Below are 144,179 nucleotides of genomic sequence, written 5' to 3' on the forward strand. Positions count from 1 at the left end.
GCTTCTTCAGCACTCTGTCCCAGTATATATAAGGGGCAATAGAAACAGAATCCACTACAGTATGGAGCCTCACATCCCATGGCTCAGTGACAGTCTTCCTTCTTCCTGTTACATTCAGATTCTGCCTATACTTGTGTTATGTCCAGTATTTCTTAGTGGTAGGAAGAAGAATTGGGGAGGAAGGTTTTGCTGAAATTCAAAATGCATTTTTCCTTTATTTTACTAAATCATAAATGTACAATAGCATCCTAACTCTGTGGTGGTGGTGGTTGTTTAGTCGCTAAGTCATGTCCGACTCTTTTGTGACCCCATGGGCTGTGCACTGCCAGGCTCCTCTGTCCATGGGATTTTTCAGGCAAGAATGTTGAAGTGGGTTGCCATTTCCTTCCCAACCCAGGGATTGAACGTGCGTCTCCTGCATTGGCAGGTGGATTCTCTTTTTTTTTAATGTAAATTTATTTATTTTTAACTGGAGGATAATTGCCTTATAATATTGTGTTGGTTTCAGCTATATATCAACATGAACCAGTCAAAGGTATGTGCTATGCTGTGCTAAGTTGCTCAGTCATGTCTGACTCTTTGTGACCCTGTAGACTGCAGCCTGCTAGGCTCCTCTGTCCATGGGGACTCTTGAGGCAAGAATATGGAAGTGGGTTGCCACGCCCTCCTCCAGGGGATCTTCCCAACCCAGGGATCAAACCCAGGTCTCCCGAATTGCAGGTGGATTCTTTACTGTCTTAGCCACCAGGGAAGCCAATCATAGAGCTCTGTGGCAACCTAGAGGGATGGGATGGAATGGGAGGTAGGAGGGAGGTGTAAGAGGGAGGGGGACATACATATGTATACCTACGACTACATATGACTTCCCTGGTGGCTCAGATGGTAAAGAATCTGCCTGCAGTACAGGAGACCTGGGTTCCATCACTGGACTGGGAGTATCCCCTGGAGGAGGACATGGCAACCCACTCCAGTATTCTCGCCTGGAGAATCCCATGGACAGAGGAGCCTGGCAGGCTACAGCCCATGGGGCCACAAAGAGTCAGACACGACTGAGTGACTAAGCACAGTACATCTATGACTACATATGTATGTCCCCCTCCCTCTTAAACCTCTCTCCTACCTCCCACTCTATCCCACCACTCTAGGTTGTCACAAAGCACTGGATTTGAGCTCCCTGAATCATACAGCAAATTCCCACTGCCTATCTATTTTACGTATGGTAATATATATGTTTTAATGCTACTCTGTCAATTTATTCCACCCCCAACTGTGTTTACCTGTCTGTTCTCTATGTCTGTGTCTCCATTGCTGCCCTGTAGATGGGCTCATCAGTACCATCTTTCTAGACTCCATATATATGTGTTAATATATGATATTGGCTTTTTTTATAATAGACTCCAGGTTCATCCACTTATTAGAACTGAGTCAAATGCATTCCTTTTAAGGCTGAGTAATATTCCATTGTATATATAAACCACATCTTCATTATCTATATATCTGTCAATGGATATCATGTTACTTCCATGTCCTAGCTATCGTAAATATGCTGCATTGAACTTTGGGGTACATGCGTCTTTTTTCAACTTCTTGGTTTCCTCAGAGTATATGGTTAGTAGTAGGATTACTGAGTAATATGGTGGTTTTATTCCTAGTTTTCTAAGGAACCTCTATACTGTTCTCCACAGTGGCTGCATCGTCTTAAATTCCCACCAACAGTGCAAGAGAGTTGCCTTTTCTCTACACCCTCTCCAGCATTTATTGTTTGTAGATTTTGATGATGTCAATTTTCACTCCAATCCCAAAGAAAGGCAATGCCAAAGAATGCTCAAACTACTGCACAATTGCACTCATCTCACACGCTAGTAAAGTAATGCTTAAAATTCTCCAAGCCAGGCTTTAGCAATACGTGAACCGTGACCTTCCAGATGTTCAAGCTGGTTTTAGAAAAGGCAGAGGAACCAGAGATCAAATTGCCAACATCCTCTGGATCATCGAAAAAGCAAGAGAGTTCCAGAAAAACATCTATTTCTGCTTTATTGACTATGCCAAAGCCTTTGACTGTGTGGATCACAATAAACTGTGGAAAACTATGAATATGCCATGAAGATGGGCATACCAGACCACCTGACCTGCCTCTTGAGAAACCTGTATGCAGTCAGGAAGCAACAGAACTGGACGTGGAACAACAGACTGATTCCAAATAGGAAAAGGAGTATGTCAAGGCTGTATATTGTCACCCTGCTTATTTAACTTAAATGCAGAGTACATCGTGAGAAATTCTGGGCTGGAGGAAGCACAAGCTGGAATCAAGATGGCCGGGAGAAATATCAATAACCTCAGATATGCATATGACACCATCCTTATGACAGCTTCCCTGCTGGCTCAGACGGTAAAGCGTCTGCCTGCAATATGGGAGACCTGGCTTCGATCCCTGGGTCAGGAAGATCCTCTGGAGAAGGAAATGGCACCCCACTCCAGTACCCTTGCCTGGAAAATCCCATGGACAGAGAGACTGGTATGCTATAGTCCATGGAGTCGCAAAGAGTCAGACATGACTGAGCGACTTCACTTATGGCAGAAAGTGAAGAGGAACTAAAGAGCCTCTTGATGAAAGTGAAAGAGGAGAGTGAAAAAGTTGGCTTAAAGCTCAACATTCAGAAAACTAAGATCGTGGCATCCAGTTTCATCACTTCATGGCAGATAGATGGGGAAACAGTGGAAACAGTGTCAGACTTTATTTTTTGGGGTTCCAAAATCACTGTACATGGTGATTGCAGCCATGAAATTAAAAGACACTTACTCCTTGGAAGAAAAGTTATGACCAACCTAGACAGCATATTAAAAAGCAGAGATATTACTTTGCTAACAAAGGTCCGTATAGTCAAGGCTATAGTTTTTCCAGTGGTCATGTATGGATGTGAGAGTTGGACTATAAAGAAGGCTGAGCACCGAAGAATTGATGCTTTTGAACTGTGGTGTTGGAGAAGACTCTTGAGAGTCCCTTGGACTGCAAGGAGATCCAACCAGTCCATCCTAAGGGAGATTAGTCCTGGGTGTTCACTGGAAGGACTGATGTTGAAGCTGAAACTACAGTACCTTGGCCACCTGATGCGAAGAACTGACTCATTGGAAAAGACCCTGATGCTGGGAAAGATTGAGGGCAGGAGGAGAAGGTGACAACAGAGGATGAGATGGTTGGATGGCATCATCGACTTGATAGACATGGGTTTGGGTGGACTCCGGGAGTTGGTGATGGACAGGGAGGCCTGGCATGCTGCAGTTCATGGGGTCACAAAAAGTCGGACACGACTGAACGACTGAACTGAACTGATTCTGACCAGTGTGAGGTGATATCTCATTGTAGTTTTGATTTGCATTTTTCTAATAATGAAGGATGCTGAGCATCTTTTCATGTGTTTATTGTCCATCTGTATGTCTTCTTTGGAGAAATGTCTGTTTAGGTATTTTCCCCACTTTTTGATTGGGTTGTTTGTTTTTCTTGTATTGAGTTGTGTGGTGGTTTAGTCGCTAAGTAGTGTCTGACTCTGGCGACCCCATGGACTGTAGCCCACCAGGCTCCTCTGTCCGTAGGATTTTCTAGGCAAGAATATTGGAGTGGGCCATTTCCTTCTTCAGTTGAGTTGTATGAGCTGCTTGTATATTTTTGAAATTAATCCTTTGTCAGTTTTGTTTGCTATTATGTTTTCCAATTCTGAGGCTTGTGTTTTTACTTTGTTTACAGTTTCCTTTCCTGTGCAAAACCTTTTAAGTTTAATTAGGTACCAGTTGTTTATTTTTGTTGCTATTTCCGTTATTTTAGGAGGTGGGTCATAGAGGATCTTGCTGTGATTTATGTCATAGAGTGTTCTGCCTGTTTTCCTCTAAGAGTTTTATAGTTTCTGGTCTTACCTTTGGGTCTTTAATCCATTTTGAGTTTATCTTTTTGTATGGTGTTAGGAAGTATTCTGGAGAAGGCAATGGCACCCCACTCCAGTACTCTTGCCTGGAAAATCCCATGGACGGAGGAGCCTGGTGGGGTCGCAAAGAGTCGGACACGACTGAGCAACTTCACTTTCACGTGTTGGAGAAGGAAATGGCAACCCACTCCAATGTTTTTGCCTGGAGAATCCCAGGGACAGGGGAGCCTGGTGGGCTGCTGTCCATGGGGTCGCACAGAGTTGGACACAACTAAAGCGACTAAGCAGCAGCAGCAGGAAGTATTCTAATTTCATCCTTTAACACATAGCTGTCCAGTTTTCCCAGCAGCACTTATTGAAGAGACTGTCTTTGCCCCATCGTATATTCTTGCCTCCTTTGTCAAAAAATAAGGTATCCATAGGTACATGGGTTTATCTCTGGACTTTCTATCTTGTTCCATTGGTCTATATTTCTGTTTTTATGCCAGTACCATATTGTCTTGATGACTATAGCTTTGTAGTATTGTCTGAAGTCAGAAAGGTTGATTTCTCTAGCTTGATTCTTCTTTCTCAGGATTGCTTTGTTCTGCCCACTTTTTGATTGGGTTATTTATTTTTCTGGTATTGAGCTGAATGATATGTTGTGCAGTCAAAAAGTAAAAAAGAAAATAATAAACACAATACCTTTTTTCTTTCCAAACTGCCTAACAGTAATTATCTCAAATGACATCAACTTTTCCATACTCCTTGCCATAATCTCTAAGCTGATGTTCTTAGTATCTTCTTTAATTCCACCAACAAACAGTCTCTTCACAGTGCCAGATTTTCCAGATTTCTCTTTGGCTATGGCCCATTATGGCTAACTCACTTGTTCATCAGTTGAATGAGATTTTGCAGCCACAGCAGGATCAACCTCAGTTATGGATGAAAAAGTTCCAAACCAGATACTCTTGATCCTTTGGTGACAGGATCCCTCATATTACACAGTCTGTAAGTTTCCCCTGTGGCTTATAGTAGCTCCTTAAATTTCCTTCTGTGATTTCAAAGCTTGGTGGTGGTTTAGTCACTAAGTTGTGTGCGACTCTTGCGATCCCATGGACTGTAGCCTGCCAGCTTCTGTCCATGGGATTCTCCAGGTGAGGATACTGGAGTGGGTTGCCATTTCCTTCTCTAGAGGATCTTCCCGACCCAGGAATTAAACCCTGGCCTCCTTCATTGCAGGCAGATTCTTTACCAACTGATTTATGAGGGAAGCCCCTTTAAAGCTTAAGCCACCAATAATGTTTACAGAAATGTCCTTTTCTCTCTAAACAGGAGACTCAGTCACTTCAGCTGGATTTCAATTCAGACAGATGAGAGCTATCCACCAAGGAGTATGAACATACTTCTCCTGGCACTGTTGCCTTGAGGCATTCATGTTTTGATGGTCGCTGCTTTAGTGTAATGCATGTAAAGACCTTCCATACCACAAAATGGTTTTCAAAATAATTTACATTTCACATTAGATCTCTGATATCTCTATTAGTTTTTTCATTTTACAAAGATTGTTTATTTTCCAACGTGCTGGTACATGGCAGTGTGTTCTCAGTGGATTTATTAATCAAGGTACTATCCAATTAAAAACTTTTTCCAAGAAGTCATCTTGGCAAGGTAATTTAACTTCTACATTTATACTTAACCTTGCATTGTGACTTGTGAGAAGACCCTGCTAGTGAGAGAAAAAAAAAAGATCATTAGTTGCTATTATTAAATCACAGGAAAATAATTCAAATATGTCTTACTTTATCAACCAGCAGGTCAAAAACACATTACTGTGGGTAGATACTAAAGTTCTATTTAACAAATTTGTAACATTAATTCCCAGGTGTTAAAGCTTTATATTTCTTTTGTGAGCTAGCTTAATTTCCCCCAAATAACTATTTTTCTCAAGCATACCAAACTGATTTGAAATCACCTTTTTCAATTTTCCTCCCTCTCTCCCTTCCTGGTTACCTTATTAACTTTCGCTTTAGTACCATTTAGCTGACTTGCATTACTGTCACATTACAGTTTTATATTAAAATGCTAATAACAGAGGAAATTGGGTTTTATTATTTACCACCATTTTTGTTCTTTTTAAAAAATTTATTTTGTTATTGAAGGATAATTGCTTTACAGAATTTTGTTGTTTTCTGTCAAACCTCAACATGAATCAGCAGTAAGTATACGTATATCCGCTCCCTTTTGAACCTCCCTCCCATCTCCCTGCCCATCCCACCCCTTTAGATCAATACAGAGCCCCTGTTTGAGTTTCCTGAGCCATACAGTAAATTCCCATTGGCCTTCTATTTTACATATGGTAATGTAAGTTTCCATGTTACTTTTTCCATACATCTCACCCTCTCCTCCCCTCTCCCCATGTCCATAAGTCTATTTTCTATGTCTGTTTCTCCATTGGTGCCCTGTAAATAAATTCTTCAGTATCATTTTTCTAGGTTCTGTATATATGCATTAGGATACTAATATTCTAGATAATAATAAATATTTATAATATAAATAATATTCTGTTATTATAAATACTATGTAATATTATTATTATTATAAATACATATTTATCTTTTTCTTTATGACTCACTTCACTTTGTTTAATAGGTTTTGTGTTCATCCACCTCATCAGAACTGACTCAAATGTGTTCCTTTTTATGCTGAGTAATATTCCATTGTGTATATGTACCACAACTTCTTTATCCATTCATCTGTTGATGCACATCTAGTTGCTTCCATGTTCTAGCTATTATAGTGCTACAAGGAACAATGGGATACATGTGTCTTTTTCAGTTTTGGTTTCCTCAGGGTATATGCCTAGGAGTGGGATTCCTGGGTCATATGGTGGTTTTATTCCTAGTTTTTTAAGGAATCTCCATAACATCTTCCAAAGTGGTTGTATCAATTTACATTCCTACCAACAGTGCAAGAGCGTTCCCTTTTCTCAACACCCTCTCCAGCATTTATTGTTTGTAGACTTTTTGATGATGGCCATTCAGACTGGTATTTACCATCAGTTTTGAATAAATATCATCAATATAGTCATCCAAATAAATGTTAGAATTACTTTGTGGTGTTGAAATATGCAAATTTTTAATTGAACTATTTTAAAGTTACTGCTCATTTCATGGAAAAACTTGAATTTAGCCTTCTTTGAGATTTTATTTATATAAGAATATGTATATTTCTGCTTATAGGATTCATGTAAAAATGAAAGTGACTTTAAGATTTCTGAAACATATTTTACATACTTCTCTCCTAAATTTAACATAAAGATTTTCTCAATCAAGCATTTTGGCCTAATTTTGCCCCTGTCATTGAGGCAAAAATCCTTGTGAGTACTTTGATACCTCGCCATGTGAATATGATTTCCACTCTGTTTGGCAGGTACAGGCACTATTCTTGGCCTTATGTGTGCTCAGACACTTTCCACTAATCTTTTTCAGTTTCTTTCCTGGGAGTTGCACCCCTGCATGTTGGTAGGCACTCAACTGATACTTGAGGAAGAAGTTCCTCCACTCTGATTTCCATTTTCTGTCCTGTGACCTGAAATTTCTTAAGGCTCACCTGGCTCCTTACCCGTTTCTCAGGGTCCATTGCTCTTCATTGTCTTATGTCCAATGTCTTCAAAGTCATTTCACATATTTCATTCTTTTTAAAGTTGTTTTAGGCAAGAAGTTAAATCTGGTTCCCATTACTTCATTTTGAGTATTGAGTAAATAACAAGTTATTTGAAAACTTTTTTGTCAAATTTCTAGAAAAAGAGTATGTCTGTTTATAAATACTTGAAAATGTTTTTAAGCTTCCTACTCTGTTACATCTAATCAGGAGATTTTTTGTATTAGTAAAATAATTTTAATTTTAGTTAAAGCTTTTAATGTCTTCAAGCTTAGTTTTTCTTCGTTTTCTTCTAATCATTATTATTATTAATAAACCAGAATTTTCCTGTTTAAAAAAGGAAAAATGCCAAGACTTTTGGCATATTTTAGAAGTACATTCATTACACGCTGTTCTTAAAATATAAAAACATTCGGTCGAATCTGTAGTATGAAGGATAGGTACACATCCAGGTGACTAAAAACTAACGGAACCCTTCATTTAAAAAAACAAAGTTAAAGGAAGATTTTAGTGCTTACTTGAACAACCCTTCTGATATACCTGAAAGTCACTTTGACTTTAATTGTGCCAAATCGCTTCAGTCAGGTGAACTCTGTGCCACCCTATGGACTGCAGCCCGCCAGGCTCCTGTCCATGGAATTCTCCAGGCAAGAATACTGGAGTGGGTTGCCCCGTGCCCTTCTCCAGGGAATCTTCCCAACCTAGGGATGAAACGCACGCCTCTTACATCTAACCTGTCCTGACAGAGGGTTCTTTACCACTAGCGCCACCTGGGAAACCCCATGAAGATGGAGGTGCCAGGGATTGAAACAGGGATCTCATAAATGCGAAACACACACTCCACCACAAATCCACCAACCACCACCCCACATCTTGTCTACTCTGTAGACTTGTGTGCTGTGCTAAGTCGCTCAGTCGTGTCCGACTCTTTCCGACCCCATGGACTGTGGCGCGCCAGGCTCCTCTGTCTACGTCGATTTTCCAGACCAGAATACTGGAGTGGGATGCCATGCCCTTTTGCAGGGGAACTTTCCAACCCAGGAATCGAACTTCCGAACCCAGGTCTCCCGCATTGCAGGCGGATTCTTTACCACCTGAGCCACCAGGGAAGCTCTTGTCTAGTTTTTCACAATTCCTCCCAGGGCCCAAGTGACTGTAATTCTGAAACTTGAGCGAGAGAGTACTACAGTTGAAGAGCCAGGTCCAGTTGGGAGGCATGCCCTTGCCCTTGGGCATTGTGGGTAGTGTAGTCTCGCGCCCCTAGCTCTCTGAGCGAAGTTTTGAGCCCTGGAGCTTTTAAGGTGGTGCCATCTTGCGCCCCGGGGCACTTTGGGAATTGTAGTCCCCGCCCCGAGGTGTTGTGGGTAGCGTAGTTCCGAGCCGCCCTGTCGTATTTTTGGATGTGGTGACAGTCTTTCAGCGCTTTTGGTGAGCTATCCCGCCTCTGGCTGCTGAGTCCGAGGGATAGAGGCTCCGGAAAGCCGGGAGAGGGTGGGCGCCCTGGTTTGGTACGCCCTGTCCGCGGGTTCTTCGAGGTTTGATCCGCCCCCCCCCCCCGCCACAGGGTCAGGCGCGGTCCACCTCTGAGGAGCTGTTGGCAGAGGTCTTGGGTCGCTCAGTGTGCAGCGGTGCTGGGTACTCAGTGCCCTTCCTGAGGGGTCGAAACTGGTGCGGGTGGCTTGGTGGACACAAGTAACCTTTGGCCGGAGCAGACGTCCCCATTGCTGAGCGCGTGCCTTGGACATTCTTCCTGGGTGTTAACTGGGGGAGCGCGGCTGGATGATTCCTACCTGGCAATGGAGGCGCTGCTTGGCCCCAAGGACCTAGGTTTTGCTGGGAGGACTCGCGTGGGGCAGACACTCAGACTTACCTTGACTGACGATGGTGATGGAGGGAACTTGGTTCAGCGGCCTCGGGCCCCACGAGCTCTTGGGGGAGTTGGAAGGGCCTGGTGGGAGTCAGACACCCCGCATTTGCGTGGGGCACCCTTGTGCTCACATCTGCGACTCCTCCCCAAGTTGTCTGACTCCTCCTCTGGTGCTCTTCCAGCAGCTTGGAGTGGAGCCCACAGGGCGGGAAACTTTGTTCAAGCCATAGGGGACTGGTGGGCCGACTCCCTGAATTACTGGGAATGAGAGAGTGAGAAGAGGGTGGTAAGACGTCCAGACTTAAGTTTTATTTTAAATTTTGCTTTATGAAAACGTTGTAAACACGCAAGGAAGTAGCTGTGAGGTCTCCTGCATTCCTCACAGATTCACCACTTCTCAACGCGAGCCCTGTTCTTTCTCCCACAAATCTGCAACCTCACGTGTATATATCTTTGGGCATTTCTTCTCCCTGGGGGCATATGTCAGGCCTTTTGTGGGAGCCCTGGCCTCCATAGGGAGAGTTCACATACAGGTCTGCCTGTATGTGGGTGTCCTTGGGCAAAGTGCTGAATCTCCTGGAGCTGTTGGGAGTGTGGAAAGAGGTATAACAGGGGTCTCATATGTGTTAATGTAATGTTCATTTATGTTTTTAATAACCTTTATAGGCACATAGAAGATTAACGTCATGCTGGATTATCAGCATAACATTCAGTTCAGTTCAGTCACTCAGCTGTATCTGACTCTTTGCAACACTCAGTCCGGTCTGACTCTTTGCGACCCCATGAATCCCAGCACGCCAGGCCTCCCTGTCCACCACCAACTTCCAAAGTTCACTCAAATTCACGTCCATTGAGTCAGTGATGCCATCCAGCCAATTCATCCTCTATCGTCCCCTTTTCCTCCTGCCCCCAATCCCTCCCAGCATCAGGGTCTTTTCCAATGAGTCAACTCTTCGCATGAGGTGGCCAAAGTGTTGGAGTTTAAGCTTCATCATCAGTCCTTCCAATGAACACCCAGGACTGATCTCCTTTAGGATTGGCTGGTTCAATCTCCTTGCAGTTCAAGGGACTCTCAAGAGTCTTCTCCAACACCACAGTTCAAAAGCATCAATTCTTCGGTGCTCAACTTTCTTCACAGTAGAACTCTCAACTCCATACATGACCACTGGAAAAACCGTAGCCTTGACTAGATGGACCTTTGTTAGCAAAGTAATATCTCTGTTTTTTAATATGCTACCTAGGTTGGTCATAACTTTCCTTCCAGGGAGTAAGAGTCTTTTAATTTCATGGCTGCAGTCACCATCTGCAGTGATTTTGGAGCCCAAAAAAATAAAGTCTGACACTGTTTCCACTGTTTCCCCATCTATTTCCCATGAAGTGATGGGACCAGATGCCATGATCTTCGTTTTCTGAATGTTGAGCTTTAGGCCAACTTTTTCACTCTTCTCTTTCACTTTCATCAAGACCATACACAAAGATAAACTTGAAATGGATCAAAGATCTAAAGGTAAGACCAAAAACTATAAAACTCTTAAGGGAAAACATAGGCAGAACACTCTCTGACATAAATCACTGCAAGATCCTCCATGACCCACCTTCTAGAGTAATGGAAGTTAAAAGAAAAAATAAACAAGTGGGGCCTAATTAAACTTAAAAGCTTTTTACAGCAAAGGAAACAATAAATAAGATGAGAAGACAACCGTCAGAATGGGAGAAAATAACTGCAAATGAAGTAATTGACAGAGGATTAATCTCCAAAATCTATAAGCAGCTCAAACAACTCAGTAACAGAAAAGCAAACAGCCCAATCAGATAGTGGGCAGAAGACCTAAACAGACATTTCTTCAAAGAGGACAAACAGGTGGCTAATAAACACAAGGAAAGATGCTCAACATCCCTCATTATTAGAGAAATGTAAATCAAAACTACGATGAGGTATCATCTCACACTGGTCATCAAAAAAATCTGCAGTCAATAAATGCTGGAGAGGATGTGGAGAAAAAGGAGCTCTCTTGTACTGTTGGTAGGAATATAAATTGATATAGCCACTATGGAGAACAATATGGAATTCCTTAAAAACTAGGAATGAAATTACCATATGACCCAACAATCCCACTATTGGACACACAGTGTGAGAAAACCATAGTTGAAGAAGACACATGTACCCCAATGTTCATTACAGCACTATTTACAGTAGCTTGGACATGGAAGCAAAGTATATGTCCGTTGACAGATGAATGGATAATGAAGTTGTGGTACATATATACAATGGAATATTACTCAACCATATAAAGAAACACATTTGAGTCAGTTCTAATAAGGTGGTTGAACCTTGAGCCTATTATACAGAGTGAAGTAAGTCAGAAAGAGAAAAACAAATTCATATACTAACGTGTATATATGAAATCTAGAAAGATGGCACTGATGTACCTGTTTGCAGGGCAGCAGTAGAGACACAGACATGGAGAACAGACTTGTGGACAGAGTCGGGGAAGGAGAGGGTGGGGCAAATTGAGAGAGTAGCACTGAGACATGCACATTACCATATATAAAATAGATACCCAGTGAGAGTTTGCTGTGTGACTCATCAAGCTCAAACATAATCTGTGACAACCTAAAAGGATGGGATGGGGTGGGATGTGGGAGGAGGTTCAAGAGAGAGGGGACATATATATACCTATGGCTGATTCATGTTGATGTATGGACGAAATCACAATATTGTAAAGCAATTATCCTCCAGGTTAAATTAAAGAAAACTGGAAAATGCAGTTGTAAGAATTCTTTGATGACAAAATGCAGATCAATGGCTGCTGGGGAGGGGAGTGAAAGATTACAAAGGAGCACATTAGTCATTTTTGGAAATGACTAATAAATTTACTCTCCTCAGTGTTGTGATGTTTTCACAGGTGTATAAGTATTTCAGACTTACTAAGCTGTATACTTTAAATACGTGTATAATTGTGTGTCAAATATATGCCAATAAGACATAGTTTTTTAAATTAAAAAAAGAAGGGGTGCCTCTGATGCCGTCTTCAACCTGCTTTCCTTACTTCCTTCTTGCCTCTGCTAAACTAGGAGGCTGGATAGATGGGTACTCCTCCCACACATCCCTTTCTTCTCTTCTCTTTCTCCAGCTCAGCCTATGCAACGAGTCTTCTCTAGGAAGAGCACTCACCAGACTAAGAACATGGCCCCAGGGCTCCTGACTACCAGGGATGAGGTGAGTCCTAAAATTTCTTCCTAGCTCTTATAGGATGGACCCATTTCTTTTATCGTGTACTGGAGCTGCCTTGATGGTGTTAGGCTGTACCTAGCCCTGATCCTCTCGTTGAGAAGTGGTGACACGACTGAGCGACTGAAGTTAACTGAACTAATACTTAATATAAAATTTTCACCATTTTAAAATGTCCAGTTCAGTGGCATTGTTTATTCACACCATTGTGCAGTCATCACTATTCATGTCCAGAACTTTTTCATCTTCCCAGGATGAAACTATCCATTATGTAATAACTACACTTTCCTAGCCCACTCCCCCTCCTAGCTTCTGGTAACCTCTGTTTTACTTTGTCTCCATGAATTTGCCTATTTCAGGTACCTGCTGTAAGTGGAATCAAACAATATTTGTCATTTGTGACTGGCTTATTTCACTTAGCATAATGTTTTCAAGGCTAATCTCTTGATTTAGCATGTATCAGAATTTCTTTCCTTCTTAAGGCTGAATTATGTACAGTTCAGTCAGTTCAGTCAGTTCAGTTGCTCAGTTGTGTCTGACTGTTTGCGACCCCATGAATTGCAGCATGCCAGGCCTCTGTGTCCATCATCATCTCCTGGAGTTCACTCAAACTCATGTCCATCAAGCCGGTGATGCCATCCAGCCATCTCATCCTCTGTCGTCCCCTTCTCCTCCTGCCCCCAATCCCTCCCAGCATCAGAGTCTTTTCCAATGAGTCAACCCTTTGTATGAAGTGGCCAAAGTACTGGAGTTTCAGCTTCAGCATCATTCCTTCCAAAGAACACCCAGGGCTGATCTCCTTCAGAAAGGACTGGTTGGATCTCCTTGCAGTCCAAGGGACTCTCAAGAGTCTTCTCCAACACCACAGTTCAAAAGCATCAATTCTTCCGCACTCAGCTTTCTTCACAGTCCAACTCTCACATCCATACATGACCACAGGAAAAACCATAGTCTTGACTGATGGACCTTTGTTGGCAAAGTAATGTCTCTGCTTTTGAATATGCTATCTAGGTTGGTCATAACTTTACTTCCAAGGAATAAGCGTCTTTTGATTTCATGGCTGCAGTTACCATCTGCAGTGATTTTGGAGCCTCCCAAAATAAAGTCTGACACTGTTTCCACTGATTCCCCATCTATTTCCCATGAAGTGATTGGACCAGATGCCGTGATCTTGGTTTTCTGAATGTTGAGCTTTAAGCCAACTTTTTCACTCTCCTCTTTCACTTTCATCAACAGACTTTTTAGTTCCTCTTCACTTTCTGCCATAAGGGTGGTGTCATCTGCATATCTGAGGTGATTGATATTTCTCCTGGCAATCTTGATTCCAGCTTGTGCTTCTTCCAGTCCAGCGTTTTTCATGATGTACTCTGCATATAAGTTAATTAAGCAGGGTGACAATATACAGCCTTGACATACTCCTTTTCCTATTTGGAACCAGTCTGTTGTTCCATGTTCAGTTCTAACTGTTGCTTCCTGACCTGTATATAGGTTTCTCAAGAGCAAGGTCAGGTGGTCTGGTATTCCCATCTCTTTAAGAATTTTCTACAGTTTCTTGTGATCCACACAGTCAAAGGCTTTGGCATAGTCAATAAAGCAGAAACAGATGTTTTTCTGGAACTCTCTTGCTTTTTCCATGATCCAGCGGATGTTGGCAATTTGATCTCTGGTTCCTCTGCCTTCTCTAAAACCAGCTTGAACATCTGGAATTTCACGGTTCACGTATTGCTGAAGCCTGGCTTGGAGAATTTTGAGCATTACTTTACTAACGTGTGAGATGAGTGCAATTGTGTGGTAGTTTGAGCGTTCTTTGGCATTGGCTTTCTTTGGGATTGGAATGAAAACTGACCTTTTCCAGTCCTGTGGCCACTGCTGAGTTTTCCAAATTTGCTGGCGTATTGAGTCAGCACTTTCACAGCATCATCTTTCAGGATTTGAAATAGCTCAACTGGAATTCCATCACCTCCGCTAGCTTTGTTTGTAGTGATGCTTTCTAAGGCCTGGCTCTAGGTGAGTGATCATACCATCATGATTATCTGGGTCGTGAAGATCTTTTTTGTAAAGTTCTTCTGTGTATTCTTGCCACCTCTTCTTAATATCTTCTGCTTCTGTTAGGTCCATACCATTTCTGTCCTTTATCGAGCCCATCTTTGCATGAAATATTCCCTTCGTATGTCTAATTTTCTTGAAGAGATCTGTAGTCTTTCCCATTCTGTTGTTTCCCTCTATTTCTTTGCAGTGATCTTTGAGGAAGGCTTTCTTATCTCTCCTTGCTATTCTTTGGAACTCTGCATTCAGATGCTTATATCTTTCATTTTCTCCTTTGCTTTTCGCTTCTCTTCTCTTCACAGCTATTTGTAAGCCCTCCCCAGACAGTCATTTTGGTTTTTTGCATTTCTTTTCCATGGGGTAGTCTTGATCCCTGTCTCATGTACAATGTCACGAACCTCCGTCCATAGAGTATCAGGCACTCTGTCTATCAGATCTAGTCCCTTAAATCTATTTCTCACTTCTACTGTATAATCATAAGAGATTTTATTTAGGTCATACCTGAATGACCTAGTGGTTTTCCCTACTTTCTTCAATTTAAGTCTGAATTTGGCAATAAGGAGTTCATGATCTGAGCCACAGTCAGCTCACTGTCTTGTTTTTGCTGACTGTACAGTTATGTGTATATATGTACTACATTTTCTTATCTGTTTGTCTGTTGGTGGACATTAGGGTTGTTTCCACCTTTGGGCTATTGTGAATAATGCTGTTATGGACATTGGTGTATGAGTATATTGAATTCTTGCTTTTAATTCTTTGAAGGTATACACCCACGATTCAAATTGCTTGATCATATGATAAATTGAACTTTGTTTTTAAAATTGATATATTTTACTTTTGAGGAACTGCTAAACTCTTTCCCAAAGAAACGACATCATTTTACTTTTCCCACAACAGTAAATAGAGGTTCTAGTTTCTCCGTGTGTGTGCTCAGTCATGTCCAACTCTTTGTGACCCCATGGACTGTAGCCTCCCAGGCTCTTCTGTCCATGTAATTTTCAAGGCAGAAATACTGGAGTGGGTTGCCATTTCCTACTCCAGTTTCTACTCCAATTTCTCCACATCCTCCCAAAATGTTCTTTCCTGTTTCTTTGGTAATAGCTATGCTAATGAGTGTGATGTGGTATCTTTGTGGAGCAGTATTTTAATGCTTTGAGACATTATGTTTCCTTCTCATTCAAGTACAAGGCAAGGATGTCTGTTCTTACCACTCTTATTCATTATTGTGCTAGAAGTTCTACAGTATGGCAAAAACAGGAAATAAAATACATATAGATTATAAGGAATTGTTTACATAGGAAATCTTAAGGAATCTAGGAGAAAAAAAAAAACTAGAGCTAGTGAGTTCCACCAGGTTGCCAGATTCAGGATAAGCATACAGTTTATTACTGTATCATGGCAATTGTTCTGTATCATGAATAATTGGTCACTAAACTAAAAATACAGTACCATTAAAATCACTAAAAAAAGAAAAAGGAATTTTTAGGTATCAGTTATTTAACAAAGCATATATAGATTTTTATACTGAAAACCACAATAGCTGTTGAAAGAAATCAAAGAACATCTTGGTAAATGGAGAGACATCTCATCTCATGTTCATAGATTTGAAGAATCAACATGATAAAGATGTTGGTTCTTCCTAAATTGATATGCAGGTTTAATACAAATCTTGTACAAATTTTAGAAACATTTTTTAGTAGATACAGGTGAGATTATTCTAAAATTTTTTGTGGAAAGGAATATGCCTTAGAATAGCTAAAATAATCTTTTAAATTGAAGACTAAAGGAGGAAGAATCCATCTATCTGATTTCAAGACCTATGGTATAGCTGCATTAATCAAAACAGTGTTTTCCATAGCATCATAGATTTAGAGATTGATAGAACAGAATAGAGAACCCCTGAATAGACACCCCCAGCAATGTGGGAAGAGGTTTAGTAGTCTTGAATACATAGCAAAGGATTCCGGTTGAAAGCAGGGTCTATGGGTCTCACCTGATGCCCCATGCCAGCCTTATTGCTGCGTCAGCCCTGGTTGGTAACTTAGGTTAAGTTGACTAGTGGGCCTGTGTGGTTTCTGGGTGAGCAAGGATGTGTTTGTGTTATAGGCATTAATGGCCTTCAGGGATGTGGCTGTGGCCTTCACCCAGAAGGAGTGGAAGCTACTGAGTCCTGCTCAGAGGACCCTGTATCGGGATGTAATGCTGGAGAACTACAGCCATATGGTGTCGCTGGGTAAGGATGACCTGTCCCATGTCTCAGACTCTGCCTGTAGGCCTCTTAAGATTTAATGGAGTAGCCACCATGCTTTTGGCTCAGAAAGAAACAATATTTTCTCTATATCTCAGAGAATGTCTGGATTCTGTAGAGCTGGAAATGGTGAAGTTGTGCATGTGTGTGTATTTGTGTGATATGACACTGCATTTCTAGGCCCCTTCCAAGGCCAGGCCCTCCTCTAAAGTGATCTTGCTTCAGATAGCAGAGTATTTGTATTCATTCAAGCACAGGGGAGAATCATACTGCCTTTAGATCCAGGAGTCCTCCCACCCCTTAGTCATCTTTTCTCAGCATTCAAAGAATGCTTTGTCCCCATCTATGTCCCCTGCCTGGCTTTCCTACCCGCTTCTGAGTCATTGCATTCCCTGGCTGACTCTGAATTCTGTGATAGCCTCTTAAGCCACTAACCAAAGGTCACCTTGATTTTTTTCCCCTGTGAGTAGGAATTGCCTTTCCTAAACCAAAACTCATCATACAACTGGAACAAGGAGACGAGCCCTGGAGAGAGGAGAGTGAATGTCTTCTGGACCTTTGTGCAGGTAAGTGGAAAACAGCAGGCAGACAAGGATCAGGTCAGTGAGGTGCTCAGCAGGTAAGGAAAGAGGAGCATCTGTAAGCTTCTGAGGAGGAAGCTCTTCCTCAGGCCTGCCTTCCATGCCATCCTCCTCAGCCCAGAGAGGGCTTCCCTGGCCACCCCCTTCAACAGAGCAACCTCCACTGACTTGGTGTCCCTTGTCCAACACTTCTAAGATCTTCCCATTCTTGAACTTTTGTTGGTTGACCTGATCTTGAACATAACACTTGTCCTCTGAGACTAAGTCATCTTTCCCTGCTAGATTCTGTCCAGTTTTTGTTTTTAAACTGGTAATGTTTTCATGCAGCAGTTCTACCCCGTAATTTCCCATAATTTTGTTTCTTTTATGATGTGTTATTTAAATTATAAGAGTGTGAAGAATTATACAATTAGTGCCAGTTTGCCTTCCATGCAGCCTAAGCGGTGGTGGTGATTTAGTCACTAAGTCATGTCTGACTCTTGCGACCCTGTGGACTGTAGCCCATCAGGCTCCTCTGTCCATGGAATTTTCCAGTCAAGAATACTGTAGTGGTGTTCTGCTGAAAGTTTTCACTTTTGTCTCAGGTTCAAAGGATTTGTCAACAAAATAAGCCATGCATTATATACAAATAAATAATAAAAATATTTATTAGAGAATTACCTGGCTTACTTTCAATATACTAACATTGAAAGAAGAGTGAAAGAGAGCAGAAGATACATCACCAATTTGGATTTTCACCAACATTCAGACTTAAACAGTGCTGGGAAGTCCCATGTCACAGCACATCTGGAGTCCCAGTTGGGAAAAGGTCCCAGGCAGAGTATCTGCTCCGTGGGTGAGACTTCAAAGATTGCAGTTTGGGCTTCCCGTTTATAATCCCAGGATGCAAACAGGATGCTCATCATCAATCTGTGAGCAAATTCCAATTCTGGTTTCATGTTATGCTGTTTGTTTTGTCATGTAAAAGTTGGAATGTTGTTAAGGTCAGGGCTTGGTTGGCCAGGCCCCCTCCAGGAGCTTAATAAATTCCAAGATCTGCTCCCTATCGATATCTATTGTGTTTCTCTTCTGACACTCAGAGCAGGTGTAGCTGACACCCACAGCAGCAGTCAGGGCAGTGTCCAGGTAGATCAGAAGCAAGGGCAGAGGCCCGCTCTGCTCTTATGCCTCTGAAGCCTGGACAAGACTACTTCTATTTTATTTCTTTAACAAGTGGGTTGCCATTTCCTTCTCTAGAGAATCTTTCTGACCCAGGGATTCCTGACCCATGGGTCTCCTGCACTGCAGGCAGATTCTTTACTGACTGAGCTACCAGGAAAGCTTGTAGACTAAGAAATATACCATTATATAAGACCAGGTGATAGCTGATACCTTTCCTGGTTGTGTCTCGCTCCTTTCCCCTGCCTCTGAGAATCCGACTTCTGCATTAGCATGCCTGTGACTGCCCTTAGCTTTTTTATCCCTTCAGTGGATCTTTTAACCATATCGAGAGTTCTTTTGCATGTTGGTAAACTTTTCTGCACATAGTACTATATTGTATACCTCCTTCACCAGCTATATGTGAGATTCATATTAAAATATGCAAGTTTAGTTTATACTTTTAACATTGGTTATATATTGATTTCATTATATGAATATTTTAATGCAGTTGAATTATCATTTCTCTTCTTTTGACATTTGAGTTACTTCTAATTTTTGTTTATAAAATAATGTTGCTGTATATTCTTATTTCTTCCTTGGAAATGCATGCAAGGGTTTCTCTCAAGATGCATACCTAGGAACACAGAGACTGGTTCATGGGTGTGGGTAGCCTCAACCTGATTAGGTTATACCACGCGTTCTGAAGCTGTTCAATGCCATATTACACTCCCAGCAGCAGTGATGAGTTCTTGTTCCACATCCTCACATTTTTCACCCATCTGTTCAGTTTGTGGTGAAATATCATAGGGATTTTGCTTTCCAGAAAGCGTGAGCACCTTTTCCTGTATTGACTTGGTCATTGGTGTTTCCTTTTCTGTGACTTGTCTGTTCAGGGTATGTTCCTACTTTTGATTTGGGCTATTTCTGTTATTGAACTGTAGAAATTCAATATACATTCTGGAAACATTTAGATCTTTAATCCAGGTGGAATTAATTTTATGTGAATGTTGGGAGGTAAGTATAAATTTCTGCCTTTTTTTTTTCATTCTTTTATTTTCAACATTCTTGGCATTTTATTTTTTGTTATTTATTAATTTTTGCTTCTAAATACAACCATATATCTATACTTGTACTTTATAGCAAACTTAATGTTTTTTTCTTTTAAGAAAAGAACTTTTATTAAACTATAATTATAATAGAAAAATATTATTATGGTATAAGGTATGATATCTTATACTAGGAGGTATAAGGTATCATACCTTATGCTAGGAGGTATAAGGTATCATACCGTATGCTAGGAGGTATAAGGTATCATACCTTATGCTAGGAGGTATAAAGTATCATACCGTATGCTAGGAGGTATAAAGTAAAATTTGTTAAGTTTTGATATCTGCACAGTCATAAAACCATCACAATAATCCAAATTCTGAGCATACCTATCACTGCAGAGTCTCCTTGTGCCTCACTATAATTTCTATCTCCTGCCCCTCCTTGTCCTCCCCTCCCTCCCTTACCCAGACAGCCACTGACTGCTTTCTGTCATAGATTTGTTTGCACTTTTAGAATTCATGTAAATTAATCATGTTAATTCTTTCACCCCATATAACTATTTTGAATTTTATCTACAATGTTGGGTGTGTCAACAGTTCATTTCTTTTGATTGCTGAGTAGTAATTTAGATATCACAATTATTTAGCCATTCATGGGCTAAAGAAATTTCAGTAGTCTCCAGTTTTGATGATTACAAATAAAGACTATATGAACATTCATGAAAAGCATTTGTGTAAGCATAGCTTTCATTTCTTTTGGATAAGCACCTGGGAGTAGAATGGCTGGGATGGATGATACAGGATATGTTTAATTTTTAATGAAACTCAGCAAGTAGCTGCTCTATTTCACATTCCCACCAGCAGTGTGTGAGAGTTCCGAATGCTTCACATATTTGTCAACACTTGGTATTATGATTTTAATTTTAGACACTTTTATAACTGTGTAGTAACATCTTATATGGTTTTACCTGACATTTTCTTAATGACTTGTGATGTTGATAGTCTTTTCAAGTGCTTCTTTACTGCCTGTATATCTTCTTTGGTGATATCTTCTTTGTCGTCTCAAATCTTTGGCCAGTTTGAAAAGTTGGTTTCTTATGTTTGTATTGAATTTTGCAAGTTCTTCATATAGTCTGTATAGAAGTCCATTATTTGATTTTTAAGTATTTTCTTTGTGGCTTGCTTTTTATCTTCTTAGTAGTGTTTTTCAATGAGAATTTCTTAATTTTGGAGAAGTCCAACTTTCAATTTTTCCTCTCATGAATTTCACTTTTGGTCACTTATTTAGGAAATCTTTCCAAAATGAAGGCCAAAAAGAGTTTCATATATTTTTCCTTTTAAAAGTTTTATAATTTTTACTTTTCATTTAGATCTAAGTCTTATTTTGAGTAAACTTTTTTACTTGCTACCAGGTCTGGATTTAAGTACAATTTTTCTTTGTTTTTTTTTTTTCTTTTGTATACAAATATCCAATTTTTTCTAGCACTATTTATTGAAAAGACAACCCTTCCTTTGAATTTCCTGCGCACCTTTGTGTAAGTTAATTGTGTATGGGTCTATATCTAATATATACTCTCTTTTTTTCCACTCTTCTCTTTATCCATCTTGATGTCGGTACCACATAGTCTTGATTACTACAGCCTTGTAAGAAGTCTGGAACTTAGTATAAATCCTCAAACATTTTTTCTTTTTTAAAGTTGTTTTACTTGTGCTAGAGTCTTCGCATTTCCACATGGATTTTAGAATCAGCTTGACAATTTTCAACAAAATGCCTGTTGGAATATTGATTAGGATTGAGTGGAATCTACATCAGTTTGAGGAGAATTTACATGTAAGTCATATACTCTGTCATCCAGTACATGAACTCAGTCCCTCTATTTTTATGGGACTTAATATTTGTCAGCATTGTTTTATAGTTTTTCATACAAAGGTCTTATGCATCTTATCAGATTTACCCCTCTCTGTTTCATATTTTTCATGCTATTTAAAATACTTTAAAATTTCAATTGTTTGTTGATAGCATATAGAAATAAAATTAATTTATCTATTCCGATCTTGTGTCTGGTAAACTTGCAAAACTTGTCATCCTAGTAGTTTTGTAGATTCTATATGATTTTCTACATAAATGACTAATTATTTTTAAGTAAGTATACTTCACTTCTTTCCATTCTTCGTGTCTTCAATTTCTTTTTCTTGCCTCATTGCATAGGTGAGAACATCAGTGCAATGATGAATTTAAATGGTGGTGAAAGGAGACATCCTTTCCTTGCTCCTGATCTTATGGGGAATGCTTTCCTCCTAAGTGTAAGTTTTATAGCTACTCTTCATCAGCTTGACAAGCTTCCTTTCTATCCTTATTGATGAGTTTTTACTGGGAATGGATGTTGGATTTTGTCATTTTTTTGTGGCATCTTTACAGATGACCATTTGTGTTTTTCTTTTATAGGCTTTTGTTATAATTTAGTAAATTATACATTTTTGTTGTTAAATCAGCCTTTTATTTCTGTTAATGCAGTGCACTGACATTCAGATTTCATCAGTTTTACCTTCATTTTGTGTGTATGTGTATATTTATTTAGTTCTTTGAAATTTTATATATGTACATTCATGTAACTACCACTGTATTCCAAGATACAGGACAGTCCCATCACAAGAATCCCCCTTCTGCTACCCTTTCATAGTCACAGCCTACACCCTCACTCTTCCCCTCTCTTCATCTGGCAACCACTAATCTATTCTCTGTCTATAGTTTTGTCATTTCAAGAATGTTATATAAAAGAAGTTACATCATATGTTAACTTTGGAGATTGCTTTTTTTTCTTTTGATATCCATACAAATTGTTGTATGTACTAGTATTTTATTTCTTTTATTGCTGAGCAGTAGTCCATGGTATGAATGTATCAATACTACAGTTTGTTAAACCGTTCAAGAACATTTGAGTTCCTTATATTTTTGGCTATTAAGAATACAGTTGCTGTGGACATTTGTGTGTAGGTTTTTGTGTGAATGTATGGTTTTTATTTCTGGCATAAATGCCCAAAAGTGAAAGTTGCTGGCCTATATGGTAAATATAGGTTTAGTTTTATAATAAAATGCCATACTCAATTTCCAGAATGGCTATACCATTTTATATTCCCATCAACAGTGTTTGAGTGATCCAGTTTTTCTGCATTTGTGTCAGGATTTGGTGTTAACATTATTATTATTATTTTTAATTTTAGCCATCCTATCAGATATCTAGCAGTATCTCCTTAGTTGGTGGGAGTAAGAAGTTTAGTTCAAGCAGTTCTTCTCTGAGAAGAGCTGAGTAGCTCAGTGTATCTGAGTAAGTTTGCAAGGCTTTACTCTTCTTGCAAAGAGACTTGCATTCTCCCCATGGGTAGATTAAGAGCTTATGAGGACCTTTTCATAGGTGGATATTGCTGTCATTTTATGAGGTCTTCCTGGCATGTCCTTAGCATCTACTATTCTCCTCAGACAATCATTTTCCCTGAGAGGTTGGCAGGTGTGAGTGTGTCTTAAGATCTAATCTAATCTGATTACCAAGTGGTTCTGGCAAAGACAGTCCAACAAGTGGTGAGAGGAAAGACATAGTTTCTTCCTAGGTTAACTCATACTGGTGGTCGGCAGGCAGGGACCTACAGACTCAGGTCCAGGGTGTCCACTTGAGCATCTTTGAACACTGCAGTTTTAAAAGGGCCAACTTCTGGTAGTTCATTTTAGCTTGGTGGGCACCATTAAAGTTGATTGGCCCCAGGAATAATGGATAGCATGGATATCATTAACTAGAGTTGTTTGTTTCTTTTAAGGTAGAATTTATTTACTGGAAGTGCAACATTTTAAGTATACTAGTCTGTGAATTCAAACAATGCATACATCTCTATAACACAAACTTTATCAAAATGCAGATTACTGTTATCCAGGTAGTTCCCTTGTGGCCCATCCCAGTAAACTCCTGCTTCCACCCCTCAGAGGTACCACTGTTTTTCTGATTTTATTTCACCATAGATTAGTTTTGCCTGCTGTACAATTTTGCATAAAGGGAATCATATAATATTTTCTTTTTTGTGTAAGTTTTCTTTCACTCAGTATATTTTTTAAGCATCATCCATGCTGTGGCATACATCATATGAATATATATATATGACTGTTTATCCATTCTCCTTGAGAAACACCTTGATGGCTTCCAGTTTTAAGTTGTTTTGAAAAAGCTGCTGTTAATATTCTTACGGTAATTTTTTGCTTGTTTTCAACAAACCTTTGTTTTCCATTTGCTTTGAATACATACCTAGGATGTATTAGTTTCCTAGGGTTGATTTAATTAGTTACCACAAACTGAGAAGCTTAAAAAAAGAAATTTATTCTTTCACAATTCAAAATCAGTCTGTTGATGGGGTTGGTTCTTTCTGGAGGTTCTGAAAGGGAGTCTGTTCTCTCTCTTCGCTTCTCGTGGTTGTTGGCAATCCTTAGTGTTCCTTGTCTTATAGCAGCATCACTCTAATCCCTGCCTCTGTGGTTATACAGCCTTCTTCCTCCTAAGTGTCTGTGTATCCAGATCTCCCACTCCTTGTAAGGATACCAGTCATTGGATCAAAGCAGTCTAATTGGAGTATAACCTCATCTTAACTTGATAACATCTGCGAAGACTCTTTGAAAATAAGGCCACATTCATATGTTCCAGGTTGATATTCATTTTGGTGAGATACTATTTAGTGCATACACTGAGTCATAGGGTAACTGTACATGTAGTTTTATAAGAAATGACTAGACCTTTTCCAAAGTGGTTGTACAATTTCTCATTTCCATGATCAACAAACATGTGAGAGTTCTTGTCACTTCACATCCTCCCCAACAGTTTTCATTTTATCTTTGGTGGTGGATGTGTAGAGTTATCTCATAGGGGGTTTCCATTTTGCTCATGGTTAATGAGGTTGAGTCCTTCTGTGTGCCTTTTGATCTTTTATATATATCATATACTTTGTGAAGTATACATTCAAATATTTCTTCCAGTTTTTCTGCATTGATTTTTATAATTAAATTTATTTATTTTTAATTGAAGGATAATTGCTGTACAATATTGTCTTGGTTTCTGCCAAACATCAACATGAATCAGCCATAGATATACCTATGTCCCCTCTGTTGAACCTCCCTCTCACCGCCCTCCCCATCTCACCCCTCTAGGTTGTTAAAGTGCTCCATTTGAGTTCCCTGAATCACACAACAAATTCCCATTGACTATCTATTTTACATATGATGATGTATTTGTTTCCATGTTACTCTCTGCATACATTCCACCTCTTCTTACCGCCCCCACCACCTGCATTATTTTTCATTATTGAGTTTTATGAATTCTTTATTAATCCTCGATACCAGTCCATTGTCATTTGTACATTTTGCAAATATCCTCTCAGTCTGAAGCTTTTGTGTTCATTTTCTTAATAACTTTTGATATTTTAATATTGAGGAAGTCTTTTTCCTTTCTTAAATTTTTTTGTCATCTATATTTTCTTTTAAATACTGTTTAGTTTTAGCTGCTTTTATACTTAGATCTACAGTTCATCTTGAATTGACTTTTGTATATGGTGTGAGGCAGGAATCAAGGTTGTTTTTTTTTTTCCCCATGTGGATACACAGTGGCTGTAGCCCCATTTGTTGAAAAGTCTTGTGTTTCTCTCATTGGATTGCTTTGTTGAATATCTAATCACTGGCTAAGATTGGGTTTATTTTATATACTCGCTTCTATTCCTTTGATTAGTATGTCTATCCTTAAACCAAACCATACTGTCTGTGCTACTGTAGGATCACTGAAAACCTTGAAGTCAGGTAGTGTAAGTCTTATCCTTTTTTTTTCAGGGTTGCTTTGGATAGTCCTCTGTATTTCCACTTAAATTTTAGGATCAGTTTCTCATTTGCAAAAAGAAAGAAAAAAAGAAAACCTGGGTAGTGTTTATTTTGAGATTTTACTCTATCTATAGATAACTTGAGGTAGAAATTGCAACTTACCAATATCAACTCTTACAAGCCACTACCTAAATCTTTTCAAATTCATCTCAGCAAAATAAACATTTGTGAGATGCAGCTAAAGCAGAGTTTAGAAGGAAATTTATAGCCTTAAGTGCTTATTTTAGAAAAGGTCTATGATCATTGACTTAAGAAGCTAGAAAAAGAACAAAGTAAATGCAAAGTGAGTGCAAGGAATGGAATAAAGAAAATAAGAGCAAAAATCTGTGAAATATAACACTTTATTAGAATAATTTGCCAAGAAAATGTTGAATGTCTGAAAAGAAAATTATATATTGCTACTAAATTACATATTGCTGCATAGACTAATCAAGAGAAAAACAAGACATGAATAATTGAAGAGTGAAGGGGAAGTTACTACCTATTCTTGATACTTTAAAAGGATACTAAGGGGATATTGTGAACAAGTTTATACTAACAGGTTTAATACCTTATATGAAATGAATGAATTTTTGAAAAATACTACAGATACAGGATGGGACAAAATCTGAATATAGTACATTTTTAAAGTAATTAAGTTGGTGGTGGATCCCCGAACCTATGCAAGTGATAAAAACATTCCATATTTTAAAAGAATTACACACCATGCCCAAATGGAATTTATTCTACTTATGCAAAGCTCAGCATTAGAAACTCTGTACTATAGATTAGTCAATTTATATATCCTCTGATAGAAGCTTTTTCTCCAGCTCTCCTCCTTTCTTTTTAAGTCCTCAGCAAACTCATGTTTACCATCCATATTTCTACCAGCAGTCTCTTCTTGCTTTTCCTAGTATGCACCTCAACTCTTTCAGCCTCTAATTGTCACCTCGTTCCAAAGCCACTTCCACAAAGTTTGCTGCTGCTACTGCTGCTAACTCACTTCAGTCTCGTCCGACTCTCTGTGACCCCATAGATGGCAGCCCACCAGGCTCCCCCATCCCTGGGATTCTTCAGGCAAGAACACTGGAGTGGGTTGCCATGTCCTTCTCCTCCACAAAGTTTAGGTATTGGCTATAGCAACATCCCACTTTTGGTATCAAAATCAGTCTTAGGGTTATTGAGTAACAGAACCATTTGGATGTATGTGTATACACACACACACACACAAGATGTATTATAAAGAATTGGCTCATGTGACTATGGAGGCTGAGAAGTTCCAAGATCTGCAGTTAGCAAAATGAAGACATTTGAGAGCCCATGGTTCTCTTAGGCTCTCAGTCTCAACACCCAGTAAGAACTGCTGTATCAGATCAAGTGTGATAGCAGGAAAAACAAAAACAACTCCATCTGTCTCCTCTCCACCACCCACCCTCCCATGTCCCAGCCAGAAGGCAGTTAGCCTGGAAGAATTCCCTCTTATTTGGGATTTGTTGTTCAGTCACTAAGTCATGTCTGACTCTTTGAGACCGCATGGAATGCAGCACACCAAGCTTCCATGTCCTTCACTATCTCCCAGAGTTTCGTCAAACTCATGTCCATTGAGTCAGTGATGCCATCCAACCATCTCATTCTCTGTCACCACGTTCTCCTGCCTTCAGTCATTTTTAGCATCAGAGTCTTTTCCAGTGAATCGGCTCTTTGCGTCAGGTGGCCAAAGTATTGGAGCTTCAGCTTCAGCATCAGTCCTTCTACTGAATATTCAGGATTGATTTCCTTTAGGATTGACTGGTTTGATCTCCTTGCTGTCCAAGGGACTCTTAAGAGTCTTCTCCAACACCACAGTTCAAAAGCATCAGTTCTTCAGTGCTCAGCCTCCTTTATGGTCCAGCTCTCACATCCGTGCATGACTACTAAAAAAACCATAGCTTTAATGTCAGCAAAGTGATGTCTCTGGTTTTTAATATGCCGTCTAGGTTTGTCATTGCTTTTTTCCAAGGAGCAAGCATCATTTAATTTTGTCACCGTCTGCAGTGATTTTGGAGCCCCCAAAATAAAATATGTTACTATTTCCACATTTGCCCCATCTATTTGCCATGAAGTAATGGGACAGGAAGCCGTGATCTTAGTTTTTTGAATGTTGAGTTTTAAGCCAGCTTTTTCACTCTCCTCTTTCACCCTGATCAAGAGGCTCTTTAGTCCCTCTTCACTTTCTGCCATTAGAGTGGTATCTGCATATCTGAGGTTGTTGATATTTCTTCCGGCAATCTTGATTACATCTTGTTGAGTCATCCAGTCCAGCATTTTGCATGATGTCCTCTGCATGTAAGTTAAAGCAGGGTGACAATATACAGCCTTGACGTACTGCTTTCTCAATTTTGAACCAGTTTGTTGTTCCATGTCTGGTTCTGACTGTTGCTTCTTGACCTACATACAGGTTTCTCTGGAGACAGGTAAGGTAGTCTGGTATTCCCATCTTTTTAAGAATTTCACAGTTCTTTGTGATCCACACAGTCAGAGGCTTTAATGTAGTCAATGAAGCAGAGTAGATATTTTTTTGGATTTCCCTTGCTCTTTCTATGATCCAACAGATGTTGGCAATTTGATCTCTGATTCCTCTGCCTTTTCTAAGTCCAGCTTGTACATCTGAAAGTTCTTGGTTCATGTACTGCTGAAGCCTAACTTAAAGGATTTTGAGCCATTACCTTGGGAGAGGGTCAGTCTTTTGTTCTACTCAGGTCTTTCAGCTGCTTTACTCAGTCTCCCTATTTAAGTGTTAAAGTCTTCCAAACACACCCTCACAGAAACACCTAGCTGCTGCTGCTGCTGCTGCTAAATTCCTTCAGTCATGTCCAACTCTGTGCGACCCCATAGATGCCCAGAATAGTGTTTAAATGTTTGGGCAACCTGTGGCTAGAGCACTTAAAACATAAAATTAACTGTCACATATTTTAATATTTCTTTTATATTGTCTTAAAATCTGGAGATGGCATATTATGAAAGTTGTCTAGTTTCCAGGGATTAATTCAGATTCTTATCAAAAGTGTTGCCTTTTTTCACATGTGAACCAAGTCTTAAAATTCTTTTAATTGTTTAAAAGCAGTGAATGGATTGATGCAGGATACAGGATTCTTGGGGCTGGTACACGGGGATGATCCAGACAGATGATATGGGGTGGGAGGTGGGAGGGGGGTTCATGATTGGGAACTCATGTACACCCGTGGCGGATTCATGTCAATGTATGGCAAAACCAATACAGTATTGTAAAGTAAAATAAAGTAAAAATAAAAATAAAAAAAAATAAAAGCAGTGAATGCACAGCATTCTTTCTTCTATTGTAATCCAGTACCTATGGCATCCGTTTAACTCACTGCTATAATTTTATTCCTTACAATTACAGCTGCAGAAGGAAAAATTTCTTTAAGAAGCCATTCAGTTCAGTTCAGTTCAGTCGCTTAGTCGTGCCCGACTCTTTGTGACCCCATGAATCGCATCATGCCAGGCCTCCCTGTCCATCACCATCTCTGGAGTTCACTCAGACTCGTGGGTTTTTTTTCGGTTTCCTTTGGGATGTTTGCTAAACATACCAACGTGGACAGTTGTTGAAATACTTATTGGTCTGAAAAATCAATTGGCATGAGAGTAGCTGTATCTTATAAAAGAGTTTATAAACTGATCTTTTTTTTTTTTGTATCTTGGACACGTTTAAGATTAACTGAAAAGAATTACCTTGGTAAAATTTTATTTCTTCTTTTATTGAGGAATTTGGATGCTTAAAGCCACAGTGAACACTGTAACTCTTAATTGTTTTTAGTTAAAATTTGTCACACTACTAGATAGACATAAAAATGATGATGAGTGAACAGCCTTAGTAGAGACTCAGGCTCCTATAAGGACAGTGTTAACTGTATTTAAATCAGTCACTGTATTTAATACAAAAGACACTGAACAGCATACCTGTAATGGAGTAGTTTACTACTGGCCTTAGACTTTTTGCCTAGCTGGAAGTAAAACAGGTCAAGGAGAAGGCAGTGGCTGCTTTTCTCTTCCCATCACAAAAAGATCATAGATAAGGAGACAATAATGCAATACTGAAAGCTCAGCTTTCAGAGCTTTAGAATTACAACAAAAGTATTTCTTGGAAACTGCTAGCCAGAAATGTACATGCCTGCCATGAGTTTTGAAAATGTGGACAGCCTAGCTTAACAAAATAAGCTCACTCACGGTTCAGCAGACTGAGCTAGAGACCAACCATGGTGGGATCCCTGATGGCCAGAACTGTATACAAAGACTGAAAGGATATTCACTTTCCTTGGAAGTCCAGTAGGGTCAGCACTTATGAGTGATTCAGTTCAGTTCAGTTCATTTCAGTCGCTCAGTCGTGTCTGACTCTTGTGACCCCATGAATCACAGCAGGCCAGGCCTCCCTGTCCATCATCAACTGCCGGAGATCACCCAAACTCACGTGCATCGAGTCAGTGATGCCATCCAGCCATCTCATCCTCTGTCGTCCCTTTCTTCTCCTGCCCCCAATCCCTCCCAGCATCAGAGTCTTTTCCAACTCTGATGAGTCAACTCTTCACATGAAGTGGCCAAAGTATTGGACTTTCAGCCTCAGCATCATTCCTTCCAGTGAACACCCAGGACTGATCTCCTTTAGGATGGACTGGTTGGATCTCCTCGTAGTCCAAGGGACTCTCAAGAGTTTTCTCTAGCACCACAGTTCAAAAGCACCAATTCTTTGGTGCTCAGCTTTCTTCACAGTCCAACTCTCACATCCACACATGACCACTGGAAAAACCATAGCCTTGACTAGACAGGCCTTAGTTGGCAAAGTAATGTCTCTGCTTTTGAATATGCTATCTAGGTTGGTCATAACTTTCCTTCCAAGGAGTAAGTGACTTTTGATTTCATGGCTGCAACCACCATCTGCAGTGATTTTGGAGCCCCCCAAAATAAAGTCTGACACTGTTTCCACTGTTTCCCCATCTATTTCCCATGAAGTGATGGGACCAGATGCCATGATCTTCGTTTTCTGAATGTTGAGCTTTAAGCCAACTTTTTCACTCTCCTCTTTGAGGCTTTTTAGTTCCGCTTCACTTTCTGCCTAAGGGTGGTGTCATCTGCATATCTGAGGTGATTGATACTTCTCCTGGCAATCTTGATTCCAGCTTGTGTTTCTTCCAGTCCAGCGTTTCTCATGATGTACTCTGCATATAAGTTAACTAAGCAAGGTGACAATATACAGCCTTGACGTACTCCTTTTCCTATTTGGAACCAGTCTGTTGTTCCATGTCCATTTCTAACTGTTGCTTCCTGACCTGCATACAGATTTCTCAAGAGGCAGGTCAGGTGGTCTGGTATTCCCATCTCTTTCAGAATTTTCCACAGTTTGTTGTGATCCACACAGTCAAAGTCTTTGGCATAGTCAATAAAGCAGAAATAGATGTTTTTCTGGAACTCTCTTGCTTTTTTGATGATCCAGCAGATGTTGGCAATTTGATCTCTGGTTCCTCTGCCTTCTCTAAAACCAGCTTGAACATCTGGAAGTTCTCGGTTCACGTATTGCTGAAGCCTGGCTTGGAGAATTTTGAGTGTTACTTTGCTAGTGTGTGAGATGAGTGCAATTATGCCGTAGTTTGAACATTCTTTGGCATTGCCTTTCTTTGGGATTGGAATGAAAACTGACCTTTTCCAGTCCTGTGGCCACTGCTAAGTTTTCCTAATTTGCTGGCGTATTGAGTCAGCACTTTCACAGCATCATCTTTCAGGATTTGAAATAGCTCCACTGGGATTCCATCACCTCCACTAGCTTTGTTTATAGTGATGCTTCCTAAGGCCCACTTGACTTCACATTCCAGAATGTCTGGCTCTAAGTGAGTGATCACACCATCATGATTATCTGGGTCATGAAGATCTTTTTTGTACAGTTCTCTTGTGTATTCTTGCCACTTCTTAATATCTTCTGCTTCTGTTAGGTCCATACCATTTCTGTCATTTATCGAGCCCATCTTTGCATGAAATGTTCCCTTGGTATCTCTAAATTTCTTGAAGAGATCTCATTAGTCAGGTCTGCTTCACAGGATCCTCTAGATTTAGCATCACACACACACACAATAAAGTTTACTCAATAGTTTTCTTAGGAGGAAGTGTAGGGCCTTTTAAGTGTTAGGAAGGGTTTTCATGGTAGCTATTATTGTTAGTATTAAAAGCTGCCATCTTAGACAAGACAGAATGAGTAACTTTCTGTAAAAGGGTCAGATAGTAAATACTTTAGGCTTTGTAGTCTTTTTTTGTTGTTGCAACTACTCACCTTTGCTTTTGTATGTGAAAGCTGCTATAGACACAACATAAAGATTGAATGTGGCTGTGTCCAATAGACTTCTTCACAAAACACGTGGTTGGTTGTAGTTTGCTGACCAGTGTTATTGATTGTTTGTAAAATACATCTCAGTTTTGATTGGTAAAAGAAACATGCATGTCTGGAAAGGCCTGGTGTACTGCGTTTATTTAAGTATTTTATTTAAGTATCATGGTATTTTTCATCAGCTTCAGGTGGATAGAAGCATTTGTGATAGAACAAGGCATCCAAATTTGATATCTACAAAAATTATTTTAGGTGGAAACTTTCCATTTACAAGAATTTATATTTAAAAAAAAAAAGGCAAAACACTGAGAAGAGCAGGTCTTAGTTTGATTGGGGTCACTGGGAGCCAAAATCATGTAAGAGGTTGTAGGCCTAGACTATGTCTCCATGTTTCACTTGCGAATCCATGCACCATCTTAGAGGACCCACCACATAATCCCCTAGGAAATACTTGTTTAGGACAGGGGAAACACTTCCCACATGGATCTCTGACCTGTCCTCTGTACTGCCTCCACTAGTTAGTTCAGTTCAGTCACTCAGTCGTGACGACTCTTTGCGACCCCATGGACTGCAGCACGCCAGGCCTCCCTGTCCATCACCAACTCCCGGAGTTTACTCAAACTCATGTCCATTGAGTTGGTGATGCCATCCAACCATCTTATCCTCTGTCGTCCCCCTTCCCTTCCCTCCTTCAATCTTTCCCAGCATCAGGGTCTTTTCAAATGAGTTGGCTCTTCACATTAGGTGGCTGAAGTATTGGAGTTTCAGCTTCAACATCAGTCCTTCCGATGAATATTCAGGACTGATTTCCTTGCTGTCCAAGAGACTCTTAAGAGTCTTCTCCAACACCACAGTTCAAAAGCATCAATTATTTTGCACTCAGCTTTCTTCATAGTACAACTATAGAGTGACTCCCTTTTTTGACCCCATCTTTTCTTATAGGAAAAGTCCCTAAAGAAATTTGTTATAAGTTATGTATTTTAACTCTCAGTAAAAGCATATGTTTGTAGATACTGTTTACACTGGTGTTAATGTCTGTGGCTTATAGGATAATTGTATTGGGGGCACATGTATAACTCTGATGGCAGTGACTTATAGGGCTAGAGCTGCCTGTGATGCCTTCTTAAAACTCCTTAAGCTGGGCTGATGCTTAGAGCTGGCTTATCATGTGGGTTTTATATGTTATAAAAGGTATGCATTAATACGTCACCATGGGTTGGAAGGAAGGTTTTCGAAGGAAGTCTTTGTGTGGGAGCATCTGAGGAACGAGAACTAGACAAGTGTTAACCATCCACAAGATACCTTTGGTGATTTTGACTGACACTTTCTCTCCAGCAGAACGAAGAACAGAATTCCAACCCTGTCTCTCCTGCCCAGAGACTTTTTCCAGTCCACAGATCCTCCATCAATATGTGTTTTGTGGTCACTCCCTTCAGATCTTCCCAGGTTCATCTTCAGAAAGCCACTTCCTACTAGACGCTCCAAGCTGCTTGAATGACAAAGCAGAAGATGGAGAGAGAGAAGGCTCTGGCACTGTGTTTGGGAGGCTGCGGCTGAGTGGGACTTCAAGTGCATTTTTCAGCTCATCTCAAGGTCAGCCAGTAGACCAGGGAGGCAATAGCAGTGGAAGAATAGACCAGGGGATGATCTCTGATGAGGCAGATGCAGTATTGACAGAGACAAACATCTCAGAATCTGGAGCAGTCATATGTGAAAACTATAGACTAGGATTTAGCAGAAAATCAAGCCTCTTTAGCCTCCAGAAGCATCATGTGTGCCCTGAATGTGGCAGAAACTTCTGCCAGAAATCGGACCTCATCAAACACCAGAGGACTCACTCAGGAGAGAAGCCGTTTAGTTGCAGAGAGTGCGGGCGAGGCTTTGGCCGCAGGTCCTCCCTCACTGTACACCAGAGGAAGCACTCAGGGGAAAAGCCCTATGTGTGCCAGGAGTGTGGGCGACACTTCAGGTACACATCCTCCTTAACTAACCACAAGAGGATACACTCCGGGGAGAGACCCTTTGTATGTCAGCAGTGTGGGAGAGGCTTTCGCCAGAAGATCGCTCTCATCCTGCACCAGAGGACACACTTGGAAGAGAAGCCCTTTGTGTGTCCAGAGTGTGGAAGAGGCTTTTGCCAGAAGGCATCACTCCTTCAACACCGTAGCTCGCATTCAGGCGAGAGGCCCTTCTTGTGCCTGGAGTGTGGGCGTGGCTTCAGGCAGCAGTCACTGCTCCTCAGTCACCAGGTCACACACTCAGGCGAGAAGCCTTATGTCTGTGCTGAGTGTGGGCACAGCTTTCGCCAGAAAGTCACCCTCATCAGACACCAGAGGACACACACAGGGGAGAAACCTTACCTGTGCTCCGAGTGTGGGCGTGGCTTTAGCCAGAAAGTCTCCCTTATGGGCCACCAGAGAACGCACACAGGTGAGAAGCCTTATGTGTGCTCTGAGTGTGGGCGTGGCTTTGGTCAGAAGGTTACCCTCATCAGACACCAGAGGACACACACAGGGGAGAAGCCTTTTATATGTCCTGAGTGTGGACGTACCTTTGGCTTCAAGTCACTTCTCACCAGACACAAGAGGATACATTCAGGGGAGGAGGCTGATGTGTACAGAGTATGTGAGCAAAGACTTGGTCTGAAGATCCAACTCACCTCTGACCAGAGGACACACTCAGGAGAAAAGCCATGTGTGTGTGATGAGTGTGGACGCAGCTTTGGCTTCAAGTCAGCCCTCATCAGACACCAGCGGACACATTCAGGAGAGAAGCCATATGTGTGCAGGGAGTGTGGGCGTGGCTTTAGCCAGAAGTCTCACCTCCACAGGCATAGGAAAACCAAGTTCGGCCACCATCTCCTGCCACAGGATCTGTTCTCTTGACATTTCCTTTCCTTCCCCATGAGTGTCTAGGTGGCAGAAATCACTAGGAAATGTTCCACTTCCCTTAAAATGCAGTTGAGAAAAAAAAGTTGCATATTTTCAGTGATCATAAGATAAGATGATTTATGGTTTACTTCCTACACTGGCAATGTGTTTTAATTTGCCAGGGCTGCCATTACAAAATACCACAGACTTGGTAGCTCAACGAACAGAAGTTTATTTTCTCATAGTTCTGGAGACTAGAAGTCCAAGATCAATGTGTAGGCAGTTTGATTTTTATTGAAGTCTTTCCCCTTGGCTTGCAGATGATTGCATTCTTGCTGAATCCTGAAATGGACATTTTTTTCCCCTGTGTGTGCACTTTTCTGGTAACTCTCTCTTCTTTCTGAGGACACCAGCCATACTGGGTTAGGACTTCACCCTATGACCTTGTAAAGGCCCTGTCATCAAATAAAGTCATGACTTTATATGTTATGTTATGACTTCAATATGTTAATTTTGGGGAACAATTCAGTCTTAACAGCTCAGTCCTCTGGACCCCCTATATTCACATTCTTCAAGTACAAAATACATTCACCCCAAATTAACAGCAGCAAAAGTCTTAGCCCATTTCAGCTTCATCTCTACATTCAAAATCTCACCTAAGTTTCATCTAAGTCGAGTGTGGATGAGACTAGAAGTGCATTTCATCCTTTCCAGCTGTGAACCTGTGAATCAGACAAGTTATTTGCTTCCAAAATACAATGATGGGACAGGCAGAGAATTCACATTCCCATTCTAAAAGTGGAAAGGATTGATTGGTCCCAAGCAAGTTTAAAACATTACAAGGCGAATTCTATTAGGTTTTAAGCCATGAGAATGGTCTCTGGTTGTATCTTCTGCCCTCTGGTCTGGCTGGTGTGGTAGAAGTGTATGTGGCCCACTGAAACCATGGAAGAACCATACTGGCTCCCCAGACTTTTACTGTCTGGGCCTGTTTTGGAAATGGCAGACCTGCTGGTCTCTGTTTCACCTTTGGGGTCATTCTTCCCTCTTCTTGATGGATAGTGTAGTCAGATAGTTAGCTCTATCCTCCCGTCTTGTAGAATCCCAGAAGTCTAACAGCCTGCCTTCATTTTGTCCCATCTGTGTCACCTTTAGTTCTACATCTGAGACGGTTGATTGCTTCCAAACTTAACTCTTTATTAAACCATGTCTAACTACACCACAGTATTCTTTCCAGAACATGCTTCTCATTTTCTGCAGCATAGATATCCATAGGCTGAGAATTTTCCAAACCTCCAGTTCTAGTTCGCAGAATTTTGTTTAACAGTTCCTTCAATTTATCTTTCTACTCTCACATTTTACTGTAAGGAGGGAAAAACCAGGTTGCATCCGTAACACTTTGCTTAGAAATCTCCTTAGCTAAAAATTTGTTGCTTATGTCACAATTTCTACTTTCTGCAAACACTGAAACACAGGCCAGGTTCTTTGCCACTTTATAACAAGGATTGTCTTTCCTCCAATTTCCAGTAATATGTTCTTTATTTCTGAGACTGCACCAGAATCACTTTTAATGTCCATATTCCTATCAACAGTCTCTTTTAGACAATTAAGGCTTTTTATAACAAGTGCCTCAAACCTCTTCCAGCCTCTGCCCATCACCCAGTTCCAAAGTTATTCCATATTTTCAGATATTACCCTCAGTGCCAAAATTTTGTTTGCTAAGACTGCCATTACAATACCAGAGGTTGGAATGACTAAGTGACAGAAATTTATTTTCTCAGTTATGGAGGCTGCAAGTCCATTAAGGTGTTGACAGGGTTGTTTTCTATTTAAGTGTCTCTCCTTGGCTTGCAGATGGCTGCCTTCTTGCTGTGTCATCATGCAGGCTTTCTTCTGTACATGTGCTGGAGAGAGAAAGTGAGCTCTGGTATCTCTTACTCTTATAAGACACCAGCCCTATTGGATAAATACCTCATCCTATGCCACTGTTTAATCTTAATTACATCCTTATAAGCCCTATGTCCAAATACTGGAGAGTTAGGGGTTCCCAGCCTGAGATGCTTGCACTGGCACTTCCCATCCTGAGACGCTTGTATGCACCCTGACCATGGCCAGTGAGGGCTGGGTATCAAGGCTTAGGCTTCAGAGGTCAGACTCCAGGGAGAAGGCTGGGGTTGACTACCTTGAAGACAGTCTGAGGGGGGCTAGTACAGCACATTTGAGGAAGTCTAGGAAAAGGCTTGGCCTGCCAGAGAGGCAAGAGATCACTGTTTTTCAGTTTAGTTCAGTCACTCCGTTGTGTCTGACTCTTTGTGACCCCATGGATTGCAGCACACCAGGCTTCTCTGTCCACCACCAACACCTGGAGCTTGCTCAAACTCATATCCATTGTGTCGGTGATGCCATCCAACCATCTCATCTTCTGTCATCCTCTTCTCCTCCTGCTTTCAATCTTTCCCAGCATCAGGGTCTATTCTAATGAGTCGGCCATTCACATCAGGCAGCCAAAGTATTGGAGAAACATGCAGCAGATGAAGGAGCATGGTAAAAGCCCACCAGACCAAACAGATGAAGAGGAACTAGGCAGTCTACCTGAAAAAGAATTCAGAGTAATGATAGTAAAGATGATCCAAAGTCTTGGTTTAAAATGGAGACACTATGATGGGTTGAAGAGATACAAGACATGTTTAGCAAGGACCTAGAAACAACAGACAATCAGCAATGAACAACAAAATGACTGAAATAAAAAAATACATTAGAGGGAACTAATAGCAGAATGTGGCAGAAGAATGGTGAAGTGACCTGAAAGATAGAATGATGGAAATAACTGAAACAGAATAGAATAAAGAAAAAAGAATGAAAAAAAAAATGAGGATCGTCTCAGAGACCTCTGGGACAACATTAAGTACACCAATATTCAAATTATAGGGGTCCCAGAAAGAGAGAAAAAGGGTATGAGAAAATATTTGAGGAGATTATAGTTGAAAATTTATCTAACATAAGAAAGGAAACAGCCAGCTTAAGTCCAGGAAACCCAGAGAGTCCTATAAAGGGTATACCCAAGGAGACACATGCCAAGACACATATTAATCAAACTAACAAAAATTAAATGCAAAAATGTTAAAAACTAGCATACAAGGGAATGCCCATAAGGTTAATAGCTGATATTTCAGCAGAAACTATTCAAGTCAAAAGGGGTGTACTTAGAGTGATGAAATGAAAATGCCTACAACCAAGATTACCCAGCAAGGATTTTGTTTGGATTTGATGGAGAAGTCAAAAGCTTTACAGGCAATCAAAAATTAAGAGAATTCAGCACCACAAAACCAGCTTTACAACAAATGCTAGAGGAGCTTCTCTAGGTGGGACACATAATAGAAAAGACCTACAAAAACAAACACAATAAAGTAAATGCTAATAGGATCATACATATCAAGAATTCCGTAAACATAAATGGATTAAATGTTCCAACCAAAAGACACAGACTGGCTGAATGAATACAAAAACAAGACTCCTATATATGCTGTCTATAAGAGACCCATTTCAGAGCTAGGGACCCATGCAGACTGAAAGTGAGGGACTGGAAAAAGATATTCCATACAAACAGAAGTCAAAAAAGAGAGTAGCGATACTCAGATAAAACTGACTTTAAAGATCATTACAAAAGATATTGAAGGACACTACATAATGATCAAGGGATCAATACAAGAAGAAGATATAACAATTATATATGCACAGGATCGCCTCAAATGCTAGCAGGGGAATGCTAAAAGGGGAAATTGGCAGTAACACAACCATAATGGGGGACTTTAACACCCTACTCACACTAATGGACAGATCATCTAGACAGAAAATTAATAAGGAAACACAAGCCTTAAATGACACATTGGTCCGGAGAACCTAATTGGTGTTTTCAGTATATTCCATTCAAAAACTGTAGAATACATTTTTTTCTCAAGTACACATTGAACATTCTCCAAGATAGATTACATCTTGGGTCACAAACCAAGCCTTGGTAAATTTAAGAAAATTGAAATTGTATCAAGATTTTTTCCTGACCACAACAATAAAAGATTAGATATCAATGATAGGAGGGGAAAGACTGTAAAAAACACAAAAATATGGAGGCTAGACAATACACTACTAAATAATCCAGTGGTCACAAGAAATCAAAGAGGAAATTTAAAAAATACTGAGAAACAAAAGACAATGAAAACATTACAACTTAAAATGTAAGGGATGCAGTAAAAGCAGTGCTAAGAGGGAAGATTAAGCAATAAAAGTCTACTTCAGGAAATGAGAAAAATGTCAAATAGACAACCTAACTTTATACCTAAGTTCAGTTCAGTTCAGTCGCTCAGTCGTGTCCGACTCTTTGCGACCCCATGAATCGCAGCACACCAGGCCTCCCTGTCCATCACCATCTCCCGGAGTTCACTCAGACTCACGTCCATTGAGTTCGTGATGCCATCCAGCCATCTCATCCTCGGTCGTCCCCTTCTCCTCTTGCCCCCAATCCCTCCCAGCATCAGAGTCTTTTCCAATGAGTCAACTCTTCGCATGAGGTGGCCAAAGTACTGGAGCTTCAGCTTTAGCATCATTCCTTCCAAAGAAATCCCAGGGTTGATCTTCAGAATGGGCTGGTTGGATTTCCATGCAATCCAAGGGACTCTCAAGTCTTCTCCAACACCACAGTTCAAAAGCATCAATTCTTTGGTGTTCAGCCTTCTTCACAGTCCAACTCTCACATCCATACATGACCACAGGAAAAACAATAGCCTTGACTAGACAGACCTTAGTTGGCAAAGTAACGTCTCTGCTTTTGAATATGCTATCTAGGTTAATCATAACTTTTCTTCCAAGGAGTAAGCGTCTTTTCATTTCATGCAGTCACCATCTGCAGTGATTTTGGAGCCCCCCAAAATAAAGTCTGACACTGTTTCCACTGTTTCCCCATCTATTTCCCATTAAGTGATGGGACTGGATGCCATGATCTTCGTTTTCTGAATGTTGAGCTTTAAGCCAACTTCTTCGCTCTCCTCTTTCACTTTCATCAAGAGGCTCTTTAGCTCCTCTTCACTTTCTGCCATAAGGGTGGTGTCATCTGCATATCTGAGGTGATTGATATTTCTCCCGGCAATCTTGATTCCAGCTTGTGTTTCTTCCAGTCCAGCATTTCTCATGATGTACTCTGCATATAAGTTAACTAAGCAAGGTGACAATATACAGCCTTGACATACTCCTTTTCCTATTTGGAACCAGTCTGTTGTTCCATGTTCAGTTCTAACTGTTGCTTCCTGACCTGCATACACATTTCTCAAGAGGCAGGTTAGGTGGTCTGGTATTCCCATCTCTTGAAGAATTTTCCACAGTTTCTTGTGATCCACACAGTCAAAGGCTTTGGCATAGTCAATAAAGCAGAAACAGATGTTTTTCTGGAACTCTCTTGCTTTTTCCATGATCCAGCAGATGTTGGCAATTTGATCTCTGGTTCCTCTGCCTTCTCTAAAACCAGCTTGAACATCTGGAAGTTCACGGTTCACGTATTGCTGATGCCTGGCTTGGAGAATTTTGAGCATTACTTTACTAGCATGTGAGATGAGTGCAATTGTGAGGTAGTTTGAGCATTCTTTTACATTGCCTTTTTTTGGAATTGGAATGAAAACTGACCTTTTCCAGTCCTGTGGCCACTGCTGAGTTTTCCTAATTTGCTGGCATATTGAGTGCAGCACTTTCACAGCATCATCTTTCAGGATTTGAAATAGCTCCACTGGAATTCCATCACCTCCACTAGCTTTGTTCATAGTGATGCTTTCTAAGGCCCACTTGACTTCACATTCCAAGATGTCTGTCCCTAGATTAGTGATCACATCATCATCATTATCTGGGTCGTGAAGATCTTTTTTGTACAGTTCTTCCGTGTATTCTTGCCACCTCTTCTTAATATCTTCTGCTTCTGTTAGGTCCATACCATTTCTTTCCTTTATCAAGCCCATCTTTGCATGAAATGTTCCCTTGGTATCTCTAATTTTCTTGAAGAGATCTCTAGTCTTTCCTGTTCTGTTGTTTTTCTCTATTTCTTTGCATTGATCGCTGAAGAAGGCTTTCTTATCTCTTTTTGCTATTCTTTGTAGCTCTGCATTCAGATGCTTATATCTTTCCTTTTCTCCTTTGCTTTTTGCTTCTCTTCTTTTCACAGCTATTTGTAAGGCCTCCCCAGACAGCCGTTTTGCTTTTTTGCATTTCTTTTCCACGGTGATGGTCTTGATCCCTGTCTCCTGTACAGTGTCACAAACCTCATTCCATAGTTCATCAGGCACTCTATCTATCAGATCTAGGCCCTTAAATCTATTTCTCACTTCCACTGTATAGTCATAAGGGATTTGATTTAGGTCATACCTGAATGGTCTAGCGGTTTTCCCTACTTTCTTCAATTTGAGTCTGAATTTGGTAATAAGGAGTTCATGATCTGAGCCACAGTCAGCTCCTGGTCTTGTTTTTGTTGACTGTATAGAGCTTCTCCATCTCTGGCTGCAAAGAATATAATCAATCTGATTTCAGTGTTGACCATCTGGTGATGTCCACATGTAGAGTCTTCTCTTGTGTTGTTAGAAGAGGGTGTTTGCTATGACCAGTGCATTTTCTTGGCAAACTCTATTAGTCTTTGCCCTGCTTCATTCTGCATTCCAAGGCCAAATTTGCCTGTTACTCCAGGTGTTTCTTGACTTCCTACTTTTGCATTCCAGTCCCCTGTAATGAAAAGGACATCTTTTTTGGGTGTTAGTTCTAAAAGGTCTTGTAGGTCTTCATAGAACCGTTCAACTTCAGTTTCTTCAGCATTACTGGTTGGGGCATAGACTTGGATAACTGTGATATTGAATGGTTTGCCTTGGAGACGAACAGAGATCATTCTTTCGTTTTTGAGATTGCATCCAAGTACTGAATTTCGGACTCTTGTTTTCCATGATGGCTACTCCATTTCTTCTGAGGGATTCCTGCCCACAGTAGTAGATATAATGGTCATCTGAGTTCAATTCACCCATTCCAGTCCATTTTAGTTTGCTGATTCCTAGAATGTTGACGTTCACCCTTGCCATCTCTTGTTTGACCACTTCCAATTTGCCTTGATTCATGGACCTGACATTCCAGGTTCCTATGCAATATTGCTCTTTACAGCATCAGACCTTGCTTCTATCACCAGTTACATCCACAATTGGGTATTGTTTTTGCTTTGGCTCCATCCCTTCATTCTTTCTGGAGTTATTTCTCCACTGATCTCCAGTAGCATATTGGGCACCTAATGACCTGGGGAGTTGTTCTTTTGGTATCCTATCATTTTGCCTTTTCATACCGTTCATGGGGTTCTCAAGGCAAGAATACTGAAGTGGCTTGCCGTTCTCTTCTCCAGTGGACCACATTCTGTCAGACCTCTCCACCATGACCCGCCCATCTTGGGTTGCCCCACAGGCATGGCTTGGTTTCATTGAGTTAGACAAGGCTGTGGTCCTAGTGTGATTAGATTGACTAGTTTTCTGGGAGTATGGATTCAGTGTGTCTGCCCTCTGATGCCCTCTTGCAACACCTACCATCTTACTTGCGTTTCTCTTACCTTGGGTGTGGGATATCTCTTCATGGCTGTTCCAGCAAAGCACAGCCGCTGCTCCTTACCTTGGACGAAGGGTATCTCCTTACCACCGCCATTCCTGACCTTCAACAAAACCCTAAAGCAACTAGAAAGAGAAGAGCAAAGAACCCCCAAAGTTAGTATCAGGAAAGAAATCATAAATATCAGAGCAGAAATAAATGAAGAAATGAAGGAAATATGAACAAAGATCAATAAATCTAAAGACAGTTCTTTGAGATAATAAACAATATTGACAAACCATTAGCCAGACTCATTGAGGCAAAAAGGGAGAAGACAATAAAATTAGAAATGAAGTTACAACAGAAAAGACAGAAATACAAAGGATAGTAAGAGACTGAAAAGTGAAATTGGAGTTTCTCAGTCATGGCCAACTCTTTGTGACTCCATGGACTGCAGCCTCCCAGGCTCCTCCATCCATGGGATTTTCCAGGCACGAGTACTGGAGTGGGTTGCCATTGCCTTCTCCAGGGGATCTTCCCGACTTAGGGATTGGACCCAGGTCTCCTGCATTGCAGGCAGACGCTTTACCCTCTAAGCCACCAGGGAAGGCTTTAATAAGAGACTACTACAGGCAACTATATGCCAATAAAATAGACAACCTGGAGGAAATGGACAAATTCCCAGAAAATACAACCTTCTAAGACTGAACCAGGAAGAAATGGAAAACATGAACAGACCAATCACAAGCACTGAAATGGAAACTCTGATCAAACATCTTCCAGCAAACAAAAGTCCAGAGCCAGATGGCTTCACAGGCCAATTCTATCAAACATTTAGAGAAGAGATAACATCTATCCTGCTCAAACTGTTCCAAACAATTGCAGAGGTACAAACACTCCAAAACTCAGTCTGTGAGGCCAATATCGCTCTGATTCCAAAACCAGATAAAGATATCACAAAAAAAAATTACAGATCAGTTTCATCCATGATGAACATAGACGCAAAAATCCTCAACAAAATACTAGTGAACAGAAGCCAACAACACATTAAAAGGATCATTTACCATGATCAAATGGGGTTTATCCCAGGGATGTAAGGATACTTCAATATATGCAAATCAATCAATGTGATACCCCATATTAACAAACCGGAAAAAAAAAAAAAAAACATGGTCATCTCTATAGATGCAGAGAAAGCACAAGACTATTATTCAGTCTAATTTTGGAAGTCCTAACCACGGCAATCAGAAATGAAAAAGAAGTAAAAGGCATCCAGATTAGAAAAGAAGTAAGCCTCTCACTGTTTGCAGATGTACTTATACTATATGTAGAAAACCCTAAAGATGCCACCAGAAAATTACTAAAGCTAATTAATGAATTTAGTTAAGTCGCAGGATACAAATTTAATACACAGAAATCCCTTGCAATCCTATACACTAACAATGAAAAATCAGAAAAAGAAATTAAGGAAACAAGTTCATTTACCATTGCATCAAAAAGAATAAAATACCTCAGAATAAACCTACCTAAGGAAGCAAAAGACCTGTCTTCAGAAAACTATAAGATATTGATGAAAGAAATCAAAGATGACAAAAAGGTGGAGAGATATACCGTGTTCTTGGGTTAGAAGAATCAGTGTTGTCAAAATGACTACACTATCCAAAGCACTCTACAATACAAGTGCAATCCCTATCAAATTACCCATGGCATTTTTAAAGCAGAATTAGAACAAAAATTCTAATTAGAAAAAAATTAGAAAAAAATTCAAAATATGTAGGGAAACACAAAAGAACCCAAATAGCCAAGGTAATCTTGAGAAAGAAAAATTGTGCTGGAAGAATCAGGCTTCCTGCCCTCAGATTATACTACCAAGCTGCAGTAATCAAAATTATTTTGTACTGGCATAAAAACAGAAATAAATCAATGCAACAAGATAGAAAGCTCAGAGGTAAACCCACACACCTATGGTCACCTAATCTATGACAAAGGAGGCAAGCATATAAATGGGAAAAAACAAAAAGCAGTCTCTTAAATTAGAACATCCCCTAATACCATACAAAAAAGTAAGCTCAAAATGGATGAAAGATCTAAATTTAAGGCTGGATACTATGAAACTCTTAGAGGAAAACAGAGGCAGAACACTCTTTGATGTAAATCATAGCAAGATCTTTTTTTGACCCACCTCCTAGAGTAATGAAAATAAAAGCAAATGGGACTTAATTAAACTTAAAAGCCTTTATACAGCAAAGGAGACTGTAAACAAAATGAAAAGACAACTCTCAGAATGGGAGAAAATATTTGCAAATGAAGCAACCGACAAGGGATTAATCTCCAAAAGAGAACAAATAACTCATGCAGCTCAATATAAAAAATACAACCCAATCAAAAAATGGGCAAAAGATCTAAAGAGCTATTTCTCCAAAGGTATACAGATGGTCTAAAAACACACAAAAAGATGCTCAACATCACAAATTATTAGAGAAATTCTAACTAAAACTACAATGACATACCACCTCACACCACCCAGAATAACCATTATTAAAATGTCTACAAATAGCAACTTCTGGAGGTGGTGTGGAGAAAAGGGAACCTTCCTATAGTGTAGGTGGGAATGTGAGTTAGTGCAGCCACTGTGGAAAACTGTATGCCTTAACAAAGTAGAAAATACTTAATCCAAGGCCAGCAGATGGGAAAAATAATAAATAATACAGCATACATAAACAAAACAGAAAAACAATAATAAAAGTCGATGAAACCAAGAGTTGGTTCTGAGAAAATATCAACAGGTACCTCAAGATTGTGACACAAGAGACTCCCGAATTTCCCTCCTTCCATGGATGCACTGAATTTACAGCTACACACGGATCAGTTCCCTCTGAGAGAAGGTTAGAAATTGCTTGAGTGACTCCTACACATTGGGAACTGAGAAAATACCCACATGAAAATGTATAGTGAAGGGTGAGACACTTCCTATAAACCCCACCCCAGAATAATGCCTTATAATCTTTCTGAAACCATCAATTCCCAGCCCCTTCTTGATCAGTAAAGTGTTTGGGCACATTTCTAATGCCCCAGATTTTAAGCCTGTCACCTGAGGGATGGACCCTCAAATCATCTAGCTCTGAGAACCAAAGGGCTTCCATTCACAAGTCCCATGGTGTTATAGCAAAGAAGCAATTGTTATTAGGTGCTTGAGCACTCCCTGTGGCTATTTCCTCAAGCTTAGGGCAGAGGGAGTAGATTGCATTTGAGCTGAATCCTCCCTGGAGCCACAAAGAGCCAGTGGGTACTTACCCTGCCCTCTCCCTCCATCTTGCTCCAACAATGAAACCAAATCCTGCATGTCCCTGGAAGGAACTTTCTACACGTTTACAATCCTGACTTTTAAAACTGCCACTTGAGGGATAGACTCCAAAATAACCTACCTCTGAAAGCCAATGGAGTTTACATTCATGAATCCTACAGTACTATAGCAAAGAAACAGTTTTTGAAAGGATGCTTGAAGACTCCCTGTAGTTTATATACCCAGGCCCAGCATGGAGGGAGAAAACAAAAATGTGCATCTCCCAGTTAGTCCCTGGAAAGAATTTGTGTATTTTTCTAGCTGCTGCCGTGGTTCTGGCTTCTAGTCAGTCTGCATGTAGGAGCTGACTGGGATCCTCTTGTAAGCCTGGTAAAGCTGGTGGGCTCTCTCCCCCAGCTCCAACAGTAAGACCAAGTGTTCATTTTCACTCCTGAAAGCTGGTCCAGACATCTCACACCCCGATTTTCAACTACCACCCAAGGGACTAGCCCCCAAATCATGTACCTTTGGGAGCTGACAGGGCTCATCATTCATGAGTCCCTGGGACAACTAAAAACAAAGGCTATTTTATTTGGACACAAAAGCACTTGCAGCAACCGTTTCCCCTGATTCAGCAAAAACTAAAGTGAAAGTGAAAGTGAAGTTACTCAGCCGTGTCCGACTCTTTGCAACCCTATGGATTGTAGCCTACCAGGCTCCTCAGTCCATGGAATTTTCCAGGCAAGAGTACTGGAGTGGGTTGCCATTTCCTTCTTAAAAACAAAGGCTATTTTATTTGGACACAAAAGCACTTGCAGCAACCATTTCCCCTGATTCAGCAAAAAGTAAGTAAGCAAAAATGCCCAGCTCCTGGATTCTTCTTGATAGAGGATAGACTGCATATCTAATGCCCTGATTTTCCCAGTTCCTGCCTGATAATTGGGCTTCCAATTAACCTGCATCGGGGAGTTAAAGGGTCTAGAAGCCTAAATAGGCATAAGAAGGTTTCCCATATCTTTGGGGACACTGATAAGTATTGGCACACCCTTAACTATAGGAAGCCACCAAGGAAAAAGACAGGATTTGATCATAAAACTTTTAGAGACAATCAGGAGCTCAGGCCAGGCTGATTATGGAGGTTCATCTATATAAGGCCAATGTGTCAATACTGGGAAAAGTGGCTGTTTTATACAGAAACCAACACAGAAAATCAAGAAAAGTAAAGAAATGAGGATGTTTCAAACAAAATAACAAATCTCTAGGAACTTACCTTAATGAAGTAGACGTAAGTGTTTTACCCAATAGAGAGTTCAAAATAATGGTAATAAAGATGCTTATTGAGGTCAGGAGAATAATGCATGAACAAGGTACAAATTTCAACAAAAAGACAGAAAATGTTTTTAAAAACTACCAAACATAAATCATAGACATGAAAAACACAATAAATGAAGAACTCAACAGAGATGTTCATAAGTAGACCAGATCAAGTGGAAGAAAGAATCAGACAAGGGAGTGGAAATCATCCAGTCAAAAGAGTGAAAAGAAAGAATGGAAGAAAGCAAAGATAAGTTAAGGGTCACCGCTTAGTGAACCAATGTAGGTATTCTAGGTCTTCAAGAAAGAAAAAGAGAAAGGGCAGAAGGCATATTCAAAGAAATAGTGCCCGAAAACTTCCTTAATATGGAAAAAGAAAGATATCCAGATTAACAAAGTCCATAAAACGTATAACAAGATTAATTCAAAGAGATCTACCCAGAGACACACTATAATGAAATTATCAAAAGTTAAAGATAGAATCTTAAAACCAACAAGAGGAAAGTGACTTTATACAGGGAATCCTCTTTAAGCCTATTAGCAGATTTTTCAGTAGGAATGTTACAGGCCATTGGGAATGGGATGATTAAAAAAAAAAAAAAAAAACTGCTAAGAATACTCTACCCAGTAAACTTGTGCTTCAGAGTTGGAGAGACAGAGAATTTTCATAAACAGACAAAAGCTGAAGGAGCTTATATGAAAGTTGTTAAAGGGAATTATTTATTCTGAAATGAAAGCAAAAGCATGAAGGACTTATATGAAAGTTGTTAAAGGGAATTATTTATTCTGAAATGAAAGCATGTAAGTTAGGAATATGAAAGCATATGAAAGTATAAAGCTTATGGGCAAATAAATAGTTAAATTCAGAATGATATTGTGATGGTGATGGTTAAATTTCTTAAAACTTTAAAGGTTAAAATATAAGAAGAACTCTAACTGCAATACTTTGTTAATAAATATACAATATAAAAAGATGTAAATTGTGACATCAAAAGCATAAAATGAATAGAGTGTAAAAATGTAGATCTTTTTTATGTATTAATTTTCAAAATTAAGCTTATCATCTTAGCCTGTCATGAATATAAGATGTTGTATGTAAGCCTCATGATAACAAAGAATCAAAACCTTTAGTAGATACCCAAAAGATAGGGACAGAATCAAGGCATACCACAACAAAATCATCAATTCACAAAGGAAGACAGCAATAGAAGAGTAAAAGAATTACAAAAACCCAGAAGCAATTAAAATAATGGCCTAAGCCCTTACCTATCAGTAATTCCTCTGTATGTAAATGGATTAAATTCTTCCATTAAAAAATGTAGAGTTGTTTTATGAATTAAAAAACAAGACCCAACTATATACTGACAACAAGAGACTCACTTCAACTTTAATAACAGTAAAGGAATGGAAAAAGATACACTATTGTAATGAGAAATAAAAGAAAGCAGCGATAGCTACAATTACATAGATTTGATAGCTATAATTATAGAGACTTGAAGTCAAACACTGTAACAAGAGACAAAGTCATTACATAATGATAAAGAATAAATTTACAAAGAGGACATATTAATAGAATTTTTATTCATCCAACATCAGTCAGTTCAGTTCAGTTCAGTTGCTCAGTCATGTCCGACTCTGCGACCCCATGAATCGCAGCACGCAGGCCTCCCTGTCCATCATCAGAGTACCTTAAATATAGAAAGCAAATATTATTTCCTGACTTAAAGCAGGAAATAGGCAGCGATATAATACCATGGAACTTCAATACCCAACTTTCAACAGTGGACAGAACATCCCCAAAGAAAACCAATAAGGAAATATTGGACTTAAACTACACATCAGATCAGATGAACCTAACAGACATATGCAGAACATTTCATCCAATACCCCTGGAATACACATTCTTCTCAAGCATACATAGAATACTCACCATGGTAGATAATGTGTTAGGTCACAAAACAAGTCTTAACAAATTTAATATAATTGAAATTACTCGTTCTTTTCCAACCACAATGATATGACAATCCGTAACAGTAGGAAAGCCAGACATATCACAGGTGTTTTTGTTGTTTAGTTGCTAAGTCATGTCCAACTCTTGTGACCACATGAACTGTAGCCTGGCAGGCTCCTCTGTTCATGAGATTTCTCAGGCAATAATAACTGGAGTTCATTGCCATTTCCTTCTCCAGGGGATATTCCTGACTCAGGAATCAAATCCATGTCTCCTACATTGTAGGTGCATTCTTTACTGCTGAACCACTAGGGAAGCCCATCACAAATACATGGAGATTAAGAAAACATGTTCCTGAATGACAAAAGGGTTAAAAGAGAAATCAAAAGGAAATTGGAAAGATATTTTGAGACAAATAAAAAACAACATACTAAAACTTATGAGAAGTTCTAGAAAGCAAGTTTATAATGATAATAGTATACATTAAGAAAAAAGAAAGCTCTCAAATAAGCAACCTAACAACAACAACTAAGAACATCAAGGAACTAAACAATGAATTAAGCTGAATGTTATCAGAAAGAAGGAAATAAAAATTAGGGCAGCTATAAATAAAAAAAAAGGACTAAAAATACAAAAGGAAAGACTACTGAAACTAAGAGCTGTTTTTTTTTTAATTACAGTATGTATATTGGCTTTTCAGACATAAATCTATTGCATATTAACAGACTACAATATTGTATAAACATATCTTTAATATGCACTGGGGAACCCAAAAATTCATGTGGAGTGTTTTGTTGCGATACTCACTTTATTTTTGTTGTCTGGAACCACACCTGCAATATCTCCAAGGTATGCCTGTACACAATGGAATATTATTCAACCTTTAAAACAGCAGTGCCCAATCTTTTTGGCACCAATTTTGTGGAAGACAATTTTTTCACAGGCTGAGTCAGGGATGGTTTCAGGATGATTTAAACACATAACATTTATTGTGCACTTTATTTCTATTGTTACATATAATGAAATAATTATACAATTTACCATAACGTAGAATCAGTGGGAGCCCTGAGCTTGTTCCCCTGCAGCTAGATGATCCTATCTGGCGGTGATGGGAGACAGAGACACCTGAAAGTGTGTTGCTTATGTCCAGTCTACTCCACGATCTTGTTTTGGTCAGAAAGCCCTGCGTCACAAAGATAGGATGTTGGAAATGGAAGCAGACTTTTCAGTGCTTTTGTGGCAATCTCAGTATATTCTGCCTTGACTTTAATTCAAAATGTATAGAGATTTGAAGTTGTCTCAAACAGCTTCTCCCCACTCTGGGTTGGCAGTTTATTTGAAAAAAGCACCCCAGTTATCTCATTGTCTTCCTTGTCCATTATTTTTCTTAACAAGTTACAAAAAACTGGGGAGAGGGTATGAATTAACTTTGCACACTGACATACTTGCAGAGGACTCCTGAATAATGATGATTCAAAAGCTCCTAGGTTAAGATGCATAGAGTCGGACAGGATTGAAGCGACTTAGCAGCAGCAGCAAGCTTCCATTTGTAGAAGGTGATGGCACCCCACTCCAGTACTCTTGCCTGGAAAATCCCATGGATGGAGGAGCCTGGTGGGCTGCAGTGCATGGGGTCACGAAGAGTCAGACATGACTGAGCGACTTCACTTTCACTTTTCACTTTCATGCATTGGAGAAGGAAATGGCAACCCACTCCAGTGTTCTTGCCTGGAGAATCCCAGGGACAGGGGAGCCTGGTGGGCTGCCATCTATGGGGTCGCACAGAGTCGGACATGACTGAAGCGACTTAGCAGCAGCAGCAGCAGCAGTAGCAGCAGGTTTACTCCTGAATCAGGCAAAGAGCAAAGAACAACATAAGAAGGAATTTTGTTAACAGCAATCTTATAATACAATATTGATTATGACAGTCCAGTGGTTACAATTACATGCATGATAAATCACTAAAATTACCCAGTTGCTTATACAATGGAGGTATCAGTGCAAGGAGTCATCTGAAGAGTGAAAACCAGAATTGGTAAGGCTTCTCTGGCAGTGTGATTCTGACACCAGTGGCTCCTGGCTCAGTCACCCTCACTTTGAGTCCTGGTCTTCTGTTTCATCTAAGAGGGCAGAGCAAATCCCCAGCTTTTTCAGTTCTTCCACCAGCTCCCCGGTTCTAGTACATCTGCAGAAGAATGTCACCACCTCCCCCATGAACTTGCAGTTGAGGTACACTTGTGGGATGGTGGGCTGGTTGGAATAGTCTTTAATGCCTTGTGGGAGCTGGGGGTTATCTAGCACATTGTAGGTTGTGGGATCTGTACCATGGCATTGCTGAAGCAGCACTGGGGCTGCTCTGGCATCCCCTTGAGGAAGACCACCACCTTGTCCTTCCCCAATGTGTCCAGGTGCTCCGATGAGCTGCTGCCACCTAAGCTCAGCACCTGCACACCTGGGGCCCTACAGGCCATCATCCACACTGTGCCCCCAGAGAAGCAGAGACCTGCTTGGCTCAGGGATCCTCTCACCCCTACATGCTGGCCAGAGCCCTTAACTGCTCCAGACATACTTTTAAGGCCACTGTCGTTTGTGATCTCAAGCAACTAATCCTCTCCTAGAATGGCCAAAGTCAGTTCACCTGGTTTATTCACAAGTGGGCTGCAGATCCATTCCTTCCCAGTTTGGGGATCATCTCTGGTTTGGAAATAATGCTCAAACCCTTTTGAAAGCTGAGATAGGTGATCACGCACCATTTGGGAGAAAGAAGCCCTGGCTCAATCTCTTTCAAAATCTCTGCTAATGTTTGAAACGTTAAAAAAAACAACCAAAAACAAAACCCAAACTTTTCACCCCCATAACTGCTGTTTAACTTTGAATGCAGCCACTTTATCTGCTGACTTGAACAAGTTGTCATGCTCCCCTGAAGGGACAGATTGAGTTCATTGAGCAGGTTGAATATGTCACACAAGTGAGCAAGTTTTGTCATCCATTCTGTGTCAGTGAAATATGCTGCCAGTGGTGACCATTTTTCTAAAAGAATTATTTGGAGAAGCTCTCATAACTCAAAAACTCTAGCCAGTGATATACCTTTAGAAAACCATCTCACATTTGTGTTTAAGAGAAGACGTGCTCTGTGTCCGTCTCCTCACAGAGGTATGTGATGTGAGTTAAGAGCATGTATTTTAATATGGTTAATAATTTTAATCACATCCTGAAAAACATTGTTAAGTTCAGGTGACGTTTTTCAGCTAGACAGTATTTATGCATGACACAATGCGTAGGCTCACATTAAGAAGTGACCTTTTTGGCCGGAGTAGTGAAACCAGAAAGCCATCACCGCAGTAGTCACGGCAGCTACTCTGTCTGTGCCTGCATGCATAAGTGCTTAGTCGCTCAGTTGTGTCCAGCTCTTTGCAATCCCATGGGCCCTAGCCTGCCAGGCTTCTCTATCCATGGGAATCCCAGGCAAGAATACTGGAGTGGGTTGCCGTTTTCTACTCCGTCTGTCTGCAAATACAGACACAAAATGACCAATTCAGTTTTCCTATTACATAATCAATCAAAGACTTGAATAGTTCTGCAGCTGTGGTGTTCATTTGCAACTAAAGGGAGCATAACATATCCTCATGCACATTCTCCTGAGTGACTGCACAAAAACAAGTGTTCTTGCCTAGCTGTCAACATCGGTAGACTTGTTAACCTGGGTTGTATACCACAGTGACTCATTAACTCTAACAACTGTACCACAATATCCTCTGCTATTTCATCAATTCATCTAGTTATGGTGCTAAATGAAGAGGAATATATGCCACGTTTTGAACTGCAGCCTCTCCTCAAAGTTCATGACAAATGTCCCTAGCAGCAGGCATGATCAGCTCTTCACCAATAGTAAAGGACCTCATAGTTTTAGCCACTAAGAATGATGCTCTCAGTGAAGCACCACGTGATGAAGTGGTGGCCTTCAATAATTGCTTCTGTTCTTCATGCTCACATTTTTTTTTCTTTTGAAAAACTCCAAAGCCTTGTCTTTTAATGCAGAGTACTCGGTCTCCATGTGGCAAAGCAATTTTGACGGTTTCATAGCTTCTTTGGATAGCCGGCCACTACATATTATACAAAGCAGGCTTGAAGAATTTGGACTGCCTGTTGCAATGAACCTGTAATTTAAGTAGGACTCTTGGTATTTTCTTTTAAATGTAGCTTTCTTTTTGTTGGCAGTCCTATTCTCTTTTTGCCACCTCATCATTGGATCTTCCCCCTTCAAAGAATCTCCCCAGCAAATTTGTTTTCTTCTCATTTTGGCTAGGGTTAGCTTCAGGGCTTAAAAACCTATGACTGAGACAAGTGCACAGTGTGGGAAAGAGGCACAGACAGAAGTGGTAAATAAAATAATAGGTGGGATCCACATGAACTAAAATAAGTGTCGGATTCTGACTGAAACCTACCGCCAGATGCAGCTGTATAACTGAAGTACATCAACTCATTTGCCACAGATTAATTGTCCCTTGCTGCTCACTAATAGGGTTTTGGCATGAGTCTGCAAGCAATTGATTTATTATGGCCTCTGCGCAGTCAAACCTCTCTGCTAATGATAGTCTGTGTTTGTAGTTGCTCCCCAGCACTAGCATCACCGACTCTGATCATCAGGTATTAGCTTCTCATAAGGAGCATGCAATGTAGATCCTACGCATGTGCAGTTCACAGTAGGGGTCTCACTCCTATGGGAATCTAATGCCGCCACTGGTTGGACAGGAGGCAGAGCTCAGGCAGTAATGTGAACAATGAGCAGCAACTATAAAAACTAATAAAGTTTCTCACTCACCTGCCGCTCACCTCCCACTATGCGACTTGGTTCTTAACAGGCCACAGACTGTCTGGTTTGTGGCCTGGGGGTGTGAACCCCTGCTTTAAAAAGAAGAAAATCCTGCTATTTGTGACAGCATGGATGAAACTGACAGATTATATTAAGTGAAATAAGCCAGATAAAGACAAATACAAATACTGCATGATATCACTTTAATATGGAATACAAAACAGTCATTGAAGTGGGGTGCAGGATGGTAGGTGACAGGAGATAGGGGGTGGCAATATGGGCAGGTATTGATCAAGGAGTACAGTTTCAGGAAAAAAGAATAGGTTCTGAAAATCTATTGTACAATGATATAGTAAACAACTCTGTACTGTATACTTATAATTTTCTAAGACAGTAGATCTTTAGTGTTCACACCAAAAATAAAGAAAACGGTGACTATATGAGATTAATTGGCTTGATAATGTGGTCCACTGGAGAAGGGAATGGCAAACCACTTCAGTATTCTTGCCTTGAGAACCCCATGAACAGTATGAAAAGGCAAAATGATAGGATACTGAAAGAGGAACTCCCCAGGTAAGTAGGTGCCCAATATGCTACTGGAGGTCAGTGGAGAGATAAATCCAGAAAGAATGAAGGGATGGAGCCAAAGCAAAAACAATACCCAGCTGTGGGCATCACTTACTCGATGGACGCGAGTCTGAGTGAACTCCGGGAGTTGGTGATGGACAGGGAGGCCTGGCATGCTGCGATTCATGGGGTCGCAAAGAGTTGGACACGACTGAGTGACTGAACTGAACTGATGGCAATTATTTTAAAAATGTATGTGTACATCAAAACATCAAGTTGTGTGTCTTAGATATATATTTTTATTTGTCTATTATACCTCACTAAAGATAGGAAGAAAAAAGAAATGAGGTACTGATTTATCCTGTAATATGTATGAACACTGAAAATTATGCTGGGAAAGAAGTCAGACATAAATGGTCACATACTATGTAATTACATTTATCGATATATGAAACATCCAAATAGATGTATCTGCACAGACAGAAAACAGATGGTGATTACCCAGATGTTAGGTGAAAGAAGGAACAGAGTGTAACTGCTCCATGAGCAGGCTTCCTCTAAGGCGATAAAATGGGTTTGAACTAGAAAAAAGTAAGGATTATACAACACTGTGAATGCGCTTGAAGCCATTTAACAAGTTAAAATGATTGATTTATCTCAGTCAAATAATAAACCCTCTCCTCAATTTACTTTTAGTTAGTTTACTGTGTCAGTGCAAGTTTTAATATGAATTATATCTTTAAACAAAAAAACAGCCTCATTTCACTCCAGATAGAAGATGGCAGAGTAGGAGGATGTGGAGTTTGTCTCCTCACAACTATAGCATGAATGCATCGGAGCAATTCTCACAGAGCACCTATTAGGTGCTAGAGTGGGGGAACCTCAAACACCTAAGGGAATGGGAGGAATCCCTGCACAACCAGGTAGGATGTGGGGGGAGGGTGTGGGTAAAGAGGGGGAAGAAAAGTGGAGGCAAGACGGGATTGGTGCCCCTGAGTGGTGCTGGGGAGGAAGAGAGGCTCCCACACCCAGAGGGGCCTTCTCACAGCAAGGGGGTCAGCAGGGAGGGAGAGGGACTCTGGCGGAGTTGTGGGGATCAGAGCAGAACATGGAAAGTGGTTCCCCTCGACTGCTAACCCTAACCCTAACCCTCGACTGCTCAGGCCCCAGTGAGACTGCTAGGGTCCTGGGCCTGAGCCCCATCCCGTCAGGGCCTCTTCTGGCCCTGAGTGAGAAAACCCACTCAGAGACCAAGGACCTGGCCAGCACTCCTATCCCAGGGGTGTTATCACCACCATGCGTGGTCTTGGAGGGGTCACACTGAATGCCTACCACTTGCTCAATATCGTATTTGATTTTACAGAGAAATAATAGTCACATTAACATCCCTATTGCAGAAGGTATTCTTGTGACTTTGATAGTGAGCTTGCATTTAAAGAGTGTTTTTAAAGTAAATCTTCCCAAATGTGATTATGAATATGTGAATGTTTTTGGTCTTTTACATTCAATAATATGAAACTACTATGACTTAAATAGTATGATTAAGGTAGGAAAATATATTTCCTTTCTCCCTAAAAATGTGTCAGAATAATTTGGGTTATAAAAGCCCAGAATCATAAAGGCTGATGGTAAAAAACATGTGATTGGGATATCTCTAATAAGGTACTTTCTGAAATATTTTTCTTTCTTCTTTATGCAGATTTTTTAAAAAAATCTTACCACCATGAGAAAAAATTTTATTCATGAAAATCTCAAGCTGTACAAAACGCAGGCACTCCACTCAGGTGCAACAAACATGAATATGATACTAAGAAACTCTAGTCTTTTCCATAAATCGAGTAAGATACCTGTTTGACAGAGCACAGTAATCCTTAAAGCCACAATCCCCAACTTTCAATATGGTCCTGTGTATTTCTAAATAAGCTAGGCTAGAATGAGCTATAGTTTTGTGTTTAAGAATACAGAGATACGTAGTTGACAATTACATGAAATACGCAAAAGCTTAAATGAAACATTTCACATAGGTAAAATACTGATGTCTTACCTACTGAAGTATTTTAAGCTACAGAGAGGCTTGCTAACTATAATAGGGCTCATTGAAATCAGATTATTCAGAAATGATCAGGGCCCTGCTGCTGCTGCTGCTGCAGTCACTTCAGTCGTGTCCGACTCTGTGTGACCCCATATACGGCAGCCCACCAGGCTCCCCTGGCCCTGGGATTCTCCAGGCAAGAACACTGGAGTGGGTTACCATTTCCTTCTCCAATGCATGAAAGTGAAAAGTGAAAGGGAAGTCGCTCAGTCGTGTCTGACTCTTTGCAACCCCATCGACTGCAGCCCACCAGGCTCCTCCATCCATGGGATTTTGCAGGCAAGAGTACTGGAGTGGGGTGCCATCGCCTTCTCCGGATCAGGGCCCTGCCTGCCCTCAAATGCATGTGTAGGAGAGATGCTCTCAGTTCAAGCCAGGCTCTCTGTGCCCTGAAATATGGCTAAAGTTGCACAGTGCTATGAAGACAACTTATGAGGAGAGGAGTGTGTGCAAGAAAGCCATGGAGCGTGGCTCTTAGGGACGATCACATTACAGGGGCCAAATAGTTTGGATTTGGCCTGGTCCCCAGTCCTGAGCAAGTTTGGAAACATCACAGAGTCTCTCAAATAATATGTTGTTAAGAAGTCTTTAAATTCTTATTTTATGTTTATTTTTAATTGGAGGATAATTGCTTTACAATATTATGTTGGCTTCTGTTATACAGAGTGAAGTAAGTCAAAAAGAGCAAAACAAATCTCACATGTTAGCACATATATATGGAATATATAACATAGAAAAATTATACCAGTGAACCAAGGGGCTGGAATAGAGATGAGATACAGAGAACAGACTTTGGACACAGTGGGGTAAGGAGAGGGTGGGGCATATTGGGAGAGTAGCACTGACATATTTACACTACCATTTGTAAAATAGCCAGTGGGAGGTTGCTCTGTAGGCACAGGGAGCGCAACCTGGTGCTCTGTGAAGTCTTTAAATTCTATACCAGCTCTGTAATTCTTTATTTACATTGTTTAATCAGTTTGCCACAATTTATTGTGTGACCTTTTGCAATCCTCATTAGGTTTCAGCAGCTTTGAACTTTTCACTTACCTTGACATCAGAGCTCTACAAAGTTGTCTAATTAATGAAAAAGTCCATATAGAATGATAGCAAGTATCTTAAGAGACTGCCTTTCTATCTTAATGTTATTCATCAATTATTAAACTTATCTACCTGTGGTTAACCTTATCAACGGTTAGCAAATATTATTTAGCAGAAAGTAACTGTAAAGAAGGCTGAGCGCTGAAGAATTGATGCTTTTGAACTGTAGTGTTGGAGAAGACTCTTGAGAGTCCCTTGGACTGCAAGGAGATCCAACCAGTCCATTCTGAAGGAGATCAACCCTAGGATTTCTTTGGAAGGAATGATGCTAAAGATGAAGCTCCAGTACTTTGGCCACCTCATGCAAAGAGTTGACTCATTGGAAAAGACTCTGATGCTGGGAGGGATTGGGGGCAGGAGGAGAAGGGGACGGCCGAGGATAAGATGGCTGGATGGCATCACTGACTCAGTGGACGTGAGTCTGAGTGAGCTCTGGGAGACGGTGATGGACAAGGAGGCCTGGCATGCTGCGATTCATGGGGTCGCAAATAGTCGGACATGACTGAGCGACTGAACTGAACTGAACTGAATGTTTCTAATGGAGAAGGAAATGCCAGTACTCTTGCCTGGAGAATTCCATGGATGGAGGAGCCTGGTACCCTACATACAGTCCGTGGGGTTGCAAAGAGTCGGACGTGACTGGGCGACTTCACTTTCTTTCTTTCTATAGTTCCTTTTGGAGAAGGAAATGGCAACGCACTCCAGTGTTCTTGCCTGGAGAATCCCATGGGCAGAGGGGCCTGGTGGGCTACGGTCTATGGGGTTGCAAAGAGTCAGACACAACTGAGCAACTAACATAGACACACACACACACAATGTTTCTAATATACTGCTTCAAAAATTACATTAAATTTCTGCCTTATACCTTAAATGTATACCTTAAGGTATAATTTATACCTTAAATTAAATTAAGGTATAGTCTCCTGGTATAATTATTTAAAAATATTTATTTATTCATTTATTTGGCTTCATTGGGTCTTAGTTGTGGCACACAAGATCCCTGTTACATGATGCAGGATCTTTCATTATAGTACACGGACTCTATAGCTGTGGTACGAGGGCTCAGTAGTTGTGGAGCACAGGTTTAATTGCTCCTCGCATGTGGGATCTTAGATACCCAACCAGGGGTTGACCCCAAGTCCCTGCATTGCAAGATAAATTCTTAACCACTAGACAAGATGCTTTTGAACTGTGGTGTTGGAGAAGACTCTTGAGAGTCCCTTGGACTGCAAGGAGATCCAACCAGTCCATTCTGAAGGAGATCAGCCCTGGGATTTCTTTGGAAGGAAAGATGCTAAAGCTGAAGCTCCAGTACTTTGGCCACCTCATGCGAAGAGTTGACTCATTGGAAAAGACCCTGATGGTGGGAGGGATTGGGGGCAGGAGGAGAAGGGAACGACAGAGGATGAGATGGCTGGATGGCATCACTGACTCGATGGACGTGAGTCTGAGTGAACTCCGGGAGATGGTGATGGACAGGGAGGCCTGGCATGCTGCGATTCATGGGGTCACAAATAGTCGGACACAACTGAGTGACTGAACTGAACTGAGACCACCATGGAAGTCCCCTGATATAATTTTTTTTTCTGTTATTATTGAGCTGGAGCAGGGCCTCATGTCCTCCACCTGCATTTTTTTTTTCTGTTAAAAAAAAAAACAACACAAAAACTTGAGCTAAATAATAAGTTTAATCAGAGAAGTGAGAAAATGCAGAAACAAAGAAAAGTAATCCAAAAATAAAAGGACAAAATAACTATAGTTTAGTCAGTAAGCAGAGTCAAGGACCTTTAGTTTCTTCTCAAGGGCCATAGATAATATTCTGAGCCATATCCTGTGAGCTGTCTTATAAATACTGAAACCAGCTACACGATGACCAGACTGTGGCCGCTACAGAAGCTTCCACTTTTCAGGGAATTGGCCTGAAGGAAATAGGAACAAATTGATGCTGTAACTGAAGATTAACTGCTCTTAAAACAATCATGATGACTCTGGTCAGACAACCACATGACAAATTTGAAGATGACTGTCAGAGCTGACTGTGCTGTTTCTGCTTGTAGCCCCCTGCCTCTGTCTATGAAAGCTGTTGTCTATATGTTGTCTGTGGGTGGGGGTGCCAGCCTTCAGACAGGAGTCCACCTTCTCCGATCCCTCTCCCCCCACCCCTGCCCTGGTTGCTGGCATCCAAAATAAAGCACACTTTCCTTTACACTCATGTTGCATCTTTATTGGCTTTTGAAAGGCAAGCAGCTGAACCCCACTTTCAGTTACATTATGTTACCAATGATAAAATGACTGCCTCAAAGTTGAAGTTGTCTTGAATGGTTGAGCACTCTCAAAAAACAACAACAACAACAACAAAAAACACACTTCTATATAGATTTTTTTTTTCTTATTCAAGCACAGTATGTTTTAATGATTTGTTTCGGAATAATTGTAGATAGACAGGAAGTTGCAAAATTAGAAAGGCCCCAAGTAATCTCTATCTAGTTTTCCTAGGTTACATTTTATGTAACAGTAAGACACTATCAAAGCTAGGAAACTGATATTGGGACAATATATGTGTGTGTTTTATAACATGTGTGTTTAATAACATGTGTAGCCACCACTGTGGCTTCCCTGGTGGCTCAGTGGTAAAGAATCCATCTGCCAGTGTAGTAGACATGGGTTTGATCCCTGAGTCAAAAAGATTCCCTGTCGTAGGAAATGGCATCCTGACTTCAGTATTCTTGCCTGGGAAATCTCATGGACAGAGGAACCTTGTGGGCTACAATCCATGGTGTTGCCAAGAGTCGGGCATGACTGAGCACATGATAAAGTCAACAAATAGACAAACTCAATGAGGAACTACAAATTGTAAAAAAATGAAACAAATATAAATTCTGGAATTCAAAACTACAATAATTGAAATGGAAAATTGACTAGGGGTTCAACAGTGCATTTGAGATGGTAGAATAAAGAATCCATAAATTTGAAGATGGATTAATAGAAATCAATGTAAAAAACAAAGAGAAAAGATTGAGGAAAAATGAGCTATGGGACCCATTAAGCACACTAGCAAATACAGAAACAATCTCAAAAAGCAGGGAGAGAAAGAGGAAGAAGAAGAAAATACTTGTAGACATGACTGAAGTCTTACCAAATCTGATGGAAAACATTAATCTACAGACTCAATGTTTACCTCTAGGAAAATGGAAGCAAAAAGATACATCTAAGACACATCCTGGTCAAAGTGTGGAAAAATCAAGGTAAACTCTTGGAGCAAGAGAAAAACTGTTCTCCATATACAAGAGAACCACAGTAAAATTAAACACTGACAATCAGAAAGAGTAGAGGGAAGGCTGTGTGATGACATATTCAAAGAGCTGAAAGAAAAATATTGTCAACCTAGGATTGCATGTCTAGAAAACCTACCATTCAAAAAAAGGGAGAAAAATAAAAATATTCCCAGATTAAAAAAAAAGAGCTGCAGAATTTGAAGCTAGCAGTCCTACGTATAAATACTACTGAAGACAGCTTTTTGAACTGAAAAAAAAGAAGGTTGATTCTTAGATTTGAAAATGCTGGATTAGGCTTCCCTGATAGCTCTGGTAAAGAATTGCCTACCAGTGCATGAGATACAGATTTGATCCCTGCCCCAGGAAGATCCCACATACCATGGATCAACTAAGCCCATGTGCCACAGCCTATCAGCCCTGTTCTCTAGAGCCCAGGAACCACAACTAGTGAGCCCACACACTGAAACTGAAACCTGAGTGCCCGAGAGCCTGTGCTCCACCACGAGAGAAGCCACCACAATGAGACGCCTGTGCAGCACAACTAGAGAGTAGCCCCTACATGCTGCAACTAGAGAAAAGCCCATGCAGGAGCAAAGACTCAGCACAGACAAACATGAATAAACAAGTGAAGAAAGTTATTAGAAACAAGAAAATGATAGCTTGATTTGTTAAAGGATATGTGTATGTCAGTAGAGGATGTTCCAAAAGTTTTTGTGGGCTTTATTAATTTTAGAAATAAGGATGTTGGAAACATATGAAAAATTTATTTGAAAGCTTAACTATTTGAATTTGTTTTATACTTCATAGCTTTGTAAATTTCAAGTATTTTTTGTTTGTTTAATTTTTAAGTTCCTGTGGCTGAATATAGTGAAGATTTTAAAAAAATTTAATGTTTTCAAAATTCACATGGCTGAAAAAGTATGATTAGATCCATACCAGAACTGGATACCAGAAGTAGAAGATATTAAGAAGAGGTGGCAAGAATACACAGAAGAACTATACAAAAAAGATCTTCATGACCCAGATAACCACAATGGTGTGATCACTCACCTAGAGGCAGACATCCTGGAATGCGAAGTCAAGTGGGCCTTAGGAAGCATGGCTATGAACAAAGTTAGTGGAGATGATGGAATTCCAGTTGAGCTATTTCAAATCCTAAAAGATGATGCTGTGAAAGTGCTTCACTCAATATGCCAGAATATTTGGAAAACTCAGCAGTGGCCACAGGACTGGAAAAGGTCAGTTTTCATTCCAAACCCAAGGAAAGGCAATGCCAAAGAATGCTCAAACTACCACACAATTGTACTCATCTCACACACTAGCAAAGCAATGCTCAAAATTCTCCAAGCCAGGCTTCAACAGCACATGAACTGTGAACTTCCAGATGTTCAAGCTGGATTTAGGAAAGGCAAAGGAACCAGAGATCAAATTGCCAACATCTGTTGGATCATAGAAAAAACAAGAGAATTCCAGAAGAACATTGACTTCATTGACTACGGTAAAGCCTTTGACTATGTGTATCACAACAAACTGGAAAATTCTTTAAGAGATAGGAATACCAGACCACCTGACCTGCCTCTTGAGAAACCAATATGCAGGTCAAGAAACAGTAGTTAGAACCGGACATGGAACAACAGACTGGTTCCAAATTGGGAAAGGAGTACGTCAAGGCTGTATATTGTCACCCTGCTTATTTAACTTATATGCAGAGTACGTCAGAGCTGGATGAAGCACAAGCTGGAATCAAGGCTGCAGGGAGAAATATCAATAACCTCAGATATGCAGATGACACCATCCTTATGGTGACTGCAGCCATGAAATTAAAATACTTTTGCTTCTTGGAAGAAAAATTATGACCAAACTAGACAGCATATTAAAAAGTACTGACAAAGGTCTGTCTAGTCAAATCTATGATTTTTCCAGTAGTCATGTATGGATGTGAGAGTTGGACTATAAATATAAAGAAAGCTGAGTGCCGAAGAATTGATGCTTTTGAACTGTGTTGTTGGAGAAGACTCTTGAGAGTCCTTGGACTGCAAGGAGATCCAATCAATCAATCCTAAAGGAAATCAGTCCTCAGCATCATCAGGACTGATACTGAAGCTGAAACTCCAATACTTTGGCTACCTGTTGCAAAGAACTGACTCATTTGAAAAGACCCTGATGCTTGGAAAGATTGAAGGCAGGAGGAGAAGGAGACAACAGAGGATGAGATGGTTGGATGGCATAACCAACTTGATGGACATGAGTTTGAGCAAGCTCCGGAAGTTGATGATGGACAGGGAAGCCTGGCATGCTGCAGTCCACGGGGTCGCAAAAAGTTGGACATGACTGAGCGACTGAACTGACCTGAGCTGAAAGAAGTATGATAGAAATTTAAGTTCTATGTCTGGGTTGATGCAAAGCACTAATATTACCATGTGGAAAATTTGGAGTTACAAACAAGGGCATCCTGAGAGTAAAAATATCTGGAAACCCTGTCTGAGTTCCAAATGGGATAAACTGACACTTGACTAAAATCTCTGCCTAACAGGATGAGAAGGTAGGATGGGAAGGCTCAGAAAAGGTAGATGAATAAAGCTGAAAGGCTCAATGTTTGGGGAGGGACCAGGATCCAGCCTCCTCCTCTATCACTCCCTCCTCACCTTCAGGAGCCCTTTGTGACCAGACCACAGCTCTATGATGTGGGCCTAGGACTTAAGTCCTCAAGTGGATTACCCTGTGTTTAGTTGCCTGAGGGCAGCAGTGTGATACAGATGATGGAGAATTCTCTCTTTTCTCTGAAAAGCACTTTTGATATTTGGCTGAACTCCTGTTCCACTTATTGGGTGACTGATACCATCCTTGCCTTTCTATTTGGACTGGGGCTCTTTTTCCTGTTCCTTCCCTATCTGGAGAATAACCCATCCTTTCCACCTCCCAGGAAACATGGAAACATAAAGGTAAGGAACCCTTGGCACAGCTTCACAAGCACATGGTTCTCTTTTCTATTATTATTTCCACTGTTCTGAATCAATTAGAGAGACCCCTGAGAAGGGAAAGAATATGACATCTATTCTTTAGGAAGTTTACAACATCATTCCTCTAGGGACAAACCAGGCTGGGAAGGGGATACAGTGAACACCAGGATTTCTAGCCAAAAGGTCTCAGACCAATTGTGCAGGTGTGGTAGAGGGATCCAGGGCAAGTCCCAAACACAGTGACCAGGGGCTGAGGATAGGATACTGAGTTTACTCTAAGCCAGAAGACAGACTCCTGAGCACCAGTTCATCAGCCGTGAACAGGTATCTTGGACGAGGGCTGATCTGGGGGCAGTGCCGAGGCCCTGAGAGCCTCAGAGAGGGGGCTGGAGTAGGGCCTTGGACTTGGGAAGCCGAGACCTACCTGATGGAGCTCAAATTCACCAGTGGGTCTGAGAATGTGTGTTTCTTGAGTAGAGGAACAGTGACAAAGGAACCATGGTGAATCTCACATTGAAAATCCTTTATGTTCTTCAAAAAAATTATTCTTATTCCTTTTAAAAATGAGTAAAAGGAAAGGAAAAACAAAAAAAAACACACAAAGAAAAAACACAAACTCTGCTAGTTAAATGTATAAAGTCACATTATGTATGGACACTGAGTGTCTGATGCTTGTCTAGAAAGGGGAGAGTGAGAATGGAGCTTTTTCTGTCTCTCAGCCTCAAACTGAGCCAAGGAGAAGAAGGAGGAGTCGGAAGAAAAATGCAGCTGTGAAAGGTAGGTTATGCCATTCAGCCCTGTGTGTCCTGGGTGTTAGCCCCCACCCTCTCTGGCCCTGAGGGCCCAGCTCAATGGGTTCTGAGGAGACCAGCAGCCGGGCCCAACCCTCAGGAAACAGAACCCCCACGGAGGCTCCTGAGGAGCAGAGCAGAACACAGATACTTCCCAGATTCCATGTGCAGAATGAAGCTGTGAGAGTCCTGAAAATGGGTGTGGCCCAGCAGGGGTATGTGGGCTGTGTTGGACCAATAGCACCTGGATTGGGAGGTGGGACCTCCATGTCCAAGTGTGGACATGTTAACTTTGCTCAGATTCATCTGTGAGGTGACCCCTGCCCATTCTCCTCCACGGAGGGGTTGTAAGGGCAGCAGAAGGCAATGGATATGGAAGCACTTTGTAAATGATAAACTTTTTCCTGAGGTTCACTGTCAGGGACCCTTAGACAGCCTTGGACCCTGCTGCCTGGACTCCAATCTCCCAGTGTTGTCCCTTTAAAGAGGCAGTGCACTCAGCCTCCTTTAAGACCCCTAGGCTGCTGCCTTCACCACCATAACCCACTCTGCTAATTTTCAGCTTGCAGAGATTGCCGGAAAGAATTGGAAGAGGTCCGGGACCTGACTTCACTTCTGCAAACGTAAAGACTCTTCCCCTTCTCTCCTGGGTTCTTATTCCTCCCAGATCCTATGGTGTGATCCCAGGGCCACAGGCAGCCTGGGGCTGAGCTGGGAGGGGGAGTCGTAGGGTGTAGGTTTGGCAATAACCCTGGTGTGAGGGACAGCAGGGGCATTATGAAGTCAGCAGGGGGCCAGGGAAGGCTGTGGGCTGCAAGTGCCCACCCTTGCCTGGCCTGCCAAGTCCTCCTGGCCCCAGGGGCTCCTGGCTGCAGCTTGTGCTTCCTGTCTCCTGCAGACACCTGGGGAGGTTCCCTGAAAAGGGCAACTTTCATCAACTCTCCTCTCAAGATGCCCCTGGGAAGGTATGCAAAGCAGCACCTGCTGGAGCCCACCAGCCATACAGGGAAGAGACTGCTCCCACCGTGTCCCCGGCTCCTCTGACTGAGCAGCCTCTACCTCAAGCCTCCACCCTTTCTTCAGATTCAGTTCCCTCCTCATTTTCTGTTCACTCAGATTCCTCCTTGAGTGCCTCTCAAATACCAGAGTCTTCCCTTCCCCTGGACAGCCTTTCACCCCAGCCACTGGCTGTTTCTCCTACACCACCATGCTTTCCTGATGCAGTGGCCTGCCCTGCACCTCCGACAGCCTCCTCTGTCCCACAGCCACCAGCCACCATGCTGAATCTCAGTCAGGGTGAATCTATGGCACTCCCATTGGGCACCATCTCACACAGGTCATCTCTACCCTCCCCTTGGAGACCAGCCATCTCAGGCCTACTCCATTCAAGCTGCCCCCTTTCAGCACTGTCTTGGTGGCAGGGGGCTGAAAAAACCTGGAGCTCTTCCACTCTGACACACTTTGAGTCCCAGAAAGAACACCTTTCCAGTCACCCAGAAGAGGCCTCATTTTGGGGAGACCTCACAAACAGACAGGTAGAGGCTGGTAGCCTCTCTTTTGTGAACCCGGATGTCCAGAAGCTGCTGGAGATACTAATCACCAAGAGAGTAGAATTAAAGATTTGGAAGAAGAAAGGAAAGGAGGTGGAGGCAGGCTTTTGGATCATAAAAGGCAAACCAGAACGACTGCTTGGTCCCGAGAAGGCCCCATATCCTGGCACTTTGGGGGACCATCTACAGAGGACATGCAGCCACCTCTTCTGGGGTCTCCCTTTTCTGCACAGTGAGTCTCTAGTGGCTACTGTCACAGTACCTGGGTCCCCTTTAGAGTTACACCCTATCTTATTCAATGAATGCTCTAAGACCAAACCACTCCAAATTCCAGCTAAAGTAACATCACGACCGTCATTGGCCCAGCCCTTGACCTCCACTGTGGCCCAGGCACAACCCAGACCCTTGATTCCAACCATGGCCCAGTTTCCACCACCACCTCAGGGTCACATGGAGACCCAGGCCCAACACTTACCCTCGTCTACAACCATACCCCAATGTCAACCATCATATCGGGCTTACATGAAGACCCGGGTCCAACCCCTACCGTTGACTCCAACTATGCCCCGTTGTCAAGCACAAACTCGGACTCACATTCAGACCCAGGTCCAACCCCAACCCTTGTCTACAACCATACCCCAATGTCAACCATCACCTCGGGCTTACATGAAGACCCAGGTCCAACCCCTACCCTTGACTCCAACTATGCCCCGTTGTCAAGCACAAACTCAGGCTCACATTCAGACCCAGGCCCAACCCCAACCCTTGTCTACAACCATACCCCAATGTCAACCATCACCTCGGGCTCACATGGAGACCCAGGTTCAACCCCTACCAGTGACTCCAATCATGCCCCAATGTCAACCATCACCTAGGTTTCAGTTAGAGGCCACTGCTCATATGTCACCATCTCTTCCAATCCAACCATCTTCTTCTAAACCACAGATTAGGTACGGTGAAGTATCTTATGCAACAGCCCAAAGTAAGGGACAAACTTCTGTCCCAAATGCAATTCAAAACCTGGAACATCACTTTTTGATAAAGCAATTAGAAAGTAGGAAAATTATACCCTCTTTGGTTAAAAGATATCAGCATGCCTTTAGTCAAGTCACCCACAACCACTCCCAGGAGAGCAGGCCTTCCCAGGCCCACATCTCTGTCACCACCCCTTTTGGGGATTTGATCAGGCCTGAGGTTTGGGAGAAACTGGATCACCACCTTTCTAAAAGGTTCATGCAGCAACAGAGTGACCTGCCCTGCAGAATCCAAGCTTCTCAGAAAGTTATGCAGACTCAGGGCAAATTCCCAAAGCTTTGTCAGGTACAGGCTAAGAAGGGGCCCTCAATACCCTCTGCAGTTCTCGGCAAAAGCAGCCAGGACACACAGAAGATGAGGTCCAGATCCTCAGCAAGGATCCCACCAGAGAAGGACCTTTGCCAGGATATAGAACAAAGTGTGGGGAAGATCGTAAAAGACCTGTACATGATCTCAGCCAACACCACAGTGAAGGTTCCAAGGGTGAAGCCTGAGTCACAAAGAGAGTTGAGCCCAGACAGGAAGCATCCAGAAGATTTGGGAGTCCTTATGGGCATCAACACTAAGATTCAAGAGAGTCCAAACCCTGTGGGTGTCCATTGTTTGAGACTTGCTGCCAATCATATCGTAGACCTTTCTGGAGAGTCAAATGTTTATCAAGAAACAGAAAATCTAGATTCCTCTCAGGATGGGGAAGCCTCCATGAACACCTTCCATGAGCCTCTTGTCCTCAGTCCTTATGTCCGACAGGAGTTGGAAGCATATATACTAAAATTTCAGGTGAAGCATATGTGGGGCTTACTCCTCAAGGTCCTCAAGGTTATACTTCGCTTGAAGCTGAGAAAGGCCCACTGCATACCCCTTCCAGGATCCGCCTTGAAAGCTACTCGTGAATCTGGGGACCACTCAAAAGCCCAGTCTCCAGAGATGTTTGGAAAGCTTCCTCAGCCTCAAGCTGGAAAGAGAATGATAACAGCTGAGGCAGCTTCCCCCATGGAGACTGCCTTCCCCACTCCCTCATGGGCCAGCGAGGAAACCCGAGGACCCCTACCTGGTGGCATCCTTAAGCCCTCAGAGGTCCCTCTGACTAGACAGGGAGACAAGCCACCTTCTCAGACCCCTATGTACAACTTTGTGGGCAGAATCTGGCACAATGAGTGTATCATGGGGGCTGAGAAGGGCAACCTGGAGCCTTGGAGCTGTCCAAGTCCAGCAACGGTCAGGAATGTGCCACAGGAGGAAGCTGGGGGATGGGCTTTCCCAGACTCCTACTCTAGCGTGACAGTAGTGGAACTTGATGAAAGGTCCCAATCTCCCATGGAACAAGAGGCCATAGAGGGGGACTCTGGTTGGAAAAGTACTTTTGAACCTTGTTTGCTGATCAAATCACAAAGTAATAATATGGATTTGAGATCACAGTCTCCAAAATTCAATAAATGCTTCTCATTGAATACAAAGTCTGTTGCCTCAAGTCTAGAAGATCTACACTTTGATGCACAGTTTCGTAAGCTTGAGTGCCAAGGTTTCACAGATAGGCAGAAACAGGCTCAAGGTCAGGCCACTGGCCTGCTCCTTCAAGACTGTGAAACTGGGGCCACTGGCACGCTTCTCAAAAACTGTCGCTCAGATAAGTTCATTGCTGCAAACAACTTGGCTTCTGAGGAATCCCTGTCCTGTTCCCAGACTTTGTCCAGTGGAGGCACGACCAATTCCCAGATGCTCTATGATGTTTCATCAACCGGAGGGAGCAGCCAGGGGCAGCAGGAAGTCCTAAGACGGCAGCCCCAACGTACATGCCAGAGCAAGAAGTTTGTCCCCACTGATGGGAGAGGGAATTATAGAAGGTCCAAACTAGGACAGCGTAAAAAAAGACTGGCAGAATGGAGGGCCTACCAGGCCCGCAGGATGAACCACTCTGGCCAGAAAAAGGAATCAGCAGAATCACTAAGCAAGTCCTACCAGTCTACCTTGAAGAAAGGACGGGTTCCTTTAGAAAGCCACTTCAGAATATGGATTAAGCAGCTTCTGCAGTGGATTTTCCCCAATAAAAGCAAAAGACCAGAAGAGCACCTGCAACAAGGCAAGCCTGTAGCAGCCACTACAGGCTACAGTAGCCACTACAGCAGCCACCAGACCCAGGAACCCCTCCAAAGTAGACTGATAATGGAGGGCAGGACTGCTGAGGCTCAGGTTCTCATGACAGCTGTTGGAAAGATCCTAAAGGAGAAGATGGTGTTTCACTATAGACCTCATGCCTCAGAGTTACATTGGTGCCAAGGAGAACTCTGGGCCCCATTCGGTCCACATTACTGCTACCATAGGTTCTCCTCCTACAAAGAGAAAAGGAGAGTGGTGGGAGGTACATCCTGCCATCACCAAGTTACCCCCTTGGGCCACAGCTGTTCTAAAAACAGTGAGTGGACCAGTGCCAGGGGCATCAAATTGGCCGTCCTACCTAGGGAGCCAGGTCCCCCTCTAGGCAGAGGTTGCCAGCATAGATCAAGAGTGACAAGTGTCTCCAGCCATAGCCTCCACTGTCCAAGGCACTGTCTTTTTCAGAAATAAAGCTCTTCTGGTCAATCAGAACACGCTTGTCACAGCTTTCCTGGTAGGAAATCTCTTCTCCAAGAAAAGAAAATGCATACCATTCAGATAAAAATTTTTTCTCTCATGTTAGCACATCATCTGTGTGCTAATGGCTTCTTCCTACCACAAATTTTATTGCTTCCTGAAATAATTATTGTTTCTCATGAGAAGGGGTAGCCTGTCTGTGCCATTGGGGGAAGGAAAGAGATCAGGGTCCATTCTTCCCAGGTGCCAGATTTAATCCTTCCAGATGGGACAGGGCCATGGAGGGAGGGTGACCCCAGTGTGGATGCTGACCCTCACTCCAGTTCCCTCACTGCACCTGCAGTTTCCATAATACCAGCATTATGGAAACAAGCAACAGCATTCAGCACATGCCAAGGTGAACTAAACCTAAAGACCTCCTCCTTCTCAGGATCCAGCTCAGTCCTCTCTCCATCTCTCTCTCTACCTTGAACTTATGCAGCTGTAGGGGAGGGCTTGACAGAGGCCAAAATTCCCCTCAGGCTCCAGAAAGTGTCAGAGATAAGTTCACATGTCAGAATAAGAGAGGAGTTTGGGGGCAGTGCTGGCCCTGAGTCCAGGGTGTGAGAACCTCTTCCCCATGTCATGGGGGGCGGGGGGGGATAGATGACGTTGCCCTGAAATCCCCTTCTTTCCTGGAAGGAACTGGGATTGAGATTGGCCGGGAGGGTCGCCCTCCCTCTGCCCTTCTTTTACTCTGGAGCAGTGGTAAGGACAAAGATCATATGTTCCCAGCTCTCAGGGTGTGTGGTGGGGAGTGTGCACGCTCCAGAGGGTTCATCCACCCCTGCCCCGGAGGAGAGGACAACCCTGCTCACAGGACCCACCTCCCCTGGGGGGAGGGAAGGAGTGTCACTGTGTGTGCAGTCACCTCGCAGTCTGGGGGTGGGACACTGTGCCCCTAGGGTGGGACAGAGAGGTGGTAGGCTGGTGGCAGAGATGCCCATAGTGTGCCGTGTACCGCTGATCCTGCTCACAGCGCCAATTGTTTTGCTGTTCACACTGTTCACTGAACTCAGGGTAGGCAAAGCTTGAGCTAAGAGGTTGGAAGAAGACTCGAGAAGCCATAGGGACTGCAGACACGTTTATTCTCTCCTGGCTGGCATGGCGGTCATAACACAGCCTCTCCCCTGGCAGCTGTAGTGGCAGCCATGATATAACCGTAACATTGCCATAACATAACTTCATATAACAGAACCATGATACCCAACGGAGTGCCAATACAGCAGCAGCCAGGGCTCGTGCTGAAGCTCATGCGGGTGTACCACGCGCAGCCCTCATGTAACATAACCATGGTGTCACTCCAGTCTAGCGCCTGTACAGGAGCAGCCAGCGCGTTCATGGTAAAGCTCATACCAGAGCACTGCACAAAGCAGCCCGTGACTAAGCAAGTACCTCATGATGGGTATGCGCAGTGCTGCAAGTGATCTCAGCCATTATATAACCATGCAAACTCCTTGTTTATAGAACATGGGGTAAGAGGGCATGAGAGCATGCGGTGAGAGAACCTGATTGGTGCCATCTTGTTTATTTCCCCACATGCAGTGGTCAAAGAGCCCTGGCATTCCACCACTGCCTACAGGCCCGGAGGAAAGAAGTTAGGAGCCTGGGGGCTCCTGGTGATCCCATCCCAGAGTCTCCCCCTACTCTTGCTCCCAGAGCCCAGACAGAGGGAGAACATGTGGAGCTCCTCCACAGAGGGCCAGGCTCCCAGAGGCAGTGGAGCCTCCGAGAAGGGAAGCTTCACTTCCCCACAAGTATAAATCAGCTTTCAGCTTGGGACAGACTTGTGGTCTGTGACCTCTACCTACGTGTGTGACCCAAGGAGGCTTCCAGGGGAGAGGTGGGACTCAGCAGGCCCCGGGACCATGCAAGGGTCATAGGAAGTCTTACCTGCTATCAGCCTTGCTCACCCCAGAGCCCGGAGGGGGAAGAGGCCAGCAGACAGGATATGTCACCCATTGGGTGGAAAGTGACCTGTAGGTAGAAGGGTGCCATCAGCTTACTTCCTTGGGCCTGTCCACACTGGAAAGTGGGGAGACAGGAGCAGTTCCCTGAGCAATTCATGACTGTGTCACAGTCTTTCCTGCAATGGAGAGACCTGCTCCAGGGGAGGCCCCTGATCCTTGAGACAGCAGGACTGGCCCTGCCCTTATGCCTGTCAGGACTCCAACATGTGAGACCTGGACCTAAGGTGTGGGGATCATTGGGAACAGGCCTGCTTGTGCTCTGGTTTCTCCCAAAAGCCAGGTCCTGCCTCTGGATCCCATCCTTTAGGGAGAGCAGAGCAGTGGGGACTAAGCCAGTGCCTGAGGGAGGGGCTGGGACCCAGGCCACAGAATGCTCCCCCCAACTCTGGAGCTCAGGAGACAGTCTGGAGTTCCCCAGCATGGACCTTGTCTGGCTGCTGCTGGGTGTATTTTGTGGGCACCAAGACATGAGGGCTGGGGGTTGGGGGAGCTGGACCACCAAGGCACTTGTCCAGAGAAGTGACACAGAAGGAACACAGAAGAGCGAAAAACAAGCAGGAGCAAGTCCCTTCACCCTTCTGCTGTCTTAGGGGAAGAAAGGCGACCCATGGAGGTCTCCCCACTAAGAGTCCCCACACTGACCCCACCCGGGGACCTCCCACACACCCACTCTGAGAAATCTCACCCAGAGACTTCCCAGCTCATCTCACAGAGACCTCTCTGAGCCCTCCCACACACACCTCACAGGTGTTCTTTAGGCCCTGAGTATCCACCCCTGACAGGTCCTTCATGGTAGGTCTGACGTCACTCAACAAACTGACAGCAGAGGAGAAGGATCATCAGCTGTTCCGACACCCTTCCCTGAACTCTGAGACATCCAGGCATTGTTAGCATTTCCCCAAGTGGGCCTCTCTGCCTGGAGAAACCATGCTCATGATTTTTGACCTTTTGTTACCACTGCCTCTGTAGAAGAATTACAACGGACCTGCAAGTCTTTCCACAGAGCTCCATTAGCTAGAGCTCTACCCCAAGACTTGTTGTTGTTGTTGTCTAGCCACTAAGTCATGTCCAACTCTTTGCAAACCCATGTACTATAACCTGCCAGGCTCCTCTCTCCATGGGATTCTCCAGGCAAGAATACTGGAGTGGGTTGCCATTTCCTTCTCCAGGGGATCTTCCTGACCCAGGGACTGAAACCAAGTGTCCTGCATTGGCAGTCACTGAGCCGCCACAGAAGCCTGCCACACTGCTCAGTGAGTCACAGACTTTAAAAATGAACAGAGCGCCGTCAGACTCCAATGAGAGAAAGTATCTTAGCCACTTCCAGGCAGATGGGGTCAATATATATGTATGTATATATTATTTCTTGGGATATCTGAACTGAATTTGGCAGATTTCCTTACTTGGAAACAAGGTAAAGACTTGTAGCAAATGGGCTCTAGGAAGAAAATAAACCAACAAAGCATGCGGAGTCTCACTCACCTCCAAGGGGGCTGTGCAACTAACGCAGTGTAACAGCTAGTGTCAGGCTTGAGTTTTGTTTTATTTTTAAATGAAACAGGCTAAAGATTATGTGAAGATTTTTCAAAAGAATCGTGTATCTGGCTATATTTTTTTTCTTTCTGGTAAGAATATACTTTTGTTTTTTCTTAAAATGTGGTAATGCCCTCAAATAGAATTAGGCATATTTCCAAGATTCAGCAAGGTCCTAATGTCCAGGTAACGTAGATTAAACTGATGAACTATTTAGAAAGATTCATTTTTAAAAATAATTCTTTTAAAGTGTACAGTTTCCAAAAGTGAAGCAGGCTCCAGTTTACGTTCACTGTAGGGCTGAAAAAGGATGTTTTCCTTTAAATTGTGTGGAGCCTTACAAAAGGTATCATTTAATCTATGCTTGATATATGTGTATGTGTTCAGTCATGTCTGACTCTTTGCAGCCCCATGTTCTGTAGACCGTCAGGCCCCTCTGTCCATGGAATTTTCCAGGCAAGAATACTGGAGTGGGTTTCCATTTCCTTCTCCAGGGAATCTTCCCCCACACAGGGACTGAATGTGCATCTCCTGCATGGGTGAGTGATTCTTTACCAGTGCGCCATCTGGGAATCATATGTTTGATATATACACATGACCTGATAAAATTGCTAGAAGGGACTTCTGCACTTCTGAATTGAAGAAAATGTACATAAATAATCAAAGTGTGCATTATAGTAAACAAAGTGTACATAGATAATCAAAATTCTTTGTATATTCAGCCTTTTCCAAAGAGAGCACGTTAGTGATAATATATACATATTTCTTGTTGCTCATAAGCAACTAGATTTCTTTGCCTTGTTAAAATCGACTTTAATGAAAGGTCAGTTTTCATTCCAATTCCAAAGAAAGGCAATGCAAAAGAATGCTCAAACTACCGCACAGTTGCACTCATCTCACATGCTAGTAAAGTAATGCTCAACATTCTCCAAGCCAGGCTTCAGCAATATGTGAACCGTGAACTCCCTGATGTTCAAGCTGGTTTTAGAAAAGGCAGAGGAACCAGAGATAAAATTGCCAGCATCTGCTGGATCATGGAAAAAGCAAGAGAGTTCCAGAAAAACATCTATTTCTGCTTTATTGACTATGCCAAAGCCTTCGACTGTGTGGATCACAAGAAACTGTGGAAAATTCTTCAAGAGATGGGAATACCAGACCACCTAACCTGCCTCTTGAGAAATCTGTATGCAGGTCAGGAAGCAACAGTTAGAACTGAACATGGAACAACAGACTGGTTCCAAATAGGAAAAGGAATACGTCAAGGCTGTATATTGTCACCCTGCTTATTTAACTTCTATGCAGAGTACATCATGAGAAACGCTGGACTGGAGGAAACACAAGCTGGAATCAAGATTGTCGGGAGAAATATCAATAACCTCAGATATGCAGATGACACCACCCTTATGGCAGAAAGTGAAGAGGAGCTAAAAAGCCTCTTGATGAAAGTGAAAGAGGAGAGTGAAAAAGTTGGGTTAAAGCTCAACATTCAGAAAATGAAAATCATGGCATCCGGTCCCATCACTTCCTTTCGTATTCTGCTGGGTGGTATTTTTTTTTTTTTTGTAGTGAAAATTATACAGTTAAGTTTCACGATCATAATAAAATGGGACCAATTGGAAAAAAATTCCATACGGGAAATGCTTACAAAGTATATTATTTCCTTTTCAAGTTGACTGTCTTAACATTATTAGACTGATTAGTATTCAGTCCTTTGAATTTAAGTTGAATAAACTGAAAACTGGAAACAGATAAATGTTCATATTAAATAGTTCACTGCAATGACATGTGAATGTGAGTTTCCCCCTTTGGTAATTCACAGTTCAATAAACTGTGCAAAACTGCAATGAACAGTCATGCAGTAAAGAAACATCCCCACCAATAATTGCATGTACATCTGCCATATGTTGCTTCAGATGATTTGTGTGTCTGACTTCCATGGCATAAACTGGCTCATTTACCCTGGATGAAACCTTCAAGGGGATTTTATCAATTAAAAATAACTGTCAGTATTGCCAGACTTTATGGTCACCCATATTTTATTTTTAACAAGATTCACCTACAGCAAATATTATAAATGTTTTACCATTTATATATACCAAACTGAAACTGGTGCCAAAAAGTAAGATAATGGAGACGATAATAAGTCTTTTGTTTTTGACATTTTTTGCATGAAAACATGATTTCTAATCTACAGATAAAAGGCTGTCTCCACGATATTCATAAACTCTTAAAAGTTTGGTTTTAATATTGATTGATATTTAAAACAATTCTCATGCTGATTATAATGAACCAGGAATTCTAGGGAAAAAAAAAGCATGGAGGGTGGCAATTATGTGATGACTTCTTAATACTCCAAGGGGTAAATTTTTTCCCCCAAATTGGCAGAAAAGAAAAAAAAAAAGAAAAGTAATCAGTCTATCATATTAACCTTGAAGAGCTTCCCTTGATTGACTGCAATGCTATTTTCAGTTTCATACTTTTATTTTATAACGAACTCCCACAGGAAGTAGTTTCCAAATACATACATTTCTGCTATACTCACACCATGGATACATCAAGGTCTGGATGATCCAGAAGCAAAAGGACTGCCTCTTTGAGGTCAGTCAGATTCATAATCTGGTGGCCTTACTCCCCGAATCCTTCTGGGTTTCCAAAATATTAGTTATGTTGTGACTTTTTAGTAAGTCCTTTCTAAACATCTGACATTCAAGTTTTTCAGGTCTCTTAACTCATGCTCTCCCACCTTCCAAAAGCTGTTGACTTATCTGTCTACTCTTTCTCTTTTTAGTTGGCTTAGCAAGTTTAATTAACAGGCAAAATTTACACATTCCTGATACTGCAATGTAAATGGGAAGTCTCTAGGAAAAAAGGAAGGAAGGGAGGAAGGAGAGAAGGCAGGAAGGGAAAGAGGGAGGCACTGAGGAAGCAGGGGAGGAAGGAGGGAAGGGAGGGGAGGGAGGGAGGGGGGAGGGTGGGTGAGAGACCAAAACCGGCTCTTGCCATTTTCCAAGGATCTGCTAAGTTTACAACTCAATCAAGTACCTTAGTTGGAAAGAGGATTCTACAATGATTTTCCTTTCTTCTTATCATGAGTGTGCAAATCTAAAGAGAACAGAATCTGTGATCTGAATCAAAAAGATTATACAGAGTGAAGTAAGCCAGAAAGAAAAACACCAATACAGTATACTAACACATATATATGGAATTTAGGAAGATGGCAATGACGACCCTGTATGCAAGACAGGGAAAGAGACACAGATGTGTATAATGGGCTTTTGGACTCAGAGGGAGAGGGAGAGGGTGGGATGATTTGGGAGAATGACATTCTAACATGTATACTATCATGTAAGAATTGAATCGCCAGTCTATGTCTGATGCAGGATACAGCATGCTTGGAGCTGGTGCATGGGGATGACCCAGAGAGATGTTATGGGGAGGGAGGTGGGAGGGGGGTTCATGTTTGGGAATGCATGTAAGAATTAAAGATTTTAAAATTTAAAAAAATAAAAAAAAAAGAAAATAAAGTTACCCATATCACTAAAATTACAAGAATTAGCTTATTTCTTAAGTAAGGCCAAAAATTATACTTGTTAGACAAAAACATAGTAAACTTAATTTCTCACAGTGCTGAAAAAATATTTTTAGTAATTTAAATCTATATTTTCAGTTTCTACAAAATATAGGCATAGTTCATATACTTTAGGTCAATTTGGTTATTTTAAAATCTGAGCCATAGCATATAGACTGCATAAAAGGAGAATATTAATCATGAACATGAAGCATGAATTCGAAAGATATTTTCGGTAAATAGATATATGAACAGAATCTTCAAAAGATTCTAACTTGTGCTAGAAATGTAGTAGAAGGGATGTATGGCTATAAATATGTAGAAATATATTAATTTTAGAGGGTTCAGCAAGATTTTGTGAATACTAATAGTCTAAAAATAGGCTCAGGTAATTTAGATTACGTTTGTTAAATTAGACTTCACAAGCATATAAGATTTAGCAGTCTATATGATATAAAATTTATATTTCCTAGGAAATGGTGGAAAACACATTTTGAAATGGAAAAAATTGGGTGCTTACAGATGTTACTGAGGAATAAAGTTTGATTGTAAATGAAGGTGCTGTACAGTTGAGCAGAGCGTATAAGTATATAGACTTGAAGAATGGCAAACACCATGGAGAAAAAAATTACAAAAAGAAATTGTAGTCCTCTGTGGTTCTTTTCTCCTCCTGCCCTCAATCTTTCCCAGCATCAGGGTCTTTTCCGATGAGTCAGCTCTTTGCATCAGGTGGCCAAAGTATTGGCGCTTCAGCTTCAGCATCAATCTCTCAAGAGTCTTCTCCAGCACTATAATTCGAAAGCATCAACTTTTTAATCAGCCTTCTTTATTATCCAACTCTCACACCAGTACATTGACTTCTTTTTTATTCCTGCATTCCCTCCATCTGCCCTTTGGAACTCAGAGAAGGTCAAGAAGGCTAAAACATTTTCCCTCAAATAAGAAATAAGAGCACAGAAATGCTTTTGTATCTGGGAGGGCCCATAGGGTTGTGCTTGGACCAATCCATCTGTCTGGTATTGTCATTTATTCAAGGGAGGTATCCCTTCCTATCAATGGGGTGATCAGAGGCAACTGAATCCCTTCCCAGGGGATTCAATATTGACTATTATTAGATTCAGTATTATATAGTGGCTGCCAATATTGGCAGCCACAAGGAGCCTGATACCTAAGTCATGTGCTCTGCTGAGAGCACTCCAGGGTCTTCTCTCCCTAGCCCTGTCAGCAGCCACTTCCTGCTTCTGAGAGCCCCTCCCCCCCTCCCCTCCCCATCCCCCCCCCCACCCCCCGCCCCAGCATTTATCCCTGCTGTGGCCTGGCACACTCTACAGATCCCCACTGCACACTTTCCTTATTCCGTATATGTTTCGGCTCAAATGTCAGTGTTCAGCCACTTTTGCCAAGCAGTCTACTTAGACTTCTAAGCCTCACTGCATATCCACCCCTTCCTGTCTTCTTTTCCTTGTAGAACTCACCATCAACATCTGTGTGTTTTACTTATTTGTTTGCTTTTCTGTCTCCCCATGGGAAGGAATTTTGTGCTTAGTGAAGTTTTGTGTGGTCAGCCAAGTATGTGATCATGTTTTAACTTCTCTTTGCCACCTGGCCTGGGTGGCTCCCTTTGCTCACTTTATAGCTCGGTTGCATGTTTAAAAGGTGGTTATCTGGGTGCTAGTCAGGGTGGGAATGTGTTTGCATAGTCCCACTATGGCTGGGCCCAGAAATCCCGAAACGTGGGCGTCATTCCTATTGCCAGTGAGAACTTGCTGGGGACTTCGCGACACCATCTTCAAGAGCTAGTCTCAGGGAGATCTTAGGTTGCCTAGGCAATAATTGTCAACATGGCTTTTTGAAATTCTAAGCTGTACGAAGAGTGCTAACAGCCTGTTTGCTAAGGTACATGGGGTTATGACCATTGAGGGTCTAGTAACATCATCTTTGACATAGACAATATTTTCACTCCTGAAGAGCTACAGTTAGACATATGTATACCTATGGCTGATTCATGTTGATGTTTGACAGGAAACAATAAAATTCTGTAAACTAACTATCCTTCAGTTAAAAAAATACATTTTTAAAAATTAAATTAATAAAAGGATCTACAGTTAGGTATTATGCTCTTGACTGGTACTCAAATGTGTTATTCCCTGGACTCTAAGGAATAGCACTGGTGGCAGCTTTAGCTCTCTTTTAAGTTGGAAAGGACAACACTGCCCCATGAATATGACCCAGGAAAGCCTGAGCAGTGAAAGTGAAAAGTGCCTGGCTCTTTGCCACCCCATGAGAATTCCAGTCCATGGAATTCTCCAGGCCAGAATACTGGAGTAGGGAGCCTTTCCCATCTCCAGGGGATCTTCCCAATCCAGAGATTGAACCCAGGTCTCCAGGATTGCAAACAAATTCTTTACCAGCTGAACCACAAGGGAAACCCAAGAATACTGGAGTGGGTAAACCATCCCTTCTCCAGTGGATCTTCCTGACCCAGGAATTGAGCCAGGGTCTCCTGCATTGCAGGCGGATTCTTCACCAACTGAGCTATGAGGGAAGCCCAAAAGAAAGCCTGAGCAGGCATGAATGAGATACTCATTATGCCGTCCTTTTAGCAAAACTAAATTTGGAATGGACGAAAGTGTAGGTATGTGTTGTAATTGTTATGCTTCATGGCAAGCAAATCACTGAGTAATATCAGTTTGCAAGATTAATCAGAAGTTTATATTTCTTCTCCTTTTTGTTTGTTATATGTTAGTGTTCACTTTGTCTCTGATACTTTGGTTAATGATCATTGAACCATTAGACCCCAAACCGTGTTATCCATCTGTATCTTAGACACAATTTGCTAGGAACTCACCAGATATTTGTTGAATAAGTGAATGAATCCCACTTCAGCTTCTTGCCAGCCCTGGTCTAGTGGTCTGTGCCTTTCCTCACTGAGTCCTGCATAGACCCAGTGTCCTAGTCTGGGGCCAATAGGCTAAGTTTGGAGCAGCCTCTCCCTTGTGCTTTGAAGTCACTGTCACTCCTCATTTATTAAGAGAACAGGCCAGGCTCAGATGCAAGACTGAAGGTGGAGGGTAGTGTGGAGGGTCCTGTGGGACTGGGGCAGGGAACATCTCCAGTCTCCTCTGCCCAGCCAGGGCCTTGAGACCCACAGTGAGGAACTCCAGTGTCCAGGGTGTCCTGAAATCATCACTTCCCATCTCTGTCAGTACAGGAAATGCTCCTGATGGATTTGGAACCGTTTTCTGAAATGAACATGCATAGCTTTATAAACAAAACACAATGGGTAAAACACACCACACACACAGTGTCCCATGAGTCTTCAGAAAGCCGAGTTGGCAGGAAGGTTAAGAGGTATTTGATTGTTTTTTTTTTCTATGAGACTTAGTTAATGTTTTTTAAAAACCTGTCAGAATTTCAGTTCAGTTCACTTCAGTTCAGTCGCTCAGTCATGTCTGACTCTTTGCGACCCCATGAATCGCAGCACGCCAGGCCTCCCTGTCCATCACCAACTCCCGGAGTTCACTCAGACTCATGCCTTCGAGTCAGTGATGCCATCCAGCCATCTCATCCTCTGTCGTCCCCTTCTCCTCCTGCCCCCAGTCCCTCCTTGAGGAAATGGAATGCTTTAGATTGTTCAGGAATGTAAAGATTCACACACTGTAAAATATTAAAATGTATTTGATGTGTGATCAACATATAAATATCTCAGCCCTTGTGTCTTTGGTTATGGGTTGTATATATCTGATTGTTTCAATGGTTGTTAGTGAGTTTTTTAAAAATCGTATTAACTTATTTTAATTGGAGGATAGTTACTTTACAATACTGTGATGGTTTTTGCCATGCATCAGTATGAATCGGCCTCAGGCATACATGTGTCTCTCCTACCCTGGACCCGCTTCTCACCTCCCTCCCCGCCCCATCCCTCAAGGTTGCCACAGAGCACCGATTTCGGTGCTCTGCATCATACATCAAACTCGCACTGGTCATCTATTTTACATATCCTAAGGTGTATGTTTCAATGCTATTCTTTCAAATCACCCCACCCTCTCCTCCCACTGAGTCCAAAAGTCTGTTCTTTACCTCTGTATCTTCTTTGCCGCCCTGCACGTAAGATCATGGGTACCATCTTTCTAGATTCCATACATATGCGTTAATATATGGTATTTGTCTTTCCCTTTCTGACTTACTTCACTCTGTAAAATAGGCTCTAGGTTCATCCATCTCATTGGAACTGACTCAGTTGTTTTGAAAGTTGTTTTGAAAGATGTTATCTTTAATAGGAATTTAATTTGGGATTACTGTGTAATGAAGTATTTAGCCACACGGTGGCGGTGTTACACAATGCAGACCTGGTCTAGGGTCTAATGAGACTAAAAACCGAAAATCAAATTGGGATTCCGTGGAAGTGAACATTCTGGAATATGTTCATGTTAAAGCTCTACAGCAGTAAATATGACCAAAACACTCAAGACAAAAAATAAGATAAAAATAAAATTTCCAAATAGGAGTTATTCATTCTTCTTTGTTAATGTTTAATATTTTTAGTTTCAAATTCCAAGTTAAGTATATATACAGTATATAAAAATTATATTAAAAGATTTCAGTGCTATCCAAAATCAAAGAACACACATATATGTATACACACATAAATATATAAATCTTACTGTTGTAGTTATAGCAGGAAACAATGACCTCTTTTGCCATAAGAGGCATTTGATTTTTCCACATGTTTTTATTTATCTTTTTCTCAGCTATCGAAAAAGTAGCAATGAAGTTTGTTTACTTATTTATTTTGTCTATACAGTTGCTAATTGCAAAACTGATAACTTGGACCTTCAGGAAAGGTAAAATTACATGTCAAAATGTCTTTTGAAAGTTCTGTCATGTTAATTATATTTCTGTTGTAATACAAAACTTAAAAATCCTTGCTCTGAGTATATTGTGTTAGTATTTATTTGCTTGTTTATTTAAATTAAAAATAACCCCCCAAAATCATACACATTTTTTGCGGTGTTTATTTTTAAGAAAAGAGCTATCTATGATATACCTGTGGGAATTCAGAGCAGTTACTAAACAAGCCAGTGAAAATCAGGTTCTTAGGTGCCATTTCCCTGAATAGGGAATGAACGGTGGGCACTGTCCTTCTCTGGCTGGGAAGACAATTGATAACATTGCTCTGATACCATCTGGGGCCAGCATGGATATATATGTGGGAAGGAATGAGTTTACTTTGCTCCTCAAACAAGTTATTCTCACTCTGCCAGTGGGTTACTGTAGGAAGAAAGGTTCTCTGCAAGTACCCAGGAAGCACAGGACCCGAGAATGAGCTTTTCTTCACCAAACCTCTCTGCGATGATGTGCAGATTCAGAAAAGCTTTGGAAACGGGTTCCCCAGGGCTTCCCTGGTGCCTCAGAGGTTAAAGCGGCTGCCTCCAATGCGGGAGACCCGGGTCCGATCCCTGGGTCAGGAAGATCCCCTGGAGAAGGAAATGGTAACCCCCTCCAGTATTCTTGCCTGGAGAATCCCATGGACAGAGAAGCCTGGTAGGCTACAGTCCATGGGGTCGCAAAGAGTCGGACACAACTGAATGACTTCACTTGTCTTACCCCAGGCTCAGAGGGATGATGCCAAGCCCAGGGAAGCTCCCTGGGATGGGAAATCCTGAGTGGTCCTGCAGAGGTCAATGCCCATCAGGCTTGGAAGAGCTGCCCAGAGTCCTGGAGTGCTTAGAACCTTGGTCATCCATCCCTTATGCATTCGCCCAGCTGTCCCTCTGACTCACATTTATGGAGTGCCTGTCTGTTTTGTGTCTTCTGCTTACAGACGAGGGGACCAAGCAAGGGTGTGGATGGAAGGTGAGCCCAGGACTGAACTCTGTAGGGAACTTAGGCTCCGTGGTCTGTGGGAGTTGAAATAGTCCTGCTTTCAGAATGAGTGAGCCATCACAAGCGTCCCTGCTGCTGAGATGTCAAGCACGAGGTGCCTGGAATCTACCTACTGGGAATGGCATAGAAGGCTAGGGCACCGTCATAAGGGCTGTTTAGTGGAGGGGGTATATATGCATTGTGAGTGGGTGGAGTGGTGAGTGGAAGATGGGGAAATGAGGATCCTCCAGGACTTTTTGACTGTGAATAGTGGGAGAGAGATGGGTGCTGCAGCAAGAAGGTGACTCAGGTTGGAAAAGGAAAGTAGCTTCAGGTACCTTATGACATCCGCAGAGTCAGACAGCTTACACACTCAGAAAAAAAGAAGGCCATCTTCCCTCACTCTAATGGAAAACTCCACGTAACACCTGGGGCTAGGATCCTATTGTCCAAATCCACATTCACTTCAAGGAATTTTCACCTGGGCTCAGGAGAGAGATGCTAGTTCCCAGTCATGGCGCTCCCCATGTTCTTGTCTACAAAATGAATATGAACTATGAAATACCAACACAAAGAAAATAAGAAAAGAGTCATTAAAGTGAAAAGAAAGTGAAGTTGCTCAGTCGTGTCCAACTCTTTCCGACCCCATGGACTGTAGCCTACCAGGCTCTTCCATCCATGGGATTTTCCAGGCAAGAGTACTGGAGTGGGTTGCCATTTCCTTCTCCAGGGGATCTTCCCGACTCCAGGGATTGAACCCAGGTCTCCTGCATTGCAGGCAGATGCTTTACCCTCTAAGCCACCAGGGAAGCCCAAAAGAGTAATTGCAAAAAAAAAAAAAAAAAAAAAAAAAAACCACCCACAAAAAAACACACAGAAGAAAAATGAAACCAACCCAAGGAAGACAGGAATAGAGAGGGTGAAACCTGATCTAAAATAATGTTTGTTTCTTAGTACAGCTGTGCCTGATGCTTGATATTGATTATATTGGTTGCACAAGTTAAGACTGTCCCTCCTGCTAGAGCAGGTTTGAATTGCATCTGTCCTCTATATTCAAAATAGCTTATGTTCACCAATGTATCTAACCTTTGAAAATTCAGGAACATTTCTATGGTTGCCTGGACTTTTAATACATCAGTTTCAAGAAAAGAAATGTTGAACTCCTCTACTATTGTTTTTTTCTGAAATTTATTCATAACATAAAGAAATAAGGGAGCTGAACAGAATAAAAAAATTATGATAGGTCCAAACATAATGTTTAAGATGGAAAAAGACAATTGCTTTATAATCCATTGAATAAACTACTAGTAACAATGATGACCTGCAGATTTTCATAATTTTCTCCAAATAAATTAGCCTACTATGAATCTGCTACTAAGTTATCTGTATGTGCTTATTTCATTCATTCAGTTCAGTCACTCAGTTGTGTCCGACTCTTTATGACCCCATGAACTGCAGCACACCAGGCCTCCCTGTCTGTCATCAACTCCCAGAGTTTACTCAAACTCATGTCCATTGAGTCGGTGATGACATCAAACCACCTCATCCTCCATCGTCCCCTCTCTTCCCGCCTTCAGTCTTTCCCAGCATCAGGATCTTTTCAAATGAGTCGGCTCTTTGTATCAGGTGGCCAAAGTACTGGAGTTCCAGCTTCAACATCAGTCCTTCCAATGAATATTCAAGACCGATTTCCTTTAGGATGGACTGGTTGGATCTCCTTGCAGTCCAAGGGACTCTCAAGAGTCTCCCCCAATACCACAGTTCAAAAACATCAATTCTTCGGTGCTCAGCTTTCTTTGTAGTCCAACTCTCACAACCATACATGACTACTGGAAAAGCCATCGCCTTGACTAGATGGACCTTTCTTGGCAAAGAAATGTCTCTGCTTTTTAATATGCTGTCTAGGTTGGTCATAACTTTTCTTCCAAGGAATAAGAGTCTTTTAATTTCATGGCTGCAGTCACCATCTGCAGTGATTTTGGAGCCCCCCCCACCCCCACCCAAAGAAGGTCTGTCACTGTTTCCACTGTTTCCCTGTCTATTTGCCATGAAGTGATGGGACGGGATGCCATGATCTTAGTCTTCTGAATGTTGTACTTTAAGTCAACTTTTTCACTCTCCTCTTTCACTTTCATCAAGAGGCTCTTTAGTTCCTCTTCACTTTCTGCCATAAGGGTGGGGTCATGTGCATATCTGAGGTTATTGATGTTTCTCCCAGTAATCTTGCTTCCAGCTTGTGCTTCATCCAGCCCAGCAATTCTCATGATGTACTCTGCATATAAGTTACATAAGCAGGGTGACAATATATAGTCTTGATGTATTCCTTTTCCTATTTGGAACCAGCATGTTTTTCCATGTTGAGTTCTAACTGTTGCTTCCTGACCTGCGTGCAGATTTTTCAAGAGGCAGGTCAGGCAATTTGGTATTCCCATTTCTTGAAGAATTTTCCAGTTTGTTGTGATCCACACAGTCAAAGGCTTTGGCATAGTCAATAAAGCAGAAATAGATGTTTTTCTGGAACTCTCTTGCTTTTTTGATGATCCAACAGATGTTGGTAATTTGATCTCTGGTCCCTCTGCCTTTTCTAAAACCAGCTTGAACATCTGGAAGTTCACAGTTCACGTATTGTTGAAGCCTGGATTGGAGAATATTGAGCATTACTTTACTAGCATGTGAGATGAATGCAATTGTGTGGTAGTTTGAGCATTTTTTGGCATTGGCCTTCTTTGAGACTGGAATGAAAACTGACTTCATTATTCCCTTTTTATTGGGTTGGCAAAAAAGGACATCTGGTGATATCAATACCGAAATCAGGTTGATTGTATTCTTTGCCAGCTGAAGATGGTGAAGCTCTATTCAGTCAGAAAAAACCTGGAGGTGTCTGTGGCTGAGATCATCAACTTCTTATTGCAAAATCCAGACTTAAATTGAATAAAGTAGGGAAAACCCCTAGGCCTTTCAGGTATGACCTAAATTGAATCCCTTTTGATTATACAGTGGAAGTGACAAATAGATTCTAGGGATTAGACATGGTAGACAGAGTGCCTGAAGAACTATGGACCGAGGTTCATAACATTGTACAGGACACAGTGACCAAGACCATTACCAAGAAAAAAGAAATACAAGAAGGCAAAGTGGTTGTCTAAGGAGGCTTTACAAATAGCTGAGGAAAGATGAGAAGTGAAAGGCAAGAGATAGAGTGAAAGATATACCCAACTGAATGTGGAGTTCCAGAAGATATCAGGAGAAAAAAGAAAGCCTTCTTCAGTGAACAATGCAAAGAAATAGAGGAAATGAATAGAAAAAAAAAAAAAAAAAAAAAAAAAAAAAAAAAAAAAAAAAAAAAAAAAAAAAAAAAAAAAAAAAAAAAAAAAAAAAAAAAAAAAAAAAAAAAAAAAAAAAAAAAAAAAAAAAAAAAAAAAAAAAAAAAAAAAAAAAAAAAAAAAAAAAAAAAAAAAAAAAAAAAAAAAAAAAAAAAAAAAAAAAAAAAAAAAAAAAAAAAAAAAAAAAAAAAAAAAAAAAAAAAAAAAAAAAAAAAAAAAAAAAAAAAAAAAAAAATGAAAAGAAAAAAAAAAAAAAAAAAAAAAAAAAAAAAAAAAAAAAAAAAAAAAAAAAAAAAAAAAAAAAAAAAAAAATGACAAAGAAATAGAGGAAATGGAACTAACAGTATACTTCATGTAAGAAAATGCACCAGGAAGAGCTTCAGCATATGACCAGAGAATGTGAATACATGGAAAAAAAAAAAAAAAAAAAAAAAAAAAAAAAAAAAAAAAAAAAAAAAAAAAAAAAAAGAAAACTGGATTTATCTAGGGAATACATCATACAAGAATGGATGTGATAAACGACAGAAGCAGTGAGGACCTAACAGAAGCAGAAGATAGTAAGAGGAGGTGGCAAGAATACACAAAAGTGCTACACAAGAAAGCTCTCCATGACCCAGATAACCACGATGGAGTGATCACTCACCTAGAGTCAGACATCCTGGAGTGTGAAGTCAAGTGGGCCTTAGGAAGCATTCCTACAAACAAAGCTAGTGGAAGTGATGAAATTCTAGTGGAGCTATTTTAAATCCTAAAAGATGATGATCTTAAAGCGCTGGACTCAATATGTCAGTAAATTTGGAAAACTCAGCAATGGCCACAGGACTGGAAAAGGTCAGTTTTCATTCCAATGCCAAAGAGAGGCAATGCCAAAGAATGTCTTAACTATAGTACAATTGCATTCATTTCAGTGCTATAACGGTTAAGCTCAAAATCCTTCAAACTAGGCTTCAGCAGTATATGAACTGAAAGCTTCCAGATGTACAAGCTGGGTTTAGAAAAGGCAGAGGAACCAGAGATCAAATTGCCAACATTCATTGGATCATAGGGAAAACAAGGGAATTCTAGAAAAACATCTATTTCTGCTCCATTGACTATGCAAAAGCCTTTGACTATGTGGATCACAACAGACTGTGGAAAATTCTTAAAGAGATGGGAATATCAGACCACCTTACCTGTCTCCTGAGAAACCTGTGAGATCAAGAAGCAACAGTTAGAACCAGACATGGAACAATAGACTGCTTCAAAATAGGGAAAGTAGTACGTCAAGGCTGTATATTGTCACTCTGCTTATTTAACTTATATGCAGAGTACATTATGTGAAAGGCCAGGTTGGATGAAGCACAAGCTGGAATCAAGATTGCCAGGAGAAATATCAATAACCTCAGATATGCAGATAACCCCACCCTTATGGCAGAAAGTGAAGAGGAACTAAAGAACCTCTTGATGAAGGTGAAAGAGGAAAAAGCTGGCTTAAAACTCAACATGCAAAAAACAAAGATCATGGCATCCAGTCCCATCACTTCAAAGCAAATAGAAGGGGAAAAAGTGAATCAGGTTTTATTTTCTTAGGCTCCAAAATCACTGTGAAATGATGACTGCAGTTATGAAATTAAAAGATACTTGGTCCTTGAAATGAAAGCTATGACAAACCTAAACAGTGCATTCAAAAGCAGAGACACTACTTTGCCACAAAATGTCTGTATAGTTAAAGCTATGGTTTTTCCATTAGTTGTGTATGGATGTGAGAGTTGGACTATAAAGAATACTGAGCACCAAAGAATTGATGCTTTTGAATTGTGGTGCTGGAGAATACTCCTGATTGTCCCTTAGGACAACAAGGAGATCAAACCAGTTAATTCTAAAGGAAATCTGTCCTGAATATTCATTGGAAGGACTGATGCTGAAGCTGAAGCTCCGATACTTTGGCCACCTGATGAGAAGTGCTGACTCATTCGAAAAGACCCTCATGCTGGGGAAACTTGAAGGCAAAAGGAGAAGGGAGCAGCAGAGGACGGAATGGTTAAATAGCATCGCTGACTCCCCTGAGAGCAGCAGGAACAAAGGAAGAGGTTGGGGTTTTCACAATCAGAAAGCTTGTAAGAGGACCCTAAAGAATTGAGATCCAGACCTCTGAGAAAAGGGCATTGCTTTCTTGGTGTTGATACCACTGAAAAGACTGGAAAGAAGATAGAATCAGCTGCTGTTAGAATCCACTATTGCTCCCAGGGAGAAGGGCTGATGCTGGAAAGACAGAAACAGATGAACAAGGAGGGTCTTTTGTCATTTCCTCTTGCTTGACAGCCTCACTCTGATGCCCACTAGTCATAGGACCTAACAAGGAAAGAAGTGGCCAAAGGGAAAGTTTGCAGAGTACCAGCCCCAATCAGTGTTTCCAAGCCAGGTGTGGAAAAGTGACCTTGGAGCCCAGAAGCAATATTTAATGCCCAGTCACTGTAACCAAAGAAGTACACATTACAAATATGTTTACATATCCAGTTTACACGGATCTGTAAAATAGTTCTGAGAAGGAAATGGCAACCCACTCCAGTATTCTTGCCTGGAGAATCCCAGGGACAGAGGAGCCTGGTGGGCTGCCGTCTATGGGGTTGCACGGAGTCAGACACGACTGACGTGACTTAGCAGCAGCAAGAGCTGTGAAAAGAGCAATAGCCAGGAACATATATTGACTGATCATTATGTACCAGAAGTTATCCTAGATATTTTCCTGTCTATCCATGTGTTATATATACTCAGGAGATTTGTCTTAAATAGTTTCCTAAAACATGAGAGACACAAAAAGTTTAGAGGAACTTCTTGAAATGTAAAATTATAGAAGCCCTTTTATATCATTATATGAAGTGTAGCCTTTCTATTCAAAGCAACAGAGTCTGAGAGCTTCTAAGCAAGGTTATAACTGTAATCATATATTTTTAGAGAGTTTAGAGGAAATTCCAGTAAAAGTGGTTCAATAGATTACCACATAGATGCAAATCTTCTGTTCCCAATATGCCAATATTTTATGTATAAAATACATAAGAGAAAAGCAAAGAGAAATAAATAAGCTCTTAAGCAAAATCCACAATACCATGGACAAGAACGGGGTGGAAAGCAGTGAGTGAGCCTGAAGTCATGAAGCTAATGCCTGCCAGGCTCTGGGCATGAGGTCAACACTTGCAGGGAACAGGGGGAATGTGTTTTAGAAAACAATGTTCAGCTCTTGAAACCAGAACCTGAAGTGGGACTTTTCACTCCTGGAATAAGAAGAAAAGTTATTGATGCCATCTGAGCCTGCAGCTTCTATGGAACAACCGATGAGAGAAGCAGGGATTCAAAGACCAGACCGCTGACTAGGATCTGAACCAAGCCAATGCTGGTCTGTGGTGTCCCCAGCATCCCCCGGGGGCAGGAGCTCTGAATCACTATGGAACCTGATCCTGGACTGAGAAGCCTAGGAGCCTGGTGGAAACAAGGACAAAACCATAAATACACCCATGCACTGCACACACAGAGACACACACACACACACACACTCACACACAGTCTCTCACACCATACACACTCACACATATACAGATACAGACTCACTGTGTACACACTCATGCCCACGTACAGACACACGCCACATAGACTCTACACACACACGTTATAAACCATATCACTCACCACACACAGAGCTCACAGGCTGAAGATCCCTCTGCTCAAATGAGCCTACAAATTAAATGTAAGTTTAATTAAAATTAAGTTTAATTTTAAACTTCTAAAGAAATCCAATGCTAAGAAAAACAGCAAACTTGAATTTTAAGAGTATTATTTCCAAATTTTGTGAGAAAATGCTTCTCATTTTCAATGTTACACATTTCACGCTGTGCATTAACCCTATGCACTTTAAGTTCTATGCATATTAGGTTCATCAGTTCAGTTCAGTCGCTCAGTTGCGTCCGACTCTTTGCGACCCCATGAATCGCAGCACACCAGGCCTCCCTGTCCATCACCAACTCCCGCATAGCTTTCTATAATACAGAAAAAATGTGTTTGGTATTCCTTGCAACTGAATTGAGAGGATAAATCTGAAAAAGGATAATGTGCTTTTCCAGTACCCTTTGGCTCTTGTGAGATATTACACTTCAAATGCATTGGTTGTTGATGGCAGTGGTGGAAAATTGTGACTAATGAAGAAAAAGATGCTTACATAGGCCTTTGGACCAAAGGTCCCATAAAGCAGGTCCTTCATTAACTCCTGAGTCTCCAGCTAAGTACAAGACCTTTGCTTGGCTGTGACTTTCTCTGGTTAGTGTGGTTTCTACTCTGAGCACTTTGCTGTTGTCAGTCACTAAGTCGTGTCCAGCTCTTTGTGACCTCATGGACTGCAGCACGCCAGGCTTCCCTGTCCTTCACTATCTCTCAGAGTTTTCTCAAACTCATGTCCATCGAGTCAGTGATGTCATCCAACCATCTCATCCTGTGTCGTCCCCTTTTCCTCCTGCCTTCAATCTTGCCCAGCATCAGACTCTTTTCCAATGAGTTGGCTCTTTGCATCAGGTGGCCAAAGTATTGGAGCTTCAGCTTCAGCATCAGTCCTTCCAAGGAATAGTTACAGTTGATTTCCTCTAGGATTGACTGGTTTGATCTCCTTGTACTATAAACAACTATAAAAATCATAAAATGTGTAATTGTATAGCTAGAGTATGTAAAGGGATCTCTTTCTTTGGTGGGGAAACTGATAACACAGAAAGATTTGAAACTCAAATGAGAAAACTCTGATTTCCTAAAAATCAGTGAAAGAGGCCAAGTCTACCTGCACTTGAACAAAGAACTTAATGACGGGGTCTATTATGAAGTGAGGATTTGAAGGAGGAGAAAGCACAGGTAGGTGAACGATGAAATGGTCAGTAAAACTTGTGGTACAAACCATGAGAAGACATGATATGGCAGGGACAGTTCTCTCATTATTTTCATTGCTTTAATTAACATTAAGGAGTCATGCTACAACAGGAGTGTTTTACATAAATCATAACATAACATCAAGTCTGGTATTAAGTAAGACATTAAAATACATTTGCCAAACAGACTCACAGACTTTAGAAACAAACTTACCATTACCAAAGGGGAAACATGGTGAGGTGGGATAAACTAAGAGTTTGGGATTAACAAATACACACTGCTATATATAAAATCGGAGAAGGCAATGGCAACCCACTCCAGTACTCTTGCCTGGAAAATCCCAGGGACGGTGGGCTCCAGTCCATGGGGTTGCGAAGAGTCCCACACGACTGAGCGACTTCACTTTCACTTTTCACTTTTCTTCATTGGAGAAGGAAATGGCAACCCACTCCAATGTTCTTGCCTGGAGAATCCCAGGGACGGGGGAGCCTGGTGGGCTGCCATCTACGGGGTCGCACAGAGTTGGACACGACTGAAGTGACTTAGCAGCAGCAGCAGCATATATAAAATAGATAATCAACAAGGACCTGCTATATAGCACAGAGAACTCTACTCAATACTCTGTAATAACCTATATGGGAAAAGAATCTGAAAAAGAATGGTTACATGCATATGTACAAATGAATCACTTTGGTGATCTTATAAATCTACATGAGAAAGTCTGTTTATTGGAATGCATAGTAAAGATGTAACTTTTTCTTAATATCTTTGAAAATTTGACAAATGTCCCAAATCTCTTGCATTTACTATTAATTTCTAGTTGCATTTTTTCTCTATGGTGTTTGCCATTCTTCAAGTCTATATACTTATAAGTTCTGCTCAACTGTGTAGCATTTTCACCTACAATCTAACTTTATTTCCCAGTAATTTCTGTAAGCATCCAGTTCTTTCAATTTCAAAATATATTTTCTACTATTTCCTAAGAAAGAGAGATTTTTTGTCATAAAGACTATGAAATTTTATATGCTTTTAAAGTCTAATTTAAGAATTGTGATCTAAATTACCTGAGCCCATTTTTAATTTTAGTTTTAAATTTATTTTTAATTTGAGGATAACTGCTTTAAAATCTTGTGTTGGTTTATGCCATATATAGACATATCCCCTCCCTTTTGAACTTCCCTCCTTCCCCACACCCCATGCCACCCCTCTAGGCTGCCTAAGCCTATTTTTAGATCATTAGTATTAACAAAATCTTGTTGAACTCTCTATAATTGATTTAATTGTATTTATACATATTTAAAGGCATATATTTCTTTAACAATATTTATAAGACAAGTAGTTCTAAGAATCTTTTGAAGATTCTGATCATATATCTACTTATTGAAAATGTTTCAAATATGTTTATGATTAATATTCTCTTTTTAAAGTGATCTACATGCTATGACTCAGATATTTAAAATAGCCAAATTGAAATAAAGTGTATGAAATATATATATTTTTTGTTTATTTGTAGAAACTGACAGTATAGATTTAAATTACTGAAAATATATTTTTAGCACTGTGAGGATTTTGTTTTATTATGCTTTGGTTTAGCAAGTATAATTCTTTTGCCTTACTCAAGAAATAATACAATTCTTATAATTTTAGTGATATGGGTAACTGGCTTGTATTTATTTTTATCTCTTTAATTCAGATCACAAATATTCTGCTCATTTTCAGGTTCGCACACCAAAAATAAAGAGAAAGGAATAGCATGGTAGAATCTTCTTTCAAATTAAGGTACTTGGTTTAGTTATAAACTTAGCAGTTCCTTGATAAAAGACAATGAGTTAGTTTTGGTCTCTAACCCACCTCTTCTTTCCTCCCCCTCTCTCTCCCTCCTTCCTCTCCTACCTTCCTTCTTTTTTTCCTTGGAGACTTCTGATTAAACATATCATACATTTTTGCTTTCTAATGAAACTCACTAAATCAAGTAGAGAGAGAAGAGAGTAGACAAATAAGTCAACATAATTTTGAAGATGGAAAAGCCTGAGCGAGAGGTCAGGAGGGCTGAGAAATCTAAATGTCATGTGCTTAGAAAAGACTTGCCGAAAAGTCACACTATAATATTTTGGAAACCTAGAAGGATGTGGTGATGAGGGACATCAGATCATGAATCTGACTGATTTCAAAGAGGCAGAAGCAGTTATGAAGATTCTGGATCATTCAGATCTTGATGTTCCCTACCATGTCCCTGCTGTGACTATGGCAGAGAGTGTATATACCTCTATATATGTGGGATCACTGCCAAAACACTTCCTGTGTGAGTTTGTTATAAAGTAAAAGTGTATGAGACTGAACACAGCATTGTAACCTATCAAGAGGAACTCTTCTTGAATTATAGCAGCCCCAGAAGAAGAAGAAAAGGAAGGATGTGATCAAATATTTGAGAAAATTATAGTCAAAACTTCCCTAACACTGAAAGGAAAATAGTCACCAAAGCCCGTGAAGCCTAAAGAGGTACATACATATCTCCTTGAATAAACCCAAGGAGAAATATGCCAAGACACATATTAATCAAACCAACAACTTAAACACAAAGACAAAAATACTAAAAGAAGCAAGGGACAAGCAACACATGATGTACGAGGGGATCTCCATAAGGTTAACAGCTGATCTTTCAGCAGAAACTCTGTAGGCCAGAAGGGAGTATCAGGATATACTTAAAGTGGTGAAAGGAAAGAAATCTACAAACGAGATAACTCTACCCAGCAAAAATCACATTCAGATTCCACGGAGAAATCAAAAGCATTACAAATGTAAAGAGATAAGCAAACGTGAAGAAAATTCAGCACCACTACATCAGCTTTGTAATGAAAATGTTAAAGGGACTTCTTTAGGCAGGAAACTCATGGGAAGGATAAGAGCTACAGAAACAAACTCAAAACAATAAACTAAATGGTAATTGAATCATACGTATCAACACTTACTTTAACTGTAAATGTATTGTGCTCTCTTCAGCAGCACATATACTAAAATTGGAATGATACAGAGAGGATTAGCATGGCCCCTGTGCAAGGATGACACGCAAATTCGTGAAGCGTTCCATATTTTTAGGCAAAACACTCTCTGACATAAATCACAGCAGGATCCTCTATGATCCACCTCCCAGAATACTGGAAATAAAAGCAAAAATAAACAAATGGTATCTAATTAAAATTAAAAGTTTCTGCACAACAAACGAAAATATAAGCAAGGTGAAAAGACAGCCTTCTGAATGGGAGAAAATAATAGCAAATGAAGCAACTGACAAACAACTAATCTCAAAAATATACAAGTAACTTATGCAGCTCAATTCCAGAAAAATAAAAGACCCAATCAAAAAATGGGCCAAAGAACTAAATAGACATTTCTCCAAAGAAGACATATGGATGGCTAACAAACACATGAAAAGATGCTCAACATCACTCATTATTAGAGAAATGCAAATCAAGACCACAATGAGGTACCACTTCACACCAGTCAGAATGGCTGCGATCCAAAAGTCTGCAAGCAATAAATGCTGGAGAGGGTGTGGAGAAAAGGGAACCCTTCTACACTGTTGGTGGGAATGCAAACTAGTACAGCCACTATGGAGAACAGTGTGGAGATTCCTTAAAAAATTGCAAATAGAACTGCCTTATGACCCAGCAATCCCACTGCTGGGCATACACACCGAGGAAACCAGAATTGAATGAGACTCGTGTACCCCAATGTTCATCACAGCACTGTTTATAATAGCCAGGACATGGAAGCAACCTAGATGTCCATCAGCAGATGAATGGATAAGAAAGCTGTGGTACATATACACAATGGAGTATTACTCAGCCATTAAAAAGAATACATTTAAATCAGTTCTAATGATATGGATGAAACTGGAGCCGATTATACAGAGTGAAGTAAGCCAGAAAGAAAACCACCAATACAGTATACAGTATATATTCCATATATATATGGAATTTAGAAAGATGGTGATGATGACCCTGTATGTGAGACAGCAAAAGAGACACAGATGTGTAGAGTGGACTTTTTGACTCTGAAGGAGAGGGAGAGGGTGGGATGATTTGGGAGAATGGCACTGAAACATGTATACTATCATGTAAGAAACGAATCTCCAGGCTATGTTCGATGCAGGATACAGGATGCTTGGGGCTGGTGCATGGGGATGATCCAGAGAGATGATATGGGGTGGGAGGTGGGAGGGGGTTCATGTTTGGGAACTCACGTACACTCGTGGCGGATTCATGTCAATGTATGGCAAAACCAATACAGTATTGCAAAGTAAAATAAAGTAAAAATAAAAATTAAAAAAAAATTGTAAATGTATTAAGTCCTCCAATGAAAAGATGTAGACTGCTGAATGAATCCAAAAACAAGACCCCTACGTATACTGTCTAGAAAAGACCCACTTTGGGCCTAGGGACACATACAGACTGAAAGTAAGGGGCTGGAAAAAGATATTTCATGCAAATGGAAATCAAAAGAAAGTGGGAGGAGTAATACTCATATTAGATAAGGTAGATTTTAACATAAAAACTTTTATAAGAGACAAAGAAGGACACTGCATAATGATCAAGTGTTCAGTCCAAGAAGAAGCTATAACAATTATAAATATATACGCACGCAACATAGGAACACCTCAATACATGAGGCAAATGCTAACAGCTATAAAAAGGGAAATCAACAGGAACACAATAATAGTGGGGGACTTTAACACCCCATGCAGACGAATGGACAGCTCATTCAGACAGAAAATTAATAAAAATCACAAGCCTTAAATGACCAGATGGCTGTAATTGCTATCTATAGGACATACCATCTAAAATCATCAGAATATACATTTTTCTCAAGTGCACATGAAATATTTTCTAGCATAGATCACATCTCGCATCACAAGCCTTGGTAATTTTTTCTCTATTTTTATTGCTTAAGCTTTCTCATTGTTTTTTAAAAAATCCATTTCTATATTTCCTTCTGTTTCCAAGTGCCAAAAAAAAAGTTTTTGCTTTTTTGTGTTTAGATTCTTAAATCAACAAGAAATTATATCTTTGCTTGCCATAAAGTAGGAATCTATCTTTTGCTACCATGATACCATGATAATTAGTTGTCCCAGTCCCGTTATTGAGTAGTCCTTATATCAGAATATTAACTAAAAGTTTAAAAATTTTAAAATATTTTCAAAATTCTCATGGCTGAACAAGTATAAAAGAAATTTAAGTTTTATGCCTAGGCTGATGGAAGGCACAAAATCCTATGTGGAAAATTTGGAGTTACACCCAAGGGCATCCTGAGAGTAAAAATTCCTGGGATTAACCAAAATTACCAGGATAACTCCAGATTTTGAAAAGGTATTGATGGGGCTCAAGCAGAGATCTCAAAGGAACCAAGTATTATCTGAGTTCCAAGTATAAAGAATCGAAACGTGACTCATGTCTGTCTCTAACAGGATGAGAAGTTAGGTGAGTCGAGCTGCAGGGTTGGATGGTTGGGGAGGGGCTATGCTGCCTTCCCTACCGTGGTCCCTCTCCACACTCAGGAGCCCTTTGTGACCAGAGCACAGCTCTATGATGGGGACCTAGGACTTTAGTCCCCCAGTATACACCCTGTGCTTAGTTGCCTGAGGACAGCACTGTGATTCAGATGATGGAGAATCTTCTCGACTCTCTTAAAAGCACTTTTGGTACTTTGCTGGACTCCAGTTCCACTTCCTGGGTGACTGAAACCATCCTTGTTATTCTGTTTGGACTGGGGCTCTTTTACCTGTTCCTTCCCTATTTCCAGAATAAACCAACTTTACCACCTCTTAGGAAACACAGAAACACCAGAAAGGTAAGGAACCCTTGGCCCTGATCAACAAACACATGATTCTCTCTTTTTTTCTATTATTTCCAATTTTCTGAATCAACTGGAGAGACTCTTGAGATAGGAAAGAATAGAACATCTATTCTCAAGGAAGAATAAAATATCACCCCTCTAGGGACAAACTAGATTGAGCAAGGGACACAGTGAACACTAGGATTTCTATCCAAATATTTCAGACCAGGTGTCCAAGTGTGGAAGATGGTTTCAGGAAAAGTCCCAAATACAGTGACCAGGGGGTGAGGACTGAATACTCAGTTCATCTCAACTACAGTACAGGAATCTGAGCATCGGTTCACCAGTCACAGGATAGGTGTTTTGGACGAGGGCTGAACGAGGGCAGTGCTGAAGCCCTGAGAGCCTCAGAGCAGGGGCTGGGGTGGGGCTCTGGATTGGGAAGCAGAGATCTACCTAAGGGAGATCGGATTCACCCACAGGTCTGAGAATGTATGTGTTTCGTGAGCAGTGGAACAGTGAGAAAAGAAATCCAGGGTGAACCTCACATTGAAAATCCTACTTTATGTTCTACAAGAAGGGAAACAAAATACTTTTGTCCCCTTTAAAAAAATGAGTAAAAAGAAAGAAAAACCACAGAGCTCTGTTAGTTAAGTGTAGGAAGTCTTCTTATATATGGACCCTGAGTAGCTGATGCTTGCCTAGAGAGGGGAGAATGAGAATTGGGTTCAAGGTCCTCGTTTTTTCTGTCCCTCAGCATCAAATGCAGCTGAGCAGGAGATGCAGGGATAAGAAGACAGATAGAGCTTTGAAAGGTAGGTTCTGATGTTTAGCCCTGAGTCTCTCAGGGCCCTGAGGACCCAGCTCTGTGGGCTCCAAGGAAGTCAGTGGTAGTTCCAGTCCCTTGGTAAACAGAACCCCCAGGGAAGCTCCTGGGAAGAGAGCAGCATGCAAATACTTCCCAGATTTCCCAGCAGAATGAAGTTCTGAGGGGCTTGGAAAAGGGTGTGGCCCAGCTGGGTGTGTGGGCTGCATTGAATCGGTAGCTCCTGGATTGGGAGGTGGGACCTGTAGTTCTGAGCCTGAACACAGATTCCTCTGTGAAGTGACCCCCAGCCTGTTCTTCCCCACAGGGCACTGTAAAGACAGAAAGGGATAAAGGATGTGGAAGCAGTTTGTAAATGATAAACCCTTTCCTGAGCTTCACCATCATTGTCAGGCATTCTGTGGCCTTGGGTGCTGGTGCTTGGGCTCCAATCTCCCAGGGGTGTCCCCTTAAAGAGACAGTGTACTTAACCTCCTATAAGATCCCTAGGGCCCTGTCTTCACCATCATGACCCAGTCTGCTGATTTCCAGCTTGCAGAGATTGCCTGAAAGAACTGGAAGAGGTCCGGGACTTGGCTTCCCACCTGCAAAGGTAAAGAACCTTCCCCATCTCTCCTGGGTTCCTCTTTCTCCCAGAACCTCTGGTGTTATCCCAGGGATGCAGGCAGCCTGGGGCTGAGTTGAGAGGGGGAGTCCTGGGGAGTGGGGAAATTCTAAAGCCCTGGGGTGAGGACAGCAGGAGCACTGTGAAGTTGGCTGGGGGCCAGGGAGGGCTGTGGGCTGTGGGTGCCCATCCTTGCTTGGCCTGCCCAGCCCTCCTAGCCCCAGGGGCTCCTGGCTGCAGCTTGTGCCTCCTGTCTCCTGCAGACACCTGGGGAAGATTACTGACAAGGGCACCGTTCATCAGCTCTCCTCTCAAGAACGCCCTGGCGAGGTATACAAGCAAGCCCCTGCTGGAGCCCACTAGCCATGTAGGCAAGAGGCTGCTCCCACCATGTCCCCACCTCTGCTGACTGAGCAGCCTCCATCTCAGGCCTCCACAGTTTCTCCAAGATCAGTGACCTCAGTTTCTCTGTTCACTCAGATTCCTCCCTGACTCTCTCTCAGCACCAGAGCTTTTCCTTCCCCTGGACAGACTTTCACTCCGGCCACCTGCTCTTTCCCCTTCCCTGCCATGCCCTCCTGACCCAGGGGCTGCCCTGCACCTGTAACAGACTCCTCTGCCCCCGCCTCCCCACCAGGCTCCATGATGTGTCTCACTAGGGGTGACTCCCAAGCACTCCCACTGAGCACCATCTCACGAAACTTGTACCCTTCTCCCCTTGGAGACCAGCCATCTCAGGCCTTGTTCTTTCAAGCTGTCCCCTTTCAGCCCTGTTTTGGGGGCAGGGGACTGCCACAGCCTGAAGTTTCTCTACCTTGACACACTTGAGTCCCAGCAAGAACACCTTCCCTGCCACCCGTCAGAGGCCTCACTTTGGGGAGACCCCACAAACAGACAGGTAGAGGCTGGTAGTCTCTCTTTTGTCAACCTGGGTGTCCAGAAGCTGTTGGAGATGCTAATCACCAAATAGAGTAGAACTGAAGATTTGGAAGGAGAATGAAAAGGAGGTGCAGGCAGGCTACCATCTGACTTCTTTGGGGAAGAGGATCAAGTCACTTGGTGACAAGCAGGACACGTTGGGTCGCCAACACTTCTGGAGCATAGAAGGCAAAGCAGGACAACTGCTTGGTCCTGAGAAGCCCCTGTATCCTGACATTTTGGGGACCATCTACAGAAGACAGGCGGCCAGCTCTTCTGGGATCTCTTTCTGTGCAGTGAATCTCTGGTGGCTACTGTCACAGTTCCTGGGTCTCCTCTAGAGCTGCACCCTATCTTATTCAATAAACTCTCTAATGCTGAACCATTCCAAATTCAAGCTAAAGTAACTTCGCAGCTGTCATTTGCCGAGCTCTTGACCCACCCTGTGACCCAGGCTCAACTTCAATCCTTGACTCAAACCATGCCCCAATGTCAATCACCACTTTGGGTTCAGTTAGAGACCCCTGACCACGTCTAACCCTATTTCCCAATCTGACCATCTCTTCTCAGCCACAGATTAGGTATTGTGAAGGATCTTGCCCTAGAGTCCAAACTAAGGCACAGTCATTCATCCAAGTGCAATTCAAATCCTGGAATGTCATTTTTTGTAAAAGCAACTAGAGAGTGGAAGAACTTCACCCTCTTTGGTTAAAAGATCTCAGCAGGCATTTAGCCAGGTCCCTCCCAACCTTCCCAGGAGAACAGGTCTTCCCAGACCCACAGTTCTGTCTCCATACTTCTTGGGGATTTGATCAACCTTGAGGTTTGGGAGAAACTAGAGCACCACCTTTCCAAAAGGTTCACGCAGCAACAGAGTGGTGTGCCCTGCAGAATGCAAGCACTGGATTGGATACAGCCTCAGGATCAATTCTCAAGACCTTGTCAGGTACAGGGCAAGAAGTGGCCCTCAAGGACCTCTCCAGGTCCAGGCAAAAGCAGCCAGGATGCATAGTCCAAGTGCCCAGCAAAGATCCCACCAGGGAAGGGCCTTCACCAGGATATACATCAGAATTTGGGGAGGATCCTAGAAAGATCTGTACATGGCCTCAGCCAGCATCACAGCGAAGGTTCCAAGAGTGAGGCTCGAGTCAAAAAGAGAGTTGGGCTCAGGCAGGAAGCATCCAGAATAAGATTTGGGAGTCCTTATGGAAAGGAAGGCAGAGCAGATCCCTGAGTGTCCAAACCCTGTGGATGTACATTGTTCGAGACTAGATGACAACCTTGTCTCAGACTTTCCTGGACAGTCAAATGCTCCTCAGTGAACAGAAAATCCAGATTCCTCTCAGGATAGTGAGGCCTCCATGAATACCTCCCATGGGTCTCTTGTCCTCAGTCCTTATATTCAGCAGGATCTGAAGGCGCATATAATAATGTTTTGGGTGAGGCACAGGTATGGGGCCTACCCCTCAATGTCCTCAAGTCCATACTTAGCTTGAAGTTGACAAAAGTTCACTGCATACCCCTTCCAGGATCCAACTTGAAAGCAACCTGTGAATCTGGGGACCACTCAAAAGCCTAGTTAACCAAGGTCTTGGGTGAACCTCCTCAGCCCCACCCAGGATAGAAAGTGATAACAACAGAGGCAGTTTCCCCCATGGAAAGTCCCCTCCCTGCCTGCTGTGGGCTGTGGGAGGGCCCCCACCTGGCGAGGTCCACAAGCCTTCAGAGGTCCCTCTGACTGGTCAAGAAGAAAGCCACCTCAGGCCCACAAACATAACTTTGTGGGCAGAATCTGGCACAATGAGTCTGTCATGGGAGCTAACAGAGGCAGCCAGTCCAAGGCCATCGATGAGCCACAGGAGGAAGCCGGGGTGGGCCTCCCCAGGCTCCTGCTCAAGCGTGACAGTAGTTGACTTTGACACATGGTCCCAATCTTCCAGGGAACAAGAGGCCATGGAGGAGGACCCTGGTTGGAAAGGTGCTTTTGAACCTAGTGTGCTAATAAAATCCTAAAGTATTACTACGGATTTGAGGAGATGACAGTCTGTAAGTTGCAATAAAAGCCTCTCCTCGAATACAAAGTCTGTTCCTCAGAACTGAAAGAGACAGGTGTACCCCAATGTTCATCACAACACTGTTTACAATAGCCAGGACACGGAAGCAACCTAGATGTCCATCAGCAGATGAATGGATAAGAAAACTGTGGTACATATACACAATGGAATATTACTCAGCCATTAAAAAGAATACATTTGAATCAGTTCTAATGAGGTGGATGAAACTGGAGCCTGTTGTACAGAGTGATGTATGTCAGAAAGGAAAACACCAATACAGTATACTAATGCATATATACGGAATTTAGAAAGATGGTAACGATGACCCTACATGCAAGACAGCAAAAGAGACACAGATATATTTTATTTTTCATTTATTTATTTAAAAAATTTTTATTTTTACTTTATTTTAGTTTACAATACTGTATTGGTTTTGCCATACATTGACATGAATCCGCCACTGGTGTACATGAGTTTCCAATCCTGAACCCCCCTCCCACCTCCCACCCCATATCATCTCTCTGGATCATCCCCGTGCACCAGCTCCAAGCATCCTGTATCCTGTATCGAACATAGACTGGCAATTCGTTTCTTACATGATGGTATACATGTTTCAGTGCCATTCTCCCAAATCATCCCACCCTCTCCCTCTCCCTCAGAGTCCAAAAGTACGTTCTATACATCTGTGAAGAGACACAGATATAAAGAACAGTCTTTTGGACTCTGTGGGAGAAGGTGAGGGTGGGATGATTTGAAAGGGTAGCATTTAAATGGGTGTATTATCATATGTGAAGCGGATCACCGGTCCAGGTTCGATGCATGAGAGAGGGTGCTCAGGGCTGGTGCGCTGGGATGACCCTGGGGGATGGGATGGGGAGGGAGGTGGGAAGGGGGTTCTGGATGGGGAACACTTGTGCGCCCATGGCTGATTCATGTCGATGTTTGGCAAAACCCACTACAATATTCTAAAGTAATTAGCCTCCGATTAAAATAAATGAATTAATTAAAAAAAAAAGTCTGTTTCCTCAAACACAGACAATCTACCTGCTGATGCACAGTGTTGTAAGCTTGAGTTTCAGGGGTTCACAGACCAGAAGAAAAGGCTGCCCCAGGGGAGTGCTCCTTCAAGACTGGGCCACTAACATACTCCTCGAAGACTATCACTCGGATATGTTAACTGCTACAAACACTTGGGATTTGCAGGAATCTCTGTCCTGTCCAGGGGAGACACATCCAATTCACAGATGACCTATGATCAGTTGTTCCAGTGGAGGGAAAAAGCAGGGGTAGCTGGAGGCCCTGAAGCAGCAGCCCCAACATCAGAGCCAGAGCAAGAAGTTGTCCCCACTGGTCAGAGAGAGAATTATAGGAGTTTCAAACTAGGACAGCATGAAAAATGTTTGGCAGAGTGGAGAGTCTACCAGGGCATTGAATGAGAAAAAAGATTAAGCAACATCTGCAGTAGATTTTCCTCCATAAAGGCAAAGGATTGGAAGAGACACTGCAAAAAGGCAAGCCTGCAGCAGCCACTGCCCAGAGCCAGGGACAAGTCAAAAGCAGATTGCTTATGACACCAGAACTTCTGAGGCTCAGGCTCTCATGATAGCTGTTGGAAAGATCCTAGAGGAGAAGGCGGTGCTTCACTGTGGACCTCATGCCTCAGAGTTAAGCTGGTGCAAAGGAGAACTCTGGGACCCACTAGGTCCACATTACTGCTCCCATAGGTTTCTCTCCAACTGAGAGCAAAGGAGAGTGATGGTAGATACAGCCCTCCATCACCCAGCTACCCCCATGGACCACAGCTGTCCCACAAGAAGTCAATGGACCAGTTCCAGGGAGCCAGGTGCCCCCCTAGGCAGAGGCTAGCAGCATGGATCAAGAGTGACAGGTGTTCCAGGCTATTCCCTCCACTGTCCAGGGCATTGTCTCTTTCAGAAATAAACCTCTTCTCGTTAATCAAAACACGATTGTCACAGCATTCCTGGTGGGGAAACTTAAATGCATGCCTGTCAGAGAAAAAAATGTTTTCTCTCTCAAGTTTAGCACATCCTCTCTGTGATAATTATTTCTTCGCACCCCAGATTTTATTGTTTCCCAAAGTGAAACTTTTTTCTCATGAAAGGTGATGGCCTCTCTGCGCCCTGCTAGGGGGAAGGGAAAGGGTCAGGGCCCACTCTTCCCAGGTGCTCGCTCTGACTTTCAGATGGGACAGAGACATGGAGGGGGGTGGACCCCAGTAGGGTGCTCATCCTCACTGCACCTTCAGTTTCCATGAAACCAGCGTTACAGAAACAAGCGACAGCATTCGGGACATGCCAAGGTGAACCGAGCCTAAAGACTCTTCCTTCTCAGGATCCAGCTCAGTCTTCTCTCCATCTCTCTCTCTCTGTCCCTTGAACTTGTGTAGCTGTGGGGGAGGGCTTTGCAGAGGCTGAAATTCCCCGCAGGCTCAGAAAGTATCAGAGACAAGTTCACATGTCAGAATAAAGAGACATGTGCTTGGGGACAGTGCTGGCCCAAGACTAGAGGAGGGAGAAACCTCTTTCCTGTGTCAAGGTGGGATTACATGACACTGCCCTAGAAGCCCCTTCTCTCCTAGAAGGAGCTGGGATTGAGATCTGCCAGGAGCGTCACCCTCCTCTGCCTTTCTCACACTCTGGAGCAGAGGCAAGGATGAGGACCACACACTCCCAGCTCTGAGGGTGTGCAGTGTGGAGCATGGAGGCCCCCAAGGGCCGGTCCACCTCTGCCCTGGAGGAGAGAACAGCCCTGCTCACAGCGCCCACCTCCCCTGGGGTAAGAGCAGGGGCATGGCTGTGCGCAGTCCCCTCACTGTCTGAGGGTGGGACACTGTGCCCCGAGGGCGGGATGCAGGGGAAGGAGGCAGGTGGCAGAGATTGTGCAGTGACCAAGGAGCCCCTGGCAACCACCAACTACAGGCCCAGAGGAAGGAAATTAGGGGCCTGGTGGCTCCTAGTGACCCCACCCCAGGGTCCCCCCCTACTCTAGCTCTCAGAGCCCAGATTGTGTGAAGCCACCTGGAGCTCCTGAACAGAGGGCCAGGCTCCCAGGGGCAGTGGAGCCTCTGAGCAGGCAAGCTTCACTTCTCCACAATGCAAATAACCAGCTTTCACAGGACCGGGAGCTAGGGCCAGACTTGCGGTCCCTGACCTCTGTCTTACACATGTGGCCCAAGGAGGCTCCCAGGGGACTCAACAGGTGGGACTCAACAGGCCCAGAGCCTGTGCCACAGTTGTGGCGAGTCTTGCCTGCCCTCAGCCTTGCTCACTGCAGAGCCAGATGTGGAAGAGACTACAGACTGGATGTGTCACCCAGCGGGCAGGACATGACCTGTGGGAACAAGGGTGCCATCAGCTCCCCTCCCCAGGCCTTTTCACACAAGAAAGCAGGGAGACAGAGCAATTCCCTAGAGCAAGTCAGGGCTCCGTGTCAGTCACTCCTGCTCCAGGGGGTGCCCCTGACCCAGGAGGGAGCAGGAATGGTCCTGCCCCCATGCCTGTCAGGACCCCACAGGTGGAACCAGGACCTGGTGGGATGTGGCAGCAGTGGGTGCTCCTCTGGGGCCAGAGGGGAGGGCTGGGACCAGGTTACAGAGTGACAGCGGCGAGAGCTCAGGAGAGGGGGCGTGGAGCAGGAACCTCGAGCCTGGATGCTGCCCGGGCCTCTGAGAGGCATCGAGAGGGGAGTGCTGGTGGGGTGGGCAGGGGTTCTGGCCCCCTAGGCACCTGTCCAGAGAAGTGATGCAGAAGGACACTGTACCGCTGATCCTGTTCGTGACGCCAATTCTCTTGTTCACACTGTCCCTACTGTCTGTTGAACCCAGGATAGGCAAGGCGTGAGCTGCGATGCTAGAAGAAGACTCAAGGAGCTGTAGGAACTGCAGACACGTTTATTCTCTCCTGGCTGATGCAGCAGCCATAGCAGCAGCCATAGCATAACTGCACACAGCCACCCTTCCAGGCTTTTCCAGGTGAAGCTTATACAGATGAACTGCCTAAAGTAGCCCATGACCAAGCGAGTGTCTCGCGATGGGCATGCGCAGTGCTGTAATGATCTCAGCTGTTATATAGTCATTACTTACAAAACGTGGGGCGAGCGAGCCTGAACACACAGTCTTGGCCAGTTTGCTCGCTCCCCACAAACACTGGCAGGACAACAAGACACAAGAAGGAGCAAGTCCCTGAGCTCTTCGCCTGCCTTCATGGGCAGAGGGGTCAGCAATAGGGTGTCCCCCACTGTGACCCCACGCAGAGACCCACACTGACCCCACATGAGGACCTCCCACACACCCACTCTGAGAAATTCCACCCAGAGACCTCTCAAGGCATCCCACAGAAACCTCTCTCTGAGCCCTCCCACACACACCTCACAAGTGTTCTGAGTATCCCCCCACTGACAGGTCTTTCAAGGTGGGTCTGATGTCACTTTACAAACCAGCAGCACAGGGAAAGGACCAATGACGGTGCCCTGACCACCCCCAGAACTCTAAGACGTCCAGACATTTTCAGCATTGCCCCAGGTGGGGTTCTCTGCTTGGAGAAAGGATCATGCTCTTGTCTCTTTGTAACCATTGTACCTAAACAGAAGAATCACAACGTTCAGCACCTGCAGGCCTGCAAAAGTCTTTCCTCCACAGATCTTCAGTAGCTTGAGCTCTGCCCCAGGGATTAGAGAATCACACATTTTAAACACGAGTAAAATGCTGCCAACATATAATGAGAGTCAAATATCTTATTGTCTTATTTTATTCATATCCCAGTCAGATGGTGTCATATCATATTTTTAAAGATTTCTTTGGAGATAAGATCTGATTTCAAGATGCAGATTACTTTACTTTGGAAACAAAGTGAAAAACTGTAGTAAATGGGTTTTGGGATGAAATAAAGCAGCAATAATAAGGTGTGTGCTGTCTCACTCACTTGCCAGGGGACTGTGCAACTACCACATTATTTTCGACAACAGTTTGTGTCAACTTTGTGGGTGGTGTTATATTTTTACGTGAAACAGGCTAAAAATATCATGAAGATTTTTCAAATGAACCAGATATCTAGCAATACTCCTTTTTTGTCCTCTGGCAAAAATATACTTTTTTTCTTAAAATGTAGTAATGCCTTCAACTAGTATTATGCATATTTCCAAGGGAAATAAATGGGGAAACAGTGGAAACAGTGTCAGACTTTATTTTGGGGGGCTCCAAAATCACTGCAGATGGTGACTGCAACCATGAAATTAAAAGACGCTTACTCCTTGGAAGAAAAGTTATGACCAACCTAGATAGCATATTCAAAAGCAGAGACATTATTTTGCCAACAAAAGTCTGTCTAGTCAAGGTTATGGTTTTTCGAGTGGTCATGTATGGATGTGAGAGTTGGACTGTGAAGAAAGCTGAGCACCAAAGAATTGATGCTTTTGAACTGTGGTGTTGGAGAAGACTGTTGAGAATCCCTTGGACTGCAAGGAGATCCAACCAGTCCATTCTAAAGGAGATCAGCCCTGGGTGTTCTTTGGAAGGAATGATGCTAAAGCTGAAACTGCAGTACTTTGGCCACCTCATACGAAGAGCTGACTCATTGGAAAGGACTCTGATGCTGGGAGGGATTGGGGGCAGGAGGAAAAGGGGACGACGGTGGATGAGATGGCTGGATGGCATCACCCACTCGACGGACATGAGTTTGAGTGAACTCCGGGAGTTGGTGATGGACAGGAAGGCCTGGAATGTTGCGATTCATGGGGTTGCAAAGAGTTGGACACGACTGAGCGACTGAACTGAACTGAACTGAACTGAAGATATAATAAGGTTGAAATGTTCAGGTAACATACCTTAAACGAATGAACTATATAGGAATTTTCATTTTTAAAATAATTCTTTTTTTTGTTTACATCCCGTTTTTATTTTATTTTTTTACTTTACAATATCGTATTGGTTTTGCTTCAACTAAACAGAAAATTAACAAAGAAACACAAACTTTAAATGATACAATAGACCAGTTAGACCTAATTGATATCTATAAGACATTTCACCCCAAGACAATGAATTTCACCTTTTTCTAAAATAATTCTTTTAAAACATACAGTTTCCAAGATGCAGGAAGGCTCCATTTTATGTTCATTACAGGGCTAAAAAAATGACACTTTGCTTCAAATAATGTGGAATTTTATAGAAGATATCTTTTCACCTATGCTTGATGTATACACATGGCCTAATAGAATTATCTGAAGGAGCTTCTTTATATCAGATTGGAAAAAAAAGCACATAATAATCAAAGTGTGCATTAAAGTACACAAAATGTCCAACAGTCATCAAAATCCTCACATTGTATATCCAGCCCTTTCCAAAGGGAACCCTTTACTTATACTACATAATGTTTCTCATTGCTCATAAACAATTAGTTTTCCTTGCCTTGCTAAAGTTTACATTAATCATAGCTGTTGCACATTTATCCTTATTGATTTATACTATCTATCAGGATGACAGTTTCATCCCATCATTTAGCCCCTACCAAATTCAGACTTAAATTGAAGAAAGTAGGGAAAACTGCTAGACCATTCAGGTATGACCTAAATCAAATCCCTTATGATTACACAGTGGAAGTAAGAAATAGATTTAAGGGCCTAGATCTGATAGATAGAGTGCCTGATGAACTATGGAATGAGGTTCGTGACATTGTACGGGAGACAGGGATCAAGACCATCCCCGTGGAAAAGAAATGCAAAAAAGCAAAATGGCTGTCTGGGGAGGCCTTACAAATAGCTGTGAAAAGAAGAGAAGCAAAAAGCAAAGGAGAAAAGGAAAGATATAAGCATCTGAATGCAGAGTTCCAAAGAATAGCAAGAAGAGATAAGAAAGCCTTCTTCAGCGATCAATGCAAAGAAATAGAGGAAAAGAACAGAATGGGAAAGACTAGAGATCTCTTCAAGAAAATTAGAGATACCAAGGGGACATTTCAGGCAAAGATGGGCTGGATAAAGGACAGAAATGGTATGGACCTAACAGAAGCAGAAGATATTAAGAAGAGGTGGCAAGAATACACAGAAGAACGTACAAAAAAGATCTTTATGACCTAGATAATCACGATGGTGTGATCACTCAGCTAGAGCCAGACATCCTGGAATGTGAAGTCAGTGGTCCTTAGAAAGCATCACTACAAACAAAGCTAGTGGAGGTGATGGAATTCCAGTGGAGCTATTTCAAATCCTGAAAGATGATGCTGTGGAAGTACTCCACTCAATATGCCAGCAAATTAGGAAAACTCAGCAGTGGCCACAGGACTGGAAAAGGTCAGTTTTCATTCCAATCCCAAAGAAAGGCAATGCCAAAGAATGCTCAAACTACCACACAATTGCACTCATCTCACACGCTAGTAAAGTAATGCTCAAAATTCTCCAAGCCAGGCTTCAGCAATACGTGAACCGTGAACTTCCAGATGTTCAAGCTGGTTTTAGAAAAGGCAGAGGAACCAGAGATCAAATTGCCAACGTCCTCTGGATCATCTAAAAGGCAAGAGAGTTCCAGAAAGACATCTATTTCTGTTTTATTGACTATGCCAAAGCCTTTGACTGTGTGGATCACAACAAACTGTGGAAAATTCTGAAAGAGATGGGAATACCAGACCACCTGACCTGCCTCTTGAGAAACCTATATGCAGGTCAGGAAGCAACAGTTAGAACTAGACATGGAACAACAGACTGGTTCCAAATAGGAAAAGGAGTACGTCAAGGCTGTATATTGTCACCCTGCTTATTTAACTTATATGCAGAGTACATCATGAGAAATGCTGGGCTGGAAGAAACACAAGCTGGAATCAAGATTGCCGGGAGAAATATCAATAACCTCAGATATGCAGATGACACCACCCTTATGGCAGAAAGTGAAGAGGAACTAAAAAGCCTCTTGATGGAAGTGAAGGAAGAGAGTGAAAAAGTTGGCTTAAAGCTCAACATTCAGAAAATGAAGATCATGGCATCTGGTCCCATCACTTAATGGGAAATAGATGGGGAAACAGTGGAAACAGTGTCAGACTTTATTTTTTGGGCTCCAAAATCACTGCAGATAGTGACTGCAGCCATGAAATTAAAAGATGCTTACTCCTTGGAAGAAAAGTTATGACCAACCTAGATAGCATATTCAAAAGCAGAGACATTACTTTGCTGACTAAGGTCCATCTAGTCAAGGCTATGGTTTTTCCTGTGGTCATGTATGCATGTGAGAGTTGGACTGTGAAGAAGGCTGAGCGTCGAAGAATTGATGCTTTTGAACTGTGGTGTTGGAGGAGACTCTTGAGAGTCCCTTGGACTGCAAGGAGATCCAACCAGTCCATTCTAAAGGAGATCAGCCCTGGGTGTTCTTTGGAAGAAATGATGCTAAAGCTGAAACTGCAGTACTTTGGCTACCTCATGCGAAGAGTTGACTCATTGGAAAAGACTTTGATGCTGGGAAGGATTGGGGGCAGGAGGAGAAGGGGACGACCGAGGATGAAATGGCTGGATGGCATCACGGACTCGATGGACGTGAGTCTGAGTGAACTCCGGGAGCTGGTGATGGACAGGGAGGCCTGGGGTGCTGCGATTCATGGGGTCGCAGAGAGTCGGACATGACTGAGCGACTGAAATGAACTGAACTGAACTGGGCCTAAATATTTCAACAACAAAATTTATAATTAGTTTTCAACCTTACCTCCTTATACCTTCATTGAATCACAGCATGATGAAATGTGATCATGGATGTTTTATAGTTCTACAGGATGGTATTTTTTTTGCAGTGAAAGTTATGCAGGTGAGTTTCATGATATCAACAAAATGGGACAAATTAGGAAAAATTCCATATAGGAAATGGTTTGCAAAGTGTGCTATTTCCTTTTCAATTTGATTATTATTCAGTTCTTTGAATTTAAGTTGAACAAACTGAAAACAGAACATAAACAAACATCCATGATAAATAGTTTATTGCTTTGGTGAATGAATGCATTGTCCTTCGCTAGCAATGCATCGTTCAATAAACTGCACAATTGCAATGAACAGTATGCAGTAAAGCAGCATTCTCATCAGTCGTTGCACCTGCAACTGTTAAGTGGCTTGTGGATTCAGTTTCCATAGCATAGGCTCTTTATCCTAGATGAAGCCATTAAGAGGATTCTATTTTAAAAACATTGTCACTATTGCCAGACTTTATGGTCACCTGTAGTTTTTTTTTTCTTAAAATATTCACTTACAGAAGATCTTATAAATGTCTTACCATATACAGAAAGGAATACCAAAAATAAGATAATGGAGAAAATAATAATTCCTTTGCTTTTGACATTTTTCAGAAAAACATATGATTTTAATCTACAGATGAATGGCTATCTCCATAATATTCAAAAAGTTTGGTTTTGAAGTTGATTATATTTAAAAGAATTCTCACACTGATTATAATGTCTGGATTCTCACACCAGACATTCTAGGCAAAACTTGAAAATGCAAGTGGCTCAGTTGTGTCCGACTCTTTGTGGCCCCATGGACTGTACAGTCCACGGAATTCTCCAGACCAGAATACTGGAGTGGGTGGCCTTTCCCTGCTCCAGAGGATATTCCTAACCCAAGGATCAAACCCAGGTCTCCCACATGGCAGGTAGATTCTTTACCAGCTGAGCCACCTTTAATTATCTTATGACTTTTTGGCAAATCCTTTCTAAATACCTGATAGTCAGATTTTTCATCCCTTTTAACCGTTCACCCAGGCTCCTCTATCTTGCAAAATTATGTTGACTTATTTGTGCACTGTTTTTCTCTCTTTAGTTGGTTTAATAAATTTCATTAGAAATAAAAAAATATGCATTTTGAATCTGCTATCTTTAGCCAGAAGTCTCTAGCAGAAAATGAAAGAAAGAAGGGGGGATGGAAAAGAGGGAGGGAGGAGGGAGAGACAGAAGAAGTGGGGCTGGAAGGAAAGCAGGAGTGAGGCAAGGAGGGAAGGAAGGGAAGAAGGAAAGAATGGAGGGAGGGAGGAAGGAAGGGGTGAATAGAGACCCAAACCAACCTGCTGTAATTTTTCAAGGACCTGCTAAATTTGTACCATATCAAGTATCTTAGTTTGGAAAGAGGATTCTACTATGATATTCCTTTCTCCTTATTGTTGGTGTGTGAACCTGAAGGTAAACAGAATCTGGGATCTGAATCAAAGAGATGAAAATATATGGGTAAGTTACTCATATCACTAAAATTATAAGAATTAAATTATTTCTTGAGTAAGGCAAAGGAATTATACTCATTAGAAAAGACACAGTAAAATGAAAATTCTCACAGCTGAAAATTATTTTAAATAGTTCATAATAAATTAGTTAATTATTAATTATATAATTAATAAAAACTATTTTCAATAATTCAAATCTATGCTTTCAGTTTCTACAAACAAAATAATCTGTGTATTTCATATACTTCATTTCAATTTAGCTATTTTAAGCTCTGAGTTATATCACGTAGACCACACTAAAAGGAGAATATTAGTCATCACCAGATTTGAAAGGTATGTTCAATAAGTAGATATATGATCAGAATTGTCAAAAATTCTTTGGACTGCTTGTCTTATAAATGTTGTAGAAGGTATCTATGACTATGTAGAAATATGTTAAATCAGTTATAGAGGATTCAGCAAAATTTTATGAATAATAATCTAAAAAAAAGCTCAGGTATTTTAATTACATTTCTTAAATTAGATTTCAAAAGCATGTAAAATTTAACAGTGTAGGATATAAAAATTTTCTTCCCTAGAAAATAATAGAAAACACATTTTGAAATGGAAAGAATCGGGTGCTTATAGATGCTACTGAGAAATAACGTTTGATTGTAAGTGAAGATGCTGCACAGTTAAGCAGAGCTTATAAGTATATAGACTTGAATAATGGCAAATAACATAGAGTATAAACATAGCAAGAAATTAGTAGTAAATGCAGGAGTGTCAGGAAATTTGCCAAAATTTCTAAGATATTAAGAAAAAAATATTTTTAACTATACATGCAAGTATACATACAATTATCACATGGATCACAGCCTTGTATAATTCAATGAAATGTTGAGCCATGCCCCGTAGGGCCACCCACAGACAAGTCATAGTGGAGAGTTCTGACAAAATGTGGTCCATTGGAGGAGGGAATAGCAAATGACTTCCGCATCCTTGCCCTGAGAATCCCATGAACAGTATGAAAAGGCAAAATATATTACACTGAAAGATGAACCCTCTAGGTCAGTAGGTGTTCAATATGCTACTGGAGAAAAGCAGAAAAATAGCTCCAGAAGGAATGAAGAGCCTGAGCCAAAGTGGAAACGACACCCAGTTGTGGATGTGTCTGGTGGTGAGAGGCAAGTCCGATGCTGTAAAGAACAACACTGCATCGGAATCTGGAATGTTAGGTCCTTGAGTCAAAGTAAATTGGAAGTGGTCAAACAGGAGATGGCAAGAGTGAACATTGATATCTTAGGAATCAGTGAATGAAAATGGATGAGAATAGGTGAGTTTAATTCAGATGACCATTATATCTGCTACCATGGGCAAGAATCCCTTAGAAGAAATGAAGTAGGCCTCATAGTTGACAAGAATCCAAAATGCAGTACTTGGGTACAGTCTCAAAAACGGCCGAATGATCTTTGTTCCTTTCCAGAACAAACCATTCACCATCACAGTAATCCGAGTCTATGCCCCAAACACTGATGCTGAAGAAGCTAAAGTTGAACCAATCTATGAAGACCTATGAGACCTTCTAGAATTAATACCAAAAAGAGAGTTTCTTTTCATCATAGGCAACTGGAATGCAAAAGTAGGAAGTCAAGAGATACCTGCAGTAACAAGCAAGTTTGGGCTTGGAATACAAAATGAGGCAGGGAAAAAGCTAATAGAGTTTTGCCAAGAGAATGCACTGGTTCTTGCCAAGAGAACCCTCTTGCAACAGCTCTACACATGGACATCACTAGATGGTTAATACCAAAATCAGATTGATGATATTTGCAGTGAAAGATGAAGAAGCTCATACAGTCAGCAAAAACAAGACCAGAAGCTGACTGTGGCTCCAATCATGAGCTCCTTATTGCAAAATTTAAACTTAAATTGAAGAAAACAGAGAAAAGCACTAGGCCATTCAGACATGACCTCAATCAAATCCCTCATGATTATACAGAGGAAGTGAGAAGTAGATTCAAGGGATTCAATCTAATAGACAGAATGCCTGGAGAACTATGGATGAAGGACTCTTTGAAGTTAGAACAATTTCTAGCACATGTCACCCTGCTTATTTAACTTATATGCAGAGTACATCATGAGAAATGCTGGACTGGAAGAAACACAAGCTGGAATCAAGATTGCCGGGAGAAATATCAATAACCTCAGATATGCAGATGACACCACCCTTATGGCAGAAAATGAAGAGGAGCTAAAAAGCCTCTTGATGAAAGTGAAAGAGGAGAGCGAAAAAGTTGGGTTAAAGTCCAACATTCAGAAAACGAAGATCATGGCATCTGGTCCCATCACTTCATGGGAAATAGATGGGGAAACAGTAGAAACAGTGTCAGACTTTATTTCTGGGGGCTCCAAAATCACTGCAGATGGTGACTGCAGCCATGAAATTAAAAGATGCTTACTCCTTGGAAGAAAAGTGATGACCAACCTAGATAGTATATTCAAAAGCAGAGACATTACTTTGCCGACTAAGGTCCGTCTAGTCAAGGCTGTGGTTTTTCCAGTGGTCATGTATGGATGTGAGAGTTGGACTGTGAAGAAGGCTGAGCATCGAAGAATTGATGCTTTTGAACTGTGGTGTTGGAGAAGACTCTTGAGAGTCCCTTGGACTGCAAGGAGATCCAGCCAGTCCATTCTGAAGGAGATCAGCTCTGGGATTTCTTTGGAAGGAACGATGCTAAAGCTGAAGCTCCAGTACTTTGGCCACCTCATGTGAAGAGTTGACTCATTGGAAAAGACTCTGAAGCTGGGAGGGATTGGGGGCAGGAGGAGAAGGGGACGACCAAGGATGAGATGGCTGGATGGCATCACGGACTCGATGGACGTGAGTCTGAGTGAACTCTGGGAGATGGTGATGGACAGGGAGGCCTGGCGTGCTGCAATTCATGGGGTCGCAAAGAGTCGGACATGGCTGAGCGACTGAACTGAACTGAACACAAAAACAAACTCAAAATGGCTTAGAGACTTACACGTGGGGCCAGAAACTGTAAAACTCTTAGAGGAAAACATATGCAGAACAGTCTTTGGCTACATAATAGCAAGATCTTCTCTGACCCACCTCATAGAGTAATGGATATAAAAACAAAAATAAACAAATGGGATCTAATTAAATTTAAAAGCATTTGCACAACTAAAGAAACTGTAAACAAGACTAAAAGACAAAGAAAAAGAATGGGAGAAGATAATTGCAAAGAAAACAAATGACAAAGGATTAATCTCCAAAATATATAAACAACCCATGCAGCTCAATATCAGCAAGAACTAACAACCCAATCAAAAAACAGGCAGAAGACCTAAACAGACATGTCTCCAAAGAAGACATACAGATGGCCAATAAACATATGAAAAACTACTCCACATAACTCATTATTAGAGACATACAAATCAAAACTACAATGAGGTATCACCTCACACAAGTCAGAATGGCTATAGTGAATGCGGAGGCAAGGGAACCCTCCTGCACTGCACTGTTGGTGGGAATGCAAATTGATACAGCCACTATGCACAGCAGTATGGAGATTCCTTTAAAAACTAGGAATAAAACTACCATATGACTCAGTAATCCCATAACTGGGCATATACCTTGAGAAAACCACAATTCAAAAAGACACATGTACCCTAAAGCTCACTGTAGCACTGTTTACAGTAGCCAGGATGTGGAAGTAACTTAGACATCCACTGACAGATGAATGGATAAAGATGTTGGGGTACATATATACAGTGGAACATTATTCAGCCATAAAAAGGAATGAAATTGAGTCCATTGTAGCAAGGAGAATGAATGTAGACTGAAGTCAGAAGAGAGAAAAACACATATCTATATTAATGCCTGTATATGGATAATGCATACATATGGAATCTAGAAAAGTGGTACTGATTAATCTTTTTGCAGGTAAGGAACAGAGATGTAGACATAGCAAACAGGCTTGCGGACACAGCAGGGGAAGGAGAGGTTGGGCTGAATTCAGAAAGTCATATTGATATATATATATACACATATATATATATATACCACCGTGTGTAAAATAGATAGCTAATGGGAAGCTGCTATATATCACAGGAAGCCTAGCCTGGTGCTCTTTGAGGACCTAGAGGGGTGGGGTGTAGATGTAGGATGGAGGCTCACGAGGGAGGGAATATATAATGTATATACATTATATCATATATATACATTGTACATATATACACATAATTGTAGAGCAGAAATATTATAGTTATGAGTGATTCACATGGCTGTACAGCAGAAACCCCCACAACCTGGTAAAGCAATCATCCTCTAGTTAAAAACAATTTTTTAAAGGCTATGTTGAATGATCCACTCTCAATGTCCTCAGCAAAATGCCCTTCTGGATGTCTCCAATTGTATGTTCCAGGGAAGGATTTTCTCCTTTCCCACAGGCTAATAGACAGATGGGCCATTACACATGGATGCCCATCAAGCCTGCACAGTAGAGTCTTCTCATTTAACTGCCACTGAGGCCAGTACCATCCTTGGAATCCTGGGGCAGGACCGTTCCATCCCTAAGGAGCAGCAGTTGGCCTCATACCGGCAGTTTCTTTGGACAGTTGGAGCTAGACTTTCAGGCCTCTCTGCTCCCCAAGATCTCCAGGAGGGGAAACCCTGGGACTGTTCCTGTCACTATGAGCAAAAACAGAACTACCTTATTCTGTAGGGTGAATGATTATAAGCCCCTACAAAACATTTCAAGAAGGTATGTAAGGCCCACAGCATCTGTAGTTCTTTTCTTATTAATTTACCAGTAATAACTCAATTACACCTTTAAAAAATGTATCAACTTAGAGATATACTTAGAGCTGGGTTTCAGGGATTCTGCTTTCAAGAAGAATATTCTTTAGCTAAATTTATATTTTGTTTTCTTACAAATTATAACAGGAAATGGTACTTTGAAACACAATTTCTGCTATGTTTAAATACATGAGGAAATGAATGAATTAGGAAATTAACTCTGTTTATTACTCTTAGACATTCTTCGGCTCATTATTCTGGTTTGTCAAGTGTAAAATTTTGACTGAGGTTTAAAATAATGACAATTTCTGAAAGCTAACTCTTTTTGCGGTATATTTAACAATAATAATAAAGTGTGCCCATGATGTACAGATACAATATCCTCATGTTTGTATAGGGGCTTCCCAGGTGACTCAGGGGTAAAGAAAGCCGCCTGTCAATGCATGAGACCTGGGTTTGATCCCTAAAGATCTCCTGTGAAAGGAAATTGCAAGCCTCTCCAGTATCCTTGCCTGGAGAATCTGTAAGACAGAGGAGCCTGGTGGGCTACAGTCCATGAGGTTACAAAAGAATGATACATGATTTGATAACTTCAACAACAGCAGCAACAACATGTTTGTATACACACACACGCACACACACACACACACACACACAGAGTTTTCTGAATATATAGGTAAATATATACTAATCTTCCATTTTGTGTCCTAATTCAGAGATGCTCTTAATATACTTAGGTTCCCATCAATCCTAGGAGCTAGAACCAAATTGGTTCCCAGGAATGTGACCCAGTGCCAACACTAGTTTCACTGTTGTTTCTTCTCAGGACATATTTTGATTTGTGTTTGTCTTGTGTCTTCTCAAAACTCCTTTAGTTGTGTTTTGTTCATAGGCAGTTATTTCCTTTTAATTTCCATAAGAATTTGTCCAAATGTGGCACAAAGTTTGCTTCTTTGATTATTAACATGCAGGAAAACCCACTCTAGAATATATTTTTTTCACCTAAAAGCAATTTATATCAGGAATCACATGTACGTATATGTGAGTTACAGCCTCATTTCAACAAATTCCACCTAAACTACACTCAGTAAAAAAGCAGGTAAATAGATAGTCAATGGGAATTTGCTATATGACTCAAGGAATTCAAACTGGGGCTCTATAATAACCTAGAGGGGTGGGAATGGGCGAGAGGTGGGAGGGAGATTCAAGAAATAGGGGACATATGTACACCTATTGTTAATTCATGCTGATGTAGGACAGAAATCAAAATATTTTTTGACAGCTTTGGCACAGTCAATAAAGCAGAAATAGATGCTTTTCTGGAACTCTGCTCTTTTGATGATCCAATGATGTTGGCAATTTGATCTCTGGTTCCTCTGCCTTTTCTAAATCCAGCTTGAACATCTGGAAGTTCATGGTTCACATACTGTTGAAGCCTGTCTTGGAGTGTTTTGAGCACTACTTTACTAGCATGTGGTGGTGGTGGTGGTTTAGTTGCTAAGTCGTGTCTGACTCTTGCAACCCCGTGGACTGCAGCCTGCCAGGCTCCTCTGTCCATGGGATTCTCTAGGCAAGAATATTGGAGTGGGTTACCATTTCCTACTCCAGGGGATATTCCCAACCCAGTGGTTGAGCCCCGATTTCCTCCACTGCAGGCAGATTCTTTACCATCTAAGTCACCAGGTAAGTCCCAAAAGTGCTCAAGGAGTTTGTGTATGTAACTGGTAGGCACTGATTTTGATCAAGCAGCGTTATTATTCTCTGAGGATGGCTGTTTCACAAATAATGAATGGACAGTGGAGACACTGAGCATAGGGATCTTTTATTCTCCCTGCTTTTGGCCAAGAACTTTAATAGTCCCTCTCCAGTCCTAATGCTGGTTTCATATGGGAGTTTAGATCCAGGTTATTACTTACTGACAGTGTTTTAGACTTAATCGTATGTTACTAGTTATGCTGCCGCTGTTCTTGGGTCTTGTGTTTCCCTGTCTCTTAAATTTAGTGTGCGTTTGCACTAGAGAATATCCTGGAGGAATTCTTTTAGGGAAATCTAAGTTTCCTATACTTTCTATGTCTTTGTATGTCCAAAAGTTTCTTTCATTAGCTTTCTTACCTGAATATTTGCCAGCCTCAGAGCTTGCTAGAGTCTGATGGGACTTACCATCTCATCGACTGCGCTAGCCTTCTAGGAATGGAGGTTTAATGCTGTTACATTACTAAGTGGTGTGAAAAGTCAAAGTGTTAATCTCTCAGTATTGTCTGACTCTTTGTGACCCCATGAACTATAGCCTGCCCGCCAGGTTCCTCTGTCCCTGGAATTCTTCCAGGGAAGAATACTGGAGAGTGTTGCCATTCCCTTTTCCAGGGGATCTTCCCAACCCAGGGTTCAAACCCGGGTCTCCTGCATTGCAGGCAGATTCTTTACCATCTGAGCCACGAGGGACCCCAATAAGTGGTATAGATTGTGCATAATGCTTTGTTGTTTTTGTTCAGTCCTGTCCAACTCTTAGTGACCCCATGGACTTCAGTACTCCAGGCTTCCGTGCCCTTCACCATCTCCTGGAGCTTGCTCAAACTCCGGTCCATTGAGTTGGTGATGCCATCCAACCAACTCATCCTCTGTCGTCCCCTTCTCCTGCCTTCAATCTTCCCCAGCATCAGGGTCTTTTCCAGTGAGTTGGCTCTTTGCATCAGGTGGTCAAAGTATTGGAGTTTTAGCTTCAGCAAGAGTCCTTCAGGATTGATTTCCTTTAGGACTGACTGGATTGATCTCCTTGCAATCCAAGGGAATTCTCAAGAGTCTTCTCCAGCACCACAGTTCAAAAGCATCAATTCTTCAGTGCTCATCTTTCTCTGTGGTCCAACTCTCACATCGATACGTGACTACCTAAAAACCCATAGCTTTGACTATGTAGACCTTTGTTGACAAAGTAATGTCCCTGCTTTTTAATATGCTGTCTAGGTTTGTCATAGCTTTTCTTCCAAGGAACAAGTGTCTTTTAATTTCATGGCTGTACTTACCATCGCAGCGATTTTGCAGTCTAAGAAAATAGTCTGTCATTGTTTCTCCATCTATTTGCCATGAAGTGATGAGACCAGATGCCATAATCTTTGTTTTTTGAATGTTGAGTTATAAGCCAGGTTTTTTTGCTCTCCTCTTGCATCATTTAATTCTTCACTTTCTGCCAAAAGGGTGGTGTTCTGCATATCTGAGGTTGTTGATGTTTCTCTCGGCAATCTTGAATCCAAGATGTGCTTCGTCTAGCCTGACATTTTGCATGACAGCCTTGACGTATTTCTTTCCCAGTTTGGAACCAGTCCATTGTTCCATGTCTGGTTCTGTTGCTTCTTGACCTGCATACAGGTTTTCTCAGGAGGCAAACCAGTTCAGCAGTCCTAAGAACCCCATGAACATAATGCTTACTAGTAATCTATTTCACAGATGCGTATAGTGTGGATTTTCAATGCCTATGTTACTATTTAAATTACCCTCTAATTAAGAATAAACAGTTTGGGGGACTTCCCTGGTGGTCCAGTGATTAAGACTCCCCACTTCCACCTGCAGGGGGCGCAGTGTCAATCCCTGATTGGGAAATGAAGACCCCTTATGCTGTGTGGTGAAGCTGAAAAAAAAAAAAAAATGGTTGGGAATAGTGACTTATTTTTAACTAAGTCAGCAACACTGCCTTTGCATAGAATTAATGATTTCTCCTACTATGTGATCTGCAATATCTCCTGTCCAATGTGTCTTAAATCCAGCCAGTCACTCAACAGTTTCTAACAGCATTGTGAAAATCCACAGCTACATATTTCGGTAGCATCTCTAGATTATTTTGGCTTTTATTCTTTTCTGTTGGTCATAAATTATTTGTTATGACTTCTTAAATCGTCTTATGCTGAGATTTGCTGTCATGTGTCTTTCTTATATCCTTATTTAGGTTGATCAATTTTTCTGATGTTTGCATTTTACATCTATCTTCTACTTTATAGAGGTCTTCACTAGTGGTGAAGGAGCAAAAAATCTGCCTCCCAATGCAGGAGACCCAAGAGAGACGTGTTCAATCACTGGTTCAAGATGATCCGCTGGAGAAGGAAATGGCAACCCACTCCAGTATTCTTGCCTGGAAAATTCCATGGACAGAGGAGCCTGTCAAGCTAGTGTCCATGAGTTCACAGAGTTGGATGCAATTGAGCATGGGAGCATCATACTTTCTATATTGTAGCGTCAAGGATGAACAGGATGCCCGGGACTTGATCTTAGGGAAAAACCAAAGAAGTGGAGTTTTTAAGAAATTCCAGCTTGGTTATAGAAGCAAGAGTGAATTTCAATTACATACCAGGAAGACTCATAGAATTAAAAAAAAAAAAAAGAAACTTAAAAACAATGATAATAAAGTTGCTGAATAATATTAGTTTATATAGATCTAAACCTAAACAATGCTTTTTCATAGATCAGCAGCTCTGACGTTTTTGGGTGAGGAGGCAGCTATCGTAGTTATAAAGCGTAAAAATGTGATTATTCAGATATAAGTGTACTAAGTAGGTTCAGTCATGTCTGACTCTTTGCGAACCTATAGACTGTTGCTTGCCAGGCTTCTCTGTCCCTGGGGTTCTTCAGGAAAGAATCGTGGAATGAGTTGCCATGGCCTCCTCCAGGGGATCTTTCTGACTTAGAAATGGAACCCACATCTCTTATGTCTCTTGGATTGGCAGGCGGTTTCTTTACCACTAGTGCCACCTGGAAAGCCTGAGACTATTCACATGAATCTTAAATTCTATTTCTAAATTGAATCAGAAATAACATATTAATTTGTTTTTCTATTCACTCTTCAGGAAAAGTAATAGTCCACAGAACCTCCTAAGTCTTTCTAGATGTGATTTAAAATTTTGTAAATATAAGATGGAAATCAAAACCTACTTATATTGTAGAAAATGCCAGGGGCAATGGAGTGATAGAAACTGGATATGTCAGCTAGGCTTACATTGGTGTCCTCTTTGTACTTGGGTGAATTTCCTGAAAGATCCTCCCAGAGGCTGCTCCAGTCACTCTTAACTGGTGAGACTGACTGATGCCATTTTTAAAAATTGATTTATGATCTGCTTGCAAAGTACTTTTTAAAAAAGAGAATAGATTTTTTTCAATGTAATGAACATTTGAAAGCCATTAGTTACTATTTACATATGTATTTTCAACAGGCTTTAGTTGATTCCAGTCCTTCTATAAAGTGGTATCAATAAAACAGAAAACTGAAGCATCTGTGAATGAAGTTTCTTTTAGATTTTGACTTATTTGCAAATTTTCCTTGATTCACAGGCACCCAAAATCCTCTAGTAAGAGATACATGGTATATGTAGAAAAGAAATTTCTGAATGAAAATAGAATAAGGCAAACTCAAAATGCAGTCTATTTCCCATAGCTCTTTAACGTCTAAACAGTCTACCTAGCTTGGTTTGCACACATTTTTAGTTACAACTTGTAACTTGTATGTGGCAATATGGGTGTGTTTTAAAGGGCGCCTCTCTCCATTCTGTTTGTTAGTTAGTGCAGCACTTTGTTTCAGTCTTACCACAAACTGAGCAAATCATACCTCAATAATTTGGATGAGAATATGATAATTACGTTTGCGTGTGTGCTAAGTTGCATCATTCGTGTCCAACTCTTTATGACCCACTGGACCATAACCCACCAGGCTCCTCTGTCCATGGGATTTCCAGGCAAGAATACGGGAGTGGGTTTCCATGCTTTTCTCCAGGGATCTTCCCGACCAGGGATCGAACCTGGGTCTCTTCCATCTCCTGCATTGGCAGGCAGGTTCTTTACCACGAGTTCAGTTCAGTTCAGTCACTCAGTCGTGTTCGACCCTTTGCGACCCCATGAATTGCAGCCCACCAGGCCTCCCTTTCCATCACCCACTCCTGGAGTTCACCCAAACCCATGTCCGTCGAGTCGGTGATGCCATTCAACCATCTCATTCTCTGTTGTCCCCTTCTCCTCCTGCCCCCAGTCTTTCCCAGCATCAGGATTTTTTCAAATGAGTCAGCTCTTCACATCAGGTGGCCAAAGTATTGGAGTTTCAGCTTCAATGAACACCCAGGACTGATCTCCTTTAGGATGGACTTGGTTGGAACTCCTTGCAGTCCAAGGGACTCTAAAGAGTCTTCTCCAACACCACAGTTCAAAAGCATCAATTCTTCGGCGCTCAGCTTTCTTCACAGTCCAACTCTCACATCCATACATGACCACTGGAAAAACCAAATATTTGACTAGATGGACCTTTGTTGGCAAAGTAATGTCTCTTCTTTTTAATATGTTGCCTAGGTTGGTCATAACTCTTCTTCCAAGAAGCAAGAGTCTTTTAATTTCATGGATGCAGTCACCATCTGCAGTGATTTTAGAGCTCACTGTTTGCATTGTTTCCCCATCTATTTGCCATGAACTGAAGGGACTGGATGCCATTTTGAATATTGTGTTCTAAGCCAACTTTTTCACTCTCCTCTTTCACTTTCATCAAGAGGCTTTTTAGTTCTTCTTTGCTTTCTGCCATAAGGGTCATGTCATCTGCGTATCTAAAGTTATTGATATTTCTCCTGGCAATCTTAATTCCAGCTTGTGCTTCATCTAGCCTTGCATTTCACATGATGTACTCTGCATCTAAGTTAAATAAGCAGGGTGACAGTATACAGCTTTGATGTACCCCTTTTCCAGTTTGGAACCAGTCTGTTGTTCCATGTCCAGTTCTGACTGTTGCTTTTTGACCTGCATACAGATACCTCAGGAGGCAGGTAAGGTCGTCTGGCATTCCCATCTCTCTTGTCCTTGGATGTGAGGAATCTTTTTCTGGTGGGTTCCAACATCCTCCTGTCGGTGGTTGTTCAGCAGCTAGTTGTGGCAAGATGGTGGAGGAGAAACACATACGTGTATGTTCTCCTGCAAGAACACCAAAATCACAACTAGCTGCTGAGCAATCTTCGAAAGGAGGATGTTGGAACCCAGTGCAGGTGAGGTGGCATACTAGTGGAGAGTAAGAAGAAAAAAAGACAGAAAATTCAAACCACTGTGAAAATAAAAATATGACACATGTTTCCGACATCATCTGGCCCTAAAAGAGTGATTTTAGTGAGATGAGGAGAAATATAAACCTCGCAGGAATTTCATGCCTAAAGCCTCATTCACTTAAGTGTAATCATTAACATTTGGATCGACCTTCATGCAAGGGCTGAATTACTTAAAGCCAAAAGTTTTCTATGTTACAGATTACCCAGTTACGAGACCAGTTTAATGTTTGTAAACATTTCTCACATGGTTAAAGGATATGACATTTCTCAGTGCATGAGTGATGCAGTGTAAAGAGCTACTGAAAATGTCCGTGTAATCTTCCAGAATAAACTTGTTAGTCATTTTATGCTTGTCCACATATGCTCCAGTTTTGTGGCTGCCGCCCAATGGACAGGCCCCTGGATTTTTTGACACTGAATGGGGTTTGCTCTCATTACCCGCAGAACTGTAGCAGACAAAGGTGCAGTTCTTCATGGGCAAAGCAGCAGCACCTCCTACCACCTCCCAGCTATACAAGTGTGAAAGGAATAGGCGAAATGTCAACTTTCCATTTTATCCCTGTAAGGAGCTTGACTACATGTTTTCCCAGCTTCCATTTAACTAAATTCCAGGTGCAAACTGTGATCCCACCCTTTGGGACGTTGATGGGCTCTTGAACATCCTCAATGACTGAGAGATACCAAGGACAAAGAGTGTGGCTGGGTGTTTTGGGAGGGACCACAGTCCAGCCTCCTCCTCTATTACTCCCTCCCCACACTCAGGAACCCTTTTTGACAAGACCACAGCTCTGTGATGGGGGTCTAGGACGTTAGCCCCCAGTGCACACCGTTTGCTCAGTTTCCTGAAGGCAGCAGTGTGAGTCAGGTGATGGAGAATCCTCTCTGTTCTCTGAAAAGCACTTTCGATACTTGGCTGAAGTTTGATTCTTGGCCCCAGTTCCACTTTGGAGGTGATTAATGATTGATCAGGAAGGTAAGGGACCCTTGGCCCAGACTCACAAGCACAAGATACTCTCTTCTTTATTATTTCCAAATTTCTGAATCAACTAGAAAGACTCCTTTGATGGTAAAGAACAGGACACCTATTCTCAAGGAAGAATAGAGCATCATCCCTTTAGGTACAAACCAGGATGGGAGGGCATCCCGTGAACACTAGGATTTCAATCCAAAGATCTCAAACTAGTTTCCAGGTGTGGTGGAGGGCTCCCAGGAAGTCCCCAAATACAGGGTCTGAGGATTGGACACTGAGTTCAGCCTTAGCATAGGACAGACTCTGATACCAGTTCACCAGATGTGAACAGGTGTCTCTGACCAGGAATAATCTGAGGTCACTGCTGAGGCACTGAGAGCCTCAGAGCAGGGATTGGAGGGGGCCCTGGTCTCAGGAAGCGGAGACCTGACTGACAGAGCTCACACTCCCCATTAGGTCTGATAAATTGTGCATTTCTTAAGCTGAGGGACAGTGACGAAAGAAGTCCAGCATGAATCTCATGTTGAAAATCCTTCTTTATGTTCTTCACAGAAGGAAAACAGAAAATATTTGTATCTGCTTTAAAAATGAGTGAAAGGAAAGAAAATCGATAGAGCTCTGTTAAACATAGAAAATCATATGATGAATGGACACTGAGTTTCTGATGCTTGTCTAGAGAGGGGAGAGAGAAAATGAATCCTGTGTCCTTTTTCTTTTTTTTTTCTCAGCATCAAAAGGAGCCGAGAGAGAAGCAGGAGCAGGAAGAGAAATGGAGCTTTCGAGGGTGAGTTCTGACCTTCAGCCCTGTATGCCCTAAGCATTATTCTCCACCTCTCTGATCCTGGAAAAGGTCAGTTTTCATTCCAATCCCAGAGAAAGGCATTGCCAAAGAATATTCAAACTACCGCACAATTGCACTCATCTCACATGCTAGCAAAGTGAAAGTTGATCAGTTGTGTCCGACTCTTTGTGACCCCATGAACTACACAGTCCATGGAATTCTCCAGGCCAGAATACAGGAGTGGGTAGCCTTTCCCTTCTCCAGGGGATCTTCCCAACCCAGGGATAAAACCCAGATCTCCTGCATCACAGGCAAATTCTTTACACTGAGCCAGCAAAGTAATGTTCAAAATTCTCCAAACCAGGCTTCAGCAGTACGTGAACCGTGAGATTCCAGATGTTCAAGCTGGGTTTAGAAAAGGCAGAGGAACCAGAGATCAAATTGCCAACATCCACTGGATCATAGAAAAAGCAAGAGAGTTTCAGAAAAACATCTACTTCTGCATTATTGACTATGCAAAAGCCTTTGACTATGGGGATCACAACACACTATGGAAAATTCTTAAAGAGATGTGAATACCAGGGCATCTGACCTGCCTCCTGAGAAATCTATATGCAAGTCAAGAAGCAATAGTCAGAACTCGACATGGAACAACAGTCTGGTCCCAAATAGGAAAAGGAGTACGTCAAGGCTGTATATTGTCACCCCGCTTATTTGACTTATATGCAGAGTACATCATGTGAACTGCTGGGCTGGAAGAAGCACAAGCTGGAATCAAGATTGCTGGGAGAACTATCAATAACCTCAGATATGCAGATGACACCACCCTTATGGCAGAAAGTGAAGAACTAAAGAGCCTCTTGATGAAAGTGAAAGAGGAAAGCGAAAAAGTTGGCTTAAAACTCAACATTCAGAAAACTAAGATCATGGCATCCAGCCCCATCACTTCATGGCAAATAGATGGGGAAACAGTGGAAACAGAGACTTTATTTTGGGGGGCTCCAAAATCACTGCAGATCAGGAGTGCTGCCATGAAATTAAAAGACGCTTGCTCCTTGGAAGAAAAGCTATGACCAACATAGATAGCATATTAAAAAGCAGAGACATTACTTTGCCAACAAAGGTGCGTCTGTTCAAGGCTATGGATTTTCCCATGAGTCATGTATGGATGTGAGAGTTGCACTATAAAGAAAGCTGAGCACCGAAGAACTGATGCTTTTGAACTGTGGTGTTGGACAAGACTCTGAGAGTCCCTTGGACTGTAAGGAGATCCAACTAGTCAATCCTAATGGAAACCAGTCTTGAATATTCATTGGAAGGACTGATGCTGAAGCTGAAACTCCAATACTTTGGCCACCTTATGCAAAGAACTGATTCCTTTGAAAAAACCCTGATGCTGGGGAAGATTGAAGGCGGGATAAGAAGGGGACAACAGAGGATGAGATGGTTGGATGGCAGCACAGATGCAATGGACATGAGTTTGAGCAAGCTCTGGGAGTTAGTGATGGACAGGGAGGCCTGGCATGCTGCAGTCCATGGGGTCACAAAAAGTCAGACACAATTGAGCGACTGAACTGAACTGACTGTGGCCCTGAGGGCCCAGGTCCATGGACTCCGAGAACACAGGTAGCAGGGCCTGTCACTCAGGAAATAGAATCCCCAGGGATGCTTCTGGGTAGGAGAGCAGAACCCAGATACCTCCCAGATTCCATGTGTAGGATGAAGCTGTGAGGGACCTGGAAAAGGGTGTGGCCCAGCAGGTGCGTGTGGAACGCATTGCACCAGTAAGCCCTGGTTTGGGAGGTGAGAGCGTGGGGTTCGACCAGGACAAGTTGTTTGACTTTGCTCAGATTCGTCTGTGCAGGGCCCCTGGCCCATTCTCCTGCACAGCGGGGGTTGTGAGATCAGCAAGGGGTGAAGGATGTGGAAGCACTTTGTAAATGATACATGCTTTCATGAGTTTCATCATTACTCTCAGGGATCATGTGGCCTTGGGTGCTGGTGCTTGGGCTCCAGTCTCCCCCCACTTAAAGGGACAGTGCACTCAGCCTCTTATAAGACCCCTAGGCTGCTGCCTTCACCACCATGACCCAGTCTGCCAATTTCCAGCTTGCCAAAATGGCCTGGAAGAACTGGAACAAGTCTGGGGCTTGATTTCACTTCTGCAAATGTAAAGAATCTTCCCCTTCTCTCCTGGGTTCTTCTTCCCAGTTTCTGCTCTGAGCACAGGGCTGCAAGGAGCCTGGGGCTGAGCTGGGAGGGGGAGTCTTGGGGGTTGGGTATGGTAAAAGCCCTGGTGTGATGGACAGCGGTAACATTGTGACGTCAGCTTGGGGGCCGTGGAGAGCCCACTCCTGCTTGGCCTGCCCTGCTCATCTGGCCGGGGCAGCTCCTGGCTACAACTTGTTCTTTATCTCTCCTGCAGCCACCTGGAGAGGATTTCTGACAAGTACAGCTTTCATCAGGTGTTGTGTGAAGACATCTGGTTAGATGTGTAAAGCAGTATCTGCTGGAGCCCATCAACAATGCAGGGAAGAGGCTTGCCCAACATGTCCCCAGCTCCTCTGGCCAAGCGGCCACTACCCTGGGCTTCTACCATCTCTGCAGGCTCAGTGATTCCATTCTTCCATTCATTCAAATTCATCCCTTAGTGCCTCTCCACACCAGAGAGTTTCTTTCTCCTGGAGAGCTTTTCACCAAGGTCACTTGCTCTTTCCCCTCCCAACCCCCATGTAGGGCCCTGCCCTCCACCTCTGACAGCCTTCTCTGCCTCACCTCCATCAGTTGCCATGCTGAATCTCACTCAGGGTGACCAGGTGGCACTGCCTCTGAGCACCATCCCACACAGGTCCTCACTCTCCTCTTGGAGACCAGTCATGTCCATTCAAGTTGTCTCTTTTCAACCCTCTCTTGCTGGCAGCCCCCAGTACCTGGAGCTTCTTCCACCTTGACACACTGTGAGTCCAGGCAAGAACATCTTCCCCTCCACCCATCAGAGGCTTCATTTGGGGAAGACCCCACAAACAGGCAGGCAGATACCATGTCAACGTGGAAGTCCAGAAACTGCTGGTGATACTAATCACAAGAGAGTAAGACTGAAGACTTAGAAAGAGAATGAAAAAGAGGAGGAGTCAGGCTATTACCTGAATACTTTGGAAAAGAAGATTCAGTCACCAGATGACATGAATGACACCTTGGGTCGCCAACACTTCTGGAGCTAAAAGGCAGACCTGAACAGCTTCTTGGTCCTGAGAAGCCCCCATATTCTGACATTTTTGGGGACCATCTACAGAAGACAGGCAGCTAGCTCTTCTGGGGTCTCCCTTTTCTGCACAGTTTCTGGTGGCTGCTGTCTCAGTACCTGGGTCCCCTCTAGAGTTATACACTCTCTTATTCAATGAATGCTCTAAGGCTGAGCCATTTCAAATTCAAGCTAAATTTACCTTCACAGCTCATCAATCGTCATGCCTTTCATCACCCTGTGGTCCAGGCTCAAACTCAGTCCTTGACTCCAATCATGCCCCATTGTAACCATCACCTCTAGGTCATATGGATACACAGGGCTGACCCCTAATCTTGCCTCCAACCATGCCCCAATGTCAGCCATCATCTGAGGCTTCCATGGAGACCCAGGCCCACCCACACCTCATGGCTCCACCCATGCTTCAGTGTCAACAACCACCAACTTAGGCTCAGGTGGAGACTCAGGTCTTACCTGTACCCTTGACTCCTAACCTTGCCCTGATGTCAACTATGACCTCAAGCTCAGTTTGAGACCACTGCCCATCTCTCACCTGTCTCCCAGTCCGACCGTCATCTTCTCAATACCAGATGAGGTCCTGTGAAATATCTTGCAGTCCAAACAAAATAAGGCACAGTCTTTCATCTCTCAGCACAATCATTTAGCTCAAAGTCTGGAATGTCACTTTTTTATAAAAGCAACTAGAGGAAGAAATTTACCTTATTTGGTCAAAAGATAGGCATTTAGCCAGGTCACTCCCAACCTTTGCCAGGAGAACAGGTCTTCCCAGGCCCACAGTTTTGTTTCCATCCTTCCTGAGGATTTGACTAGCCCTAATCTTTTGGAGAAACTGGAGCACCATCTTTCGAAAAGGTTCATATGGGAACAGAGTGGTGTGCCCTGAAAAATCCAAGCACCTCAGAAACTGATACAGCCTCAGGATCAATTCCCAAGACCTTGGCAGGAACAGGGCAAGAAGGAGCCCTCAAGGCCCTCTGCAGTCCAGGAAAAAGTAGCCAAGACATACAGAAGAGGAGGTTGAAGGTGCCCAGCACAGATCCCACCATGGATAGACTGTGCCATGATGTAGGGCAGAGCATGGGGGAGGATCCTAAGAGATCTGTATATGATGTCAGTCAACCCCTCAGTGAAGGATTCAAGAGTGAAACATGAGTCAGGAAGAGAGTAGAGCCCCGCAGGCGGCATCAAGAAGTCCCAGGAGTCCTTATAGAGAGGAAGTCAGAGCAAATCTGTGAGAGTGAAATCCCTGTTAATGTCCATTGTTCGAGGATTGCTGCCAAGCTTGTTTTAGACATTCTTGGAGAGACACATGCTCCCATGGAGAGAGAAAAGCCCAGACTCCTCTCAGGATGGGGAAGCCTCCATGAACACCTCCCATGAGTTACTGTTCTCAGTCTTTATGTTCAACAGGAGCTGGAAGCACATAAAATAACGTTTTAGGTGAGGCACAGGCAGGACCTATCCTCCAAGGTCCTCCAGTTCATACTTAGCTGGAAGTTAAAAGGCTCAAGGGTCCATGTTGAAGGCGACCTGTGAATCTGGGACCACTCAAAAGCCCAGTTAACTGAGGGCTTGGGGAAACCTGCTCAGCCCCATTCAGGAGAGAAAGTGATAACAGTGCCCCCACATTGATCCTGAGAGTCCCCTGTGAGCTCACTCACAGGTGAGTGAGGAAACCCAGGGGCCTCTGGGAGGACCCCCACTGGTGACATCCATATGCACTCAGAGGTCCCTGTGACTGGACGGGAAGACAAGCCACATTCGTAGGCCTCCATAGACAACTTTGTGGGCAGAATTTGGCATGTGAATCTGCTGTGGGGACTGACAAAGGCAGCTTGGAGCCCAGTTCAAATCCAGCAAGGGTCAGGAATGAGCAACAGGCAGAATGTGAGGGGTGAGCCTCCACAGAACGTTGCTCTAGTGTGACAGTCATGGGACTTGATGAGTGTTCCCATTCTTCCAGAGAACAAGAGGTGGTGGAGGGGGACCGTGCTTGGAAAGGTACTTTGGGACCTAGTGTGCTGATCAAATCCCTAATCATTAATATGGATTTGAGGAGATCACAGTCTCCAAGTTCAATACAAAGTCCATTGCCTCAAATCCAGAAGACCTACGCTTTGAGGCAGTGTTGTTCCAAGGGTTCACAGACCAGCAGAAACAGGCTCAAGGCTGTGCCACTGCTGTGCTCCTTCAAGACTGTGCAACTGACACATTTCTCAAAGACTGTCACTGGAGTATGTTCCTTGCCGCTAACATCATTCCTCTGTCCTGTTCCCAGACCTTGTCCAGTGGATGCTGCTGCTGCTAAGTCGCTTTAGTCGTGTCTGACTCTGTGCAACCCCATTGACTGCAGCCCACCAGGCTCCCCCATCCCTGGGATTCTCCAGGCAAGAACACTGGAGTGGGTGGCCATTTCCTTCTCCAATGCATGAAAGTGAAAAGTGAGAGTGAAGTCATTCAGTGGTGTCTGACTCTTCGCGACCCCATGGACTGCAGCCTACCAGGCTCCTCCGTCCATGGGATTTTCCAGGCTAGAGTACTGGAGTGGGGTGCCTTCGCCTTCTCCATTGTCCAGTGGAGACATGTCCAATTCCTAGAAACACTATGATGTTGCATCGAGTGGAGGGAGCAGCCAGGGAGGCAGGTGGCCCTGAAATGGAAGTCCCAAATATAAGAGCCTGAGCAAGAAGTCTGTCCCCACTGATGGGAGAGAGACTTAGAGGAGGCACGAACTAGGACAGCATACAAAAAGCCTGGCAGAATGGAGCACCTGCCAGACCCATAGGATGAGCTACCCTGGCCAGAAAAAGGAATCAGCTGAGTCCCTAAGAAGCAAGTTGTGACAGTTAATCTAGAAGAAGGGACAGGTTCTTTCAGAAAGCCACTTCAAAAAAAAAAAAAAAATTTAAGCGGCTTCTGCAGTGGATTTTCTCCAAAAAATGCAAAGGATCAGAAGAGCCCCTGCAAAAAGGCAAGCCTGCAGCAGCCACTGCCCAGAGCCAGGAACCAGTCAAACGTAGATTGATTATGGACAGCAGGACTGCTGAGGCTGACTCTCATGAGAGCTGTTGGACGGATCCTAAAGGAGAAGATGGTGTTTCACCGTGGACCTCATGCCTTGGAGTTAAATTGGTGAAAAGCGGAACTGATAAGGTCCACACTGCTGCCAACATAGGTTGCTCTGCTTCCTGGAGCAAAGGATAGTGAGGAGAAATAAGCTGGTGGTCACCAAACTACCCCCATTGGCCACATCTGTCCAAAAAGGAATAAGTGGACCAGTCCCAGGGACAGCAAGTGGCCGTCCCACCCAGAGAGCCAGGTGCCCCACCAGGCAGAACCTGCCAGCATGGATCAGAGTAACAAGTGTCCCAGGCTGTCCCCTCCACTCTGCAAGTAAATGTCTCCTTCAGAAATACACCCCTTTGGTCAGTCATACATGCTTGCGAAAGTATTCCTGGTAGGAATCTTCTTCTCCAAGAGAAAAAGTATATCTTGAAGAAAAAAACATTTTTTTTTCCTCTCATGTTAGCATGCCCTCTGTGTGCTAATGGCTTCTTCCTACAACAGATTTTATTATTTTCTGAAATCAATGTTTTCCCTTATGAGAAATGGGGGTCTGTAGTGTCCTGCTGGGCGGAAGGGATGAGGGGCCTTTCTTCCCAGGTGCCTGCTGTGATTTCCAGATGGGACAGGGCCATGGAGGGAGGTGGACTTCAGTAGGATACTCACCCTCACCCCAGAAACTGCACTTTCAGTTTCCACAATACTAGCATTACAGAAACAAGCCATGGCATTCAGGACACGCCAATGTGAACTAAATCTAAAGACCTCCCCCTTCTCAGGATCCAGCTCAGTCCTCTCCATCTCTCTGTCTACCTTGGACTTGTGCAGTTGTTCGGGAGAGCTTTGAAGAGGCTGAAATTCCCCGCAGGCTCAGAAAGTATCAGAGACAAGCTCACATGTTGGAATAAGGAGAGTTTGGGGACAGTGCTGGCCCGAGTCCAGAGGAGGGAGAAACCTCTTTCCTATGTCAAGGTGGGATTACATGACACTGCCCTAGAAGCCCCTTCTCTCCTAGAAGGAGCTGGGATTGAGATCGGCCAGGAGCGTCACCCTCCTCTGCCTTTCTGACGCTCTGGAGCAGAGGCGAGGATGAGGACCACATTCCCGGCTCTGAGGGTGTACAGTGTGGAGCATGGAGGCCCCTGGGGGCCGGTCCACCTCTGCCCTGGAGGAGAGGACAGCCCTGCTCACAGCGCCCACTTCCCCTGGGGTAAGAGCAGGGGCATGACTGTGTGCAGTCCCCTCACTGTCTGAGGGTGGGATGCTGTGCCCCGAGGGTAGGACGCTGTGCCCCGAGGGTGGGACGCTGTGCCCCGAGGGTGGGATGCAGGGGAAGGAGGCAGGTGGCATAGATTTCCATAGATTGTGCGGTGACCAAGGAGCCCTTGGCAACCCACCACAAACGTCAGGCCCAGAGGAAAGACATTAGGGGCCCAGTGGCTTCTGGCGGCCGCACCCCAGAGTCTCCCCCCTACTCCAGCTCTCAGAGCCCAGATTGTGTGAAGCCACCTGGAGCTCCTGCACAGAGGGCCAGGCTCCCAGAGGCAGTGGAGCCTCTGAGAAGGGAAGCTTCACTTCTCCACAATGCAAATAATCAGCTTTCACAAGACTGGGAGCTTGGAACAGACTCGCGGCCCGTGACCTCTCCCTAGGGGAAAGGTGAGACTCAACAGGTCCAGGAACTGTGCAGGGGTCATAGCAAGTCTCACCTGCCCTCAGCCTTGCTCACCCCAGAGCCCAGGGTAGAAGAGGCTAGCAGATAATGTCACCCAGTGGGTGGGAAGGGACCTATCGGTGGAAGGTGCCGTCAGCGTTCCTCCCCAGGCCTGCTGACATGGGAAAGTGGGCAGACGGGAGCAATTCCCTAGAGCATTTCAGGGCTCTGTGTCAGTCATTCCCATGGTGAGGAATCCTGCTCCAGGAGGTGCCCCTGGTCCAGGAGACAGCAGAACTTGTTCTGCCCTCATGCCTGCCAGGGTGCCAACATGTGGGACCAGGACCAGGGTGGGGTGGGGCAGCGGGGATAGGCCTGCTTGTGCTATGGTTTCTCCCTGGATCCAGGTTCTGACTCTGTGTCTGATTCTCCAGGACGGGCACGACAGTTGGGCCCCAGCTGGGGCCTGTGGGGTTGGGGGACGGAGACCTAGGCCGCAGAGTGATTTCCAGAGTGATTTCTCCCTCAGGAGAGGGGGGCACAGAGCGGGAACCTCGAGCCTGGCTGCTGCCCGGTCCTTTCAGAGGCATTGAGAGCTGAGTGCTGAAGCGGGGGGTGTGGGGGGGGTAGGATCTGGACCCCTAGACTCCTGTCCAGAGAAGTGACACAGAGGGACACCTACAGAGCAGCAAGAAACCAGAAGGAGAAAGTCCCTGAGCCCTTCTCCTGCTTTCATGGGCAGAAAAGTCAGTAATGGGGTGTCTCCCACGAGGAGTCCGCACACAGACCTACACTAACTGGCCCCACATGGGGATCTCTCACACACCCACTCTGAGAAATCTCACCCAGAGACCTTTCAGAGCATCCCACAGAGACCTCTCTCTGGGCCCACCCACACACAACTCACAGGTGTTCTTTATGATCTGAGTATCCACCCACTGACAGGTCCTTCAAGGTGGGTCTGATGTCACTTAACTGGCAGCGCCGGGGAAGGACCAGGGACGGCACTCCGCCCCCACACCCCCAGAACTCCATGGCACCCAGATATTGTCAGCATTGCCCCAGGCTGGGTTCTCTGCTTGCAGAAATGACCACGCTTCTCTGTCTTTTTGTAACCATTGCCTCTGAACAGAAGAATCACAAGGTTTCAGCTCATGTAGACCCGCAAAATCTTGTGCTGCTTAGGCCTCTCAGGGCCATGCTTGCATTCTCATCACCCCTTTTAGGACCAAAGTGGAAAGAATCTACTTCAAAATGAAAGAGGAACAGGCATTGTGGGGAGAGAGCAAATTGGCCAAGGTGGCCTGTTCATGTTTTGTAAATAAGGACTTTGTAACAAAGGTCTGACTCCCTGGTGGCTCAGACGGTAATGCGTCTGCCTACAATGTGGAGACCCAGGTTTGATCCCTGGATTGGGACGATCCCCTGGAGAAGGAAATGGCAACCCACTCCAGTACTCTTGTCTGGAAAATCCCATGGACAGAGGGGGCCTGGTAGGCTACAGTTCATGGGGTCGCAAAGAGTTGGACATGACTGAGTGACCTCACACAACAAAGGCCCAACTAGTCAAAGCTATGGTTTTTCCAGTAGTCATGTATGGATGTGAGAGTTGGACTATAAAGAAAGCTGAGCGCTGAAGAATTGACGCTTTTGAACTGTGGTGTTGAGAAGACTCTTGAGAGTCCCTTGGACAAAAAGGGAGATCCAACCAGTCCATCCTAAAGGAAATCAGTCCTGAATATTCATTGGAAGGACTGATGTTGAAGGTGAAACTCCAATACTTTGGCCACCTAATGGGAAGAACTGACTCATTTGAAAAGACTTTGATGCTGGGAAAGATTGAAGACGAGAGAAGAAGGAGAGGACAGAGGATGAGATGGTTGGATGGCATCACCGACTCAACGGACATGAGTTTGAGTAAACTCCAGGAGGTGGTGAAGGACAGGGAGGCCTGGCGTGCTGCAGTCCATGGGGTCGCAAAGAGTCGTACATGACCGAGTGAGGAACTGAACAGAGCCGAAACTTGTAACAGCTGAGATCATTATAGCACTGCGCATGCCCGTCAGGAGGTGCTCATTCGATCTCGGGTTACAGCGTGCAGTACACCTGTATGGACTCCACCCATAGAGCTGTGGGCATTACTGCTACTGCGACCAGGCTGTGTCTGCTGCGTCTGCCTCCAGAGGCGAGGGGAGAATATAGCGTGTCTATAGTTGAGGCTGCTGCGTCAGCCAAGAGAGAGGTTGTGTTGTGTTAGGTTATGCCATGACTGTTGCCAGAAGAGAATAAATGTGTCTGCAGTTTCTCTGCCTCCTCGAACCTCCTTTCAGCCTCTTAGCTCGTGCTTTGCTTACCCTGGGTTCAACCAACCCCATGTGTGCTCTGTGAACAGCAAGAGGATCGGTGCTGTGAGCAGGATGATCAGCGATACAGGCAGTGAGGTGTGAGCAGGGCTGAGGTCCTCACTGTGTCAAATGCTGTGATCTGATCCTATTCCTGGCATTACCTTTTTAGAAACCTCTTTACTGTTTGCAAGAAAATGAACGATAATAGTTTGTCATGTGCTTCTGATTATCTAGTGACCAGTGCCCCTAATATCAGGAAGGATATTTACGAAGATGAGATATTAGCGCACACACACACACACAAAAAGCATGATTGCATAGCAAATATTGAAAACACAAAACTAAACTTTAGGAAGAATGGTGCAGTGAGAAACTATTTCATTCTCAAGTTTTCTTTCAAAATAAAATGATTGGTCAACATATCTCTAACTTTTACTCCCATTTAGATGCTTTATAAGCATAATTTCACATTTGTTGTTTTTAGTCACTAAATTATGTTTGACTACTTTGCAGCCCCATATACTGTAGCGTGCCAGGCTCCTCTGTCCATGATTTTCCAGGCAAGGATGCCATTTCCTTCTCCAGGGGATCTTCCCGGGGATCAAACCCATATCGCCTGGATTGGCAGTTGGATTTTTTTACCACAGAGCTACTGTTCAGTTCAGTTCAGTTAAGTCGCTCAGTCGTGTCTGACTCTTTGCAATCACATGAATCACAGCATGCCAGGCCTTCCTGTCCATCACCAACTCCCGGAGTTCACTCACACTCACATCCATTGAGTCCGTGATGCCATCCAGCCATCTCATCCTCTGTCGTCCCCTTCTCCTCCTGCCCCCAATCCCGCCCAGCATCAGAGTCTCTTCCAATGAGTCAACTCTTCTCATGAGGTGGCCAAAGTACTGAAGTTTCAGTTTTAGCATCATTCTTTCCAAAGAAATCCCAGGGCTGATCTCCTTCAGAATGGACTGGTTGGATCTCCTTGCAGTCCAAGGGACTCTCAAGAGTCTTCTCCAACACCGCAGTTCAAAAGCATCAATTCTCCGGCGCTCAGCTTTCTTCACAGTCCAACTCTCACATCCATACATGACCACAGGAAAAACCATAGCTTTGACTAGACGGACATTTGTTGGCAAGGTAATGTCTCTACTCTTCAATAAGCTATCTAGGTTGGTCATCACTTTTCTTCCAAGGAGTAAGCGTCTTTTAAATTTCATGGCTGCAGTCACAATCTGCAGTGATTTTGGAGCCCAAAAGAATAAAGTCTGACACTGTTTCCACTGTTTCCACATCTATTTCCCATGAAGTGATGGGACGAGATGCCATGATCTTCATATTCTGAATGTTGAGCTTTAAGCCAACTTTTTCACTCTCCTCTTTCAATTTCATCAGGAGGCTTTTTAGTTCCTCTTCACTTTTTGCCATAAGGGTGATGTCATCTGCATATCTGAGGTTATTGATATTTCTCCTGGCAATCTTGATTCCAGCTTGTGCTTCCTCCAGCCCAGCATTTCTCATGATGTACCCTGCATATACATTAAATAAGCGGGGTGACAATATACAGCCTTGATGTACTCCTTTTCCTATTTGGAACCAGTCTGTTGTTCCATGTTCAGTTCTAACTGTTGCTTCCTGACCTGCATACAGATTTCTCAAGAGGCAGGTCAGGTGGTCTGGTATTCCCATCTCTTTCAGAATCTTCCACAGTTTATTGTGATCCACACAGTCAAAGGCTTTGGCATAGTCAATAAAGCAGAAATAGATGTTTTTCTGGAACTCTCTTGCTTTTTCTATGGCCCAGTGGATGTTGGCAATTTGATCTCTGGTTCCTCTGCCTTTTCTAAAACCAGCTTGAACATCAGGAAGTTCACAGTTCACATATTGCTGAAGCCTTGCTTGGAGAATTTTGAGCATTACTTTACTTGCATGTGAGATGAATGCAATTGTGTGGTAGTTTGAGCATTCTTGGGCATTGCTTTTCTTTGGGATTGGAATGAAGACTGACCTTTTCCAGTTCTGTGGCCACTGCTGGGTTTTCCTAATTTTCTGGCATATTGAGTGCAGCACTTTCACAGCATCATCCTTCAGGATTTGAAATAGCTCCACTGGAATTCCATCACCTCCACTAGCTTTGTTCGTAGTGATGCTTTCTAAGGCTCACTTGACTTCACATTCCAGGATGTCTGACTCTAGGTGAGTGATCACACCATCATGATTATCTTGGTCGTGAAGATCTTTTTTGTACAGTTCTTCCGTGTATTCTTGCCACGTCTTCTGACTATCTTCTGCTTCTGTTAGGTCCCTACCATTTCTGTCCTTTATCGAGCCCATCTTTGCATGAAATATTCCCTTGGTATCACTAACTTTCTTGAAGAGATCTCTAGTCTTTCTCATTCTGTTGTTTTCCTCTATTTCTTTGCATTGATCACTGAAGAAGGCTTTCTTATCTCTTCTTGCTGTTTTTTGGAACTCTGCATTCAGATGCTTATATCTTTCCTTTTCTCCTATGCTTTTCACTTCTCTTCTTTTCACAGCTATTTGTAAGGCCTCCCCAGACAGCCATTTTGCTTTTTTGCATTTCTTTACCATGGGGATGGTCTTGATCCCTGTCTCCGGTACAATGTCACGAATCTCATTCCATAGTTCATCAGGCACTCTATCTATCAGATCTAGGCCCTTAAATCTATTTCCCACTTCCACTGTATAATCACAAGGGATTTGATTTAGGTCATACCTGAATGGTCTAGAGGTTTTCCCTACTTTCTTCAATTTCAGTCTGAATTTGGTAATAAGGAATTCATGATCTGAGCCACAGTCAGCTCCTGGTCTTGTTTTTGTTGACTGTATAGAACTTCTCCATCTTTGGCTGCAAAGAATATAATCAATCTGATTTCAGTGTTGACCATCTCGTATGTCCATGTGTAGAGTCTTCTCTTGTGTTGTTGGAAAAGGGTGTTTGCTATGACCAGTGCATTTTCTTGGCAAAACTCTATTAGTCTTTGCCCTGCTTCATTCCGTATTCCAAGGCCAAATTTGCCTGTTACTCCATGTGTTTCTTGACTTCCTACTTTTGCATTCCAGTCCCCTATAATGAAAAGGACATCTTTTTTGGGTGTTAGTTCTAAAAGGTCTTGTAGATCTTCATAGAACCATTCAACTTTAGCTTCTTCAGCATTACTGGTTGGGGCATAGACTTGGATTACCGTGATGTTGAATGGTTTGCCTTGGAGATGAACAGAGATCATTCTGTCGTTTTTGAGATTGCATCCAAGTACTGCATTTCAGACTCTTTTGTTGACCATGATGGCTACTCCGTTTCTTCTAAGGGATTCCTGCCCGCAGTAGTAGATATAAAGGTCATCTGAGTTAAATTCACCCATTCCAGCCCATTTTAGTTCACTGATTCCTAGAATGTTGACGTTCACCCTTGCCATCTCTTGTTTGACCACTTCCAATTTGCCTTGATTCATGGACCTGACATTCCAGGTTCCTGTGCAATATTGCTCTTTATAGCATCGGACCTTGCTTCTATCCCCAGTCACATCCACAACTGGGTATTGTTTTTGCTTTGGCTCCATCCCTTCATTCTTTCTAGAGTTATTTCTCCACTGATCTCCAGTAGCATATTGGGCACCTACCGACCTGGGGAGTTCCTCCTTCAGTATCCTATCATTTTGCCTTTTCATACTGTTCATGGGGTTCTCAAGGCCAGAATACTGAAGTGATTTGCCATTCCCTTCTCCAATGGACCACATTCTGTCAGACCTCTCCACCATGACCCACCTGTCTTGGGTTGCCCTGTGGGCATGGCTTAGTTTCATTGAGTTAGACAAGGGTGTGGTCCTAGTGTGATTAGATTGGCCAGTTTTCTGTGAGTATGGTTTCAGTGTGTCTGCCCTCTGATGCCCTCTTGCAACACCTACCATCTTACTTGGGTTTCTCTTACCTTGGGCGTGGGGTATCTCTCACAGCTGCTCCAGCAAAGCACAGCCACTGCTCCTTACCTTGGATGAGGGGTATCTCCTCACTGCCGCCCTTCCTGACCTTGAACGTGGAATAGCTCCTCTAGGCCCTCCTGCGCCCACGCAGCCACCCCTCCTTGGACATGGGGTTGCTCCTCCTGACCGCTGCCCCTGGCCTTGGGCGTTGGGTAGCTCCTTTCAGCTGCTCCTGTGCTGTCACAGCCTGGCACTCTCGGCTGCCGCCCCTGACCTCGGACGCGGGGTAGCTCCAGAGCTACTGTAGAAACCTCCAAAGTACACATACTATACGTCAGAGACATAAGACATTGAATAGAAGATTAAATGTCTTGTTAGTATATAAGATAACTCATAAGAATAATATTTGAATATATTGGGTTAAATAAAATATATTATCAAAATTATATACACATTATCAAAATTAATTTCACTTGTTTATTTTTTTAAAATATGCCCACTAAGAAATTTAGAATTATATATGTATTCACATTCTAGGCTTGCACTGTGATTTTTCTGCACAGCTCTAGTCTAAATGGAGAACCCAAACCCACCCAGCTCTGCCACCCTATGGTTCTATTGTGCTGTTGTGATAAGACATGCATCAGTCTGCTGAGGCTCCATAACAAAGCATCACAGACAGAGGGGCTTAAATAACCAAATTTCACTGTCTCACAGTTCTGGAGGCCAGAAGTCCAAAGTCAAGGTGTAGACAGAATTGATTCCTTCTAGGGATGGTAACAGAAGGATGTGTTTCAGGCTTCCCTTCTTGGCTTGTAGATGGCCATCTTCTTCCTGGGTCTTCATATTTTTTTCCATCTAGGTGTGTGTGTGTATCAAGTGTCCAAATTTCCCCTTTTTGTAAAGACACCAGTCATATTGGAGTAAGGCCCACTATAAGGACCTGAGTTTAACTTGGTAATCTCTGTAAAGAACTTTTTCCCTATGAGGTCACATTCTGAGTTTCTGGGGGTTATGACTTCAACATATTAATATCAGCAGGGACACAATCCATGTCCATAACAGGAAATGATGGGAGAATTCCTCTCTGGATGATTAGTACAATTTGTCAAATTGATAAGAATAACAAGATTCTAGCACATTCCTTATAGGATAGCATCTTCTGCCAAATCCCATACATTTATAGATCCAGCTGGTTTACACATCTCTCTGATGACAATGACAGCGAATTCTATTCTGATGTCATTCAAAGGTTCAACTTGTTTCAGATCTTCCCCCAAAGACTTAAAACTTAGCTTTTTCTGAACTATTTTGATTTTTCTGGTAAAGGAAACAGCTATATCAATGCATGACTGATTACTGGTGTCACTGTTGAAGTGTTTAAGCTTAAAATGATACTAAGATTGGAAAAAGATTTTTTAATAATAATTATTTATTCAGCTCTCCCAGGTCTTAATTGTGGGCATGCAAGACGTATCTTTTCAGGATGTGAACTCTAAGTTATGGCAGGTGGGATTTATTATAGTTCCTTGACCAGGGATTGAACTTGGGCAGCCTACATTGGAAGTGTGGAGTCCTAGCCACTGGGCCACCAGGGAAGCCCAGCAAAGTTCATTTATTACCCCCGCGACAATTTATTTTCATTCGTATCTCAGTTAAAAAATGTTTCTGAATTTTAAAACCCAATTTAAACATTTGCATATCTGTCTGTTTGAAAAAATTGGCATCAGTGTAAATGTGCAAAAGTAGACTAGTTCAGATTTTGGGGCTTATACAAATGCGTATTGCAGAAGGGCACAAATATCTTTTTTAAAATATAAAGAAAGAAAAGAAGGGTTAAAAAAAATACTTTAGCAAGTCCTGGCTTTTGATGGTTTGCTGTGGAGGCAGGATTGAAGAAATTTGTAGCATAGAGATGCTTTTGCAAATAATTACAAGAATTTGCTTTCTGAGTTGATTTGAAGTCACATCTGACCCAAGTCAATCCCATTTAGAGCTGACCTAGGTGTGGGTGACTACAGGAATACTTGAAATCACAGGAATTCCTAAGGGACTGAAACCAGCTCAAAACTGTGGTGCCACAGCTAAGCGGCTGAATGTCTGGGTGCCCACACTGAAGCTCCTTGAGAGCAGAACTTGCTCGTCTTGGCCTCGTGCCTCATGTTGGGGCCAGTTTCAGCATCATGACCGCTGAATGTGTGTTTACAGGTGACTGGGTCCAAAGATGGCAAAAAGCAGCTCCATAGCAGTGTCTTGCAGTGGGATTGGGTTGATTCTTCCTCATCTGAGACACTGAGAAGATAAGGGGGTTAATGCATGGGACTCACTCCACATGGAGGGTGCACTCAGGGGACATGGCAGGCAGATTTGAGCACAGGTGCATGGACATGTCAGCACTAAGATCCTGTGATCTTACCACATCTTGCCATGAAATCCCCAAGTGTGATCTCACCACATCTTGTCTTGAAATCCCCCAAATTTAATTTTTGGTCATTTTAAACACACTATCTAAACAATAACTAGGAGAAGGCAATAGCAACCCACTCCAGTACTCTTGCCTGGCAAATCCACGGAAGGAGAAGCCTGGTAGGCTGCAGTCCATAGGGTCTTGAAGAGTCGGACACCACTGAGTGATGTCACTTTCACTTTTCACTTTCATGCATTGGAGAAGGAAATGGCAACCCACTCCAGTGTTCTTTCCTGGAGAATCCCAGCGACGGGGGAGCCTGGTGGGCTGCCGTCTACGGGGTCGCACAGAGTCGGACACGACGGAAGCGATTTAGCAGCAGCAGCAGTTTTACTTTGAAATGGCTGATTACCTCTTATTATTAAGTAAGACTTAATATTATGAGGCTATTTAAGTGATTTTTCACAGAGGAAGGCAGAGGAGATGAGTAAAAGTCATCTCTGCCCTGAAGTACTTCTCAATTCTTTTCCTGTTTAATACAATGTTAATTACTATTCTAACTAACGTTCTTTTGTTTGAGAGCAATGAATGTCTACTCACAGCGATTTAATCCAAAAAGGGAGAGATTTTTCTGATGGCATCATTGTAATGGCATGGAAGCTTCCATAAGGACCAGAACCAGAAGCTGGAGGAGCTCAGGATCTGACCCAGCTGCTCTAAGTAAATCTCCCTGGGCCTCTGCCCTATCCTCCCAGGTCCTCTCCCAATGTGGCTTTGCTTTTCTTTATAGACTCGATCTATCCGCTTTTCTATGTACTTGGCCAATACGGCAACTGAGAGGTCCCAAATTTAAATATTCTAAAATAATCTACAAGGACAGACCAGCATCCCCCAATCCTAATTCCCAAGTTCTGGAGAGAGAACGTGGTTGTCCCAGGTAGGGACAGTTGTTCCTCCTTGACCCACCTCTGGCTGACACAGGATCGAGCCATACGAATACAGCCAACCTGGAGTGGGGGTGGAGCAGGCTTCAGAGTTAGAAAACTGGAACAGAGCAGCCTTCCCTAGTGGCTCAAACAGTAAAGAACATGCCTGCAATGAAGGAGACCTGCGTTCGATCCCTGGGTTGGGAAGATCTACTGGAGAGGGGAACGGCTACCCACCCTAGTATTCTGGCCTGGAGAATTCCATGAACAGAGGATCCTGGTGGGCTACAGTACATGGGATCACAAAGAGTCGAACAGGACTAAACCGCTTTCACTTTCTTATTTTTAGACACACCAAAAGTATTTACTACAGTTATCTCATTCCACTACAGCCCTTTTTTGGGAGGGAGGGGCTGGTTTGTAGTAAGATCAACTCACTGAAAAATGTGAAAAGCTCATATCTCTTAGACCCAGGGAAGGAAAATTAACCATCGTCTCATGTCTGTGGTCCTCACTGTCCTTCCTTTTAAGTTAATTAAAAAGCTCATCCTTTCATGAACTTTAGAATTAAATAAATAAATGTGTCTAGGAACAGTGTACAAATGGTGATTCATCTGCCAAAGCAGGGGAGGGAAGCAGTGGGCAGGGTCACTGCCAAGCCAATCCCTAGGTAAAACTTTTCTGCTCTTCTTTTTCCCATCCTCAGTCTTTTCTTTGACTTGGGACCTCCTGTCTCTTTCTCAGTTTGATGGAGAGGATTAAGACTTCAGGTTTCCAAAAATCAGTGAAAAAGACTCAAATTTGAAGCCTAGATAGAAATTGCATCTTCTGAAATTCAACACTAAATTCACAGTCTGCATCAGCCAAATGATTTATACCTGAAAAGTGAACCATAATATTATTTCCCTTGAAGGGAAAAGTACAACCATTTCTAAAGAAATGAGAGTGTGTGCTGTGAAAGAGAAAACAAAGATTCCTGATAACCACGGATCTTGGGACAAGCTTTGTTCTCTACAGGGCTTTCTGCTCTTATCATCCCTAACCTTGTTGAGTTTTGAATCTCAGACCTAACAATGGAAACAATATGTCAGGAACTGGAGCTTGCAAACGGATACAAAATAGAGAGCTGGCATTTTGAGTTCACAAAGAGGAGAGCAGAAGAGAGTCATTCTTGTAACACTTTCATTGTTAAGACTATGGGACCTCTGATCTTCACCACATTTTCTGAGTTATTAAAAATGGAAGTGGGAAGAAAGCCAGCTGTTGTATGCAAAGTGTTGGCAAACAAGTGCAAAAAATGCAAAAAACAAATACAAAAAAGTTTTTTATTAATGAGTCAGGATTAAGGAATGGCAAAAGTAAAATAGGGGATAATGAAATAAATGCCACAGTATCTAGTAGCAGAGTTATAGCGGACCGGTTTGTTAGGAGAAAATTATGAAAAGCTGCAGGTCATCATTGATGACAATAGCTTATTAAATGGATAACAAAGTAATTGTGTTTTTCCTCCCTGAAGATTATGTTTGATTCTGCATAAACGAATTCCCTGATTCTATTCAGTTCCTTTATTTCCTGGTATCACAGATAATTTTCAGAAAAACAATGCCATTGGAGTTCAATATTTCTTTTCCTGAAAATGATATATTACAGGCTTGGCAACTGTAGGAAA

The 144,179-nt window shown here is 42.4% G+C and overlaps 2 protein-coding genes and 1 pseudogene across 3 annotated transcripts; 2 read left to right on the top strand and 1 right to left on the bottom strand.

Moving 5' to 3' along the window:
• On the top strand, positions 8,923–35,844 carry ZNF169 (zinc finger protein 169). 2 transcript variants are annotated; one of them, XM_005684180.3, is made up of 5 exons: positions 8,923–8,987; positions 12,561–12,646; positions 16,811–16,937; positions 17,423–17,518; positions 33,306–35,844. In XM_005684180.3, exons 2-5 carry the CDS (start codon positions 12,569–12,571, stop codon positions 34,853–34,855), a joined length of 1,851 nt encoding a protein of 616 aa, XP_005684237.1. In that variant the 5' UTR covers positions 8,923–8,987; positions 12,561–12,568; the 3' UTR covers positions 34,856–35,844. The 2 variants fall into 2 exon arrangements, with proteins under 2 accessions (XP_005684237.1, XP_013821651.1); XM_013966197.2 differs by having other exon boundaries at positions 33,309–35,844.
• LOC102168259 lies at positions 50,933–51,571 on the bottom strand (annotated as a pseudogene).
• Positions 64,632–98,636, top strand: SPATA31C2 (SPATA31 subfamily C member 2). Its single transcript, XM_013966085.2, has 9 exons — positions 64,632–64,827; positions 65,134–65,194; positions 65,470–66,274; positions 67,250–69,477; positions 70,962–71,109; positions 96,538–96,753; positions 97,496–97,553; positions 98,096–98,156; positions 98,432–98,636. Exons 1-9 carry the CDS (start codon positions 64,632–64,634, stop codon positions 98,529–98,531), a joined length of 3,873 nt encoding a protein of 1,290 aa, XP_013821539.2. The 3' UTR covers positions 98,532–98,636.

This window comes from Capra hircus, chromosome 8 (genome assembly GCF_001704415.2).
Source record: "Capra hircus breed San Clemente chromosome 8, ASM170441v1, whole genome shotgun sequence".
NCBI classification, from domain to species: domain Eukaryota; kingdom Metazoa; phylum Chordata; class Mammalia; order Artiodactyla; family Bovidae; genus Capra; species Capra hircus.

Bases quoted from the DNA above. Each gene is read 5' to 3' on its own strand.
- ZNF169 (XM_005684180.3), top strand. From the start codon at position 12,569: ATGCAACGAGTCTTCTCTAGGAAGAGCACTCACCAGACTAAGAACATG. The intron at 12,647-16,810 runs GTGAGTCCTAAA...TTTGTGTTATAG, and splicing joins TCCTGACTACCAGGGATGAG to GCATTAATGGCCTTCAGGGA. The intron at 16,938-17,422 runs GTAAGGATGACC...CCCTGTGAGTAG, and splicing joins CAGCCATATGGTGTCGCTGG to GAATTGCCTTTCCTAAACCA.
- SPATA31C2 (XM_013966085.2), top strand. From the start codon at position 64,632: ATGGGTTCTGAGGAGACCAGCAGCCGGGCCCAACCCTCAGGAAACAGA. The intron at 97,554-98,095 runs GTAGGTTCTGAT...GCTGATTTCCAG, and splicing joins GACAGATAGAGCTTTGAAAG to CTTGCAGAGATTGCCTGAAA. The intron at 98,157-98,431 runs GTAAAGAACCTT...TGTCTCCTGCAG, and splicing joins TTGGCTTCCCACCTGCAAAG to ACACCTGGGGAAGATTACTG.